The 144,179-nt window shown below is 44.3% G+C and overlaps 1 protein-coding gene across 1 annotated transcript; it reads left to right on the top strand.

Annotated features, from left to right (window-relative positions):
• Positions 1 to 37,964: 37,964 nt before the first annotated feature.
• SLC25A27 (solute carrier family 25 member 27) lies at positions 37,965 to 138,512 on the top strand. The gene is made up of 9 exons (XM_069236085.1): positions 37,965 to 38,217; positions 53,844 to 54,023; positions 71,387 to 71,471; positions 82,133 to 82,255; positions 86,330 to 86,442; positions 95,999 to 96,083; positions 109,546 to 109,638; positions 130,170 to 130,272; positions 138,325 to 138,512. The coding sequence occupies exons 1-9, from the start codon at positions 38,136 to 38,138 to the stop codon at positions 138,394 to 138,396; spliced, it is 936 nt and encodes a 311-aa protein (XP_069092186.1). The 5' UTR covers positions 37,965 to 38,135; the 3' UTR covers positions 138,397 to 138,512.
• Positions 138,513 to 144,179: the final 5,667 nt, after the last annotated feature.

Genomic DNA, 144,179 nt, shown 5'->3' with positions numbered 1-144,179 from the left:
ACCTCGCCCTTGCAACTGTCCCAATCATCAGCAGAACTACAACCGGTGTTAGATCATTCTTGCACCTCGCCGCCAAAATGTGGAACACTATTCCCACCCACCTGCGCCAGACCAAAGACCTCCTTACCTTCAGGAAACTTCTCAGGACCTGGCTGTTCGAACAGTAGCAGGACCTCACTCCCCCCCCCCCCCCCCCTTCTCATCCCTCCCCTCCTCAGCAGTGCCTTGAGACCCTCCCGGGTGACTAGTGCGCTTTACAAATTCCTGACTGATTGATACGTGTGCGCTCTTGACATGTGGTGTGTGTGTGTGTGTGCAGGCTGCAGTGTGCATGCTGTGAATGTGTGGGTGTGTTTGGTGTGTGGGTATGCATGCATATATATTACATACCAAGTTGAACAAAGTTGAAAACCTCCCTCCAAATCGCTTAGACACATGTGAGTGGACGACACACCACAGCACTTTCCCTTTGTGACTCCTGGCTACAAACATCCTCTTTCCCTGCCAGATACTACAGTATGAGGACTACGTCAGGGCCCTGCCCAGGAGCCACTCTATGCTGTTCAAAGTCTAGGAAGTGGGAGAGACAATAGCAGAGTATGGGAAAGTCCCAAAGCTTACATTCTCATGCCCATAGCTTGTACCCGTCTAACTAGAGCTTTAAACCTTTCTATGGGAACATGTCAAAGCCGCCCACCGAGATGGCTGCCCGGGACTGAAGCTTCGATGCCATCTGCCCCTAACTTTCGGAACTAACCAATATCCAGCAGCATCACTGGGTCATGGATATGCTGCAGTCATATGTGGACACCAGCTTCGCCTAATCGCCATCCGATGTGCTGCGGGGAGGCCGATTTCTCAGTGAGGCGCGCGTCGGGCTCTGCGAGCCTGACGACGGGGTCGCTGGGCCCTGCCAACTTACTGATGTGCCTGCTACACATCGCCGCATGTGCGGCGAGGAGACTAGGTGTGGACCGCCACCTGGACTGAGAGAGATCCGTGGGCTTGGACCGCCACGTGGAGTGTTTGTACACAATACACTGATGATTGGCACACGGGCCTGCGGCTGTAGCCTCTGGGGTGCTGCGCGGGTAGTGCGCTTCTCAGTGCTGTTCATCTAGCGATCGTACCTTGTGCCGAATACTATACTACCCCTGCCGAGGTGAGGTACACAACTTTGAGCTGAGCGCGGACCACGGCTACATGTGGGTCCTTGGCCCGGGCCGTCTGACCGGGCTGTCCAACGACCTACTCCTGCTGAGTTGCGACCCTACAGCCATAGGCCATACCCCGCTGAGACCCCCACTGCAACAATGCCTGCTTGAGCAGGCCCACCCCGCTCTAGACTGTACACTTTGCTGACAGCGCTTGTGCCTCCTGTTTCTATGCTGGGGTAAGCCCCCACTACGTTGGGCATTGTCGCTGGCTGTGGCACCTGCTGGAGGGATGAACTGGGGGTGCCTTGTTAACTTCTCCCCCCTCCTAATTAGTACCCCCCTAGGTGCATTCCCACCTTTCTTGCACTGAAATACTGCTTGCGTGGCCGCGCCGTGAGCTCCCAGCAGGCCCTGTGACACTGTACCACGCCACTTGGCTCTCATAATCCACGCGGCACAAGATACCGGCTGCTCAGATACTCACTGTCCCGGCAGCCCCATCCTAGCCACGCTCCTACGTCACTGGCCCTGGCCCTGCCTTACCTACTCCTTGACCTGTAGACCTCAGGAGGTTTGCCCTCTTCATTTACAACATCTGACGCGGAGACCCCCCACCAGGAAATACACAGCTTTGATCAGTCCAGGTCCGCGAGACAACAGCATTCCATATCTGACACGGAGAACTCATTGACAGCCTCCCCGGAGGCGAGGACGGGGTGGCAGGGTCGGCTTTAGGGCAGTGCGAGCGGTGCGGCCGCACCGGGTGCTGACCTGGATTGGGGGGCGCTGATCCCAAGTGGCCGCACTGGTTAGCAATAACTTATGAAACTTGTGATTTAAAAGCACCTACTGAAAAGTTCCTTGTGCATCCAGCCTTCAGGAAGCAATTAAAATGTCAAGATACCTCTTGTGAGTAATGTTCCTGCTAGGGAGAGGGAGATGGGCGTTTTGTCTAGTGGCAGCTTTGACTCTCCATAAAGTGGCGTAGAGAGCTGCAAAGAACAGAAGTATATTTTATGTGGATAGCTGGGTGGATTAGTAAAGCCAGCCTTTACAAGCGCTTTAATACAAATGAATGTATGTGAAGGGGGTGTGTGGAGAGATGAGGGGCTCATTTGCCAGGTGTAGTGAGGGAATCCTAAGAGGTGGTCAAGAGTGGGTGGGGCGTCAAAAAACACTCGCCCAGGGCGCCACCAGCGCTAAAACCGGCCCTGAAGGGTGACACTGCTGCAATAATGTCTGAGCTGCGTACCGGGTTTAAGTCAATAGATGCCCAATTTGACACCCTTGCTGGTCGGTTAGACTGCGTGGGAGAGCGCATGGATCGCCACACTGTCAGCCACGATGGGGCAGAGCACCGTATCTCCGAGATAGAGGATGACGCCACCAACATCACCAAACCGTTGGAGAAAGTAGAGTGAGTCCTTAAACAAGCGGTGGTTAACGGACCTTGAGCTGCGCTCTTTTCATAATAACCTTTGGGTAACAGGAGTGGCCGAGTCTACCAACATCGGGCATCATGCCAACTTCGTTGAAGACCTACTCACTGGACTTTTCGGCAGTCATAGATTCACTGGCACCTTCGTTGTGGAGCGTACCCACAGACCCCCTCGGTCCGAGGTCCCCACCAGGTGCTCCGCCAAGACTAATAACAGCTCATCTTCTAAGTTACAAGGTCAGAGCTCTATGAATTGCCCGGGAACGAGGCCCCCTCGATTATCAGGGCTCCACCTTGTCCCTGTTACCCGACCTTACCCTTGAAGTGCAGAAGGCAAAACATACATTTTCAGATGTTAAGAAACGTTACGAAAGCAGGGCTTCGAACACAGCATGTTATTGCTGGCCCGCCTGCGAGTAGAGATTAATCCACAGTACCGGATCTCGCTACACCCGCCGAGGCCCTCTCGCACTGAAAACTCCAGGGTGGGGATAGTGGAATACCACAGCGCAACTCCCCCCGAGCAGTCTCCCAGCGCTACCACAGCAGACACCGCTCATGCCCCCACCGCTTCAGCAGGTATACTCAGTATCTGCTGTACTCAGGGGGCACCAGTGTGCCTTCTCAACTGGTCCCCTCCTGAGTCATGACACTTGTAAGATGCTGGAAGTTTGGTTTTACGTTGTTCTGACACTAACTAATGGGCTTTAGTTACAGATGGACACTGACTACAGGGTGTTGCCAGCCCACCGGTGTATATAACACGATTGTTTGTAGTTAATTTGGTTGCCTTTTTGCCTGGGATTTGCCAGACGTCTCATACTCTTGGGTGGGTGGGGGTCGGGTTGTTTTATGTGAGTTTGGATATTGTTTGACTGTTATTTTTTTTGTGTCGTTACATATCACTTGCCATGATACACCATATACCAACACAACATACCTATCCCTTCCTACATGCGGTCTCCATGGAAGAACGCCCGGGTGCTGGACCTCGCAAGCTTGACTTGGAATATTCAGGGCCTTAACAAATCCAGAAAGAGTAAACAGGTGTTTACCTACTTAACTCAGCATAATGGTAAACTAGCGTACCTTCCACAAATGCACCTTTCACCCAAGGACAGCAGTACTTTTGCTTCTACTTAGGGTGATGTTCATATTTTGAATACTATAGCTTCTACTTCAGAGGGGTGTGTACCTTGATTCATAAGAGCGTTCTTTTGATCCACCATAGCTGTACCACAGACGTCATTTTGTCTGGTGTATTAGCCAGCAAGATAGCCATGCCGAATAATGTTTAAGTACCTAACAGAGTCTTCCCCAAATTTTTCCAAGACCTGTCAGTTGCAATGGGAAGAACAGCAGCCTATTTAGGGACTGATTATGAGTTTGGTGGTCATGTTACCACTGCTGAAACGGCGTTAGAATCACCGTAACACCTTTGGCAGTCCACCCGCCCTATTACGATGCATGCGGTTACATAGACGAAGGACCGCCATAGTCCCACCTCTGCGGCCAGGAAATCTTGACCGTGGCAGAATAGGCCACTGTGTCTGGCGGAGGGTGGACCATCAGTGTTACCGCTGGCCCAATTACAAAGTGCCTTCCCGCCAACGTGACTGTAGATCTGGGCTGGCGGAAAGGGAAGGATATAAAGCTGAAACTTACCTGTAGTCAGCTTCACACACTCTATACTGCCATCGAGCCGATCCTACACATCCTGCCGCTGCTGTACCTACTTGATGATGTCCAAAGCCTACGCTGTTCTGGATATACCCAGTGGTAAGCTAAACTTTTACCTGTTTCCATCGACCTCTCAGCAAATAGATGCCCCGTTATGGACCTGGCAGGGGGTTTGTGGTCCCTGGGCCAAAAATATTTTGTGGACCCCTGTTTGGAATTGTTCTTAATGTACAAACCAATTACAGCTTTATGATGCCCTCTTTGTGCAGGTCACTGACACTGCACAAGCATACTCTACAAAAGTTGACGTGTTCACATCTCATAATTAGGGGTAGTGGTGTGCATGAAATTGTGTCATAGAACAGCGCCTCCTCATCAATAACACAGCTATTAATCTCTATAACACCCTCACATTGCCCACATGCTAGGTCCTGTTGTGAAATCAAAGATACATCTGTATGGATGTGTCATGAAATCAAAACGCATCCTCTCTGCTAAATCTCTGTAATGGACTCTGACACATTACCTACAATTAAAGGTAATGGTAGGTAAGTTGGATACAAAATGATCAGTGTGAGAAATATTCTCACACTGCTGCAGACTAGATCCTCAAGGTATTTTGCAGGGGGCCCCCTCAAGTTTTGTGACGCACTAGGAAGGCAGAAAGGGATAACATCAGTATTTTTAGTCTTACCTCTTTATGTTTGAGGCGGAGCTCATATATGGGCAGAGACCTATGGAGGCTCTCACCCATCAGGTATATCCTGTGCCATCTCTATCATGGCAAACTTAAATGTTGCCACTTGCTGTGAATCTGCCATTCCTTATTCCCCATTGGGATTACTCCCAACACCAAAGCGTTCAAGCTGTAGATGGCATCCTCCCACATACCCTCCCTCTACGCTCCATTGAAGGAGTGTAGAGGCAGACCATGCTTAGTGCTCAGCTACATAGATCACCACCATATGAGTCTCCTAATGAGTAAAGGTCATCTTCCTACTGAGTGAGATGGTCTGCATCACTGTAGTTGTAGCTGGTTTCTCTCTCCACGATATCACTCAGCATAAAGGCCCAGGGTGTGGGCTGTATTTATATGCCCTCAATTGTAATGACTGTCAGTTGTGTGTGATCCCCCCAGGTGATGACTGTTTCCATATCTTTTCAATTTGAGGTTCTACATAGCATGGATACAGATGCTTGCCTACACTTTGAACTATGGATGGTCGAATTACATCTAAAATACGACTGTATAACTACTAATGACAATTTCACTGTCGTATTTTTTGTTTCACATATCCCCTGCCCCTCCTTCACATGACCATACATAGGTCGACACAGGTACCTCTACTACTAGGAATAGATCTCCACCTGCTGTTTGTGGATTGCATCCAAGCAGAGATGTACTCTGAGTTGTGTCTGTAAATCTACACTTCTAGATGTAGCTTTTGACTTGCCCAATAAAACTACTAATTAACCCCTTCGCTGCCAGGCCTTTTCCCCCTCCTGTGCCAGGCCTTTTTTTGCCTATTTGGGGCAGTTCGCGCTTAGGCCCTCATAACTTTTTGTCCACATAAGCTAACCAAGCCAAAGTTGCGTCCTTTTTTTCCAACATCCTAGGGATTCTAGAGGTACCCAGACTTTGTGGGTTCCCTTGAAGGAGGCCAAGAAATTGGCCAAAATACAGTGAAAATTTCGTTTTTTTCAAAAAAATTGGAAAAAGTGGCTGCAGAAAAAGGCTTGTGGTTTTTCCCCTGAAAATGGCATCAACAAAGGGTTTGCGGTGCTAAACTCAGCAGCTTCCCAGCTTTCAGGAACAGGCAGACTTGAATCAGAAAACCCAATTTTTCAACACAATTTTGGCATTTTACTGGGACATACCCCATTTTTGCAGTTTTTTGTGCTTTCAGCCTCCTTCCAGTCAGTGACAGAAATGGGCATGAAACCAATGCTGGATCCCAGAAACCTAAACATTTCTGAAAAGTAGACAAAATTCTGAATTCAGCAAGGGGTCATTTGTGTAGATCCTACAAGGGTTTCCTACAGAAAATAACAACTGAAAAAGAAAAATATTGAAATTGAGGTGAAAAAAACATAAATGTTTCTCTACGTTTTACTCTGTAACTTTTCCCTGCAATGTCAGATTATCGAAAGCAATATACCGTTACGTCTGCTGGACTCCTCTGGTTGCGGGGATATATAGGGCTTGTAGGTTAATCAAGAACCCAAGGAACCCAGAGCCAATAAATGAGCTGCACCCTGACGTGCATTTTTATTCTATACCGGGTATAAAGCAATTCATTTGCTGAAATATAAAGAGTAAAAAATTGCTATCAAGAAAACCTTTGTATTTCCAAAAAGGGCACAAGATAAGGTGTTGTGGAGCAGTGGTTATTTGCACATATCTGAATTCCGGGGTGACCAAACTAGCATGTGAATTACAGGGCATTTCTCAAATAGAAGTCTTTTTTACACACACTCCTATATTTGGAAGGAAAAAATGTAGAGAAAGACAAGGGGCAATAACACTTGTTTTGCTAATCTATGTTCCCCCAAGTCTCCCGATAAAAAAGATACCTCACTTGTGTGGGTAGGCCTAGCGCCCGCGACAGGAAACGCCCCAAACCGCAACGTGGACACATCCAAATTTTTGGAAGAAAACAGAGGTGTTTTTTGCAAAGTGCCTACCTGTAGATTTTGGCCTCTAGCTCAGCCGGCACCTATGGAAACCTACCAAACCTGTGCATTTCTGAAAACTAGAGACCTAGGGGAATCCAAGGAGGGGTGACTTGCGGGGCTCGGACCAGGTTCTGTTACCCAGAATCCTTTGCAAACCTCAAAATTTGGCTAAAAAAACACATGTCCCTCACATTTTTGTGGCAGAAAGTTCTGGAATCTGAGAGGAGCTACAAATTTCCTTCCACCCAGCGTTCCCCCAAGTCTCCCGATAAAAATGATACCTCACTTGCGTGGGTAGGCCTAGCGCCGGCGACAGGAAACACCCCAAAGCGCAACGTGGACACATCCTAAATTTTGGAAAAAAACAGAGGTGTTTTTTGCGAAGTGCCTACCTGTAGATTTTGGCCTCTAGCTCAGCCGGCACCTAGGGAAACCTACCAAACCTGTTCATTTCTGAAAACTAGAGACCTAGGGGAATCCAAGGAGGGGTGACTTGCGGGGCTCGGACCAGGTTCTGTTACCCAGAATCCTTTGCAAACCTCAAAATTTGGCTAAAAAAACACATGTTCCTCACATTTCTGTGGAAGAAAGTTCTGGAATCTGAGAGGAGCTACAAATTTCCTTCCACCCAGCGTTCCCCCAAGTCTCCCGATAAAAATGATACCTCACTTGCGTGGGTAGGCCTAGCGCCGGCGACAGGAAACACCCCAAAGCGCAACGTGGACACAGCCTAAATTTTGGAAAAAAACAGAGGTGTTTTTTGCGAAGTGCCTACCTGTAGATTTTGGCCTCCAGCTCAGCCGGCACCTAGGGAAACCTACCAAACCTGTGCATTTCTGAAAACTAGAGACCTAGGGGAATCCAAGGAGGGGTGACTTGCGGGGCTCGGACCAGGTTCTGTTACCCAGAATCCTTTGCAAACCTCAAAATTTGGCTAAAAAAACACATGTTCCTCACATTTCTGTGGCAGAAAGTTCTGGAATCTGAGAGGAGCTACAAATTTCCTTCCACCCAGCGTTCCCCCAAGTCTCCCGATAAAAATGATACCTCACTTGCGTGGGTAGGCCTAGCGCCGGCGACAGGAAACACCCCAAAGCGCAACGTGGACACATCCTAAATTTTGGAAAAAAACAGAGGTGTTTTTTGCGAAGTGCCTACCTGTAGATTTTGGCCTCTAGCTCAGCCGGCACCTAGGGAAACCTACCAAACCTGTGCATTTCTGAAAACTAGAGACCTAGGGGAATCCAAGGAGGGGTGACTTGCGGGGCTCGGACCAGGTTCTGTTACCCAGAATCCTTTGCAAACCTCAAAATTTGGCTAAAAAAACACATGTTCCTCACATTTCTGTGGAATAAAGTTCTGGAATCTGAGAGGAGCTACAAATTTCCTTCCACCCAGCGTTCCCCCAAGTCTCCCGATAAAAATTATACCTCACTTGCGTGGGTAGGCCTAGCGCCGGCGACAGGAAACACCCCAAAGCGCAACGTGGACACATCCTAAATTTTGGAAAAAAACAGAGGTGTTTTTTGCGAAGTGCCTACCTGTAGATTTTGGCCTCTAGCTCAGCCGGCACCTAGGGAAACCTACCAAACCTGTGCATTTCTGAAAACTAGAGACCTAGGGGAATCCAAGGAGGGGTGACTTGCGGGGCTCGGACCAGGTTCTGTTACCCAGAATCCTTTGCAAACCTCAAAATTTGGCTAAAAAAACACGTTACTCACATTTCTGTGGCAGAAAGTTCTGGAATCTGAGAGGAGCCACAAATTTCCTTCCACCCAGCGTTTCCCCAAGTCTCCCGATAAAAATGATACCTCACTTGTGTGGGTAGGACTAGCGCCCACGAAAGGAAAGGGCCCAAAACACAACGTGGACACATCACATTTTTTTATAAAAAGCAGTGCCTACCTGTGGATTTTGGCCTGTAGCTCAGCCGGCACCTGAGGAAACCTAGCAAACCAGTGCATTTTTGAAAACTAGAAACCCAGGGGAATCCAAGATGGGGTGACTTGCGGGGCTCTGACCAGGTTATGTTACCCAGAATCCTTTGCAAACATCAAAATTTGGCCCAAAAAACACTTTTTCCTCTCATTTCGGTGACAGAAAGTTCTGGAATCTGAGAGGAGCCACAAATTTCCTTCCAGCCAGCGTTCCCCTAAGTCTCTCGATAAAAATGGTACCTCACTTCTGTGGGTAGGCCTAGCGCCCACAAAAGGAAATGGCCCAAAACACAACGTGGACACAACATATTTTTTCACTGAAAACAGAGGTGTTTTTTGCAAGGTGCCTACCTGTGGTGTTTGGCCTGTAGCTCAGCCGGCCCCAGGGGGGGGGCAGAAATGCCCTAAAATAAATTTGCCCCCCCAACCCCCACCCTCCCCCGCCGGGAGCGACCCTTGCCTACGGGGTCGCTCCCCCTGCGTGACATTGGCGCCAAAAAACAAATCCCCGGTGCCTAGCGGTTTCTGCCCCCTTGGGGGCAGATTGACCTAAAATCAGCCAATCTGCCCCCAAGGGGGGCGGAAATGGCCTAAATACAATTTGCCCCCCAGGGGAGCGACCCTTGCCTGATGGGTCGCTCCCCATCTCTAAAAAAACAAACAAAGAAAAAAAAGAAAAAAAAAAAAAAAATCCCCTGGCGCCTAGAGGTTTCTGCCCCCCCCGGGGCCCTCCCGGGGGCAGATCGTCCTAACAATAGGCCGATCTGCCCCCAGGGGGGGCAGAAATGGCCTAAAATAAATTTGCCCCCCAACCCCCACCCCTCCCCCCGGGAGCGACCCTTGCCTACGGGGTCGCTCCCCCTGCGTGACATTGGCGCCAAAAAAAAAATCCCCGGTGCCTAGTGGTGTCGACCTAAAATTGGCCAATCTGCCCCCAGGGGGGGCAGAAATGGTCTAAATACAATTTGCCCCCCCAGGGGAGCGACCCTTGCCTGATGGGTCGCTCCCCATCTCTAAAAAAACAAAAAACAAAAAAAAAAAAAATTGCCCTGGCGCCTAGAGGGTTCTGCCCCCCCTTGGGGCAGTTCGGCCTAATAATAGGCCGATCTGTCCCCCAGGGGGGCAGAAATGGCCTAAAATAAATTTACCCCCCCAACCCCCACCCCCCCCCCCCCGGGAGCGACCCTTGCCTACGGGGTCGCTCCCCCTGCGTGACATTGGCGCCAAAAAACAAATCCCCGGTGCCTAGCGGTTTCTGCCCCCTTGGGGGCAGATTGACCTAAAATCAGCCAATCTGCCCCCAGGGGGGCAGAAATGGTCTAAATACAATTTGCCCCCCAGGGGAGCGACCCTTGCCTGATGGGTCGCTCCCCATCTCTAAAAAAAGAAACATAAAAAAAAAAATTTGCCCTGGCGTCTATAGGGTTCTGCCCCCCCCTGGGTGCAGTTCGGCCTAATAATAGGCCGATCTGTCCCCCGGGGGTGCAGAAATGGCCTAAAATAAATTTTGCATTTGTATTGACTTTAGAAGAGTGGTTAGTGAGACTGCATGCAGCAGCAGGTGTGCTTGCTCTGTAGCATTCTGCCTGTCCTCTGGCCAATGCTAACGCATGAAGATGAGAGCAGCGTAACCCAGCAGACATGGGACTGAACATTCTCTGACTGAATGACGAAAGTAGGTCTGAGGGTTGGAAAAATACAGCACTGCCGGTGTGTGGTACCATCCACAAGCCAATGGTCTTGTAGAAAGGTTTGATAAGACATTGAAGGGCATGATCATGGGGCTCCCTCAAAAACTCAAAAGGAGATGGGATGTCCTCTTGCCATGCCTGCTTTTCGCCTACAGAGAGGTGCCACAGAAGGGAGTAGGATTTTCCCCCTTTGAGCTTCTGTTTGGCCATCCAGTCAGGGGACCACTGGCACTTGTAAAAGAAGGCTGGGAGAAACCTCTCCATGAGCCTAAACAAGATGTAGTGGACTATGTACTAGGCCTCTGCTCTAGGATGGCAGAGTACATGGAAAAGGCTAGCAAAAACCTTGAGGCCAGCCAACAACTCCAGAAGTTGTGGTATGACCAAAAGGCTGCTATGGTTGAGTTTCAGCCAGGGCAGAAAGTCTGGGTTCTGGAGCCTATGGCTCCCAGGGCACTTCAAGACAGATGGAGTGGCCCTTACCCAGTGCTAGAAAAGAAGAGTCAGGTCACTTAGTTAGTGGACCTGGGCACTAGCAGGACACCCAAGAGGGTGATCCATGTTATTCGCCTTAAGCTCTATCATGACAGGGCAGATGTAAACATGTTGATGGTTACTGATGAGGATCAGGAAGCAGAGAGTGAACCTCTCCCTGACCTCCTCTCATCTGACCATAAAGATGGCTCAGTAGATGGAGTAGTCTACTCAGACACCCTCTATGGCCAACAGCAAGCTGACTGCAGGAAGGTCCTCCAGCAGTTTGCTAAGCCCTTTTCTTTGACCCCTGGTCAAACACACCTGTGTACCCATGATGTGGACACAGGATACAGTTTACCTGTCAAGAATAAAATATTCAGACAGTCTGACCAAGTCAAGGAAAGCATCAAAGTGGAAGTCCACAAGATGCTCAAATTGGGAGTGATAGAGCACTCTGACAGTCCCTGGGATAGCCCAGTAGTCTTGGTCCTCATGGTCACACCAAAGATGGAAAGAGAGAGATGAGGTTTTGTGTGGACTAGAGAGGGCTCAATTCTGTCACCAAGACAGATGCTCGCCCCATTCCAAGGGCAGATGAATTAATAGACAAATTAGGTGCAGCCAAATTCTTAAGTACCTTTGACTTGACAGCAGGGTATAAGCAAGAAGGACCTCAGAATAATATGGGCTGTGGATTTTAATGCCCATCTTTGTGAATCAGAACTTTTGGACTGTTGTGGGCTTCTTGATGAATATGATTGTCCTATGCAGCATTTTAAACATCCCCCCTATGGAAATGCGCTCAATCGGGTGATGGCGACCAACTCTTTGCAATTCCCAACACCTGTGGAAGAGGAGGTTCCCACATTTATAAGGGGTGATGTCCATACCATAATTGATTTTATTCTTTATTCTAGAGAACTTACCCCCTTTGTTGGGAAGTTTAGGGTGACGTTAACTTGCTTCAGTGATCATAACCCCCTAACTCTAGAAACAAGATTGGGTCTGGACAATGATTTAAGAGTAGCGAAACGACAGCCAGCCATGAAGCTCTCCGCCAAGAAAGGTCTAACTATCAGATGGGGGAAAATTGACAGTCACAGTTTTTTAGAGATCTAACGCTGAACAAAAGGGTAGAGGTCATGACTGCTTTGGGAGAAGATATGCCCCCCCACAAAATTATCAAGGCTTTTTGTTCCTTTACAAGGAACATGGTTAATAAATTGCAACGTAATAGTACCACCAAAGAGAGAGGACCTCGTTGGTTTAATCATGCATGTACCTCTTCCCTTAAAGATTTAAAGAAAATAACTAATCTCTTCCCTCAAAATCGATATGCTATTAAAATGGCAAGACGGTCATATAAGGACGCGCTTGCTGCTATGAAGACCGAACTGAGGGAGATCGCCTGGGATGAGCTGATTGAAGCAAGTAAAAAAAAAGATACAAAGGCTTTCTGGCAGGTGGCTAATTCCCCTTTTCTAAAAGATAACGATAAAACGATAATGGACACCATCATCCCAGCAAAGGCTTGGGTGGACCATTTCTCAAAAATGTTTAATTTAGCGAATGATACCTCCCAAGATGACATGAACAGTTTTACAGCAATAAGTAATGCCTCGATAGGTGCAGCTTTCTGTAACACAATAGATGTAGCTGATGTGATACAGGCCATCCAAGATTGCCCCTCTGACAAAGCTCCTGGCCCAGATAGAATTCCAGCTGACCTATATAAAGCGCTCCCAGACTTTTGGGGACCATTGCTTACCAACGTTTTGAGATCTGCTATGATAGGTCCTTTAGTAGACACTTGGAGAGAGACAATTATTGTGCCCATTTTTAAGAAGGGGGACGGGCAGATCCACTATGTTATCGCCCAATCTCCCTCTTAGACAGCTCAGTTAAGATATTAGGCCGAGTGACCTTAAATAAACTGGAGAACTGGGCAATGGAGACTAACTGTTTGTCAAGGTTGCAGTATGGGTTTCGCCCCGGGCTGGGCACAGTTGAATAAACCCTTAATTTGACCTTGATAGTTCAAAAATATACCAAGGCAAAAAAGGGTTGTGTGCATTTAGCCTTTATGGACCTGTCCTGTGCTTTTGACACAGTTGATAGAGTGAAACTGTGGACTGGTATGCTAAATATGGGGGTGGAAAAAGATATAATTGTCTTAGTCAGTAGACTTCATGCTTGCACCTCAGCACGAGTCCATTTTTCCCAGGATGGTGATTCAGCAGACAAATTTCCTTCACTAAAAGGGGTTAGACAGGGCTGTGTGCTGGCCCCTTTTCTTTTCCTTCTCTATATAAATGGGTTGGAAAAGTTTTTATGTGCAATAGGGAAGGATTTGCCACTCATCAATAACTCTCCAATCCCAGTTCTCCTTTATGCGGATTATGCTGTATTTATCTCAAGGACAGCAAATTGCCTCCAAATTTTATTAAATGCTTTTAATACATTTATGGGTATCCTCGGTCTTAAAATCAATAGAACTAAATCATTTGTGATGAAGAGTGGTCCAAAATTAGCAAAAACTAAAAAATTCATCTTGGAGGGGGTAGAAATACTTAAGGTTCCAAATTTTACTTACCTGGTGGTTCCCATTGATGTAGATTTTAACTGGAGATTTTTAGTAAATGGACGTGTAACACAATTTCAAAGAGCTATAGATGCTCTTTTTAGATTTTCTAAAAAACTGGGGCATAAACCGGTCAAAGAGATGTTAACTGTTTTTATGCCTTTCTATTGCGACATTTGGAGCAGGAGTTTGGGGCCACGCTGATTGTTCAAGTCTCCAGGTAGTTGAAAACAAGTTTTTAAGGAGGCTATTAGCAGTCCCACAATCTCAGTGTAGTTATGTCATAAAGAAGTGGGTCTGAGGGGCATATCTGATTACATAAAGCTTCAGCCCGTATTGTTATGGCTAAAAATCTGGTTAAATCCAGAAGCCCACTTGTGTAGAATGGTAATCCAGGACTGTCTTTCACTATCACGATCGATGGACATAGCCTGGCTCAGATATGTTCATTCTATTTTTCTCCGCCTCGGGGAGTTTTTCCTCACCGCAGATCTTTTGGTGTGATGGGACATCAAAAGGATTAAGGAGATATACTGGCATTTAATTCACATTTCAAATTGAAATATAGCCACAGTTAGAAATCAGGAGAGGATGCCACTACAGAAACCACACCCTATGCTATATTTGGTTACTACTAGTTCAGAGCGGCACAGGTTTTTACTCACCAGGTTACATTGGAACATTTTACATTATTTAGTAGCATTCCCTATTCGTGGTACCTGGTTTAAGAAACTCCCACCATGTGGTTGTGATGGACTTTGCTCTTTTTGGCACTTTGTATGCTGCTCCAAGAAAAAGGTTTTTATGCCCTATTTTTTTAGCCAAGGGCATTAGGTCTAGCCATCTTGCTTTCTCTCATCCATATAATCTGGGAGATGAAGAGACAATACAGGCTGTGTTAAATTATATATATGCTGCTTTTGGTATCCAACATTTTTACTAATATTGTTATTGTAGGAGGCTGGACTGGCTTGTAGTGAGTACCAAGGGGTACTTGCACCTTGCACCAGGCCCAGTTATCCCTTATTAGTGTATAGAGTGTCTAGCAGCATAGGCTGATAGATAATGGTAGCTTAGCAGAGCAGCTTAGGCTGAACTAGGAGACGAGTGAAGCTCCTACAGTACCACTCAGTGTCACTTGCACAATATCATAAGAAAACACAATACACAGATATACAAAAAATAAAGGTACTTTATTTTTATGACAATATGCCAAAGTATCTCAGTGAGTACCCTCAGTATGAGGATAGCAATTATACACAAGTTATATGTACACAATACCAAAAATATGCAGTATAGTCTTAGAAAACAGTGCAAACAATGTATAGTTACAATAGGATGCAATGGGGACACATAGAGATAGGGGCAACACAAACCATATACTCCAAAAGTGGAATGCGAACCACGAATGGACCCCAAACCTATGTGACCTTGTAGAGGGTCGCTGGGACTATTAGAAAATAGTAAGGGTTAGAAAAATAGCCCTCCCCAAGACCCTGAAAAGTGAGTGCAAAGTGCACTAAAGTTCCCCAAAGGACAAAGAAGTTGTGATAGGGGAATACTGCAGGAAAGACACAAACCAGCAATGCAACAACGATGAATTTCCAGTCGAGGGTACCTGTGGAACAAGGGGACCAAGTCCAAAAGTCACAAGCAAGTCGGAGATGGGCAGATGCCCAAGAAATGCCAACGGTGGATGCAAAGAAGCTGCTACTGGACAGTAGAAACTTAAGATTCTGCAGGAACGACAAGGGCTAGAAACTTCCCCTTTGGAGGATGGATCCCCCACGCCGTGGAGAGTCGTGCAGAAGTGTTTTCCCGTGGAAATACTGCCAACAAGCCTTGCTAGCTGCAAATTATGCAAAAAGAGTTTTTGGACGCTGCTGTGGCCCAGGAGGGACCAGGATGTCGCCAATTGCGTCTGGGGACAGAGGGGACGTCAAGCAAGACAAGGAGCTCTCTCAGCAGCAGGTAGCACTCGCAGAAGTGCCAGAAACAGGCACTACAAGGATGCGTGAAACAGTGCTCACCAAAGTTGCACAAAGGAGTCCCACGTCGCCGGAGACCAACTTAGAAAGTCGTGCAATGCAGGTTAGAGCGCCGTGGACCCAGGCTTGGCTGTGCACAAAGGATTTCTGCCGGAAGTGCACGGAAGCCAGAGTAGCTGCAAAAGTCGCAGTTCCCAGCAATGCAGTCTGGCGTGAGGAGGCAAGGACTTACCTCCACCAAACTTGGACTGAAGAGTCACTGGACTGTGGGAGTCACTTGGACACAGTTGCTGGATTCAAGGGACCTCGCTCGTTGTGCTGAGAGGAGACCCAGGGGACCGGTGATGCAGTTCTTTGGTGCCTGCGGTTGCAGGGGGAAGATTCCGTCGACCCACGGGAGATTTCTTCGGAGCTTCTAGTGCAGAGAGGAGGCAGACTACCCCCACAGCATGCACCACCAGGAAAACAGTCGAGAAGGCGGCAGGATCAGCGTTACAGAGTTGCAGTAGTCGTCTTAGCTACTTTGTTGCAGTTTTGCAGGCTTCCAGCGTGGTCAGCAGTCGATTCCTTGGCAGAAGGTGAAGAGAGAGATGCAGAGGAACTCTGATGAGCTCTTGCATTCGTTATCTAAAGTTTCCCCAGAGACAGAGACCCTAAATAGCCAGAAAAGAGGGTTTGGCTACCTAGGAGAGAGGATAGGCTAGCAACACCTGAAGGAGCCTATCAGAAGGAGTCTCTGACGTCACCTGGTGGCACTGGCCACTCAGAGCAGTCCAGTGTGCCAGCAGCACCTCTGTTTCCAAGATGGCAGAGGTCTGGAGCACACTGGAGGAGCTCTGGACACCTCCCAGGGGAGGTGCAGGTCAGGGGAGTGGTCACTCCCCTTTCCTTTGTCCAGTTTCGCGCCAGAGCAGGGCTAAGGGGTCCCTGAACCGGTGTAGACTGGCTTATGCAGAATTGGGCACAAATGTGCCCAAGAAAGCATTTCCAGAGGCTTGGGGAGGCTACTCCTCCCCTGCCTTCACACCATTTTCCAAAGGGAGAGGGTGTAACACCCTCTCTCAGAGGAAGTCCTTTGTTCTGCCGTCCTGGGACAAGCCTGGCTTGACCCCAGGAGGGCAGAAACCTGTCTGAGGGGTTGGCAGCAGCAGCAGCTGCAGTGAAACCCCAGAAAAGGCAGTTTGGCAGTACCCGGGTCTGAGCTACAGACCCGTGGGATCATGGGATTGTACCAACAATGCCAGGATGGCATAGAGGGGGCAATTCCATGATCTTAGACATGTTACATGGCCATATTCGGAGTTACCATTGTGAAGCTACACATAGGTAGTGACCTATGTGTAGTGCACGCATGTAATGGTGTCCCCGCACTCACAAAGTCCGGGGAATTGGCCCTGAACAATGTGGGGGTACCTTGGCTAGTGCCAGGGTGCCCACACACTAAGTAACTTTGCACCTAACCTTTACCAGGTAAAGGTTAGACATATAGGTGACTTATAAGTTACATAAGTGCAGTGAAAATGGCTGTGAAATAATGTGGGCATTATTTCACTCAGGCTGCAGTGGCAGGCCTGTGTAAGAATTGTCAGAGCTCCCTATGGGTGGCAAAATAAATGCTGCAGCCCATAGGGATCTCCTGGAACCCCAATACCCTGGGTACCTCAGTACCATATACTAGGGAATTATAAGGGTGTTCCAGTATGCCAATGTAAATTGGTAAAATTGGTCACTAGCCTGTTAGGGGCAATTTGGAAAGAAATGAGAGAGCATAACCACTGAGGTTCTGGATAGCAAAGCCTCAGTGAGACAGTTAGTCACTACACAGGTAACACAGTCAGGCACACTTATGAGCACTGGGGCCCTGGCTGGCAGGGTCCCAGTGACACATACAACTAAAACAACATATATACAGTGACAAATGGGGGTAACATGCCAGGCAAGATGGTACTTTCCTACAGTTATTTATTATATATGTGAGAAATTTGTATGTATGTATATATTTGATGTCTTTTATGGTTTCATATGAACCGAATAAAGTATTTAATGAATGGAATGACAGCGGGTACTGGCAAATCAAAATGGCAACTGGAGCAAAAGAAAAGACAGCATTCGCTACACCTGATGGGCATTATCAGTTTACTGTTATGCCCTTTGGCTTAAAGAATGCCCCTGCCACCTTCCAAAGGTTGGTGAATCAAGTCCTTGCTGGCTCTGAGTCCTTTAATGCAGCATATCTAGATCATATTGCTGTCTTTAGCTCCAACTGGCAGGATCACCTGGTCCACCTGAAGAAGGTTTTGCAGGCCCTGCAAGCAGCAGGCCTCTCTATCAAGGCATCTAAATGTCAGATAGGGCAGGGTACCATGGTTTACGTGGGAAACCTGGTAGGTGGAGGCCAAGATCAGCCACTCCAACCCAAGATCCAGACTATCCTGGACTGGGAAGCTCCAAAAACCCAGCATCAAGTCATGGCATTCCTTGGTTTGACTGGATACTATAGGAGGTTTGTGAAGGGATATGGATCCATAGTGACACTCCTCACAGAACTTACCTCCAAGAAAATGCCCAGAAAAGTTAACTGGACCTTGGACTGTCAAAAGGCCTTTGACACCCTGAAAGAAGCTATGTGCTCAGCACCAGTTTTGAAAGCTCCAGATTATTCAAAACAGTTAATTGCGCAGACCGATGCCTCTGAGCATGGGATAGGAGCTGTTCTATCCCAAACCAATGATGATGGCCTTGACCAGCCTGTTGCTTTTATTAGCAGGAGGTTACTCCCCAGGGAGCAACGTTGGAGTGCCATTGAGAGGGAGGCCTTTGCTGTGGTTTGGCCCCTGAAGAATTTGAGACCATACTTGTTTGGTACTCACTTCACAGTTCAAACTGACCACAGACCTCTCAGATGGCTTATGTAAATGAAAGGAGAGAACCCTAAACTGTTGAGGTGGTCCATATCCCTATAGGGGATGGACTTTGTAGTGGAACACAGACCTGGGACTGCCCATACCAATGCAGATGGCCTTTCCAGGTTCTTCCACTTAGAACTGAAGACTCTCTTGGGACAGGTTAGTCGCATCCTCTTTCGTTTGGGGGGTGTATAGGAAAATGCCTCTCATGGCATGGTTACCCCATAATCTTTTGCCTTTTGTTGATGCTAGTTATGATTGAAAGTGTGCTAGGATCCTGCTAACCAGGCCCCAGCACCAGTGTTCTTTCCCTAAACTGTACCCTTGTATCCACAATTGGCACAGCCCTGGCACACAGATAAGTCCCTTGTAACTGGTACCCCTGGTACCAAGGGCCCTATGGCCGGGGAAGGTCTCTAAGAGCTGCAGCATATATTATGCCACCCTGGGAACCCCTCACTCAGCACATGCACACTGACTCACAGCTTGTGTGTGCTGGTGGGGATAAAATGACTAACTCGACATGGCACTCCCCTCAGGGTGCCATACCCACATCCCACTGCCTGTGGCATAGGTACGTCACCCCTCTAGCAGGCCTTACAGCCCTAAGGCAGGGTGCACTATACCACAGGTGAGGGGATAGTTGCATGAGCACTATGCCCCTACAGTGTCTAAGCCAAACCTTAGACATTGTAAGTGCAGGGTAGCCATAAAGAGTATATGGTCTGGGAGTTTGTCAAACACAAACTCCACAGTTCCATAATGACTACACTGAAATCCGGGAAGTTTGGTATCAAACTTCTCAGCACAATAAATCCACACTGATGCCAGTGTGGGGTTCATTGAAAAATGCACACAGAGGGCATCTTAGAGATGCCCCCTGTATACCAGTCCAATTCCTAGTGTTAGACTGACCAGTTCTTGCCAGCCTGCCACAGCTAAATGGGTTTCTGGCCACATGAGGTGAGTGTCTTTGTCACTCTGTGGCCAGGAACAATGCCTGCACTGGGTGTAGGTGCTTCTCACCTCTCCTCTGCAGGAACTGTAACACCAGGCGGTGAGCCTCAAATGCTCATGCCTGTTGTTACAGCGCCCCAGGGCATCCCAACTGGTGGAGATGCCCGCCCCTCCAGACACAGCCCCCACTTTTCATGGCATGTCCGGAGGAGATAATGAGAAAAACAAAGAGGAGTCACCCACCAGTCAGGACAGCCCCTAAGGTGTCCTGGGCTGAGGTGACCCCTACCTTAAGAAATCCTCCATCTTGTTTTTGGAGAATTCCCCAATAGGAATAGGGATGTGCCCCCCTCCTCTCAGGGAGGGGGCACAAGGAGGGTGTAGCCACCCAAAAGTACAGTAGCCATCGGCTACTGCCCCCCGCAGACCTAAAAACACCCCTAAATTGAGTATTTAGGGGTGAACCTGAACCCAGGAAATCAGATTCCTACAACCTGCAGAAAGAAGGACTGCTGACCTGAAAGCCCCACAGAGACGACATAGACAACAAATGACTTGGCCCAGCCCTACCGGCCTGTCTCCAGACTCAAAGAACCTGCACAGCGACGCATTCAGCAAGACCAGCGACCTCTGAGGACTCAGAGGACTGACCTGCACCTAAAGGACCAAGAACCTCCCGAGGACAGCAGCTCTGCACAACAGCAAAGAAAGCAACTTTAAAGAGACTCCAACTTCGGCCATAAGCATGAGTCTTCCCACTCTGCACCCGACGCCCCCGGCTCGAGTTCAGGACAACCAACACCACAGAGAGGACTCCCAGGCAACTCCAACGACAGGGACACCCTGAGTCGACCTCCCTGCACCCCCACAGCGATCCCTGCAGAGAGGATCCAGAGGCTCCCCCTGACTGCGACTTCCTGGTAACAAAGGAACCCGACGCCTGAACCAAGCACTGCACGCGCAGCCCCCACGACCCAGAGGAACCACCTACCAGTGTGGGAGTGACCAGCAGGTGGCCCTCATCCTAGCCCAGTCGGTAACTGGCCCGAGAAGCCCCCCTGTGCCCTGCCTGCATCGCCAGAGTGACGTCCAGGTCTCTTCATTGTTTTCAACAACAAACCCAACACCTACTTTGCACACTGCACCCGGCTGCCCCTGTGCCGCTGAGGGTGTATTTTGTGTGCTTTTGTGTGTGTGTCCCAATGCTCTACAAAACCTGTCTGGTCTGCTCCCCAAGGACGCAGGTAATTAATTACCTGCTAGCAGACTGGAACCGGAGCACCCCTGTTCTCCATAGGCACCTATGTTGTTTGGGCCCTCCTTTGACCTCTGCACCTGACCGGCCCTGTGTTGCTGGTGCTGAGGGTTTGGGGTTGCCTTGAACCCCCAACAGTAGGCTGCCTATGCCCAGGAGACTGAACTTGTAAGTGCTTTACTTACCTGAGATACTAACCAATACTTACCTCCCCCAGGAACTGTGTCCAATTTTAAAATAGCTTATTGCCATTTTTGCCAAAACTGTGTATACTACTGTTTTAATTCAAAGTTCCATACTTACCTGTGTGAAGTACCTTACAATGTATGTACTTAATTACATTCTGAATCTTTTGGTTCTAAAATAAATCAAGAAAATAATATTTTTCTATATAAAAACCTATTGGCATGGAGTTAAGTCTTTGAGTGTGTGTTCTCATTTATTGCCTGTGTGCGTACAACAAATGCTTAACACTACCCTCTGATAAGCCTACTGCTCGACCACACTACCACAAAATATAGCATTAGTATTATCTAATTCTGCCACCATCAAGCTCTAAGGGGAACCCTTGGACTCTGTGCACACTATCTCCCACTTTGAGATAGTATATACAGAGCCAACATCCTACAAAAACTAACTAGTTGTGTTGCCAGTTCTTCCACCACACTCTGGCTATACTCCCTGGTAGACATGTGCTGTTTTCTAATAAACATGCTATCCCTTTCCCTGCTCCGCATCCATGATAGCGATGTACCAGCTTTGTTTCCAGCCTTGTATAAACATTTCTGTTTCACCAGGTACTTTGCCTTGCCCTCATTAGTAGATACCAAACGGTATTCCTCCTTTTTTTGGGGGTCAACGCTCTCTTCCCTTCAGGTGTTGGGGAGGCTGCATATTCTTTTTCTAATGTCAACAATTCGCCCTCCAGTGTGGTCAGCCTCTGTTGCCGTTTCCTCCGGCCCCCAACCTCCCCAGCAATGAGAACCCCTCTAATAGTGGCTGTGTATGTCTCCCATGGAAGTACATAGGCTCTGCACTGGCTCTTTGTTATTAACAAAGTAATGCTGAGAGGCCTTCTCCAGGCTCTCAACAGTCTCCTCATTCATGAGGCGCCATGTCTCCATTTTCCAGCCACCCTGGGTTGCTCACGCCCCAAGTGTCAGTCTTACTCTTAGTGGAGAGCGATCATTGATGCCTGGAGCTAAATACTCTGCCTCCCCAAAACAAGACAATAGATTTGTTTTCGTGAAGAAGTAATCCAACTGGGAATGAACACCATGGGAGCCAGAGTTAAAGGAATAACCCCTGTCCTGTCCATGCAGGGCTTAACACATGTCCCACGATTCCAAGAACTTCGATTAAAGTAGGTCACCCGACTAGGTTGGCTCCACTGACAAATTAAAGTGGATTGCTTCAATTAGATGCTCTCCCCGATGAGGCCCTACTTTTAATTTTTTGTGGGCTTTGTTCTCCCTAATATGGGATGCCCAAGTATTTAAAGGATTAGGTACGTCTTTAAGGTCCTGACGAATCGCGTAAGATCATTTATTGACTATAAATTAGCGAGAAACATGTTGACCTATGATGTAGAGTAACACAGGGGGTCCTGTGTGTACTTGTTTCATTTTTACTACTCCCAAATGTGAGAGTTAGTAGCTGTAATAGGAAATTCTCTTTTCTTATGGGGAGTGTAGACATTATTTTACTATATCCCTATTTATTGTTTTTAATCTTGCCAGAGGTACTAACATTGAATTAAATTTATGATCACATCCTACCTCTAGGCATTTTTAACCATTATTATACCAATCCTCGAATTCTTTTGACCGGTTGTGCATTTTCCTCCTAAAGATCTCCGGCAAAGAGCCCCCCCGTGGGGCCCGTCAGGCATTGCAGCGCCAGCCTGACGAGGAGCACAGCCCTATGATGAAGCATGTCACCGGTAGGTGAGTGAGGGCTCGTGCTTCAAAAGAAAAATCTTTTCCTTGGTATGCAGAACCTATCGGTCTAAAAGGAACTCTCTCTTTTTGGAATCGTGTGTGCAATTTTTGATTTATACTGTACTGGGAGCTTCACACACGGGACCAGGAGTCCTGTCTCCAAATATCCCATTTTTTTGGCCCCTTCTCTTGTTGTTTTTTGACCACAATTCCAATGCCTGTACAAAGCGTTCCAGTCTGCCCCTTGTCAATCCCCCCTCCATCTTGGTACTAGCCCTATCCAGGTGTGTGTCAATTACCAAATTGAAGTCTCCCTCCATTATAATGTGTGCTTGTGGTGCCTCAGTCAGGGCAAACCCCACCTACTGAAGTGTAATTCACAGTAGCCCAGGAGGAGTAAAAACATTAAGTAATAGCAGAGACACACTATTGTTTTCACCCAGGATCGCTAAATATGAGCATTGTGGGTCTATCCATGTGCGAATCGTGTGGAACCGGAGGGATCTGCGAATGACTACCAAAACACTCCTAGAGCTGAATGTATACTGCATGTGGCCAATTAACTTATACTTCCCCGTTCCATACTCCGGTGTTGTGCATCCACAAGATGGGTCTACTGCAGGTAGACCATGTCAGGTGGGTATCGAGACAATGCTTTATGGAACAGCCCTCTTTTTACCATGTTGTCCAACTCATTAACATTCCATGTCAATATCGACAACTGCTTAGATTGAGCCATTGCATCTCTCCCTTCTTCAGTCCCTCCATCCCCTTAAGTCATGTGAATGAATGAACTAAGCATGTACTTATACTGTGGTGTAAAGGCAAACAAAAAGATAAAAACAGTAATAAGAACCTACAACAATCCCCCACGTTATCTTACTGTGTTGTGAATGTCGAACGAACTACCCCCCCAAACACACTGTATATATGGTCCCCAAACCTGAAAAACAAACCAACAATGTATAAGTCTATCACTGGGGTGCGACCAATTGCCATCCTCCTCAAGGTAGTTCCAAAAAGAGTAAGGTCCTCAGGTCATAGTGGGCCACAGGTTCCCGTCCCACAGGAGACTATCTATAGTTCCAAGCCACCCGCAGCAGGCCCATTCATGTGCTGGCCCGATCTAGCCCAGCTGATCCGCCGTCATTGGTGTTTCAACCAGTGGCCGTTCTTCATAAGAGTCTCAATCTGTTGCGGAGTGGTCCGACCCACTGCCACTTTCCTCTGGTGCCATAGCTCACCACCTATGACTGCTCAAGGTATCCCTGTTGTGCTTAATTTCCAACACAGTCTTCACTTGTGCAGCTTTCATCCTTTCCTGCGTCTTGCATCACTTGGTGTTACTGTGCTTGCCCAACAGTTTTTTCCAACTGTCCCCTTGGTTTGTGTCTAGCGATTGATCATGGCAGAGGGTCGGGGACATTTGAAATCTTCTTGGGAGGATGCTGTGCTCCTCCTGCAGCTCCCACCACACCTATTGATCGTTTTGGTGGTGAGCCCACTCTCCTGGGGGTCACCACAGCATCAAAACACTGCCTTTTAGTTGGGCACGGGCGGAGCCTAGCAAGGCGTTATGGGGCTGGAGCGGGCCTACCTGAGTAGTTACTGTCCCGCTGCGCCGGGGAGAGCTGTTACTTTTCCTTCTTGGAGTGTCCGGTCCACCCAGACACCCTTTTCACTGGGGAGCAGCTCGGGGAGCCCACCACTACCTCTAGCCACTCATGCCGTCTCCCCGTGCAACCAGCACCTTTGTGTGCTGCTGCGGGAGCCAGCTCCACTTCTGGCAGTGTGACGGCCAATGAGTATGGCAGCCTTCCGGGCCGCTTGGGGGAGTGCAACAGCATCTCACCATTTGGGCCCAGGATCTCACTTTTGGGGGTACGTGAATGCACTCCCCCCAGGCCCGCTCTTTGTCGGGTCCCAGAGCTGGGGTCCTGGGCCCCTAGCAGCTTCACAGGGAGTGCAATAGCGCTACCCAACATTGCTTTGGGATTGGAGCTCAAGGATGGGGTCCTGGGCCCTGACGACTTCATGGGGAGCACAACGATGCTCCCTGACTTTGCTTCCTTCCGGTTGGGGCCCAGGGATAGGGTCCTGGGACACTCCTCCTCTTCGGGGGAAGTGCTTCCTCCTTCAATTTCTCACTTTTGGAGTCAGCCCCTGGGCCCTCACCCACCCAGGAGTCACAGTCCGGAGCAAAGCCCCACGCGCTTTGCTGCTCACACCCAAAAGGGGTCAAAAGTCACAAACCTTCTGAAGGGCTACAATTCGGGCCTCTTGTGCCAATTTAGACAATTTTTATCTCTTTTCGCTCCTGGTGGTGATCCCTTGCCACCTGGAGCACTTTCTTCAGGCCTCAAAGATCCCCAACTTGGTAGAGAGCCATTCTCACTGACTCCCTACGCCACCCTTTCACTTGGGTGTCTCTCTCTGGGCAGTGCACCCTCCTTGCGCAGAAGCCCAGTCTTTTCCCCAACTGGTCCTCGGGGGAGTAAGGTCCTGGGGTGTGCCCCACTGGGTCTGGAGTCAATCAGGGGCAGAGTCCTTGCCAGTGGGCAGTAAGGGGGTTCTTCCTTCAAGTTGTCCATGGCACCTGTCGTCAGTCCCAGTGTTCTGGAGAAAAGCACATCCAAGAGAGAGCTTTCTCCCCTGTGCAAGACCTTTTAACTGGGGGAGAAAGTGTTCAGCAGGGCTGAGCCTCTGGCCTATCCTGATGTGCCACATCACCTCTCAGCCTCTGTCCCAACCTTCTTCACAGTCTTCTGGGATAACTCAAAAGGGCATAGCCCAGGAGTCAGTTGCCACATGTGCTCTAAGGGGCTCAGCTCCCCTTCTCCCTGACATTCCTGCCAGGGACTCCCCCAGCAATTCCCCCAAGGAGCCCCTCCACGTTGAGTGGCCTGGGGCAGGCCCGGTTCCTGGCACAGGATGACAGCTGGATGATTGATGCAGGGCCCTGTTTCTGCAGTTGGAGAGAACAGTAGTTAATCCAACTCAGCAGGGTCACAAAGGCCTCGACCCTGATCCTGAGGTGAGTCACAGAAAGATGACATTCCTAGATGACCCATAAACTGTACAAATATGCTTTTGTAACCTACTGCATTGTTCTTTTCATACAGGTTACCGAGTACATTCATGCAACTCTGGAGTCTGTGGACCCTAGGGTCTGGAGTTGCACCCTAGGGCAGCCTTTCCCATTGGTATAGAATGGAGTGTCACTACATTCAAGACAGTAAAGCACACTGACTATCCCTTACATGTGTAGAACCACCTCATAAGGCCTCCTCCAGGTCACCGCCCATTCTGCATTGTACCTTCTGAACCAGGCTGCCTAGATGCAGTCCTTGGGCTGTGCACAACAGGAGTCCTCCCTGCAAAGGCCTCACATGGGTGCACATGCATGTGCACACGTGATCACATGTAACTAGCCCTGGGCCACCTACCCTCGCTTCATCACAGCAGCCTTATCTTAACAAGGCGGCACTGTCAGTAAACACCTGCAGTCTATTTTACCATGAGTTTACTTTGGGTGAGTCCCAGACTATGAGGCTCCCTCACAGTAAAAAATTGAAAACTGGGTGACCCAAAAGCAAAGAATTCTGGGCGGACCAGATAGTCAGAAACACTCTCTCATTGTTAATGATGTGGAAACAGGCTGGCAGGAATGTTGAGGGTGTATTTTGATGCAGGCTGGGAAGTTTTCTTCTTGTTCGAAAACAGCAAAAATCAAAGCAGGCCAAATTGTAGAAGTAGCTACAGCAAGCAGTAGCTTCCCCCTTGAGTGCAGAGCACAGCCTCTAAGAAAGACCAACTGGAAATCATGACATGGCTTCCAAACAAGGTCAACATTTAAGCAAGGAAGCCCTGCAACTATCAAGAGCTTGACAAGACATTCTCAGAAGAACTGAAGAAGTTACATTCTGCAAACAATAAAGACCTTGTGGAACTCAAAACTGACCTGCACACCATTTGTAGGAGGGTAAGAAAAAATAGATAAACAATGCAATGAATGATAGAATCAGAACAGGTAGCAGTGCCATTCTGTAGCATTAGAGATGCAGGAGTGATAGCTGTTTGACAAATGAAGACCTTAGAAATTAGATTCCACAGGGATAAAATAAGTATTCACACATTAAAGGAGGATACCTAGGATTAAAAACATTGCCATCATCAATGGCAGGGAAAATAGCACTAATGAATTTGGAGGTGCTCTTAGGGTTGTTATAACTCTTCTTGAATATTCCCAATATTTAACCTAGTTAATTTTTTATTAATTTACAGGCTTATATGTTTAAATTACTGTGGGGTACAGGCATCCACACAATAGCTGTGAATCTCCAATAATACCTTATAACAGGGGTGGTTTCTCGGTGTCTGGGTTTGAACTTAATTATGTAATGCAAGTATATTATGCATACTATTGGTATCACTCAGAACCCCACTTACTCCATTTAAGGTACAGGGAGTGAAGGAAAGTGCCCCTTTTTTGGCATGGTTACCCCCTCACTGTTTGCCTGATATTGATGCTGACTTGACCGAGAGTGTTCTGGGATCCTGCTAACCAGGCCCCAGCACCAGTGTTCTTTCGCTAAATTGTACCATTGTTCCCACAATTGGCACAACCCTGGCACACAGCTACGTCCCTTGTAAAAGCTACCAGTGTTACCATGTGCTCTGTGACCAGGGAGGGCCCCCTAAGGGCTGCAGCATGTATTATGCCACCCAAAACGACCCCTCACCAAGCACACTGCCATTGCAGATTGTGTGTGCTGGTAGGGAGAAAAAGGTAAAGTCAACATGGTATCCCTCTCAGGGTGCCATGCCTACCAACCACTGCTTGTGGCATAGGTAAGTCAGCCTTACTCTGGAGTCAGAAACAAAGCCTGCTCTAGGTGGAAGTGTTTCACACCTCCCCATGCAGGAACTGCAACACTTGGTGGTGAGCCTGTTCCAGTGCCCCAGGGCACTCCAGCTAGTAGAGATGTCCACCCCCCCACGGATGCAGCCCCACTTATGGTGGCAAGTCCGGTGGAAAAATGAGGTAAAACAGGGAGGAGTGACCACTCCACCTGGGACCATCCCCAATGTGTCCAGAGCTGAAGTGCAGAATCCTCCATCTTGGTTTGGAGGACAGGGACCAAAAGGGTTATGAATGTGCCCCCTCCCCAAAGGGAGTGGGCACAGGAAGGGTGTAGTCACCCTCAGGGTCGGTAGCCATTGGCTACTGCCCTCTGACCCTTCATCTAGGATTTAAGGGCACCCCTGAACCGAGTTCACAAGATTCCTGGCACCCGCAAGAAGAAGAAACAAAAAGAAAGAAGAAGGACTGCCTAGCCGACCCCAGCAGTGAAGACTCTAGACGACAACTAACTTGGTCCCAGCCCTACCAGCCTGTCTGCTGCTTCAAAGAACCCTGCTCCAAGAAAGCGAGGCACCCTGCAGGACCTGCGACCTCTCCAAACCCACAGAGGACTGCCTGCCCAGCAGAGGACCAAGAACTCCAGAGGACAGTGGCCCTCCACCCTTAGGTTTCCCGGAACCGACCCTCTGGACCCAGCCTGCAGCATCTTTTGTGAGCCCCGAGGTCCCCGGTTTGAAAAGCATTGGGTGCCCTGCTTGGTGTTTGCATCCTGAACCCAGCTGCCCCTGTACCGCTGAGGGTCTGTGTTTGGCATGATTTCCTGCCTCCTCGGTGCTGACCTAAACCCCCCAAGCATGTGTCCTGGAACCGTGTGTGCTTTCCTGCAAGCAGATCTTTCCCAAGCACCCCCAAAGTACATTTGATACATATGATGGATACCTACTCACAACTGTACTTACCTGCAAAAAAGTTCTTCTGGTTCTAGTAATAACATAACAAAATATATTTTTGCTATAGAAAAACAATTGGTCTGGAGTTAGTCATTGAGTGTGTGCCTCATTTCCTGACTGTATGTGTACAATACATGCTTTGCACTACCCTTTGATAAGCATAAATGCTCGGCCACACTACCACTTAGGAAAGTATTAGTATTATCTACTTTCACCTCTGACAAGCCCCTGGGAACCCCTGGACTCTGTGCACACTATATCTCATTTCGATATAGTATATACAGACCCAGCTTCCTACAGGGAGTTCCTGCTTTGCCAGCCCTGCTGAATGTGGTACTCACCTGGTCAACTTCCAGGAATACTTGCAGTTGGCAATCATTTTCATATTTCTCCAGAACTCCTGCTCGCTGATAATGCTTTTTTTCCTTTTCAATTCTAACTTAAGGCAAAGTTAGCAGGGTTTGGCTGCAACGGCTGGCGGACATATTCCCACCTCATAGATTTTTAACAATACCACAGTTTGAAGCTATGGATCCTGAAACACCACTGATATATTTCACTTCTTCCGACTACAAGGCATGATCAGGACATGATGCCCCTCTTTTCCTTAGGAAGCACCAAAGTAATATTTACTCCTCATAGACAGAGATTAGTGTCTCACATTTATAACGCTAGTCTGGGATTGGTCACAGTGGATTGCTAAATGGCTAGGCATAAATTGGATATGGTATTAGGTAGCGAGGGCCCGATCCACTCCAGACCTACATATTAATGCCCTTGTAGTGCCTTAGTATCCTTATTGAGAGAAGATTCACACTTGCTGAGGGTAGGCCCTAAAATCACTCACTTTTAGATTAATAGAATTTTATAAAATGTATTTTCCCAATATATTATCAGTACATTTCTATTGGTCTGATTTAAAACAATACAAATGATCTTACAGGAAATAAGATGGAAAAAACATATTTTTTTTTCCTTTTCCTTTTTTTCATTTTTAGTCTCTCTTATTTTAATGCTTCATATATTTATAAATCCAATATAGCATTTTCTTTCCCAATATGTCACAATAGTTCTAAATAGATCCTTTGATTAAATTTAATGTTGCAGTATACAGTCACTACAGATGAACGGACTGTAGTAAAGCCCACATGTGTTTCACCCCCTATAAGGCTTGCAAGCCTGGGGCTTTGCCAAGGCTAAACACTAAAGAATTTAATAAACACTGTTAACAGCGTTTTGCATTTAATTTGTGGCACGTATTGGGAAAAAAAGGCTATATTGGATTTATGTATGAAGAATAAATAGAAGAGTGGCTAAAATAGGAATTTATTGATAATATATTGATTATAATACACTCTATAGCATTCTATAAATGGGATATAGGCCTTGGGTCCTTGATAATTGATAATCAGTAACACTTCTGCTGTGTACAAACCAGAGAGGTATTGTTCAATAACAGCAATAATTGCTTCACCTTTTGGTGGTTGGTGATACAGCTCTTCTTGTGCACATACAGGCCTATCACCAACCATGAGGTATTGGATAAGAGATTTGGTTGACTTCAGTGCCATGAAAGAGACCTACAAAACACTACTGCCACCTTCCCCACAACCTGGGAATATATGGGTTCCACTACACACATTTTAGAGCTTTTGAAATGTCTAAACGGGATAGATGATGGCGTAGAGTTGGGTCACTCACTGGAGGTTGACACATTCTTATTAGTGGACTTGTGTCTCTGCATGGGAAAGAACTGTTTGTTGCCGTCTAAGGAATCATTTGACTGGAAAACAGCTTATTGTGTTTGCACTTCATCCCCTGTGTGCCTGTGTATACAGTGCATGTTTTAGTACCATGCATTCTGTCATGAGTGGTGACTGCACTCTACACACATGCCAATTCATGAAAGCATGAAAGAGGGGGATTTTGAAAACTAAATCAGGGTGAATGTATTCACCCTGTTAGTTTATCATTGAAGTGGAGTAAATTTTAGACAGCAGAATGTCAAAAAACAATGGTCCTTAAAAATTGGGAGTTTCCTGCTTGTTTTGGGTGTCTTGGCATGTAAGCTATACGATACATTACGTTGTGAACTGTGACTAGATCTACTGTTGCTGTTCTTTAAAACCTAAATGAAGGATGGAAAAAGTGTGTCTTTCACTCTGATGCATCGAAAGTGCAGAGGCGGGAGAAGGCGCTTGGAGAGGTACTGCTGACTGCTGTTTTATATGGGAGTGTAATGAAGGAAGGGGGTCACTGGAAGGGGCATGGCCAAAGAAGCATAATTAGAATCCTTTCCAAGAGGGAATGGCTTAAAACGGTGGTTTCCAACCTTTTGACTCCTGAGGACCCCCACTGAATCATTACTGGAAGCCGGGGACCCCCAGTGCAATTTGTACAATTTAAATTTCAAACAATAAAATAGGTATTTGCAAAAAAAACACAAAGAAGTGCACACCTAATAAATACTCAAATTACTATAGATCAAATGTTTTTATATTGAAAAATTATGCAAAAATCGTAAAATTTTATTTGGAAGGTTGGCTCTTCATCTCGGCGACTAGCTTTTCAATGTTGTTTTTTTTTTAGGAAAGTTAAATCCTCAGGTCAGATTCCACATTTCCCAAGCAATTTCTGTTTTTGCTTTTTTTGGGTACATAAGATCTGAGAAAGCTTTTTCACATATATATGTGGTGGGGAAAGGAAGTAAAACCATAAGGGCCTCTCATCTTTTCCCTAGCCTCTCTGTCACATGTAATTAGCATGTTTTATAGCACCTCTCATGCCAAGGGTGTCAGAGCACTTTACAGCAGACTACAAGGTGTGGGATTTGCATGTTATCTACACTGGAAGGCATGTTAAAGAGTGCTTGGTCTGGGGAAGCACAAACTTAGGGTTCAGAGCACAACACAGTGGTTAGCGCTGACTTTAATAATAAGAATGTAATTCTAGGCAAGCAAACCTTTTTTAGCAGCATATGGAAAATGAAAGACTGGGAAATAAACAACTTTCTAATTTGTGCCATGCAGTCTGCATGCAGCTGTTTGATGGCAGTTCATAGCTCACTGTGCTAGATTATGATTCTAACTTATGAACTGCACAGTAACAACAAAATCTCTGTGACAAAAGCAGTAACCCACTATGCTACGCACATAAAATACTGTTCTTTACATGATATACGATCTTTGTAGCAGAGTTATTAACCATCTGTGCTATCTTTGAGTCAAAACTGCCACTGCACAAAACTCCCATCTCACTCCAGCAGGTACAGTAATCACCAGAGTTATCTTGACTCTTTTATTTTTGCCCAAAAACTGCTGGATGTACAAGGAACATTACAGTGCGTTTAAAACTGCTGAACAAAACGAAGTAATAAATATAAAACATGCACATGTTTGTCAGAGGCCCCAGCTGAAGAGGTGCCTTCCTCCAAGGCCTGCGGACCCCCTGGGTAATGTGACACGGACCCATGGGGATCCGCGGACCACAGGTTGGGTACCACTGGCATAAAGCATATGAACTAAAATCCTTTGCTTCGTACAGTGTGCCACTTGACTAGTATTTGGGTGCCTCTGAGTTTTCTGCATTCCGACAACCAAACATAACAACAGACCTGCACCTAGCATAAGATAGACCTATTGGGTTTTGAGAGCTTGTTAGAAGTATCAAATAAAAGAGTAACAACAATGATTGTATTGTGAAAATTAGAATTGAAAATGGTTTAATTCTGAAAATATAAGACTGTAAATTAAACTTGAAGGTCTGTGGTAGGAATAGTGCTTTTCGGAGTGTCTCACTTGCTCCTGTTCTCCCCTTCACACCACTTTCCTCTGCAGTCTCTCACACTGTAGGACACTTAAGGCCTTTTTCTCCCTCACATTGTTCTGAAATTCCCCATCTGCATATCTCACACATCACCCCCTGCCTCTTCCACCTTTGCACTCTCTGGCATATAATCACTTTTTTCTCCTCTACTTAATTGTCCCCAACACACAACCCACCTACTCATCTGTAAGCAGTGTATTTTCCTTTTCTTTTGTGCCATATTTTAACAGCTATGTACCTGTTTCACATATTTTTCCACAATTACAAATGCCAAATAAGTGATCATCACGTTGTGTGTTCTGCAGAGAGGCCAAGGATTGGGTGTGCAAGTTGTTTGACCTTCTTTATAGCCCATTAAGGGGTTGCAGGAGGCTGACCTGGTGTGTGGTGGGTAACTATGGTACTTACACCTTATACTAGGTCCAGGTATCCCTTATTAGTGTAGTGTAGTCAGTGTCTAGAAGCCAGACTCTCTAGAGGTAGCTGTGGATGAGCAGCCAAGGCTTATCTAGGAGACATGCAAAGTTCATGGAATTCCAGTGTAGTCACGCACTACTCGCACACATGAAAGAAAACAGTGTTATAAATACAAAAGTACTTTATTATGGTGACACAAATACCAAAAATACCAAAGACGCTATACTCCCTTAGAATACACAAGTTATATACACTAGTATGCAGAAATAGGCATAAAAACAGTTAGAAAACAGTGCAATTACGGAAAATCACAATAGAGAGAAATAGGCCCAGGGGGAGCACAAACTATACTAAAAAAGTGGAATGCGAAAGTCGGTCCCCCACCTAGGCAAGTGTAGTGTGTAGAGGGGAGTTGGGAGTACCAAGAAAGCCCATAGGTAAGTACCACAACCCACTCCAGCGACCAGGAAAGCAGGAGTAAATCACAGTAAGTTTCCTAGAACACACAGAGAGAAGAAAAGAGGAATTATGCAAAACCCAGAACAGACCGCAAGACACCAACAATGGATTCTTGGACCAGAGTACCTGTGGAAGAAGGGGACCACGTTCAAGAAGCACAGAAGAGTCCAGGAAGGGCAGGAGCCCCTATCCACGAGACTGAAGGTGCAAGAAGGGAGTCAGCATGGAAGGAGGCGAGTCAGCACTGCACCCAAAAAGGCGAAGTCGAGTTCCTGGAGGATGCAGGTGATGTCCCACCTCGGAAGGAGTATTGCAGTTGGGTTTTCGTCTCTGGATTCCACCAACAAGCCTTGGCACATGCAAAACTCGTGGTAAGCGGAAAGTGGAGCTGCTGGGGACCAGGGAGGGCCAGGTGGACTCTACCCAGGAGAGGGAGTCGGAGGGGGGCCTCACCAACACAGAGAGCCTGCAGAAGCCCAGGCAGCCCCCACAGGAGTCCCAAAGGACAGGGACATGAAGGTTGAGGAAGAGGCCCACACATCCCTACGACAAAGGCTCACATACCGCCGGCGAACCACTCAGGAAGCTGCGCATCGCAGGATGGAGTGCTGGGGGCTGAAGCTGCAAGATGCCTGAAGAGCTTAGGAAGAAGTTGCCAACAAGCCTTGGCAGCTGCAAAGTATGTGGTGCATGGGGGCACTGTCCTGCGTGGGCAGGCAAGGGCTTTCCTCCACCCAGTTGGACAGCTGGAAGAGAGGACCATCAGAACCACTTCAGTCCACCACCCGTGATGCAGGATCCTTACAACTCATCACGAGAGGGGATCCACGCAGCCAGTCGTTGATGCAGTTGGTGCCTGCAGAAACAGGGGAGTGACTCCTTCACCCCAAGTGAGATTCCTTCTTCCTTCTGATGCAGGCTGTAGATGGGCTGTCCTCAGAGGATGCACAACTGGGGAAATGTTGCAGTTGCTGGAAGGAGCCGCGGATACAATGTTGCAGAAAGCCTCTGGCTTCTTTGTTGCAGCTTGCAGGTCCTGGAGCGTCCAGACCCAGTTTCTTTGGTCAGATGTCGAAGTGAAGGGTGCAGAGGATTCCTGCTGGAGTCTTGCAATCCGAATCTAAGGAACTACCCAAGGGAGAGACCCTAAATAGCCCTGATAGGGGGATTGGTCATCTGGCTGGGTCACCACCTATCACGAGGGGGCTGTGACATCTCCTGCTGGCACTGGCCACTCAGATGCTCCCAGAGTTCCCTGCCAACCTTGAATCTGAGATGGCAAAACCCAGGTACCCTCTGGAGGAGCTCTGAGAACCACCCCTGAGGTGGTGATGGCCAGGGGAGTGGTCACTCCCCTTTCCTTTATCCAGTTGTGTGCCAGAGCAGGGACAGGGAGTCCCTGAACCGGTGTAGACTGGTTTATGCAAGGAGGGCACCAAATGTGCCCTTCAAAGCATTGCCAGTTGCTTGCGGAGGCTACTCCTCCCAAGCCTGGAACACCCCTCGCCCAAAGGAAATCCTTTGTTCTGCCTTCCTGGTCTCGGGCTTCTCAAGCAACAGGAGAGCAGAACCCTGTCTGGGAGGTGGCAGCAGCTTGGGCTGTCTGGAAACCCTCAGAAGGCTGTAATGGCATTACTAGGGGTCCTCTAAAGAGCCCCCAGAGTGCATGGGATCATCCAGCCAAGGCTGGCAAACGCATTCGGGTATGATTCCAACATGTTTGAACCCAAACATGCCTATGTTCGGAGTTACCATTATGTAGCTGGAAATAGGTATTGACCTATGTCCAGTACACGCATAAAATGGCGTTCCGCACTCACAAAGTCCGGTAAAATTGGCCTGGAGTTCATGGGGGCACCTCTACTAGTGCAGGGGTGCCCTCACACACAGGTACTTTGAACCTGTCCTCTGGGCGGGAAGGCCTACCATAGGGGTGACTTATACGTGACCTGGTGCAGTGAAAAGTGTAAGTGAAAGGGTGCTTGCACCTTTTCACGCAGACTGCAATGGCAGTCTTGCAGAACCCTTTGCTTTGGCTCCCTATGGGTGGCAAAATATATGCTGCAGCCCATAGGGCTCCCCTGGAACCTCAATGCCCTAGGTACCTAGGTACCATATACTAGTGACTTATAATGGGACACCAATTTACCAATTGTGGATAAAATACAAAGTTTTGGGAGAGAGAGCATAATCACTGGGGTCCTGGTTAGCAGGAACCCAGTGAACACAGTCAAACACACTGACATCAGGCAGAAAAAGGGTGGAACCATGCCAAGAAAGAGGGTACTTTCCTAAAGGGGTACTATAAGAAACATGTACTAGCTTCTGCCTCAACTCCAGAGCTCTCAATCAACATGTCAATCACACTTGGATAAGTTGTAGTGAGTTTAGCATTTGATATTTATTGATGCTGCTTCTGTCAATATCTATATTAATTTGTTTTGGAAGGTTTTTCCCTTGTCCATGTCACAGGACTCTGTGTTTGAGAAAACACTGACAGTTCTATCAGTTAGTGCTGGACCTTGAATAGCGGTGCTGCTTCAACTCATGGTGGGCTCTTCTTGTTCATTAAATCAACTTCTTCGGAAACCACATCACATTTGCATGCCCATTCTTGATTTCACATATTTGTGACAAGGATGGAATATGAACCCATGAGTGCAAGCGGTTTTGGGATGCCTCGTTTTCACCTAATATCAAGGTGGCCCACATCTGGGCATAACTGGTGCACTAAGGATGTAAACTACAATAAGATGATGGATGGAATGCTAGAAATAATCCCAGCTACTGGCAATCACTCAAGCCGCATTCCAGTGCATTGTTTTTTCCCACCATGGCACTCTAAATAAAGGCCCACCTATTGCATACCTGAACCGATCCTGATCCTCATGGAAAGAGTCCACCCCAAACTGCCAGATGAGGCCCCTTCAGAAGGGATTAAAAGCAACCCCAGACCAGTTTTAACCTACATAGGAATCGTCAGTGAGGTACAGCAGTAGTCCTCAGGCACAGTGAGCAAGGGACCCATGTCTGGGCACACACATCCACTTACAGCATAAACTGCAACAACAACCATGTGATGGATGGAATTCCTGAATCAATCTCAGCCTCTGACAAACGCTTGGGGTGCATTCCAGTCCATCATTGTGTGCCCACCTATATGCCTTAACATACATGCATTCATGCCAAAAGACCACATTCAAGCAGTAGAGTCCTGAGTTTTTTTAAGCTGAAATGGCTTTATTTTAGTTGTTTCCCTCCTGAAAATCTTCTGTATCAGTGTGTAGTCAATGGGGAAAATAAATCATCCAGCTTTTATCCCCACTATCTTCATCTTTCTGTTTTTAAATATCAGCATGTATGAACATGTACTGATACAGCTGAATAGCTGTGATTTTGTTTTTGTACCTGTTCGAAGCCCACTAATACCTTAGCATTTCTGCACATTTACACATATTTTAAACTAATTGCCAGTTTATTATCCAGTGTTCTACAGTGCACCTTTAAGCTAAGCTATTCTAGTAAGCACAGTCTCATCCTGAATCTGGCTCTGCGAAGCAAAGATTTCAAAAAGTAGTAGAGTTAGCTCTTCTTGCTGGAGAAACATGTATGTACTTAAGGCAAGGTTATCTTGCATTCTTCCGACCAGGGGAGCTTGGCGCCTGATGTGCCTGTTTCTATTTACCACACATTCTTGCTTTGATTCACTTGCATTGAGAAAAAGTGTATAAATGTATCACAAAAACGTATATCCATGGATTTTAGCATTACGGGTACCAACTGATCAGTGTTGAAACGCTGGTACATTGATTGGACAATTGCTTTAGTTTATTTTTGAATGGTTGCTATTTTTGCATTAAACGCATGTTAAGCTTCTAGCCCCTATTCCCGTGTCGGTTTTCTTTTTCTTAGGAAATGAAGTCAGAGGGTGGGCTTTTCCCGTGTGTGTGAATTACTCCAAATTAGACACCATCCTGGTGCCTTTTTTGACCCACAGTCAATATTTTGCCGCTCGATCTCCAGTCCCAAAACTGCCTAGATTCTTCAAGAGCAGCGAACGAAAGAGTGGCAAAATCAAACTAATTTTCATATCAAGTCTCCAATTTTGCAAAAAGATGGATCTGACCTAAGCTAAATCGCAGGAGGTTTATTTAAATATGACATCCCTTCCATGTGGTCCAACTGCCAGATTAATGTTGGGTCTTCTATAAAGACACATGTCATAATAATACTAAAACTGTACTCATATTTCCCGATACTAATCAATCACTAGTTCTTGTTTGGTTCCGAAGTAGCGTGCTACTCGCCGAAAAGCGCTTCAACGCCTCGTCAGGGTTAGTAAGTGCTACATAAATACTATTACAATACAATACAATACATGTATCTGACTTAGAGAAACATAATGCGGTGCTCATGTAAAACGCTCTAAGGGCCTTGGGCCAAGTTTGCGCTTGATAAAACTGCAAAAAAAAAAATCAGATAAATTCAGGGCCAACCAGGTGGGTTTCCAGTGGATTAGATAACTGTTTTTTTTTTTTAATTTTTTTTTTAATTAAATTAAAGTTATAGACACAGAACTTTGAGCCCATGGAAAATAAGTTTCGTTTACTTCGGGTATAAAGCGCTATGCCAAACTTTCCTTACACAGGTGCCAACTTGCATTAGCTGTGATAGCTTAGGAACCTGCTAGTCCCTTATCTATGTCGCTAGTTCGAGCTTGGGACGTTGTCCCTTCTTTGTGTCTCTGCCGCTCTCTGCTGGGAGCCAGAGGTTCCCGTCCTCCGCTCGTCATGCGGGGCTTGGACTCTGCCCCCGCCGCCGCCGGGAATGCCGGAGGAAGGTCAGAGGGCATCGGCTGCGGGTGACAGGTCTCTAAAGCAGGACACCCCACGAGAGGTACAGCCAGACGCCTGCTGCCGTCGTACCCAGCCCCGTGAATGCCTACCCAGCCGGAGGAGGGATGGCCCCGCCTGACGAAGTTTGTGCTGTCCGCCTGCGCGGCCTCGGTGGCAGAGCTAGGTACTGGCGTGTGACCCCAGAATCGCCTCCCAGTAGTGACACCTTGCAGTAGAGTACCGGCGGGAGTTAGAGCTGCACGCTGAGGCATTTTGAAGGGTCCACTGTGCGACCAGTCGGGCTTTTTCATGTCAACGTTTGTGTCACAAGAAGGTGGTTGCATTTGGTAGAAGCCTAATAATTATCATTGAACTCATTAGGCTGTAAACGTTGAACAATACTAACACGCTGGGTAAACACTAGAGGACTCCTCCAGTGACAGACACCTGTGATATGGGGGCTGTATCGTTTGCACATGTATATGTGTATTTAGGCATCGTCAGTGGAAATAAATGTGCTCCAACTAACACGTTACTTGGAGCAACTGTAATAATTAACGCACATTAGGTAATGTTGCTCAAATATGTAGAAGGGGTTTGCATCATACTTGGCATAATTGTGAACCACTCCGAAAGCGTGCTTTTCACGACTTGGTGTTATAGCTATTTGGCAGTTTTTCATATATTAGCATTTGAAAAACGACATCATCCTGCTCGATAAAATCCCCTAGACCAATACAGGATACAAATATACATACGCAGTTACTAGGTTATAAAACCAAATATGCATGGTAATTGCGTGTATTCCTAGTTCTGCTGATCTAATTTCTTAAAGAGTTGCACTAAGAAGTATGAATCCAAAATGCTACTACATGATAAGCAATTACTCCTGAAAAACGTGTTGATTGGTAATTGTTAGGTCAAGCCTGAGAAAGAGCATGCGCCGTCGATTGCGAGATATTTTGTTAATTTACTCTTAAAAGGAGCTTGGAGCCCGCCCATTACTTACCATTCTTTTTACCCCATCATCACTCTTACTTCCTTGCTGCTCATTGGTCGGTGTGTGCTGGTTATACTGTCTCTCTTCATGTGCTTGTCTCTTTGATGGAGCATGAACCAAGTACTGACTGATGCATTTACTGGTGTCCTACTAGTCTCGCTCAGATTCAGACACTTTGACAATGTAGCCACAGATTTATTTAATCTTTAAAAGCTCCGGGGCGATACTGCAACAACTGACTTAATGTTTAAAAGTACTTTGTTTCCCATATGCAATCTTTACTACAATGTTGCTTTTGTATCCTCCAGGGCAACACTGTAGTCATAGAAATATTTAGGGCCTGATTTATATTTAGACATGGGTTACTTTGTCCGAGCGATGACGGACATCCCGTCTGCCGAAATACAAATCTCATTAATCCCTATAGGATTTATATTTCGCCGGACGGGATATTCGTCACCATTGTGACAGAGTAACCCATCCGCTGAAATATTAGTCAGGCCCTTAATGTTTAAAAGCATTTTTTTTTTCAACATGCAATTTTACCTTCTTATTAAAGCAGTTTTTTATGAACGTGCAATTTTAACTTTTTATGAAAGCAGTCCGTAGTACTACATGTTCAAGCTCTAGGTTGGTACTGCAGCCATTGTCTTACTTAAAATTTAAATACACTTTGTTCATTTTCCAAATGCAATCTTTACTAGAGCTTTGCTTTTCTGTCCTCCAGGCCGACAATATAGCCACAGACTTTTTTCATATTTAAAAGCATTTTCTTTCCTTTCAACATGCAGTGTTCCCTTTTTATTAAAGTAGTTTGTACACCCAAACGTTTTTCTCTGCTGTGCCTCTTCTCCACACTAACACTGTAACATGGAAAGCAGTTTGTCACCGCATGTTTATCCAGTCACAGCCCATACTATATATTAACAAGCCATACCATACCTTACTATACAATAACAGTCCATCCCATACTGTACAACTACATTCCATACTATGCAATACCTTATTATACTATGCTATACAATGTTGCACCATACAATTGTAAACAATGACAGGCTATGCCATACCATATTATATCGTACTATACAATAATGGACCATACCATACCATACTATACTATACATTGACAGGCCATAAAACACCATAGTGTATAACAGGCCATACCATACCATACCATACCATACCATACTACACAGTAACAGCCCATGCCATACTATGTAATAATAGGCCATACTATACTATAACATACCATATCATACTATAAATTTAAAAGCCATTCATACCATACCAAACTATACAATAACAAGCCATGCCATACAATAACATACTATACCATGCAATGATAGTCCATACCACACCATACTATACTATCTAACATTAAACAGTTTTACTAAGGGTATGCTAAATTCTAAATGCTTTGTCAAGCAGTACCAAAGTTACAGGCAAATCAAAACAATGCATTTTCATTTGGAAAGTGTGGTTGAACTATAACTAAAGATACAAAATTGCTAACTCTGGAATATATACACATGTACACACATCAGTTGGATACTTATTTATCATATGCATTGCACCCTAAATCAGGACCATTACCAATATTCAGTTTAATGTAGGTAACGCAAATGTATTTTTCTGTGTATGTGTACAATTTATTGCTCTTTACAAGATAACCTATCACTTCAGGGCACTCCAGTTCCTATAGGTATACCTGTCCGGTACAAACGAAACCCAAATTAATGTCTTTATAGGTTGCGTTAGGAAGCTAGATATCCCTTAATATTTTTAACATTTATAATTTAAATTCCTCGACCCTGGTGTCAGAGATACATAAAAAAACACTTGTAACATGGCATGAGATTTTTGAATAAATACGAGGGTGGAATTAGGTATCTTCTAGTGTGGTGACCTATTGCCCTCTCCATTTTTTTGCACAGTTCATTTGACAGTCTTTTTCTTTCACACTTGCTTTATTGACTTATCGAGTTGGGTACATCATAAAGAACCAAAGAAAATATACAGCCGCTAATGAGGTGCTGTACATACAAGCAGTACTTCGTTCACAATCTTAATGCACATTTCATATAATCTTAAATTCAATTTGGATGTATTTCATTTTCACACAGAAAACAAATATCCAATCTTATCACTGTGCAATCCTAAGCCAGCTCTACTCCTATCTCCACCGGCAAACTTTCTTGAATATCCCAGGACATCCTTGGCTTCTATAACCACCCTGTCAGATTTCATACACAAGTCTATGTTTTTACAGCAGTCTAGGCTTTTACACCAATCATCAACAAAGGAACCATCTGTCTTCCACAGTGCCCTGCCATGGTGTACCAGGTCAAGGTCTACAAAATTTCTTTGGATTCTTGAACCCTCCAAGTGACCCCACATTCCAAGAAGAGCCAGGTTTGTGGACCGCATCAGTGGAATGCCAACCACAACATGCAGTGCTTAATTGGAGCAGGTGGGGGGCACCGGCACTCATTTTTGGAGGTGCCACTTATTTTTTGGTGTCAGACATTTACAGAGAGCAACAGAGGGTAAAATATACAAAATAGAAAGCCTGAGGAAGAGAAAGACAGACTACCTGTCACAAAGGGAGAAAGCAGGAACCTGATAAAGGGACAGGGAGTGTCTGGTAGTGGATTAAAGAGTTGTGAGGCAGCTTTAAGACTATGCATCTTTAGTTTTCGGCACACCAACATTTAATTGCACCTGCTCAGGTTTGTGAGCAGAGCTTTGGGTACTAGCACTCATTCCTTTACAGATTAACTACTCACAACTTGTAATTGTTGCTTGACACTTTCTCAGATGTGCTGAGGCTTGTGGCACTGATAAATGATATGACCGAGCATGCCCTTTTAATCACACTTTCATAAGCAAGCTGTAATGAGTGAGTACCAACATATCTTCATCTGAGGCTCTGAAAAATGCACTCTGTATAGGGGTTTTAACTGAACCAGCCAAAATCCTATCCTAATGTCAGCTTTCCTTGGGTGAGTTTTTCCCTCAATTCATTTTCTTCTAAACCAGGGGTTTCTAACCTTTTCCATAAAAAGAACTACTTATGTTCAATGAAAATCATGCTGAGCTGTTATTATTATTTATGTTGTATAGACAACATCACGTTAGTAGCTACCCTGTGTATGACTGCCAGCTGTGATCGCCTTAGTGAATCAACCAGGGTTGCCAGTAGTAATGCAGGAAAGTTTTATCAACTTGGAATGTGGATATATTTTGGAAAGTGAACCTTTTTTCTCCAGACATCATCGTATGATCTCTGAAATATACACAATTTCATCTTGAATACAGAATGTTCAACTTTGTTCTACAAATGTTAATTAATTCAAGCAATAGCCTCCAATTTAGTAATCTGCGCTGCACATAGGAGAGGTACTTACTTACACTTTGAAGATGCCTGTTTTAAGCCTTCGAAATCCTTTTCCCACTTGGTTCTTAGCTAATCAATAGAGTTTGGGGCACTAGTCCTAGTATTAAAGGTCACACAAATGGGATTGGATTTCATGGTTTCAGTAAGTAGGCAACATTCAAGGGGTTATAAACTTGCATTATGTCCCACAATGTGACTTACCTCTTCCTTTTTAAAAACTTTTTTATTTGTTTTGTCATCCGATCCAACACAAAAACACATATTATAAAGTTCCCAGCAGAAATAGCAAAATATTGACGTATTGCCAATGTACATTTCCAGTTAGCTATATGGTCTAGGCATTATGTCACTTCTGTAGCATTGCCGGCTTGCATTCTCATTGCCTTCAATGGTGTTAGGTTCCTCTACACTTTCTGTAGTGTCTCCTTCTCCCCCTCTGGTCCTCCACCCCCTCTAGGTGGTTCACCTAGGGCATAATTGTTTATCTGGCTGCACCATATTCTATGGAATTTATAGGGACATTCTAGTTTTATAAGTCACATTTTTGACTTCCATTTGTAGATCCATTCCACAGTCCCAGTTACCTTTCATTAGAGTCTCCTGGGATCCCTACGTTATTGCAAGATCTCTCTTAGCCATCATTAAACCCAGTCAGCAGACGATGAGCTTAGCTCTTTGTATGTCAGTGTTGTTAGGAATGCTGAGGAAAGTGAATTTGGAGGCCATGGGGACCTCCAATTCAAGTATTCAACCACGTTCTCGAGTTATCTCCAGTATGTTTTAGTACACTACAACCCCAGAGCCTATGTATAAATATACTCTCTTCTGTGAGGCACTTCAAACGCGTGGTGATCATAGCTGGTCCCAGCTTATGTAGTCTACCTCTATTATAGTGAGAATCTTAAGTTGTATTAAGCACTGTCTACTTTTAATCGCCTCCTCACGAACGTGCATTAGCGCAGCCTACCAGTCTGTATCCTCAAACACACCCAGGTCATCTTCTCATGTCTTCCTCAGCTGTAGAAGCCCATCTGGCACATTATTATTAAGAGATTTACAGGGAGTGCAGAATTATCAGGCAAGTTGTATTTTTGAGGATTCATTTTATTATTGAACAACAACCATGTTCTCAATGAACCCAAAAAACTCATTAATATCAAAGCTGAATATTTTTGGAAGTAGTTTTTAGTTTGTTTTTAGTTTTAGCTATGTTAGGGGGATATCTGTGTGTGCAGGTGACTATTACTGTGCATAATTATTAGGCAACTTAACAAAAAAAAATATATACCCATTTCAATTATTTATTATTACCAGTGAAACCAATATAACATCTCAACATTCACAAATATACATTTCTGACATTCAAAAACAAAACCAAAACAAATCAGTGACCAATATAGCCACCTTTCTTTGCAAGGACACTCAAAAGCCTGCCATCCATGGATTCTGTCAGTGTTTTGATCTGTTCACCATCAACATTGCGTGCAGCAGCAACCACAGCCTCCCAGACACTGTTCAGAGAGGTGTACTGTTTTCCCTCCTTGTAAATCTCACATTTGATGATGGACCACAGGTTCTCAATGGGGTTCAGATCAGGTGAACAAGGAGGCCATGTCATTAGATTTCCTTCTTGTATACCCTTTCTTGCCAGCCACGCTGTGGAGTACTTGGACGCGTGTGATGGAGCATTGTCCTGCATGAAAATCATGTTTTTCTTGAAGGATGCAGACTTCTTCCTGTACCACTGCTTGAAGAAGGTGTCTTCCAGGAACTGGCAGTAGGACTGGGAGTTGAGCTTGACTCCATCCTCAACCCGAAAAGGCCCCACAAGCTCATCTTTGATGATACCAGCCCAAACCAGTACTCCACCTCCACCTTGCTGGCGTCTGAGTCGGACTGGAGCTCTCTGCCCTTTACCAATCCAGCCATGGGCCCATCCATCTGGCCCATCAAGACTCACTCTCATTTCATCAGTCCATAAAACCTTAGAAAAATCAGTCTTGAGATATTTCTTGGCCCAGTCTTGACGTTTCAGCTTGTGTGTCTTGTTCAGTGGTGGTCGTCTTTCAGCCTTTCTTACCTTGGCCATGTCTCTGAGTATTGCACACCTTGTGCTTTTGGGCACTCCAATGTTGCAGCTCTGAAATATGGCCAAACTGGTGGCAAGTGGCATCGTGGCAGCTGCACGCTTGACTTTTCTCAGTTCATGGGCAGTTATTTTGCGCCTTGGTTTTTCCACACGCTTCTTGCGACCCTGTTGACTATTTTGAATGAAACGCTTGATTGTTCGATGATCACGCTTCAGAAGCTTTGCAATTTTAAGAGTGCTGCATCCCTCTGCAAGATATCTCACTATTTTTGACTTTTCTGAGCCTGTCAAGTCCTTCTTTTGACCCATTTTGCCAAAGGAAAGGAAGTTGCCTAATAATTATGCACACCTGATATAGGGTGTTGATGTCATTAGACCACACCCCTTCTCATTACAGAGATGCACATCACCTAATATGCTTAATTGGTAGTAGGCTTTCGAGCCTATACAGCTTGGAGTAAGACAACATGCATAAAGAGGATGATGTGGTCAAAATACTCATTTGCCTAATAATTCTGCACTCCCTGTATATGTGTTTTACATTGCACCCTTAGCTCATCTGTGAGCATTCTGACCTCTAGCAGGGCCAAGTCAGGTAGTATGGACCAGTCTAGGTTTTCAGCCAATAGTGAATGTTTAAGCTGTGCGTATTCAAAGATCGGATCCTGATTGAGGTAATGTTACTGTTTAAGGGATGAGAATGTTTGTTTATTTTAACCCTTCTCCCATGTGTCTCATGTCTTGGATTTGCCTATCCTCACAGCTTCCCTACTTCTCTAAGTGCCTTTTGTTCCAATGGTGGTGTTTCCTTTGCAGTTTTGTTTTTCCAGTATATGCATCTCATAGCTTTATCCCACGCAGTCACTGCTGCCTTTGGATCAGGCAATATCTGTGCCTTTCTGTTATCCCATACAGCTAAAGGAGGTATAATAGCTGAATCAACATTAACCTCTCCAGTTTGAATGCAGGGTCACCTCCGGGCACATATATATATATATCCCCAGTCATTTATGTTCATAAGATATGATGCCTAGGAGTATACTCCGTAATCTGAAAGCTTAAATCCTCAGTATAACCAGATTCTTGTAAGTTTTCAATGTGATTCTGGGGCTACCTTGGTTCCACAGCAAAGTTCCTCTATTGTGAGGAACAATAGTTCGGGAATGGGATTGTATGTGTTTTTCATGCAATATAAAAGCTTTGCAAGAGTTATAATTAAAAAATTGCTACTTTACCAATAAGTGTGAGGGAGTTCCTCTTTTGCATGTCCTTCTGGAATTTCTTCACTGTACGCTCTAGATTCCATGTTAGTGACAGGTCTGAATATGGTGTGACAAGGAACCTAAATAATTGAAACCCTTTGTTACAATCACATTAGTCAAAGGGGGTCTGTCTCTAATTTAACATCTGTAGATTAATAAAGGATACATTTCCCCCTCTGTGTTTTATAGCCAGAGTATGTTCCATATTCCCCAAACATCTGAAATATTTTAGGGATTGATATTGAGGGCTTTGTTACATAAAGAAGAATGTTTTCCACATATAAGGATTTTTATTTCTTCAGTGAGGTTTGCATTGGTTGTGAATCTCATCACCTCTACTTGTGCTCTAACTCATCATATGGGGGTTCTGTCCTAACCGAGAAGAGGAGAGAGTATAACGGGTATCCTGGTTGGATCCCCCGCGTCAGTGAAAGCGCCTGGACAGTCATTTAAAAAAAAATATTTTTTTTATTCACCTTAACCACTGCTGTCGGTTTTTGATATAGAAGCATCACCCATTGCCTGAAAGCAGACAAACCCAAACCTCCAGAAGATGTGGAACAGAAAGTGCCAGTGTTATGCATCAAAGGCCTTTTTTTTTGGCATCTAATGTAATTATGGCATGTGGGTCTGGCCACTCGCTAATAGTTGCCAACCAATTATGCAACAATTTAAAGTTAAGTCTAGCCGAGTGTCCTGGCATTAAGCCAGCGAAATTGGCTGTTCCAAAAACATTTGTCTTTTGCTTTCCCCTCCTTAAGTATTAACAATAATAACTGAATGGTGCAGGTCTGGGAACAATGCTCTGTTTTCTTTGCATCCCTCTGCATGCTCCGTAATTGATGAGTTAGTATGGAAGAGAGTCTCTTGTAAAGTTTTGGTGTTATACCATTGGAGCCTGGTGTTTTCCTGGATTTTACATGCCCTACAGCTTCTGATGTTCCTGTTCTATGGTAATAGATAGTCAACATAGTCTTGCTAGAAACTTTTAACTCCACATATATAGTAAGGCATATATGGGCCAGGAAATGGCTAGTTATTTGGCCTTTATGGTAGAGTACACACAAATACGTAAGTATACCACACATTTTGACAAGGAAATATTGGATTTAATCTTATTAATAAAAACACACACAAATATTGTTTATTCAGATTCTACCTTCAACATGGTACAGTCAGCACACTCTTTCTTCTACAGGGATCAAGGGCTGTGCACCTCCTACTGAGTTTGAGGCTAAATGGTATCACACAAACATGAGTTAATGTGCTTTAGCTCTGGGTACCTACTTGTGTTTAGATATAGCATCTGAAGACTAGTAATCAATTAGGTTTTTCTAATGTTGGTCAAAAACTAAGTAAGTGTGCACTGCTACAAAGGTTTCGAAAATGTTTTCTCTAGTATAGTCGGTAAGCCATAAAAATTAAACAATTGCAAGAGAAAACTCACAGGCTCGAATGAAAATAGTGCAAATGTTATTATAACCCATTGCTGCCCTAATGTCATATACATACACATCATAAAAAGGTGTCACTGGGATGCCCTTATGGCATACATATACACCATTGTTTGATGTGGCCCCACCCATATGTGTAGCCTTTTTAGTTTATTTTGTGCCACCCTCCCTCGCCCGCCACCAATGGGGGAACAACTTTTTTTTTATTAGGGGGTGGGGTGTAAGGGAGATTGATACTGCCTGATCCCTTCTGGGCACCAGAAAACATCTGAATGAGGTGGCCAGTTGCTCACTTCTGTGTTGCTTAATTAATCTGCTTATGATGATACTAGTGCATGTTGCATGCATATTTAATAGTGATGAGAGGGATTTCTGAGCCGCTCCAGGGTCCTTCCAAGGATTAATCTGGTGGGTGGGCCTAAGGGGTTGCTAAGGGCACCTATTTCTCTTCTCAGTTCCTCCCTAACAATGCCTGCCAAATAAGTTAATTTTTTTCCTATGGGAAGCAGGAGAGCTGGAGGGAGGTGCAATCCTGCTCCTCCCACCACATCTACTGCGACACGGTCAAAGAATGGAACTAGAGAGTGATGATTAGAAGAGGTGGGGCTAAGATTATTTCTAGAGTATATTTGTGTGCAGGGAAACCGATGAAAACATTGCTCCCTCAAGCTCCATGCTTGCGGGAGCGATGGCAGCTCCGGCAGGAGTCGGGAGCCAGGTAGGACCCTGTGGGCCTTCAGGCTCCCCCGCTCTCTCTTCATTCATTCATATTCTCTCTCTCACCATGGGTTGGAGGAGAGAGAGAGCGAGAGAGAGAGAGAGAGAGAAAGATTGTTATTGCAATGGTTTCTGCACACAACACCTTCAAAGTGTGACACCAGCAAGATGTTTGATTCAAACGTTATAGTTAGGTTCCCCTATCTCCCCACCCCCCAAAAAAAAAAAACCAAGTCACTTCTGGCCTACTGGTAAAGCTATTGGACTGTCAATCAGTAGGTTTCCAAGTCCTGGTATCTCATGCAGTGTGTGTTTGGAATGTTACACATTCTTAGTGATGTAATATTTGTCTTTTTCACCAACAAAATCTTTGGCTTGAACGTCAAAGTATGTCTGGATGCTATACACTAACTTGTGGTTAAGGTCTCTGACCCTCACACTGAAGGCTGAGGGTTCCAGTCTTAGTGTGTCTCTGGTTGGCTGTTTGCCTAACTGAATTTCTTTTCAACTTCAAAAGTTTAAGGTATATACTGAAAGGGGATCCCACTCTTTTTACTTTTCAATTTGTCCTAAAATATATCATCCTAACAATATAATTTATTAAAGTTTCGAAAAACTCCCTCGGTGGTTACAGGGAGTTGGCTGCAAGGCCTGGCAATCCCTGTTGTGCACAGCATTTCAGGATTGGGTGGTTATAGTGGCTGCCCTCAGAGCCTGGCCGCAGCTGTGCACAGCATGGGGTTTGGTGGTTATAGGAGTTGGCCGCAGGGCCTGCAGTCAACCTTCACTGCGCACGGCCGAAGGTGTGTGTGGCGGTGGTGGGTTTAATGTATAGTAATTAAAATTACTTTCCGTTAAAAAACCATAGAAATTCACTGAAAAAACAAAGGTTACAGGGACGTTATAGTTAGGAAATAGAATTTAAAAAACCTTAGAAATTCACTTAAAAAAAACCAAAGGTGACAGGGACGCTATAGTTAGGTTCTGAATGTACTCTCATAAACCCAGAGAAATTCAGCAGATAGTTATTTCAAATAACTATAACTCGTGCCCTAAGGTAACTAAAACTCGCCCCTCGCTGTGCACTGCTAATTACCCCACAAATTACAGCACTCATTACATCTTTGAAAACATCATTGATAATGTCACTGTGGAACATCTGCAGTAAAATTATTGATCAGATAATTGTGCATGGCGGGGCGCGAGTTACAGTTACTTGAAATAACTCTAACTGCTGCATTTCTCTGGTTTTCTGAACCTAACTATAACATCTGTGTAACCTTTGGTTTTTGAAGTAAGTGTGTGTGTGTGTGTGCACACACATTGGGGTCCCTAAAAAAAAGAGCGAGAGAGTCAGAAGTAGAGGTTCTGATAGAAGAATCTACAGAGGTACGAGTGAGAGAAAGATTACATTATCAGGGAGCTCCTTGGAAGGTAAGGGCTGTGGGCAATTGCCCCTTTTATCCGTGCCTTAAAACATTTCTGAGTATTTTGCCTATGCAGGTTTGGCGAAATGTTTGTCTGACAGAAGGCATCTGATTGGCTATTTATGAAGACAGAATAATCTGAGGTGTGTAATATGGGAGGCTAGCCATGGGGTCACTTGAAAACTATTTCTCAAAAGCAGCAGAAGCGTTGCGCAACGTAATTGATCAATCCGGTTCAGGTTGAGGGTGCTGTCTCACCCAACCGCAAAAGGCCAAAAGGAGACCACACGGCACACTCGTGGTCAGAGGCAAGTCATAGTATGAGCTGTAAAAGAAACAAGTATGATCTTTTTTGCAAATAACATTTGTCAGCTGAAATGTGCTCCCCTTTTCCTTACCTTGTTTTATGATCAGCAGAACATCATTAGGGCCCTTGACTATAATTTCTGCAAGTTCTGGAGGGCCATTTGGGGATTCCACCCACACCTTATCATCAGGGTTTTTGTCAGTTGAACCAAAACCACCCTTTCTTTACACTGTCAGAAGGGCTGGGGCAGTCCCCTTCCTTACCAGTCCTCCATACACTGGACTTATGACAAGTTGGCAATTTTGTAAACATGTAGGTCAAGAACTGCAGATTCTGGTGTGGCTTTGTGAGGAGCTGAAGCTCCAGGTTTTATTTCCCAATACACAATGGTGTTGATGGCCAAATGTGATTGTATCAGGGGAGTTTCAACATTTTGTAATGGTCTGTTCCGAATCTGGAGGACTTCAGTTAAATGCGCTCTCCAGTTTTTCAAAGTCCCATCAGATCATATTTTAGTCCAGAACCCCAGAGACACTCCTGTTCTTCTCTGCTTTTGCCACCTGCTCCAATCTACATACTGTTCCTGGATAGTTACATACAACACAATGTCTCCTTCCTGCACTGTCCACGAGTCTATAGCCTGTTGAATTATTTATTTTGCCAAATCAAAAGCACTCTGCTGCACTTCACCCCATTCAAACTCAAGTTTTTTTCTTGTCACTTTGTAGCAAAGGGTTAAGATTTTACTCAGACGAGGGGCACGCTGTCTCCAAAAATCAAACAATCTCATAAATCGCTGTGTCTCTTGCTTAGTGCAAGGAGTAGCAAAATCCAAAATCTTTTGTTTCACCTGTAGCAACATCCCTCTATGTCCTGGCCACATTTTACTCAGCAAAAGCTCCATGAATATATCGTTAACATCCTTAACTTCTTGCTGGGTGTAATTTTTTAAAGAATGCATTTCAACTCCTGCCAAAAACTGTGAGCTACCCTGTATTTTTCATCTAAATATTGTCTGTGCAAGAACTATGTTCTGCTCATGTAGCTCACACTGGCCCCCACCTTTTTTAACCTCCTCATTACTGGAATGTGAAAAATCAGATTTCCCTGTGACGGCTTTGGTAGATATCAGCCTTATCTTGTAATGACTCATTCTGACAAGACAGCATAGTTACAGTATTTTTTGTGTTAACTTGTTCCTTTAATTTCTGATTTTCATATTCTAACTGGTTACATCTGTCACGCATTTTTCTGTAAGCAGACAAAAGTACCCAAACCCTCCTGTCAAGAACAAAAGGGTCATCATTCCGTTCAAAAAGCACCTTTTTTAAACACATAAGTACAGTTATTAATTCTGTTTTACCCAAGCACCCATTCCAAAATATAGAAAGTCCTGATACACAAGAAAACACATTTGCAAAGACACCATAAGGCATTTTAATTTCACATGCAACTTCCAACCTCCCTTTATCCTGCCTACTCCGCCAAAATGTTTTGCTTCACTAATGACTGAGCTGAAACACTCATGCACTGACAAAAATCTCTGGAATGCGCTTCTTAGTCCAAAGAAGACATTTATTATTTCACTTCGCAAGGTTTGTAAAAAGAGATTACATGCTGAAAGCACACGTTTAAAATGGTCACAGCAAAGAAATGAAAACATGTACAAATGATTCTCCACTGCAATATACACAGCAAATATATGTATCAATATTATAATGCAAAACAAATAACGAACTAAAATATATGCATCACTATGAGGCAAGGGCATCACGGCTTCATCTCCCTCCTATTCAGCATCAGGTTGCCAGATCCCAGAATCAATCGAGGAGAGATAGATCAATTATCCTCACGGGAAGGATGACACACTCCAGCGTCCTGGATATGCCTGAGATCTGCAAACACTTTCTGTCCCCGGTCTATCTGGTCTCGGCCTCTTATACTTTGGATAAACAAGAGAGGGAACTTTTAGAACCTCCCTTTCACTGCAGAAGTTTATTTATTCAAAAAATGCTGATTGCTTTAGGCCAGCTTTGAAAATAACACGTCCGGACTTGGCCACAATCCCAAGGTGCCAATTCAAAACAAGACCGTTCCCTGCCGTCTTAGTACATTCTTATCAGCCTAAGCCCTTGGTGGGAAAGTACACAAAAAATAAAACATGCACATTGTACAATGTGGGAAAGTACTTGCAGCTTTTAACGTGGCAGTGGCTAATGCTAAAATAAAGTCAATAGGCAAAATGAAGCTGGTGGTCACTAATGTGACGGTGTGCTGCTAGCCTAAGTGCAACATGGAGTCAGTGGTCAAAACTCACATATCATTACAAACCCTCTGACTGTCCTTAGATCCCAAAGTGTGCAGACCTCGGTGGTGCCACAGGAAGCAAAGAGGCAAATGTCTGGAGGTGGTGGGAGCCACACTTTGTAATCAGCTGCCTACCTTCTTTTGCTAATATGTGATATGTGGCGCCTTGACACTAGGTTTGGTCCTGACATATGTTTGCGCTTGATACATTAAAATAAAAACAAATACATATTATAGTGGTGTATGTATGAATCCAGTTTGGCAGTGAACAGCTATGGCTGTTGCATTGGTGAAATTAAGTACTACTTGGCCAGTGCATGTTGGATCTTTAGAGTGAGGCTCTTCATGGGTTGTTCGGGCTCCCCTATAGTCGCCCACTACAGTACCTTGATGAAGGCCCAGTAACTAATTCATGCTAAGCTGTACATTTGACATTTGCTGAGAGAAGATAGAAATTAGCACATTGGGATGCACAAAAGGTGTGTTTATATTTGTTAATTGAGTTACAAATAAGTAAAATAACCATATTCTGATGTAATTAGTGTGAGCTGATTCTCAGATGAGGGGTAGAGCATTCCATCACTGGAGTCCCTTGAAAAGATGGTGAAAACTTGCAATTTTGTGAGTGGGCATTCACACACTTATCATCCTTGATACATCTGGAAATTTGCTTCAGTTAGCGGACAGGAGTATAGTATAGTATTGAAGGGCGAACACTGCGAAACATGGCGGTGTGTAGGGAAAAGGAATTTCTCTTATTTTCGGTGAGGAGATAAGAAAAACATTTTAATGTGAAAATGTAAATTTTCAAAATATTTACTTGTGGGAAAGTAATTGGCACATTTATTCCTGCTTAAATGTTTATGCATGCAGCTACTCCTGGTTGAAAACTTTAAAGAAATTGTGACTTTACCCCAAAAGCAGGAGTAAAAGTATCGGAGGAAATGTAGGACTTTTATTTGAGAATATGGGCTTGGACATTTGTATTTAAATATGTCCTTCTTTTAGATTAATAGCCTAACCCTATCTTGTGTTCTAGGAATTACTTTGCTCACTAATCTCATTTTGAAAAGTGCTTTCAGACCTCTGTGACTACATTGTATCATAAACTGGTATGATTGGTAGTGCCCAGCAACATAATAGTGCTCCTTATTCAAAGACCACATCAATTCTTTCCAGACCCTCTAGATACACTTAAGGAGGATGGAGTACGTGAAAGGAGTGGCATTAAAAAGTTATACTGGCAGCTGCTATTTTCTTTTTCTTGGAGTCCTTAGTAAAAATTGTCTTGATCTTTTAAGCTGAAGGATAGTTATTTGCGTTTGAGGGTGAATCCCGGCCTGTTTACTTGCCTGAGTGATTTGTGTTTGAGCCCTAATATGGTCAGTGTTCCTCGTGCACTGGAAGTTCGAACCTGCCTTAATAAAGGTTTGGAGCTTTGACAGGAAAGCAGGCGTTTGCAATATTACAACATTCTTGGACTTGGATGCAGTTACTATTTGTTGTCTTCCATGCATGTGCAAAAGCCTTTTTTCGCACCCCTCAACCATTTGACTGAAACAAAAGTTGACGCTACAGAACTGGATGTCAAATCTAAATGTTGAGTCTAAAGAAGAATTTCCACAAGGCTGTAAGTAGAAGCCTGGGTTTTAATAAGACCTCAGTCATACTGACTATGTGTTATATGTCCAGTAATGTAACAAGATCTACAATTCTTGGTTTTCACAGCCACGTACATCTAGTCTTATCTGTAATGATTTTTCAAACGTTTTGAGTAGAAAATGTGTGTTAATAGATGTTTTGTGGGACTCAATTAAAAAGTAATTTTCAAACATTTGTGATTTTTGCAGTGACCTTTCCACTCGATCTCACCAAAACCCGTCTTCAGATTCAGGGGGAAGCTGCCCTTCGTGAACATGGACTGCCATTACCCTATAGGGGGATGATCCGTACTGCTGTTGGCATCGTCGAAGAGGAAGGCTTGTTTAAGCTATGGCAAGGAGCAATGCCTGCAGTTTGTCGACACATAGGTGATAATTTGTTTTCAAGCTATACGTGAGCGGAATACTGACTATTTGCATTTACTTTATTATTTTGATTCAATGCTTTAAATGATATGAAGTATATTAGTACCGAGAATTCCAGCTCCTAGTTCTGAAGCAAAACGCGTTGCTTAGTTTTATTTGCAGACTTTGTGAACGTTTTTATGTTGTTATAATTGCATTAGTTTGTTTCACAGGCATTTTCTTTACTCTGTACTTGCTTGAGTTTTGGTGGTTAGACTCCCAAAAATCTATGTAGAAGTGCTAATATCTAATGCAATTGTCATCCTAGGCTGCATCAGATATTTGCATATCTTTGTTTAACTTAATCGTCTGCCTGTTAGTAGTAAACATCATCCTCGTAAAATAGATATACATTCACAGATTTTAAGTACTCTTACTGTCTTCATTTCCATAATCTCTTGGGTCTGGTGTAAGCCAAATACTTCTTCTCTTGCATACATACACACAGAGGGTCATTGGATCAGGCCCATTAGCCGTTGCATATCTGAAATATGTATGTTATTTGAGGTAATTTCACAGCATTTCACAATCACTTCGTTATTTTTAGATTTTCTTTGCTGAGGCAAATAATGTATTGCCTCCTCAGCATAGTATTTGCTCTTTGTAGCTCGCTCACAAAGCACACTTCAACATATTGTTAGGTACCGGCCTTTGGAACCCACTACAACCCCTGCAAAACCATTATGGTCAGATGCCAGTGAACCATAGCGCTTTTCAGTTGCCTATTTCCTGATGCAGTACAGCATAGTATGTTTTTTTTATACTTGAGTCCGTTATCACCACCCTCCACTCACTGACCTTGCAAGGGCTGGCCCTCGAGGCTTCTCTCGCACATCTGTCTTCATGCAGGTTTGTTGAGAACTGGGTGAACCACAGATCAGGAAAGGTCTCCTGTCTGCTCAGTGCATGCAGATAAACAGTAGTTCCATAAAAAAAATTACACTTTTAATTTAAAAGCACTAACGAAAAGTAGTGGATATCTGAAGAAAATAGAAAATATATTTTTAAAAATGAATATATTATTTCGAGGGACACAATGATACTAAGCAGTCAACTCACAAAAGAGCTCCTTTTGACAGCTGCAGCAGACTGGGACAGATTGATCTGGTACTTGTGTTCTTCTCATGCGCGAGGAGAAGCTTACTGACTTAGTTAATCAATTAGTATGAGTATTTGTCCATCTACAAATTGCTATCTATCCAGTCAGGGTTCCCATGGAGACTATAGACTGCACAAACTGCATTTTGTAGTATGTGTAGGAGTACTACAATAATACTACTAAAATACAACAAAATGGATTTTACTTACCTAAAAGTGTAACTCTTCACCTTACCTATTGTTTCTGAAGGGAGCTTCCCACACATGTAAATCTAAAATGTGGGCGTCACTAAGGGGAGTCACTTGAAAAAGGATGTGCTTACTACTGAATGGGAGGGGTATGGTGAGAAATGAGGGGGTTAGGGATGCCTACCACAAAAAGTAACCCCATTGCTGTTCACTAACTGCAGTTCTAAAGTTACGACTACCAAAAGGGACCCAAAACAGTAATAGTAAGTCCAGCACCACTCATGGTCCACAACTAGCACTGCACCACCCTCCCACAGCAAATAATGGCTGTAGGGGCTTAAAGTAAAATACCATGGGAAATAATGTTAAATTATTTAACTGCATCCTGGACGGAAGCCTGTGTAAGTGAGATAAACTATATTTCAGAAATAAAAACTGTATCTATTAACAAATGTTTCTTAGAATTTACTAATACTTGGAAGTAGGGATGTTTACCTACAGTATTCTGCTAATGCAGGGTCTAAAAAAGTTTTCTTTAACAAAGGTCTGACAATGGCATGTTTCCAGAAAGTGACCAATTGAAAATGTCTACTAACACAGAGTAGATTACACTTTCCCCTTGAGTGCGGCAAGAGGAGCTGGATCCAACGGGAAACCAGATTTTACTGTCTTCATAAGCTCTTCTTTATCTTCCTTCCTCAACTGGGGGAAAGCTGATAGCTCCTCATTGAGCTCATTGTCCTCCTCATTGAGCTCGTTGTCCTCCCTCCCGCCTCCCAGCTGACCCCTCCGCCCCCTTCCCTTTTATGGCGGCCACTGCGCGGCAGAGACAGCGACCCTTGACCCTCGGGTAGGTCATTTCCCCGCCACTGCAGCTCCACCTGCCCAGGCCCCTGCCACTTGTTTGAAGGTCTTAGGTTACCTTTGCCTTTGCTTCTGAATTTCCTTTCTCTCCTGTTGTACTTTGCTTCTGAATTTCCTTTCTCTCCTGTTGTGCTCTCCCGCTTTCCCGGGGCTGCCTCCTGTGCGGCCCGCCCCCCCCGCTCCCATTCGCTGTCCTCCTTCCCCCCCCCCCTTCCCTCTTATGGCGGGCGCTGGCGCGCTAAAGGCAAGCCCGTCTGCGCCCGTCCGCACCTGGACCGCGCCCAGCGCCAGAACCCCTGGCCCCCACCGCACTCAAAACACCCGTCTAAGATACGACGACGCCACCCTCAACGCCCTCAACCCTGGACGAACAGCCACCTGCTACCAAGCCAGCCCTAAACGCACTCACGGACCCTTCACCTGTCAAGCCTGCAAGTACACATTCCACCAAGCCTGCAGACCTCCTACCGGCACTCGCACCAACAACCACCTCAAGTGCATCCTTCTCAACACACGCTCCGTCCACAAGCACGCCATCGAACTATGGGACCTCCTGGACACAACAGCACCAGACGTCACCTTCATCACAGAAACCTGGATGAACGCCTCCTCGGCTCCTGACATCGCCATTACAATCCCCGACGGCTACAAGATTGCCCGGAAGGACCGCATCAACCAAACCGGTGGAGGAATCGCCATCATCTACAGGAACTCCATTAACATCACAACCACCACCGAAGACACCCACCTCGCTGCCGATCACGTACGCTTCCAGATTCACACCTACCCCAGAACCACCCTCAGAGGAACTCTCGTCTACAGGCCCCCGGGCCCACGCGCCCAATTCAGCGAAACCATCACAGATTTCATCAGCCCGCACGCCCTTGCCTCACCGGACTACATCCTCCTCGGGGACCTGAACTTCCACCTGGAGAAAAACAAAGACAACAACACCGCCACCCTGCTCGACAACCTCGCCAACCTTGGACTCAAGCAGCTGGTGAACCTCCCCACACGTCTGGCCACACGCTCGACCCCATCTTCTCCCCCAGCAACCACATATCCTTCAGCCACTCCTCTGAACTACACTGGACCGACCACAGATGCGTCTACTTCACCTTCAAACGGGAGACCCACCATCATCGCACACAACAAATACACCGCAGACACTGGGGCAAAATCTCCACAGAGCAGCTCCTCTCAACACTGAACCAAAACCCACCTGCCATCACCACTGACTCCAACAACGCAGCCCACAGCCTCACACAGTGGATCACCAGCTGTGCCGAAAACCTCGCTCCACTTAAGAGCCACCCAAGCGGGATCAGCATCAGGAAACCACCGTGGTTCGCGGACGCCCTCTAAGAATCTAAGAAATCCTGCTGTACCCTCGAAAAAACCTGGCGCAGAGAACGCACCACAGAAAACATGTCAGCCCTCAAGATCGCCACCCGTGAAAACCACCAGCTGATCCGCTCCACCAAAAAGACATCATTCAAAGAGCGACTGGACAACAACACCCACAACAGCAAAGAACTCTTCAACATCGTCAGAGAGCTCTCCAACCCCAGCGCCAGCTTCAACGTCCTCACGCCCTCACAAGAACTCTGCAACTCCCTCACTACGTTATTCCACCGGAAGATCGCAGACCTACACGACAGCTTCGGACCACAGACCCCACCGCCCACCACCGAACCAACAGCCCCCACCTCTACACTCAACACCTGGACCCCCATCAGCTCCGAGGAGACCAGAATCACCATGAACACCATCCACTCCGGCTCCCCCTCGGACCCGTGCCCCCATCACATCTTCAACAAAGCCGACTCCACCATCGCCCCCTATCTCCGGAGCATCATCAACAGCTCGTTCTCATCTGCCACCTTCCCCGAGAGCTGGAAACATGCAGCAGCCAAGGCCCTCCTGAAAAAAAACCACGGCTGACCCCAACGACCTGAAGAACTTCGGCCCCATCTCTCTTCTCCCCTTCCCGGCCAAGGTCATCGAGAAGACCGTCAACAAGCAGCTGACCAACTTTCTTGAAGCTAACTCGCTCGACCCTTCCCAATCAGGATTTCGGGCCAACCACAGTACAGAAACCCCCCTCATCGCAGTCACCGACGACATCAGAACTCTCATGGACAACGGAGAAACAACCGCCCTCATCCTCCTGGACCTCTCGGCTGCCTTCGACACCGTGTGCCATCGCACCCTAATAACTCGCCTCCGCTCCACTGGAATCCTGGGACAGGCCCTTGACTGGATCATCTCGTTCTTCTCCGACAGAACCCAAAGAGTCTACCTCCCGCCCTTACGCTCAGAACCCACAGAGATCATCTGCGGCGTACCCCACTCGCTCAGCCCAACCCTCTTCAATATCTACATGAGCCTCCTCGCCGACATCGCTCGCAAACACAACATCAACATCATCTCCTACGCCTACAACACCCAGCTGATATTCTCCCTAACCAAAGACCCAACCACCGCCAAAATCAACCTACAGGAAGGAATGAAAGACGTTGCGGAATGGATGAAGCTCATCCGCCTAAAGCTGAACTCAGACAAAACGGAGGTCCTCATCCTCGGACAATCCCCCTCTGCCCGGGGCGACTCCTGGTGGCCCTCGGCGCTAGGCACCGTACCAACCCCCTCAGACCACGCACGCAACCTCAGATTCATCCTGGACCCCCTCCTCACTATGACCAAGCAAGTCAACGCCGTCTCGTCATCATGCTTCAACACCCTTTGCATGCTCCGAAAAATCTTCTGATGGATCCCCGCCGAAACCAGAAAGACAGTGACCCATGCCCTCGTCACAAGCCGTCTGGACTATGGAAACACCCTATACGCAGGGACTACCGCAAAACTACAGAAACGTCTCCAACGCATACAGAATGCCTCCGCAAGCCTCATCCTCGACATCCCGCGCCACAGCCACATATCCGCCCACCTAAAACACCTGCACTGTCAACAAGAGAATCATCTTCAGGCTCCTCACCCACGCACACAAAGCTCTCCACAACAGGGGCCCCGAATACCTCAACAGCCGCCTCTCGTTCTACACACCCACCCGTCAGCTTCGCTCAGCCAGCCTAGCCCTCGCCACCGTCCCACGCATCCGCAGAACCACCGCAGGAGGAAAATCCTTCACCTACCTGGCAGCCAAAACATTGAACTCCCTCCCCACTCACCTAAGAACTACCCAGGACCATCTCGCCTTCAGGAAATGCCTCAAAACATGGCTTTTCGAGCAGCAGTAACCCACCCACCCCGACCCTCCCCCTCCCCAGCACCTTGAGACCCGCTCAGGTGAGTAGCGCGCTCTATAAATGCATTGATTGATTGATTGATTGAGAGTACCACTTATAGGACTTACAATGCTCTACTTTCTCTGCAAAGGTGATGTAAATATTGTTGACATTTTCAAGAAATAATTGGCCAGCATATTACAGCGGGAGTCAGATAAAGAGAGTGTAGTGTGTTTTTTTTATTTTTGGCAGGATTCATGAATGAGTTGACTATTTTAAATAGCTACTTTGCTGAGTTTAAAGCATTATCACGATATAGTACGGACAGAGCACTTTTAGCTGTTATGGAAGAGCTGAAAACAATTCTTGACCAAGGTGGATGAGCTGCAGTAATATTATTAAATCTCAGTGCAACCTTTGATACTCTATCTCACCTTATCTTATTACACAGATTAGAGGAGGCTGGGGTAACAAGCCTAGCCTTGAAATGGTTTGCCTTCTTTCTTAATGGCAGAAGTTTTCGAGGTCTACAAACAGCCTTGCTATTCACAATCATACCCCCTAAACTGTGGGGTTCCCTAGGGGTCCTCACTAAGGCCTACTCTATTGAATCTGTATGTCAGCCGTCTGACAGAAATGGGATGTTCTTTTTTTGTGGTGTCATATGCAGTCGACACGCAGATTGTCATCTCGCTTACCCCTGACACAGCTACAGTTTCTAATCCGCTGAATGTCTGCCTAAATTGGGTAGCAGACGGAATGTCAGTCTGTTGTGCTCAGTGTGTCGGGCGGGCTGTCGTATACTGTCGCGGTCGACAAGGAGTGGTTGGAACGCGTCTGATTGAGGGCAGGTGGATGTGTTTTCAATACACATCTGAAAATAAACGTGAAGAATAACACCCAGACGAGTTTCGGGTGTTTTTACTGTGAAGTATTACATTATTTTTTGCGTCAAGCGGTCAGGAAGCCGCCGCAACTTAACCCACGCATATTTACCTTCGCTCGAGGGTGAGGGCACATTCCCTGCTTATTTCTCGACGAGCATCTACTTGGTGCTCTTCCGGCAGGAAACGTGGGTATGCTGGGACCTCTGCCGTTGTTGTGCTGATGTGGTGGAAAGGACCATGTAACTGCTGGAGGCGGACAGTATAACGCAAACAAGGTAATCTCAAGCTCTACATGGATTTTACAGGCACCATCTTGGAGGTGTTTGAAGTTTAAGGTTCCACAGAAGCCTTAACAGTATTGTTGCAGGTTGGACTGTACAGATTTACACACAGCCTTTAGCGGTTCATGAAAGTTTTGTCTTTTTAAAAGAAAAGGAATATATATATTTTTTTATCTAGCTGAGTTTCTGGAAAAGGACAAACGTTTAGCGGCTTTCTCCCTGGTCGAACTATGCAGTCGGTTAATCCTCCTCCACCTTTTCTAGAGTCGTCTGGTGCGCCTGCCATCCCATGGATGGTATGATGGATTCGAAACATACCTTGGGGCTATAGGGTCCTCTCGTTTTAGACCAGAAAGGAAAAAGTGTTTGCTTCTACATTCTTTGGGATATGAAGGGAGAGAGATCTTTAAACACCTACCAGATGTGGCGCAAATGGAAGAGGAGCTTGATGACTATCAGGTTGCTACCAAGAAATTATCTACAAGGTTCAATGTCCTGCCGAATCTGGTAGTTTTGCGACACAAATCTTTCTAGCGTTGTCAACTCCATAGTGAAGATGTCAATGCATACATCAGTGCGCTTAGACAGTTGTCTTCCAAGTGTGAATTTAGAGATTTTCAAAACCAGTTGATAAGGGACCAGTTTATTGGCCATTGCTCGGACAAGCACATTCAGCAAAAGCTGTTGAGCGTGGGAAATCCAACGCTGGAAGATGTTATCAAAGTGGCCAAGAGTATTGAACTGGCGCAGATTTCACTGAAGGAACTCCCAGCTAGTGCTTGTACGAAGGAAACTGAACAATTTCAAGTTAATGTTACTTCAAAAACTGGAGTGGTTAAGAAAGGCGACCTGAAGAAAGCTGACAACCCATTTTTTAGGTGTTTGAATGTATGTCATAGATGTGGGAATATACCCTACTACAAGGATGGTAAAAGCTGTCCTGCGAAAAATGTTTTATGTTGGAAATGTGGTAAACTAGGCCATTTTGCGAAAATTTGTCAATCTATGACTAATAAGCAAGCTAAAGTAAGTAGTGTAGTGGAAGAAGATGAGGGCAACAGGGAAGAGCTTTTTGCAAAAGCTTTTCAGGACATGATAGTTGTGGTCACAGATAATGTTTTGGGGGTTAAAAACCAAAACCAATGTGTCGATCCCCTGGTGGATATTCGGGTTGGAGAAAAATGGTTACGCTTGTTGGTTGACTCAGGAGAATGCATTACAATGATCACGTCTGAATTGTTCCACAACACTTGGGGTCATAGAAAATTGTTGCCACCGGATAGATCTCCTGTCTCTTGAAAATTGATTTAGAAGGATATATAGAGGACAGTCTTGAGTTCAAGGGTCATAAAATCTATGGCAAAATTTATGTGGCATACAAAGAATTGAACATTCCGGGTTGGTACCACCAAGGTTTGTTTGGTATGGTGCTGAAACCCGGAACTATAGAACAAGTTCTACTTGTCGAAGACTCAAAAGAGAGAGATGGTACAGTTTGAGGATGAGTTTCCCAGTGTCTTTGCCCAGGCTTTGGGAATAATTTCAGGCTTCAAACACAGGATAAAAATAAAAGATAAGGCCATTCCTGTGAAACATAATATCACATCTGTTCCGTTTAGTTTGAGGGAGGATCTCGAAGCTGAATTGGACAGGCTTCAAGAGAATGGCGTTATTGAGCCTATTGAGTCTAGTTTGTGGCTTTCACCACTGGTGGTTGCCCGAAAATGTAATGGCGACGTACATTTATGTATGGACTTGAGAAGTCTCAATAAAGAAATTTGGGTGGATTCATATCCTCTACCCAAAAACAGTGACCTACTTGAAGAACTTAGAGGTTCGGAGTGGTTTTCCAAGATTGACCTGGCATCTGCTTATCACCAGGGGGTGATAGATGAGGAATCACGCCATTATACAGCCTTTAATTCCCCGTTTGGCATGTTCCAGTTTTGCAGGATGCCATTTGGGTTGACATCTGCAGCGTCCGCTTTTCAACGCATCATGCACAAGCTCTTATGTGATGTCCAAGGGGTTCTAATTTTCCAAGATGATGATCTTATTCATGCTAAAGGTTTGGAAGACCCCCAAAGAGAAAATTAGGTCTGTTTTCAAGATTTTTCAGTCTTATGGCGTCTGTGTGAAGAAAGAAAAATTTGAATTTTTCAAAAGAGAGATTGAATTTTTGTGGCGCTGTGTGTTCAAGGAAGGGGTAGCACCGCGGCCTGGGTTGGTAAAGGCTGTCCTAGAATCTCCAAACCCCAAGAACAAAGATGAAACACAATTGGTTATTGGAATGTGTGAATATTATTCTAGGTTCATTCCCAATTATGCTAGTAAAGAGAAAGTGTTGTCCAATATGCTTAAGAACAAAGTCCCGTTTGTATGGGACAGCGAGTGTCATTCTGCATTTGACAAAGTGAAACAGGAATTGGTCGATGCTAGAACATTGAGTCCTTATGATCCCCAGTCAATTGTGCGTCATTACGGTTGATGCTAGTAGGTATGGGTTGGGGGCTGTGTTGTCCCAAGGTGCAGGAATAATGAGAAGGTTATTAGTTATGCCTCAAAAGTTCTACATGAACCAGAGCTCAACTACTCAGTAATTGAAAAAGAGTTACTGGCATGGCATGCTACTGGGCGAGTGAAAAATTAAGAATGTATGTCTGGGGCAGGAACTATGTGATTCAAACCGATCATAAGCCTTTGGTGTACATTTTAAATGGTGACAAAATCAACTACACAACCCCCTGCATTGCACGTCTCACCACGAAATTGTTACAATATGTTTTCCAGGTTAGGTACATTCCTGGAAAGGAAAATTTTACAGCACACTTTCTCTCTCGATTACCAATTGATGAGCAGAATTCCATTGACTTGGGGGATGATATGGAAGAATGTTTCATAGCTCCTGTTGATAGGTGCCACAATGACAAAGAGACGTATCAGGGCTCATTATTGGTGGCCCTCTATGGACAAAGATGTGGAAAGGGCTGTGAGTGGATGTGTTGTATGTAACAGTGCAGAAAAGGGGTTAAAGTTGTGAAGCCACAGTTGCAACCCTTATCTATACCGGATAGAGCTTGGGTTAAAGTGGGTATTGATATGTTAGGGCCGTTCAGTTTTCTCCCAAGTCAGATGCGCTATGCTTTTGTCCTGATGTATTACTACAGTAAATGGCCAGAAGTGCTTTTCTTTGCTAAGCTCACACCTGGTAGTGCCATACAGTTCCCTTAAGGAATTATTTTGGAGGGAAGGGTTTCCAGAGTTTATAATTTCTGATAATGGGGTCCAGTTTGTTAGTCACAAGATGGAAATGTTCCTGGTTGAGTCTGGTGTGAAACATTTGAAGAGTTCTCTGTACCATCCTCAAATGGATGGTTTGGTAGAGAGAATTAATAGAGTGGTTGTGGAGTGCATCAAGTGGGCTCAAGCGAGCAAATTCGATGTGGAAGAGGCTGTGAACTCTGTTGTGGTTTTATCGCACCACCCCACATTCGGTGACGAAAATTTCTCCTTTTGAGCTTCTCAAGGGTAGATGTAATACGTCGACTTTTTCTGGCTTGGTTAGCTAATGTTGTAGCTGGTAGACTTACAGTTTCGGTGGACAAGCATAGGTTGCTGGGAAATGTAAAAAAAAAAAAATCAGGAAAAGGTGAAAACTAGGTATGATCAGAGAAACTCTACAAAAGAATACACTATTCAACCAGGTGATGTGCTGCGCATCAAGTTGCAAACTTTTGTGAAGAAGGGGGATGCCTACTATGGGAGTCCTGTGATGGTGAGGAAAGTGTGTGGTAATGCAATTATGTTTGAGGGTGGTCAGTGGTGGAATGCAGGGAAGGTTGTGAAGGTCAAAGATGTCAGTGGCAATGGTGTGATAGGTCGTTGTCGGAACGTGTGGACCTTGAACACAAGGTGTCAGACACCATCAAGGTGGAACCTCCCACCCTGCGGAAATCTGCCTGCGAGAAACGGGTACCGCTCAAACTTATGGAATGTCATTGTTATTAGTAGGGATGTTATTGTATCAGGGTATAGGGGTTTTGATGTTTTTTTTTTGTGCTGATGATTTTCTTTTTGTTGTCTTATGTTGTTTGGGTTCTCTTTTGTGAAAAGTTTACATCTTAAAAAAAAAAAAAAAGGAGATAATATGTTGTGCTCAGTGTGTCGGGCTGTCTGTCGTATACTGTCGCGTGCTGCTAGCCCCCGGACGTTCGACAAGGAGTGGTTGGAACGCGTCGGATTGAGGGTAGGCGGACGCGTCAGCGGGGGTTTATGTTTTCGATACGCATCTGGAAATAAACGTGAGGAATAACACTCAGACGAGTTTCGGGTGTTTTTACTGCAAAGTATTACGCAGTCATTTGCGTAAAATTAAACAGAGATAAAACTAAGGTAGTAGTAGCCAGAAACCACCCTAATCACTGGGCTGAGTTGCGCTGGCCGGATTCTCCAGGCAACCATCCTACCCCCAAAGCCGCTGTAAAAAGTCTGGAGATATACATTGATAGAAAACTCACCCCGGAGATTATTGCTGGGAAGCTAGCCACTAGTTGTTTTGGTCTGCTGAGGACGCTCAGGAAAATGTTGGTAGTGCTTTCCCCTTCTACGTGGAGAGTAGTGGTGCAAGAATTGGTGCGATCACAATTGGATTATGGTAACTTGCTTTATCTTGGTAGTCCTCAGATTGTTATAAGAAGACTACAAGTGGTACTAAATGCAGTACCTAGGGTATTGTTGAAGATACCTAAACATAACTCTGTTTCTGTTGCATTAGCCTCTCTGCATTGTCGGTCTGTTCCTAAAAGGATACAGTTTAAGGCTCTTTACATGTCCCACTGGGGTTTTACATAACAATAGCCCTTAGCTATTAAATCACTTGATCAGCCCTTTTCTTCTTGTGAGAGAACATTACGTTTCTATAATTTAGAGTTACTAAAAGTTCCCAAGACCAGCCAATCTAGAAGTGGAGGAAGATCTTTTGCTTATTTGGTTCCCAAATTATGGAACGGGCTGCCTACAGCATTGAGAAAGACTAAGGATGAACTAAGTTTCAGGAAGCAGCTAAAAACCTTGTTGTTCACTTAACTTGCTGAGGATACTGATACTGGTATGATCTGTTAGCGATGGGAGGCCCTTTGGGTAGCCGTATGCTTTAGACAAGCCAAGAATAGAATAGATTCAATTTTAAACTAGTTAAAAATATAAATAATAAATTGCAAAAACAAATCTGAAAATAAAACATTTATTATTTATTAATAAAATATTTAAACTTTTGGATTTATAAATTAATGTAACATTAACCTTTTATTAAAATATTATTAAATTACTTTTAATTCTATGCCTCACTTTTAATAGTTATTAATGCATAAGTAAGAAATATATTTTACTTTATATGGAAATGTTTTTTTTAATTTAAACTTCAGAAAAATGTATTTAAACTTAGATTTAATTCAAAGTTAAGTTAATAGTGCTGTATCATTTCTTTGTGCATTTAAAATATGTACAATTAATTTACATAACTACTTAATATACAGATATTCTTACTAGTTAAACTTTTGTACTTTTCCTATATCTTACCATAGACAGATTCCCTATAATTATAGTAATCTCTTACCCCATGGCCCCCCCTTTCAAACTATTCATAAAGTCTCTTTACAACACCTTTCTTGGAAAACAGATTTACTAGTTGCCATTATATCAGCACATAGAGTTAGTGAGATTCATGCTTTATGTTCTCATGAACCATATACAACGTTTCATAGCAATAAGGTGGCTATGAAAACACATCGGAAATTCTTGCACAAGTTGTTTAGGATTTTAACATTAATCAAACCATTACTTTGCTGACTTTTTTTCAGAACCTGTCTACTCCAGCAGAAAGGTCTCTCCACAATTCAAATGTGAGAAGTGTCTTAAAATTTTAAGTAGGTTAAACAAAAGATATACGTAAGACCAATCGATTGTTTGTGAATTATGGCCCTGTATGTACTGGGTTGTCCACATCTAATCAGCCTTATCTCCAGGTGGATAGATTCTTGCTTCCTGTTATGCTACCAGAAAGCAAATACACATCTGGCAGACTAAAGGCCCATTCTTCCAGAGGTAAGGCAGCAATGCCTGTTTTAATGAGAAAAAATCCTGTTTCAGAAATCTGCAAAGCTGCTACAGGGAACTCTGTTCATACTTTTATGCTTATGATTATCAGTGGAGATTCCCTGGGAGAGAATTAAGTTTTAATTGATAGGTATCCCTATTTTATTCAAGTTTACAACTTAAATAGAGTAGGACATATAGTATTGTTTATGCGAACTCCCTTATCTTTTACATCCAGGTTAGCATATTTCAGCCCTTCTGAATGTATGTTACTATCAGTGGGCCTTCACCAGGGCTTATGTGATCCTTTCCTAATTCTTGCCCTACTGTGTGTAGCTTTCTCCTTAGTATTCTTTAAAAATAACGGCATCTTCTTAACCAGTGGCTCGAGATAGTGTTCTACAAATTAAGACAGTGGTCTACAAATCGAGCTAATGGTTCTAATGATGAATCAGTGCCTCGAATTGTTGGCCTATGTAGAGGACGTCTTTTGTTCTTGTGGATTTTCGGAATGCAATCATTATTTGTGAGAAAAGGGTATTCATAGGATTCAGTGGGAGTTTTATTTATAGCTACTTTTATCTGACAAGAGTCTGCAACATTATTTTAGCTGAATAATTGTGTCTTGTACTACTAAAGCATCACCGCAGTGTGCTGGTTTGATGATAATTTCATGGTTATATGTTAGGTTTTTCAAGGCTCTATGTTTATATCTAGTGATAAACAGAGTGGGAGTGGGGCACCAGACTGCCATGCGATAGGACCGCATTTTAAGCTAAGCTCTCTGTTGCTTGAGGCGATAACATCCATTAGAATCTGCTTTCATTAGTGTCCCAGGGTCACCTACCAACACTCTGCTCTCTCCCGTATCATTTGAAGAAAGGTTACATTGAAGCAAGTTTATACCAAGTGACATACTAGCTCCTTGTGTCTTCTGCTGCTTGCCAGGGCCTTGCCTTTGCAGAGGTACTGCTGTTGAGTTTTTCTGGTCACCTGAAGATTGGGGCGAGTGTAGGGGCCTCCCATGGCTGGAGAATAAAAGTCCAGGACTGAGTCACAGGTGAGGTGCAGCGTGCCGGCTCTCTTGCTGATGGTCTAGCTCCTTGATGACATAGAGAAATTGTTTAAACAGTTGCTGTGCACGATTTTTAGCAGGGAATCCTTCTCTGAAGTGTTCCCTATCAAACCATGAGATCCGTTGCTGTGCTGGCCCCCTCCTCTTCCTTAAACTACAGAGACACTATTTTGCGCATAGATATGATATACAGCATGAGGGGGCTACCACACCTTACCCTGACTATGCAAATGATGTCATGGAAGCTGGAAAACCATTCCCAGAAGTTAGGAAAAAGCTGTGTAAACTTTGTAAGTTTAAGTGGACTATTCTATCCCTTGTCAGATTACGGATCGAGCACATGGGGAAAACCCACTTAGTGTTTGGCAAACTGGATGACCTAAAGCATGACCACCCCGCCCCCAAGCAAAATGTTTTGAAGTCAGGCTCCCCTCCAGACGTTATGGAAAAACATAGGGGAGCAGCAGTGGTGGGCTGAGCGCAGGGTGTGTAGCTTATGAGATATCATGGCTACTATTCTGTAGCTCCAAATCTGTGCTAAACGTGAGAATTATAAAAGAGCAAATAGATGAAGCAAAAACAGAAACTGACTAAAAAACAGTACCTCTGGTAATTGCGGTGTTATGAGCCCCTCACTCTACTGGGTCCCAGAACAAGTGCACCTGCTGCACTAATGATAGCTGCAGCCCTGAATTGTAGGCTGTCTTCCCTGCTTCGTACACTGATTCCTCACCATGCCTTGCCATCACTGCAATCCTGGAATAGACTGTCCCTTTCTGAACAATTGAACTCCTACATTTTCCACCCTCTTTGTTGCAAAGGGCTATTGTCTGTTCTAATGCTAGAAAGACCCTGTGCCTGTTATGGAAAATAAGACCGACGTGATTGCAATGTAGTGTACCCTGGTCTACTTTACGTGCTTCACTAATGATGGCTATTGCTTTGCAAAGTGGGCAGTCCCCCCTGCTCTTTGTTGAAATCATGGACTAGTCCCTGTCCCTGTCACTTATCTGAGGCCCAGACTAAAGTGTGTCCTCTTCTTCAACATTTCCATTCCTTGTGCCATTGGTATGAGGCCCAAAGCAGCACTGGCACAGCAAGTGTGCACTATGCTCTAATGCAAGCAAGAAATATAGGAAACCAGCCTCTTGTTTGCAGGGCCCCCCACTTTTTGCCTGATATCTCATGCTAACTTGACTGAGCGTGTGCTGGGATCCTGCTAAACAGGCCCCAGCCACCAGTGTTCTTTCCTTAAACTGTACCATTGTTTCCACTATTGGAATACCCGTGGCACACAGCTTAGTCCCTTGTAAAAGGTACCAGTGGTACCAAGGGCTCTGTGACCAGGGAGGATCCCTAAGGGCTGCAGCATGTATTGCAACACCCTAAGGGACCCCTCACAAAGCACATGCACACTGCCATTGCAGATTGTGTGTGATGGTGGGGAGAAAAAGGTAAAGTCGATATAGCACCCCCTCCAGGGTACCACGCCTACAAACCACTGCCTGTGGCATAGCTAAGTCACCCCTCTAGCAGGCCTTGCAGCTCTAAGGCAGGGTGCACAATACCACAGGTGAGGGCATATCTGCCTGAGCAATATGCCCCTGCAATGTCTAAGTCCATTCTTAGACATTGTAAGTGCAGTGTGGCCATATTAAGTACATTGGCTGGGAGTGTGTCATTACGAACTCCACAGCTTCATGGTTGCTTCACTGAAGGCATGGCAATTTGGTATCAAACCTCTCAGCACAATAAGCCCACACTGATGCCAGTGTTGGATTTATTGTACAATGCACACAGAGGGCACCTCAGCGATGACCCCTGTATTTTACCCAAACCTCTAGTGCAGGACTGACCAGTCTGTGCCAGCTTTCCACTAACAAACAAGTTTTTGACTCCCTGGTGTATTTGTGCTTTCTGGGGTCAGAAACAAACCTGTTCTGAGTGGAGCTGCTCCCTGTTCCAAGAAGGTGATGCATCCTGTAGGACCAGCGCCTCTACAAACCCCCAGAGGACTGCCTGCCCAGCAGAGGATCAAGAACTCCTGAGGACAGCTGCACTGTCCAGAAGAAACCACCAAAAAGGACTTCGGAACTGCTCGGATCCACAAGGCCTGCCCTCTCTGCACCCGATGTCCATGGCCCTCCGGTCCAAAGAAGGACCCCAGGCAATTCCGTACAAGAGTTCACCCTGGGTTGATCACTCCATGCCAACACAATGACGCCTGCAGCCTGAATCTGGAGGACGCCCCTGACCAGGACCGAATTCCACGAAGATTCCCGTTGAGATTCCCGACACCCAAGGAGACGCCCCGCACCTGTCGCCCCCTGGCCTTGGGGAATCCGACCCACGGTCCAGCACGTCCATCGGGCACCTCCCCTGCCTAACCGTCTCCCACGTGGGCTTCACCACCTGCCATAGTATATGTAACACACATCACATTTCGTATGCGATTTGGAGGGGTGACTTTAACACAATCCTAGATAGTCATCTTGCTAGAGATATGCTAACCCCCTAGACCAAAGATGCAGGCCGTTTAGAACTTCAAGAAAATCATGCATTTCTGATGACCTCAACATTCTACTAGTAAACCATTTTCTTTCCAATTGTAAGTCCTAGAGGTGTGCAAAATTGAGGTAACTTCCTTTTGCGTATGTAATTAACATTTTGGGAAAATACTCTAATTATGCAATAAGCAGATCTGTCATTTACCGCTGTATTTTAGAGCAAAGTGCATCCTTGCATACATATTTTACACCAGGACACATTTTGCTATAATAAATACTGTAAAGATCACAAGTGACGTGAGAAACAGCAGCTTGTGTTCCGGCCATTAACCTTACTATTGTGCACTTGCTGTAAGAACTTTGCTGCGAACAACGCATCATGACACAGTGTGGTGTAGTTTTGGGAATCTGCAAAATTATGCAGATTACGAGGTCGTTAAATGTCACATAGGCCTGGTCAGTACATGATTTCAATTCATGCATAAATTATTGTTTGGTTTATGGACATGTAACTACCTGGCTAGTGGATACAAATCTATTTCCCAGAACCTGGTCTGATCAGTGAATTGTTAATATCAAACAAAGATTTTTTTGCATTTGATGATCATTCACTTACGGTTAATTAATAACTTGGATTTTTGCCGGAATGTTCCTATTCCTACATCAGTCTTTGTTTTACATGTACAGTCTATTTCTTTGTGGACCTTATGTTATTAGTTTCTTAGCCTTCAGCTTTGTGGTCGACTCTTGCTCCGCCTGGCATCTCTGACAAAGATGCATCATCTGCTCTCATGAGGTGTCCAGCTGGGGAACCCCGAGAGCGTTTGACCCCCACTATCTGCTAATTCGGCAGTATTGGGTGGGGCAGAAGGTCAGCTAGAATGCTTAAAGTCTATAATTTTCCTTGCTCTTCTTCATAGTTTTCAATGGTTTTGTTTTTATAGGAGAATAACTCAACTGTGATTGTGGTTAAAAAGTGTTATCATAATAGCAGCAAAAGTACAGCTAGTGAAAGGAATATGGTGTAATGTATTCAAAATCAGAACAAAATGTGAAAATAACTGAATACAATATTATTTTATTAGTGTACTCTGGTGTACGAATGGTTGCATATGAACATCTACGTGACTCCGCACTTGGAAAAGCTGAAGATGATAGTTTCCCTTTATGGTAAGTTCTAAATAATTTTTAGTGTAACACAAGGGATGATGGAGAAGAGCTTCATATTTTAATGATGGAGAAGAGCTTTAGATTTTATTCTTATGATCTACTTCACACAGCGATCTCTATTTACATTTTGAATGATGAACCATATTATTATTTTTGTATTCAGAAAAAAACATTTTATATGTTCACAGTAGGCTACACATCGTTCCCAAAATTCCTCTGCCGCCATATTCCTTTCTGTGCATGCTGTGTTCATCCGTTGTACAAAATAGTAAAGGAGTGCATTGCAATGTATTTGAGAATGAGCACCATCCTTTGGAATACCCACCCATTCAGTTCCATGTTTGGGACCTTTAACTTCACTCAGATGGGCTGGACTGCACTGTGGTTGCCTCTCTTTCTGGGTCTAAAGATAGCTTTAATTTTATGGCTGACCTGTGGTTGGGTACGTTTTTAAAGTATCGCAGGTAGATGGGAGCTCAGAGGACTAAGCCATCTTGAAAATAAAGCTTCCTAATCTAATAGCAAAATAGTCTGCATTATAAAGAAGTGCTTATTTGAAGTATGATGTGACTAACTATAAAAATGCTCAGTAATATTTGTGAGTTATTTCTGAATTAAATATATTTTTGTGTGCAGTAAAAACTGAAATAAAATACATTTCTAAAATAGAACATCTCGCAAATATAATATTGCATTTACATACCTACATCACCTAGTACTTGAAGGAAGCAAGTATGCATTTATTTTTATTATATTCTGCTTGATTTGCTCTCGGTAGTGAATGTCCTCTTTCCAAGGTGGCACCTGTGAGGAAGTCATCTTTGTTTTTTGTTTTTTTGCTCCATTAAGCAAACAGTAGTCTCCAGACAACAGAGTGAATAACTCAGCTGAAGCTCGTAGACTAAAGCTCTGCATTTAGGCTTGCATTAAGTTGGCCAACATTGTGGGATGTGTAGTAGGTCTTCATAATTGCTGCCTGGAGTTAATATAATACCCAACGAGTACATTTTATTTCACAAGAATAATACATTCTCAATTATGTAATATAGTCACAAATTTAAAGTGCATTTGTTTCTCAATTTCCATGGTCAGCTTTTTGTATTGAATTCAGCTACATCTGCCTTGCATAGTTGCCGCAATTGTGCAGCTGTTCCAGACGAGACTAAATGGTTCTGAGGGAAACAACAAGCATAACCCCTTTACTCCTTGAATACAACTGATTTTAGTTACTAATCTTAAAAATTAGACTTTTGGAAAATATGCCCTCTGCTGCCATATATCCAAGTATCCAACCATTTATTTTAATATCCATATTTGCTATTGCGTGTTTGTTATGATGATGATAGCTCTCCCAAGCAAAGATGCAGTGGTATGGTGGACTGCAGAGCTGCTATTTATGGCATCATTCTTTGATGCTTTAACCCTTGTTCTATGATACCAAATGGCACATACGACTTCTGCAGTGGGATCTGAAGTCTCAGTGAACCCAGCACTGGGAGAAACTGTCAGATTCTTTCTGGGTGCCAGAGGAGACTGAATAGGACCTGTAGTTATGGCCATTAGACTGAAGTTGGATCAGCGGCAGTCCCCTTTCTCTGTCCCAGCCAAAGGTGACTGTGCTGATGGATGCATCACTACTGGGTGTGGTAGGTCATCTGGGAGAGATAGAGATATAAGGGTTCTGGTTTCTTGTAGAAGGTCCATCTCAACATCAGTATGCTGGAGTTACAGGTGATTTGCTTCACATTGAAAGCATTCCTGCCTTACAGCAAGTGACGGCTATTGCAGTTCTCATGGATAGCGCCATTGCCATGGGATACCGCAACGAGCAGTGTGGTGCAAGGTTCCCCATCCTGTGGTAGGAGGCTCTTCACTTCTGGAACTGGCTGGATCGTCAGGGCATTTCTATGATCATGGATCATCTAATCCTTAAATGGCAGAGGCCTACAAACGGCAGCTAAACCTGGAGGTGGGGCAGGGCATCTTCCATCAGCGGGAAGAGCCCCAGCTAGATCTGTTTGCCACTGTAGCGAACAGACCGTGTCAAAGAAATTGCACATTTGAATTCTTCATAAGGCTCTCTCTAGAGAGACTCATTCTGCCTAGAGTGGACCACAGGATGTCGGTATGCTTCCCCTGTGCCACCTCTCCTGTCTCAAGTGCTGAAGAAGATCAGTAACGTCCGGCTGTTAGACCTGTCAGCCTTAACATGGTCGTCTCTCATACTTTTTGCTTTCATTCTTCCTGTTTTGCCGAATTCATTTTTGCTGGTCTTAGGACTCTGCACACTTTACCACTGCTAAACAGTGCCAAAGTGCTTGTGCTCTTTCCTTTAGACGTGATGAAATTGGCTTACATCCAATTGTAACATTTAACTTACTGGCAAGTCCCTAGTAAAGAGGTACTACAGCTACTCTGGGCCTGTGACCTAAGTGCTACTAATGGGCCTACAGCACTGATTGTGCCACCCACTTAGTTACCCTTTTAAAACTTGTCCTGGGCCTGCCATTGCAGCGTGTGTAGGCAGTTTTAAGCTGCCATTTCAACCTGGCAAAATAAACTTTTTGTCACGCCGAAATCCTTTTTTTTAGTACATATAATCCATCTGTACGGTATGCCCTAAAGAGCCCACAGGGCAGATGTATTGTATTTGAAAAGTTAGACATGTACTTTTAAGTTTTACATGTCCTGGTAGTGAAAAACTCTCAGATTTGTTGGGTGACATTGGGTTACCTTGTTACATTTAATAAGTGATAACTTGGTGTCTGAGAAATTTTTTATTTAAATCCCTCTTTAATTTTAAAGTCAAATTCGGAAAATGCCACTTTTAGAAAGTCTGCATTTTCTTGTCCTAACTGTTTGGTGCCTGCAGTCTGTTTCCTGGGGCACATGGCTAGGTGTAGTTGGCAAGTTAGCCTTTGTGTATTCCTCCCAGACAGCTTCACACTAGATTGTTTGGATGTTGGAAGGATGGGCCATCTCTGGCAGGATTGGGGGCGGGGGGGCAGAATGTCACCTACAGCACTTGCACTTAAAAGGCACTCTGCCCAACTCTCACACAAATGACTTCACACTAGTCTATTGTTCCCCCAGACACACTGGGACCAGGGCAAGGAGGCAGAAAGTTCCAGATACTTCTGCAAGGGCAAAACTCCAGAAGCGTCTTCCACTTCAAAGGGGCTCAAGGTCTAAAAACAGTACTCTCTGATTCACTCTTCTGTTCACTTCTGTACCTGTGGACACTACAGAAGAAGGACTGCTCTGCTCGGCTGTCTGAGAAATGAAGACTGAACCTACACCCTTCATCCCATGCTGAAGTGATTCCAAGAGTCCGCTGAATGACCTCCTATTTTTAGCTACAGGGACACAGCAAGCTCTAGAGGCCTGTTTGCAACTGCCCTGATTGACCTACTGCACGGGACCTGTCTGAGATCTGCTGGCTTCTGCTGCAGCAAGTTCCTAATCCCCCAATAGGTGCCTTCCAGGTCCTGGACCTTTGGTGTGGCAAACGTTAAGCTTCTCCTTGATGAAAACGAGAAATCCTGAAGTCTTGGGCTGATTCCAGTCAAGAACAGACTCGCTCTTGCCAAAATCTTGCTGCCCTCGCCAATGCGAAGCTCCAGTGAACTCAACTCTGTGTTACAGCACCTGCCAGCAACACAAGATCTGCGCTTCACGTTACAGCATTGATAGCCCGAGGTGACCGCCAGCGTGAATCTCCAAGTAACAACCGTTCATGACTCCTGACAGGATCTTCTTGTCACAGGGATAACCATCCAGGACGCCCAGCCTGCTCTTTGCACTACAGCGATGAACATCTGTGACTCCCTGCTCCTCAAGGCCTCCTCCACCCCGACTTGGACTCTTCATGCTAGACTTCAGTGAGTAACTTTTCCAGCGGGATTAACCTTTTCCCTGTATTCGTCCTGTGCTCCATGTTGGTTGGCCTGAACTTGTGACTTCCATCTGCTTTTGCATTACCAGAGAACCACAAGTGTCTTTCTTACCTTACATCTTTAAAATTGCATATCTCTGGTTCTGCTAATTGGATCTTTGATATCTTGGTATTAAATAATGTATACAATTTGACTCTGTTTTCTAAAATGGTGTGGGGTTTTTCTTGTGTTGTCCTTTCACTTTATTGCTGTTTGTGTGCTGCATAAATATTTTACTCCTTGCCTCTAAGTTAAGCCTGACTCCTTGTGTGCCAAGCTACAAAAGGGTTAAGCACAGGTTATTCAAGTGGCTTTTTGTGGTTCACCCTGACAAGGATTGTGGCTGTTGCTTGAGTAAGGTTTCACACTCCCCTCAATCTATCACCCAATTTCTTACATTGGGCCCTACTCATTCTAGTGGCTTTGGATTGGACCAGAAGAGTAAGTGTAGTGCTTTCCTCTTATCTAGTTTCTAAGCACTAACATAACACAACAGAAATGCACTTCTGAGGTCAAAGAAGCCTTTTATTGTTGTTATATGAATGACGAATTAGTAGCTTTCAAGTCCGCGTTAATCAAACAAAATATATCAGTTTGCAATATACACAGCAGGTTATATTGATAAGATATTGAATGCAAAGCAAAACAAATACTTCACCGTGTAGGAACTATTTACAGCTACATCTTTCTAAGGTCTGCAAGCTGATGACCCCTGTCAGCCGCGAGAAAGAGTGTCATCTACCCACACGGGATGCTGGCAGCTGGCGCCAAGCTCCAGCACGAGGTCCGGCAGATTCGAATCTGACCCTCTGCAGCCTGTTACATTCGTTACAAAGGTGTGCCCCCTCCTCTCAGACCTGGGAAACTGAGCAAGCCTTTTGGAGACTGGCCAGGTCTCCAAGACTACTCCTGTTCCCAAGCTCAAGGGAAGAGAAACGACGCCCATGTACTCTCTCTTATCAGGTCTAGTCTACTGTGAGAGCAAAACATCTTGGTTCTCTGGTGCAAAAACACAGCTTGGAAAAATACAGAACTCCACGTTAAAGGCAATGGGCAGCTAACCTAAATATCAAATGCAATGTCATGTTAAAGGCAATAGGCAGCTAACCTAAATATCAAATGCAATGTCTAGTGTCATGTCAAAGCCAATAGGCATCTAAGCTGAATACAAAATGCAATATATAATATCATGTCAAAGTCAATAGGCAGCGGAGCTGAATACAAAATGCAATGTATAATATCATGTCAAAGCCAATAGGCAGCGGAGCTGAATATCAGGTCAAAGCCAATAGGCAGAATATCTAATAGCATGTCAAAGTCAATAGGCAGCTAAATTGAATACATCATGTCAAAGTCAATAGGCATGCAATGTCAAAGCCAATAGGCACAAAACAGAATGTAATGACTAATGCAATGTCAAAGCCCATAGGCGGCTAAACTGAACAAAACATACCATGTGCTACTGGTGAACATTGAGCGACTAATATGCGCAGTGGTGAAACACAAAGTCATTGGTCAAAACAACACTTTATCAAATGGCAGGACATTCCGCCCTTTGACCAATGAATTTTTGTTTCACATATCTCTTGTGTCAAACCAAAAACAAAAAACATCAGCACAAAAAAAAAACATTATGATCAAAGCAATCCCTGTAAAGCAATAGAAGTGAATTAACACATTGATTTCATAACCTTTCACATCAGATACATCTACATAGAAAAGACTGGGCAATTTTTTTTTTTTTTTTTTTTCTCTAAATGAGTCTCTAATTCAACAGTGTTAGCAATTTGATGTGGCATGAGTTCTACTCATGTAAAGGTGCACGGTCCACCTGAAAGGTTTGCTGGAAGATAAGCAAAAGTCAGAGTGCCATACGAGAGGGAAAAAAAAAAAAACACAGCAAACAAGTTGAACTTGAACTGAAGGCGCAGTTTGCGCAAAATGGATCCATGGTGCTGGCACTTTACTCAGCCAGGTTCAGGTTGGGGATTCGGTCCCTTCCCCGACCCCACACGCACACACCGGAAGGGGGACCACGCAGCACACTCAGGGACAGTGGCGAAACATGGTAGGATCTGCAAAAGAAACAAGTATGACTTTTCTTGCAAATAACATTTTTTCATTTAAACTGCACCCTTCCTCTTTCTTTCCCTGTTTTATAATCAGCAGGACGTTTTTGGGGCCCTTTGTTATATTCACTGCAGGTTCTGGAGGATCACTTGGGGCTTCAGCCCACACATCAGCACTGAGGTTTTTATCTGCTGCGCCACAGCTTCCCTTTTCTTGCACTGTCAGAAGGGCTGGGGCAGACTCATTCTTTACCAAACCTCCATTCACTGCACTTTTGTCAATTTGGGCCATTCTGTCTCCAATTTGTATGAATGAATCAGATTCTTTTCTAGGTATCAGCATAATTTCGATTTTTCCTTGGTAATTTGCAGCAATCACTCTCCCTAAAACCTGATCAATTTGCCATTTCTGTTCTGGTAACTTTCCTCTCCCCAACTGCTCTGTGACTGCTTGCATGACAGATTGCTTTTGTGCGTGCTGCACAGTTTTTATCAAATCTAGGGGAATGTGCATCTCTCTCATCTCTGCCCACCTGTAAGTGGCCTTTTCACATTTCTGGGGCACCCACATAGCCATCCCCACTAAGGCAGAATTCTGGGTGAACACTTCTCTCTCTGCATTTTTCTCATTAACATCTGCAAGGTAATTGAACCAGTTAGGTGCTAAAACATTATCAAAGAACCAAAAATCAGCATAAAAATGACACATCTCACGTAGCTCTTGCTTTAAAATCTGACACACATTATACAACTCTGTTCCTTCTACTGTGCCAGAAAGCAACATTTCAGTCAATGAATCATTAGTAAAACAAACATGCTTTTTATCTTCAGTGGACACGAATTCAAATGGTGCACACAACTTCATTGGTAATTTTTTTATCTGTGGTACTCTAGCCCTGTCTTGCAAGTACCAGATCCATTGTATGATTCTAGCTAGGGGCAGTATTTTCTTCCCTTGTTCTTGAATTACATGTACATAAGTATTTCCTTCTTGCACTGTGCAGAAACCTAAAGTCTGCATTATTTCATTTGCCAAATCACAAGCGCGCAGCTGCATATTATTTTTCACAGTGACCATATACAAAAGTGTTAGGATTTCTCTCAAATGAGGGCTATTCTTTTTCCAAAAATCAAACAAGCTAATGAAACTCGGGGTGTCTTGCTCTAAAATCCTTCGTTTTACTTGTGCATTTTGCAACGGTAACTCGTAAATCACATTCTGGTCTCTCTCCTCCGTGTTATCAGTTAAGGAATGCATTTTGGCTGCCAAAAACCCTGGCTCACATGGAAACTCAGTGCAGCTCAGAGCTGTCTTAACCCCCTCATTACTGGAATGGGACAAGAAAGATTCTTCATTTTTATAACTTTCAGCATTATTTTGAATTATCGTATCCTGGCAAATTTGCTCACGTAAATTCCTATTTTCATGTTCCAACTGCCTACATTTCTCCTGCATTTCTCTGTAAGCAGATAAAGGTATACAGACCTTTCTGTCATCATTACTTCCAAAACACACTTTTTCTACATATATACAACGGGAATTATTTCTCAAAACAACATCAGGCCTTTTAGCTACACATGCATTTTCTTCTGTAATTCCCCAAACAGAAAACAATTCACAGTTTTTCTTAGCACCATCAGGCAGTTCATCAACACATGTATTCTCAGACATGGTCTGCCGTGCTACTGTGATTCTCCAAACAGAAAACAATTTCTGTAATTCTCCAAACAACAAAAAAACAATTACACTTTTAAAGTGTGCACTTAGAAATCTACTAACTCGTCAAACCCCTTTAATCACCTCTTAATGACCGACCCCACGACTCCAGGTACCAATTGTAGTGCTTTCCTCTTATCTAGTTTCTAAGCACTAACATAACACAACAGAAATGCACTTCTGAGGTCAAAGAAGCCTTTTATTGTTGTTATATGAATGACGAATTAGTAGCTTTCAAGTCCGCGTTAATCAAACAAAATATATCAGTTTGCAATATACACAGCAGGTTATATTTATAAGATATTGAATGCAAAGCAAAACAAATACTTCACCGTGTAGGAACTATTTACAGCTACATCTTTCTAAGGTCTGCAAGCTGATGACCCCTGTCAGCCGTGAGAAAGAGTGTCATCTACCCACACGGGATGCTGGCAGCTGGCGCCAAGCTCCAGCACGAGGTCCGGCAGATTCGAATCTGACCCTCTGCAGCCTGTTACATTCGTTACAAAGGTGTGCCCCCTCCTCTCAGACCTGGGAAACTGAGCAAGCCTTTTGGAGACTGGCCAGGTCTCCAAGACTACTCCTGTTCCCAAGCTCAAGGGAAGAGAAACGACGCCCATGTACTCTCTCTTATCAGGTCTAGTCTACTGTGAGAGCAAAACATCTTGGTTCTCTGGTGCAAAAACACAGCTTGGAAAAATACAGAACTCCACGTTAAAGGCAATGGGCAGCTAACCTAAATATCAAATGCAATGTCATGTTAAAGGCAATAGGCAGCTAACCTAAATATCAAATGCAATGTCTAGTGTCATGTCAAAGCCAATAGGCATCTAAGCTGAATACAAAATGCAATATATAATATCATGTCAAAGTCAATAGGCAGCGGAGCTGAATACAAAATGCAATGTATAATATCATGTCAAAGCCAATAGGCAGAATATCTAATAGCATGTCAAAGTCAATAGGCAGCTAAATTGAATACATCATGTCAAAGTCAATAGGCATGCAATGTCAAAGCCAATAGGCACAAAACAGAATGTAATGACTAATGCAATGTCAAAGCCCATAGGCGGCTAAACTGAACAAAACATACCATGTGCTACTGGTGAACATTGAGCAACTAATATGCGCAGTGGTGAAACACAAAGTCATTGGTCAAAACAACACTTTATCAAATGGCAGGACAGTAAGGTACCTGGATCTTCTGAGCACGAGTATCTATCTGGTAAAGCTGACACTCCCAGAGGATCTTCCATCGCAGTTTAAGGGCAGGGTCTAGCACCCAGGCCTGTGTAAACTACTCCTCCATGTGTGAAGATTGAGTGACAAAAGTTAGCTGCTTTTGATTAACCTCCTGCATGTTATCCTGAAAGTTAGGCGTCCTTTAATGAAATCAGTTTACATGTGTCTCAGGATAAGCTTGTGGTGTAGTGTTTGTAATGCAGGTCCATTACAGGCCAAATTGTCGGATTTGCTACATTAGTCAGCCCTTTTGCAGTTGTTCGACCAACCATCGCTCTTCAAATCACTTGCTGTTATGCATTTCCATAAAGGTTTCCACAGAAACCTTTTGCAATGCCACATTGGGCTCTTAACTTGTGCCTTTTCAGGTATGCACCTTTTTCGGCTACTACACAGTTGTTCCATTTGCTTGCTGGCTCAGAAAACAATATTCCTCACTGTGACAACATCAGTCGGTCCCATGAGTAAGTTCAAGTGCTATCTGGAAAGCTGCCTTACAACACTTTGTTTCCTGACAAGCTGGTGCTAAAAATGAAGGAGTCCATTCTTCCTGAGGTTGTAAAAGATTTCTGTATCTGAAAGTCCATCACTCTCCCAACGTTCTTTGTCCCTCAAAAGACGAAGAGCGACTCCATTGTCTGGATACTAAAAAAAAGCCCTGAGCTTCTATATAGAATGTGCCAATAGTAGATGATCAGCTCTTTATAGGGGTCTCTGGGCCAAAGCAAGGAAAAGCTGTGCAGATGGGGACCTCATCCAGATGGATCGTTCTTTGTATCAAGATCTGCCACACAATGGCAAAGAAGCAGCCTCAAGAGGTTTTAAGGGCCCGTTCCACCAGGGCCAAGGATGCTACCATCGCACTGGGATGTGAAGTAACTGCCCTGGATTTCTGTCAGGCTGTGTCATGGGCTTCTAGTTCACATATTCATGAAGCAATACTAGCTCAACAGCCAGGACCGAGGGGAAGGGCATTTTGTCTTTTGGATCGTTCAGAAATGTTTGATCTGAGTCATTCCACAGACCTATCAACATGGGAGGTACCTCTTTAGGATCTGTTCATAAGGTGAGGAATCTGAAATTAGAAGTATCCATCAGAAGAACAAGTTACTTAATGCTATTTCTGGTAGATGCTGTATCTGTCCACAGATTTCTCACTATCCTCCCACCTCCATGTTCTGTTGAGTGGACTCCTTTCCCATCTTTAAAGGTCTTAATTCTAGAAAGCTACACACTGATGGAATCAATTATTAATGTACTGTGCATCTGAGGGAAGCATGCAATGTTCTAAAAAAAAATCTGATGTCAGCATGCATGGGTGGCTCCTATGTATGGCTCTGGTCAGTGCTCACTGGCTATGCTGAAAAATCTTGCGAATTCAGTCTGGCACCTGGTGATATCTACAGTATTAGGAATCCCGAGTTAGTGTCCACCAGAAAAAGCGTTTACGGAAGTATCCTGTTCTTGCCTTGGGACCCTGTGAGACATGATTTACCTGTTATACTTGACCTTTAATAAAGTGTGTAGAATCATATACAGGTTTGTGGTTTTCCTAAATTCGCCGGCTTCTGATTAACCTGCTGTCTCGCACTCATTTGATAGCTCTCGTTATTCTGAAGATGTCCAGTGTCAACTCTGAGATGCAATAAATTTGTTGTGAGAGGGTTATAAAAAGGTGGCTTTTCTTTCTTGATCCAGGAAATCTGTATTTGGAGGGATGTTGGCTGGTGCAATTGGTCAGTTCTTTGCTAGTCCTACAGATCTAGTAAAGGTTCAGATGCAAATGGAAGGACGAAGGCGGCTAGAAGGGAAAGCTCCACGGTAAGTATGTTATCATTTAAGCAGTTTAGTGGTGTTGGTAAACTTGTGCCCATCACCTATAGTCATAACATTTGCTTGTTTCATAAAGCCCATTATGTCACAGTTTTTAACTCTCAGCCATCATATTGAATTGATTAAAAGGACTTACTATGATTTAAATATTTACCCTTTGGATTATATCCACGTCTCTGGATAGTTGTTTAGCTAACTAAACAAACACTCGTACCCTGTATTCAGACACATTCATGTTTCTTTCTAATGCCCACTGTTTGCTAATCCTGATCTTCCTACCTGCTTCTTTAAATTAGACCCTGAGTATGTTTAGAGTCTCTGAAATAGATCACCAAAGGGAACTGGAAATAACCCTCATAAAACAGGACAAGATCTTGCAAAACATCAGATTTTGCTACCTCTAGCTTTTTGCCGTGCCCCTCTCCCTCCACAATGATTCTGTCTTTGATTTTCTGTTAATGCTCCTCTTTCACAATGCATTTTGCAAAAAGGAAAAAATAACTAGAATATGAAAGAAAACTGCAATTACCTAGCATAGAGAAAATCTGCACTTTGTCATTGAAATCTGCAGGCTGACCATGTTCTCCCAGGAGGGTACAGCTGTGGCAGTTACTTCTCAGTTCATCTTTCTGTTCGGCTCAGAACATAGGACGTCTGCACTCTTGCTTTTCAAGTCTGGCTTGACAGCGCAGCTTTTGAAGGACTTACTGTGGTCAATCTAAAAAAGAGCCTTCATGGGTACTACAGAGAAGGAGGACTTATGCTCCATCTACATGATAGTTTTCCTAAGAACAGAAGTTGATAGGGCCAATGTTGTGTGCTTCCACTGAAAAGAGGACTTGTATGGCACTTTTTGGCTTGTGGGAAAGCTTACACTCAGTACAGCATGATTGAGTTGGATATGGTGGCAACTCAATCGTGGTTACTTTCTTGATCTGCTCATGATGAAATCTTGCAACAACGGCAGTAGGCCTCATGTATTTATTATGAAATGCATATGTTAACATCAATCCATTTAACAGCAGATTGTTATTCTGTATGAGAGCCTGCAGAGAAGGATATTGTTATAGGGAATGTCACAGATTACTGTAGTAGGCATGGATTTTTTTGTTTGTTACCCTATGTACAAACCATGGATATAGAATGGCTCTCAGAGTCCTTCCTCTTAGGAAAGAAACTATTTTGCTTAGCCAACTGTAGTTTTGTTCACCTCTGTAATTTTTGCATGTTTGTATGAATGTTTACCTTCAAAGCAATAAACCGGACTTGGGTATGATGACCAGCTGCAGGCTTGATTGGTGCACTGGGAAAAGTTGAGCCTGATATCATAGGTTTAATCTGTTTATTAGGAGGAAGGCTGTAGTCCTAGCTTGGTTATTGACTAATTGTTAATTTTCTGTAGCGTATTTGTGCAAAATGAACGTAAAATTACGCAAAATGCATCTCACACTCAAAATAATTACCTGAGCTGTCCATTCGGTAAAAGTTCAACTTGAAGATGTAATTTTGAGTTGATTTCAGGTCACTCTAGTTTAAAACATTGCCACTCTCATTGTATTTGTAGTTTTGCCTTCAGAAATTACCCAAACAGGCTGCTTGGGTAAAACATCTACCCGAAATGTATGTTGACCGGCCATGGTAACGGAACTGCAGCTTGCGTTCAAATTACTGCAACTCCTGTTCGAATTTGTAGTTTTGCGCAGCTTTAAAAATTGCCTAAAAAGTACCTCTCGCACTAACGTTTCTCCCATAAATTACTTTTGGTAATTTTGTGTAAATGTCGCCAGGGCTATAAAAAGCCTAGGAGGGCTGTTGCATACGTTATTTCCTCCCGCTTCAGTGTAAGGTAAAAGCATATGTTTTACTCTTGAAGAAGCTTGCTTTTGTTTGTGGTAGCTGGGCTTGAAACTTGCTCTGTATCTTTGGTGCCTTTTTATCTGATCCGTGGATATTCAGCTACTTAAATGTCAAGTAACAGACCATAGAAGATATTTTAGGTGTTGTACACCACCTAACATTTTTGGTGTCATAGATACACGAACCCCAGAAAGGAACCGCAGAGCACCAAACTTATTTGCAGTTTTTGTTTTCCACTTCCTACTCCATGGGGTCCCATTTCTGAAGCACACCAGCTATGGCATGGGGATCAGGGCCCTTCTGCCATGCCCCCTTATAGGGACTTTACATTTTTAGTTCAGAACAGTGATACTGTGTCCTGCATGCTGATATGGTCGCTGCAAGAGAAATCACTGAGATCTGCAGTTCCAATTTTGACACACAGATCCACAAGGGATGATGGGAGAAAAGGCTCCCTCTTGCAATCGGATTCCTTACTTTAAATTTCTGGACCTGTGGAGAATCCATGAATGTCAAGCTGCCAAGATATACAAAAGTGTTAATCCTTCAGATCCCTCTGAGCAACCTTTTTAAATGCTGATATCTTAAAAAATGCTTAACAGATTTACACCTACCAACGAAAGCACACTTTCTTAGTAAAGTTCTACTTTCTTGCCAAGTTTGGTGTAAAGTCATTCAGCACTTAAGACTGCAAGTGCATTTTTTCCCGGCCACACTGATCTGCACAACAATTGGCATACTGAATTTTAGCTGACTGTGCTAAGCGAAGCAAAAGTATCCATGGGTCAAATGTTGTAGGCAAATCAAAACATGCTTTTTCAGAGGAAAGTGGGGCTGAACCATAACTACACACTTCCCAGCACTGTGTAATATGCCATTAGTAATGCTCCTGCCATGCAGTGATAAGTATTGGCCCTACCACTCATGTGGTACCATTGGCTTCTTCTTTCACAATCAAGATACCAACACACCATTGCATTGCTTTCATCTGATTCCCCTCTCGTCATTCTTGGGGTTTCAGTTGAACCTATGCAGTGACACCCATTCACAAAATTCCTCTTTGGCTGCTTCCTGAAAAAAATTAATACTCAGTCTACTCCATCTGGTAAGCCGCCTAAACCTAAAACAAAACTAATGCCTGCTAACTTTTCTTGGCATTGTATTCTAGGCTGTGTGATCAAATTTTTGTATGTCCTGATTTTTACTATAATCCTTTGTTTAGCAATTACAGCAGACTTCTCACTTTGGGTACAGCAATTTTTACATATAAAATATTTCTTTTAAGTAATTTTAAGAGTGATTATTTTCTCAATTTTGTGTGTTTTTAACATAAGGGCAAATCGAAAAAATACTAAACGAAGTATCTTTTGCATTGATCTGGGACAAGACAGCATTGCATTTTTGCACAGTCCTTCGATATTTTTGATCTCAAAATCTGGAAAAGTCCTCCTGGGAGGACTATAAGCGTCTCATTAGACCAACATGCTAAAGAAAAGTATGGTTAAGTAACATTGTTGCTTCAGATATTTCTAACAGAACAGCCGGAAGCTTTGCTATTAGGGCTTTTCTTCCCTAATGTTTAATGTAGTGTAATAGGGTACTCCTAGTGCTTTAACTGTCCCAGAATCCCGAATCTTGATGTAAGTTTATAATTTCTAGGTAATTCATAATAAAAGTTTTTTTTCATCTTATAGAGCCATGGCCAAGACAGACCTTATACTTTGATCTGCAATCTTTTGTACAGACAAGACCCAAAAGGAATCTTACTTCTAAACGTCTCCCTTATTTTTATGGTTCCGGCCGAAATATATGCCTTCTTTATTACTTTTCTTCAGCACATATTCTTCCAATTGCTCTTTCCTCCTTTTTAGCAAGTTTTGATTGAACTTGCTCAATTGGGATGTTTAAATCTCAAGCATGTACACAATACCCTGAAGTGACACGTACTTGCCCCATGGTTACATTATACTATGCCTTAGGTTAATATAATGGTTCAGTTTACTTATGTTGTCTGTTTTATAGTATCAATTGCTTCAGAAGTGATCTGTCAGCCTTGCAGCAGAAACTGAGAACCTTTAGCCCTTGAACCTCTATGTATTTGTAATCTACCAGATAATAACACTGCTGACTTAGATTTTACTGCAAAAGTAAATGTTTATCTAGCCTTGAATTATACACTGTATTGTTTCTTTTTTTCTGTTCTAGCGTGCGTGGCATGTATCATGCGTTTGAGACAATCGTTGCCAAAGGAGGAGTTCGAGGTCTTTGGGCGGGTTGGGTGCCAAATGTTCAAAGGGCTGCTCTTGTTAATATGGGAGGTAAATTGCAATATTTCCATCACAGCATATGAATGTATTGACCTGAAATAAGTGAAAGAGAAAATAGAAGTTTATTCATTCATATTAGTTTTTTTGTTAGTCTATTATGGTTACATATTACTTGTGGAAACTGAGAAATGACACAGATAAACTCAGTTTGTGGTGCCCTATTTAAATGGGCACCTTTCCAAATCATTCACAAGCCAAGCACCAACTGGTTATTCAAACTGTAGAGCAGTGGTTTCCAAACTGTGGGTTTCAGCCCACTGGTAGGTTGCAAACCGATTTTTGGTGGGTAGCAAAAGTCCAAGCAATAAAAATTATGTCTTTAAATTCAACATTTATCTCCTCACATTTGCTGCGCTTCAAAGACAGACAAAATGTCAGGCTATGCCATCTGACAGATTGCTGCCTTCTTGTAACATGGACATTGGTATTTACAAACTCCTCTAACTTTGCAATAAAAAAAAAAAAGAGCAAAGTGAATTGTGTAACAATCTTGCTGGGTAAGGATGTCATTTTGTTGTAACACACAACCTCTAAATGAACTGTACAGGTTCAGGTGTTAGGAAAGCAAATATGAAGCACAGAGTTTTTGTAATTCTGAAGTGTGATGGAAACTAATATTTTTATTGGAATCAAAACAAATCAAGATACTTTACTTGGTGATGCACAAATGATCAATATTCACTGAAAAACCGATTTCCATACCTATATCATTTGTGAGTATTAATGGCCATTTCAATTAAATGTGTGCTGTGTGTAAATGACATTGCACTGCTACATTATGCTTTAGTTACATTAAAAAATCGCCCGCCTCATGTCCATAAAAACTATTGGGTTGTGAAAGTTTGTGGTTCTAAAAATTGAGCCCTGGTTCTGAAAAGCTTGGGAAGCATTGCTGTAGAGTGTAGACCATGTCTCCAACCAGTCGATTACTGGCTACCAGTAGCTCTTAGACCCCTTCAGAGTAGCTCACAGCCTGCAGTTCATTTTTTAAATAAGCACTGGGGTCACATTTTTCCTTTTAAAGTTAAGGGAAGGCTGTGCTTATTTTACGTTATTATCATCAGACTGCAGATAGCAGGGCCTGATAAGGAGCAGTACTGGAGTCAGATTTATGAACCAGGGCACAGAGGTGAGGAACTAAAGCATGTGCTGAGGTATTTAACTCTTTAAAAAAAAAAAAATCCTTGTCATCTCAATATTGAAGGTCAAAGCAAAATTATGTATGTCCTGTGCCACAAGTACATATGCCACAGGTTTTCAGGAACCCCTACACCTATATCCCGTTCATATGCACACATGTTTATACATCCCTAAAGACGACACACACACACACACACACACACACACACACACACACACACACACACACACACACACACACATGGCAGCCCTATCCTAATGTCCCTAGTCAAAGTATTTTGTTCAAACTATAGCATCTGGATATATGGATATATGGACATCGGGCTTAAAGCCAAGGAAGCTGGACATGGGGGGGGGGGGGGGGTCCGGTAATAATGCATACCTTGTTTAGCTTTTGGTAGCTCACAATGATTTCCATTGATCAGAAGTAGCTTTCATTGTAGAAAAGGTTGGAGACCCCTGGTGTAGACAGTCCTTTTTTATGTACTAATGTACATAAACAATAGCCTCAGGAAACTATGGTGAATGTTACATATTATAAGAACGTTTTAATGTTGCATAGCCGGCATCTTTGGCCATTCAGTGGTGGATAGCAGCGAGTTAGTAAGCATCTTTAACTTCAAGGTAATTGTAAAGGAAACAAAAACAAACATTAGCTGAAGGAGAAACCTGGTTAGGTTCTGTGTTTGGATCAAGTTAACTAACAAATATGCCAGTGATTGAAGAACAGCATAATATTGTTATTTTTGCTTGGCCGAAAATGTACTCCTTTGTTTTTAAACAGTCTATGTAATATACATACAAAGCAACTATATATATATTTTTTTTAACAAGTTGTTTTATTAGGGTTTTCAACAATAAGCACTTTGACAGGTCAAAAAATTACATATTGTCTGTATGAGTGTCCATAGAGCACGAGAGGGGGGAAGGTCTGGAACGTGGGCACCTACATGTAGCAAATGATCAGTAGGTACCGTTTTGGCTTTGCGATCAGCTCAATGATGGTGCATGCCAACCTAGCGCAATGAAGGGGGTGGGGTGGCATATTTCAGGATAGGACTGGGTCGGGATCAGGGCACAACCTGATTTGGGGTGCAGTTGGTGCCTGGGCATGGGTCATGAAGTGTCACTGTGCGACTGGGAAGTGGCTAAGAAGGAGCAAGTCTCCTGGGGGGCACTTCAGGAGGTTCCACAGTGGTTAGGGGAGCTCCAGTCGTCCATGAGGAGGCTGCATTTTTTAATTTACCGGGGCAGATTCTTTTGCCGTGTAAGCTGGAGGAAGTGGTCAAGGAGAGCGTCCCACCGAGGGGAGAAGGGGCACCTACGGATATATCGGACCTCCTCAAAGTGCAGGACCTCACCTGCAGCCTTTCACCATCGCTGCATTGTTCCATACCAGGTCTCCAGTCTAGGGAGCTGCAGTGATCCTGCAGGCAGAAAGAAGTAGTGTACTGGACAACATGATGAGTGGATCTGAGCGCCCACCGAACACATTTGTGCGTGATTGTTACTAACTGTGGTGATTCTCAACGAAGGGGGGGCACTTTGCATAGCACAAAGCCCTGAAGGTCTGTGCAAGTAAGGGAAACCGTGTCCGCGCTCGTTTCAGCCGCATTTCACTGCGCCAGCCACTGCAATACCCATTGAAGCTGGGCTGCCAGGAAATGGGCCTTGAACAAGAGTACGTCTGGCACATCTAGACTGCCCTTTTCCATGGGAACTGTGGCTTCTGCAACGCTATGCAGTGACATTTATTGCCCCAGATCATTCTCTGAACAGCGTGCCTAGCCACTGAAAAAAAACTGCAAGGAGGGACGAGGGGAACGTTTTTGACATTATAAAGAAGGTGGGAAAGCATAATCATTTTTGAGATAGCTGTTTTCCCCGTTGTAGCAAGCGAGATTGTTTTCCAAAATTTAACCTGGGACTTTAGGGCCGTAAATGCCCTTAAGAGGTTGCCCTCGAAGAGTTCTGCGTAGGAGTGGTACAAACATATTCCCAGGTACCAGACTGTGTCACCTCACCACTCCAGCTGCTGCCCCGTCAGTCGCACTGGCACAAGGGGCAGGGAGCCACCCAGGGGAAACACACATGACTTTTCCCAGTTGACCCGTAGCTGGGCTAGGTGTGCAAAAGAGTGCAAAGTGGCGTGTTTGGGGGAGAGGTCCATAAGGACATCCCGGATGTAGGACATCCACATGGAGGGAAACCATATGGATAGTGCTTTCTAATTGTATCCCCCCCCCCCAAAACCTCCCCCTCCTTCCGGAGTCTAGCGGTGAGAGGTTACATTTTAAGAGAAAATAGAAGGGGGAGGGCGCAGCTTTGTCTAGTGCCCCTCTCCACTGTAAATGCTGATGAGACGTGTACTTGGGGGCGGTGTACAGTAGTCTCATATATGCGCAAAGGCGTTCGTCGATCCCCAGGGTGGACAGCACCTGGAATAAGTAGTCCCGCTCCAGGGCATCAAAAGTCTTTTCTAAATCCAGAATAAGGCAAGCCGCATAGGGAAATTGGCGGGGAGCCTGGTCCATCAGGTGAAAGAGGTGGCGTATATTCTGGGAAGTAGTCCGCCCAGCCCAGGGACAAAGCAATTTTAATCAGGGTGAACTAAGATTGGCAGGATCTGGGCATAATACTTGTCAAGTATTTTCCCAAAGATTTTGTAATCCATGCCCAATATTAAGATAGGACGCAAAGAGAGTGGGGTCCTGGTTGGACTTTGGGAACGACGTCAGACGGGATTTGCAGTAGGAGGAAGAGAGGTAGGCACTTGGTGCGCAGAACCTCCTTGTATACCTCAGCCAGGCGGGGGGGGGGAGTTGAGAAGGGAGCTGAAATTACTATAAAATTCAATTGGGAGACCATTTAGGCCTGGGATTTTATTCCTGGCCGAGTCCGGGTTGCCTGTTTGCTCTTTTCATTGGTCAAGGGCTAATCCAGTTCTTCTCTACTGATGGTTGGTACTTTCAAGAGTGGGCACCTGGAGAGGAAGGAGCTGATCTCCTTTGTTGGCGGGTGCAGAGTCACAGAGCAGATCGAGAAAGAATATATACGAAAGTCCTCTAGAATAGCTTGTTGGGTGTAAAGGTGCACACCGGAGGGCATGGGGCAATCCAGGACAGATCTACCATTTGTGCGTCATGATCCTATATTATATAATATTATATTATGCAGCCCAGGTAGTCTGGCCGACAGAAGAATATGATAACATACGTACAAGTAATGCACCACTGAGTAAAATTAGTAGACCCGGTCACCGGGATGGATAGATCGCCACGCATCGACCAACTCCCAATGGCGAGTCCATTGCCAAGGTGTGCCGCTTGCACGTGAGGGGCGCAGGGGGTGGAATCGGGCTAAGGAATCATCAAGCAAACATTTGTAGTTGCCAGGATCCATTGTGTTCCCGTTTTGTATGCAAGTGTTTGCAATAGCGTGGCCCAGACGGCTTTCTGCTCTGTTTGGAGCACAGATGCTGCTCAGGAGAAACCTTGAGCCACTGAGGCGGCCCTCCCTGTCCACTGTTGTGTTGATGGCTTGGGAGGGGACCCCGCAATGAACCCAGATGAGAGCGCCGCACACATATGCAGAGTAGGTAGTAGCTATGATGTGTCCCATCCAGCGCTTTCGCAAGCTCTGCAGTTCTGGCAATGTGATGTGTGTTTCTTGGAGGAAAAAGATCTGGGTGTTTTGGCATTTTGTGTATGAATAGGAGGCGTAGCGCTGTTTTGGTCTGTGCAGCCCCCTGATGTTCAAAGTCAGGAGCCAGGTTTCTGCCTGAAGAGCCATGTCACAGGGGAGGTGTGGTCTCCCCTGGGGGAGTCCCACCCAGGGCCAGTCACTATACGTGTGAGCCCGATCGACATGCCATGGGTAGCGGGGAAAGAGGGTGGCGCTGTCCTGGTTGGCCTCAGTTGGAAAAGGTGAAAGTGAAGATAAAATACATCAGAACAGCAATCTGGACATTCTGAAATGGCAGCATATCTAAACAGGGTGAAGTCTAGTACCATATCGGAAGGTGTAGTTGCAGCTTGGCGGTGGGTAAGGGCAGAGTGGAAGTGGTGGGCGGCCACTTAATTGCACAGAGAAGACACGGGTCAGGATCTGCCATCGGGTAAGGTTCCAGAGGTAGGTCAAGGTCATACAGCCAGTTCAGACTGTGGTGTCTGGTGTCTGCGGCTTGACCAGCGATGGATTCTGGGAGACAAGACGAGGCCCATTGTTTGTGTTCGACTCTGTCAGTCGTGGGGGTGTGGGGGCCTGTAGGAAGGTAGCCTCTTTCTATCCTTGTTACCCCCACTTTTGGCCTGTTTGTAAGTATATGTCAGGGTGTTTTTACTGTCTCACTGGGATCCTGCTAGCCAGGACCCCAGTGTTCATAGTTTGTGGCCTGTATGTGTTCCCTGTGTGGTGCCTAACTGTATCACTGAGGCTCTGCTAACCAGAACCTCAGTGTTTATGCTCTCTCTGCTTTTCAAATTATCACTGCAGGCTAGTGACCATTTTCACCAATTCTGATTGGCACACTGGAACACCCTTATAACTCCCTAGTATATGGTACGTAGGTACCCAGGGTATTGGGGTTGCAGGAGATCCCTATGGGCTGCAGCATTTCTTTTGCCACCCATAGGGAGCTCAGACAATTCTTACACAGGACTGCCACTGCAGCCTGAATGAAATAACGTCCACGTTATTTCACAGCCATTTTACACTGCACTTAAGTAACTTTTATAAGTCACCTATATGTCTAACCCTCACTTAGTGAAGGTTAGGTGCAAAGTTACTAAGTGTGAGGGCACCCTGGCACTAGCCAAGGTGCCCCCACATTGTTCAGGGCAATTTCCCTGGACGTTGTGAGTGCGGGGACACCATTACACATGTGTACTACATATAGGTCAATACCTATATGTAGCTTCACAATGGTAACTCCGAATATGGCAATGTAACATGTCTAAGATCATGGAATTGTTCCCCCGTGCCAAATCTGGTATTGGGGTGCCAATCCCATGCATCCCCGGGGCTCCAGCATGGAACCCGGGTGCTGCCAAACTAGCTCTCTGGGGTTTTCTCTGCAGCTACAGCTACTGCCAACCATCAGACAGGTTTGTGCCTTCCTGGGGTCTGGGCAGCCCAGTCCCAGGAAGGCAGAACAAAGGGTTTCCTCTGAGAGAGGGTATTGCACCTCTCCCTTTGGAAATAGGTGTTAAGGGCTGGGGAGGAGTAGCCTTCCCCAGCCTCTGGAAATGCTTTGAAGGGCACAGATGGTGCCCTCCTTGCATAAGCCAGTCTACACCGGTTCAGGGATCCCCCAGCCCCTGCTCTGGCACGAAACTGGACAAAGGAAAGGGAAGTGACCACTTCCCTGTCCATCACCACCCCAGGGGTGGTGCCCAGAGCTCCTCCACTGTGTCCCAGACCTCTGACATCTTTAATGCAGAGGTGTGAGGGCACAGTGGAGGCCTCTAAGTGGCTAGTGCCAGCAGGTGACGTCAGAGACCCCTCCTGATAGGTGCTTACCTGGTTAGGTGGCCAATCATCCTCTGAGGGCTATTTAGGGTCTCTCCTGTGGGTTTCTCTTCAGATAACGAATGCAAGAGCTCACCAGAGTTCATCTGCATCTCTCTCTTCAACTTCTGCCAAGGATCGACTGCTGACTGCTCCAGGACGCCTGCAAAACCGCAACAAAGTAGCAAGACGATTACCATCAACATTGTAGCACCTAATACTGCCGGCTTTCTCGACTGTTTCCTGGTGGTGCATGCTCTGAGGGCTGTCTGCCTTCACCCTGCACTGGAAGCCCAGAAGAAATCTCCCATGGGTCGACGGAATCTTCCCCCTGCTAACGCAGGCACCAAACTTCTGCTTCACCGGTCCTCTGGGTCCCCTCTCATCTTGATGAGCGTGGTCCCTGGAACACAGGAGCTAGATCCAAGTGACCCGACAGTCCAGAGGTCCTTTTGTCCACATATGGTGGAGGTAAGTGCTTGCCTCGCCACGCCAGACAGTAATCCTGTGTACTGCGTGAACTGCAGCTGTTAGGGCTTCTGTGTACTTTTGCAAGGAATCCTTCGTGCACAGCATAGCCCAGGTCCCCAGCACTCCGTCCTGCATTGCTCAACTTGCTGAGTTGACTACCAACTTTGTGGGACCCACTTTTGTAGTGTTGAGACGACCGCAGTGCTCAGATTTCTTGAACGCCTGTTCAAGTGCTTCTGCGGGTGCTGCCTGCTTCTGTGTGGGCTCTTTGTGTTGCTGAGCGCCCCTTCTGTCTCCTCCTCCAAGGGGCTACCTCCTGGTCCTTCCTGGGCCCAGGCAGCACCCATTTTCTTCAACTGCGACTCTTGCAGCTAGCAAGGCTTGTTTGCAGTCTTTCTGCGTGGCAACATAATCTTTGGCTTCGTCCACCCGGAGGCAGCCCTTTTGCACCTTCATCCGGGGTTTAGTGTGATTCCCCCCCCCCCCCCCCCGAAACACTTGCGTGACTCTTGGACTTGGTCCCCTTCCTTTGCAGATCCTCAGGTCCAGGAATCCGTCTTCAGTGCTTTGCAGTCAGTTGTTGCCTTTGCAGCATCCCCTATCACGACTTTACTGTGTTTCTGGGGTAGTAGGGTAACCTTACTCCTACTTTTCAGGGTCTTTGGGTGGGGTATCTTGGACACCCTTAGTGTTTTCTTACACTCCCAGCGACCCTTTACACACTACCCTAGGCCTGGTGTCCATTTGTGGTTCGCATTCCACTTTTGGAGTATATGGTTTGTGTTGCCCCTAGGCCTATTGTGTCCTATTGCATCCTATTGTATTCTACAGTGTTTGCACAACTTTTCTAACTGTTTACTTACCTGATTTTGGTTTGTGTGTATATTTTGTTTATTTTACTTACCTCCTAAGGGAGTATATCCTCTGAGATATTTTTGGCACATTGTCACATTAAATTAAAGTACTTTTATTTTTAGTAACTCTGAGTATTGTTTCTCTTGTGATATAGTGCTATATGATATAAGTGGTATAGTAGGAGCTTTGCATGTCTCCTAGTTCAGCGTAAGCTGCTCTGCTATAGCTACCTCTATCAGCCTAAGCTGTTAGAACACTACTAATCTACTAATAAGGGATAACTGGACATGGCACAAGGTGTAAGTACCATCAGGTACCCACTATAAGTCAGGCCAGCCTCCTACAGGGCCCCCCGCTTTTTCCAAGGAACCAGTGGTTTATTTAATAGACTCCACTGCTTGTATCACCCACTGCCAGTCTGCAATGAGCTGCTCCGGGGAGGTGGGGGGTGGGGGGGGGGGGGGGGGCGGGGGGAGATTGAGGAGGCAGTTTACTTGGTTTGGGGGGAGATGGTAAAGTCTGTCCCAAACATCTTTAGGATCTATTAAGAATAGAGACTTTCCCTACGAGAGCAGTTTAATGCAGGCTGTGAACTATAAGGAGTATTGTAAAACAAGCTCTATGAGTCTTTTCTTGGCACTCTGGAAAGATGACCTCTGACACACCGTGGCTAAGGTGCAGTCTGGGAATCTCATGGTTGTTCGATTGTCCAGTTTGAAGGAGCCAGCCGTGCGTGCTGCTTGCAGGATGGCATCCCAGTCCCAGTAGTGGAGAGGTTTCGCAAGCATAGGGCGGAGAGGCCTTGTGATGTTTTGAATTTGTCCAATGACTCTGCATCCTCAGATCACTGAGAAATGCTCCCACATCAGACTGCTAGACTTTACTAGACTTCGAGTACGCCATTAAGAGACAAAGGTAAAAAAAAAAAATGTAATATCAGAGGTAACAGACCTTTTTACCTTTGCACCTGGGATATTTGCCTACAGTTGCTCTCTCTAAGATACTGTTGAACAAATGCTGTAAATATGGAACCACATTTTTGAGAAATCATCTACCTGTGAGTGAAGTAACCAGTTTGAGTGCTCTATATAAGAATAAAAGAAATACTAATAAATAATGTGCAGAACACGGTGAAAAAGTCAACCACTTACAATGTATATTCTAAAAACAGAAGAATTCGGTCTGTTGATTTCTGACAAAGCAGCACTATTTATATGTTTGGTAAAAGAACCATTGAAAATCACAAGCCATTTTGTTTCTCCCAGTATACCTTTACAAAGTCTTTTCTGGAGTACAAAGGCCATACCATACGAAACTAATTAAACATCAGAATTAAACAATCCAACCGAGGTAACCAGAGAACCTTAATTTTCCCCAAAGCCTTACCAAATTTCTCCAGGAGGTCTTGTGTCAATGAATAGTACTGAATGGGTAGGAACAGCAAGCACCGAGATCGAAGCAGAGAAGGAATTATTGTGGTATACTTCTGTTTTGCAGCTTGTAAACTTGCAGTGCAGCATATCTGTAAAATAGCAAAATTAATAGCATGTAAATACATTTTCCTTTCCCCTAGATCTAACCACTTATGATTCGGTGAAACACTTTTTATTGCGAAACACAAGACTTAAGGATAATGTGGTCTGTCACAGCATAGCCAGGTAATGTATTTTATTGGTGTTTGGTTCTCTTTCTTTTATTTATATTATAACTTCAAGTATGTATATCAGTTTTAATGACTGAATAATACCTTGTCCATCGTTTGATTTTCAGCAATATCTATTAATATGTTTCTACATGTTTTGGTTGCAGGGATACCTTTATAAAGAGAGCGATATCTTTATAAAACTACATTTAAACACTGCATGTCTGTTTACTTCTCAAATCCAGTTGAAACTTATCGTAGACAGACATAAGTTTTCTTTCCATTTATATTTTATTGTAGAAAAAGAGTGCAAGAGGTTATATAAGCACTAGGCTTACTGAACTGCAAATGCTACTTTTGCCCATCTAGGCTGAATCAAAACTTGACAGCATGAAGCAAACATCCCTAAACACTGGCTTTCACCCTTTTCCAGTTTTTCTGTGCAAATCTGAATAAGAGACATTATTTTGTTTTCACTGAAAGACATATGGTATCTGTTTTGAAGGTAGGATAGTTCCTTCCTTTTGTTTTTCCTCTGCTGCTCAGTCAGCTACCATGTCAGTTTTTGCATCAAATAGCACTGCAGTTTTGCCACAGTGTCCAAAACAGATGGTAATACTTTGTGTATTGATTATAGTTTGCACTCCGGTACTGAAAGAGTGTGCCAAATTTGTCATAAAAATTATGCAAATCTGGCCGTAAGAGATGGGGAATTTCTTCATGACAAGATTGGAATTGTCAAAAGTTCATGCGTGTCCTCGTCAGAGACGAGCACCCCTCGCTCTACAGTAGAGCCCTTACTGCGCAGTTGGATAAGTATAGGCATACACTCTCCAGATCATGCTGGAACCTATTATGACCTTTTGCCTAGATCCCTCAGAGATGATCTACTACCATCATTTCTATTCCTGCGTGGTACTGATGGGCTCATTAGCAGCATGGATCTTTTGTTCTCATCTTTCTGAGCATCAAATGTTGAGGCATCATTTGCAGATGGCTCAGACGTGATTGTAAGGACCATTGATGTTGCATTGGAGGTTGTGGGACTTTAAAGCTTTTTAAACATGACACTGAGCCAGAAGTTGTTCATAGTTATATAGTTGCTCTACCTGTGCATCTTATTAGCTCTCCTAAGGTCCAAAATCACCCAGTCCTAACTGAGCCTCAGAGTTGTAGCCCAAGGTATAAAGCCTGAAGAAGATCCTCATCCAAGAAATTAGCTGACGTTCAACTAGAGGCCATACTTTCACGTATCTGGGAGGCTCCCTCAGAAGTTAAGGGAGTGTGATACCTTGTTATGTATGTTATAGCACACTCTGTATGGAACCCTCACCTCTTGAGACCTTGAAATCAGTCTCTTCCAGAGTGTTTCCATTTGTTGAAATAACACCATTTCTTGAAGTTGCATTAGTTGAGGGAAACCACGCTGCTTAGAGAGCCAATTCACAGTTCATTAAAGATAGTTTTGCTTCCCTCTCCTATTCATTTCCTGTGCAGTGGTATTATCAGGGGCCTGATATTTGGTGACACGAAACTGGAAATTAATATTGTGAATGACCATGTTTGACCTGCTTTCTGATGCGCACAAAGCCTACGTTGGTACTATGAATGTCCTGTGTGATACTTGCCCTTTCATGTTCAAAAGCAAGATTGAAAGCTTGCCCCACGGGTAAGAAGTGAAACGGGTCCATGTTCTGAAGAGTAGGAGCATCCCAGTGTATTGTTCCTGTCTTTCTCAGGTAAACAGCCTAATTTTGAGTCTGGCGAATGTGTACAGTGTCACACATGTGAAAGATAGCCTGTCAACCTTATTAAAAGTGCATTAGGACATCATATACTTGCAATAGGGTAGACACCCTATGTCTTATATGGTGTGTTTTTGTCACAGAGAGTCACTGTGATGTGTCTCTCCTCCCATATACATTGTGACCAGTACCTCAGTTTTTCCTTACTGTTTACTTTTAGGGCTAGATCGTATAAATCAATGGTAGGAACACAGATGCCCGAGGAGCCCTCCAAACCCTGTTCCTGTGTTTATTGTGTGGGTAAAAGCACCAATGCAATGTACTATTTGTTGAAGTTGGTACAGTTGGATGGGAATGCATCATCAATCTGCAGCCAAAAAGGCAATTATATTTCTTATGCATTTTCTCCAGCATACGTGGTTTAGACTACTTTTTGGTGTTCGAATTGCGTGACCTGAAGATATAGTTTTTGTCCGCATGGCAGGAGTAGTACTTCACCATATGACAGCTCATAAAATCTTACAGGATGTGCTAATTTTACTTTTGACGACCATGGGGTTACCACAACCACCTACGTTTAGATAGATAGCATCACATGCTTATTCCATATTCTCCAACTGCATTCTCTTTCATCATCTGCGTAGGATGAAAAACTCCACTGTGGTCCAGTCTGTTCTTCTGCTACCATCATCATCTACTCCATAAGGTTTGGGCTAGGGCTTCTCTTTGCAGGACATTCTCTGCAGCCTGGAGAATTTTGGCTGTGTCCCTGAGGTCATCAGGGGTAACAGTTTACTGGTGTCATAAAGACTCTTGCAATTGGTAACAAGACTGCTGGATCTTGGCGGCATTACCACCAGACACGGAGGACTGAGTCTGATCCATCGCTGTTTGACAACTGTCGGCCTAACCCTTGCGGCCAGCTAACTGCAGGATATCAGTATCCAAGAGTAAAAGGGGATTTTTGCCAGTTCTTTGCACGTCATCTTGATTTCTCAGGATAATCTTGGTGGAACAAATCTTACAACTTTCTATCAGTCACATATGTCTCACACATACAAAGGCAAAACAGAAGTAGGACGAGGTTCGATAGGTTTTATTGAATCAATTGCATTCTATGTAAAAATGCTTGTATTGCAATTATGAGGATGATAAAATATAATAAAAGCAAGCCAGTGACAAGGAGAGTGAGACATCGGAAAAGTCCCACCATACTGTCACAACAATGGCTCTAAAATCCCTACCTGCACTGCTAATTTTCTCCACAAGAGCATGGCATTTATGTGACAAGCTTTCTTTGGTACAGGGAGTCTGAAAGTAAATCCTGTCTGAATCCATTTTTTTTGTAACACAACGAAATGTAAATAGCTATAACTGAACAATACACACTCGGCTTTTAGGAAAGCAAACATGAAGCACATTTTTGTAATTAGAAGTGTGATTGAAAGAAAGATTCTTATAGGATCACAACAAATCAAGACACTTTGGTTGGGGCTGTACAAATGATAATCACTGAAATCCGATTTCCACACATTCTTAATTGTGTGCAAAATGGTTTTTATCAGCAAACTTGTAAGTCTGTGGCAATCTAGTGGCTATTTCAATGGAAAATTTGCTGTCTGTAACACAGTGCTCTAGCACACAAAGCTTTAGTTACATTAAAAAAAGATTTTGTCTCATGTCCATTTAAGCTAGATGGATCGCAAAAGTTTGTTTTAAAAATTGGGTAATGGTCCTAATAAGGTAGAGAAACCTGCCATAGAGCATTGTCTGGATATCTGCTAAGGGATAAATCTTGTTTTCATTGATTAAAACCGATTGATTAATAAGGAAAATGTAGGTAACTCAGTATCTCTCTTTTTCATTCTTAAGATACTTTTCAGAAAGTACCTTAACTTTATTTAGGTCATCCATTGTCCAATCGCAAACCTCTGTTTTGCACGGTTGACATCCCTGGTTACTGAGAATATGGGTTCTCTGTTTATGGTCCTCCCCCCTTTTCAAATTTTCTGTCCACTTAGTGATAGCTGGCTCTTAGGTTCATTGACACCTTCAGGAACCAGCCCCACACTAAAGTTTGAATGGGGTGTAGCATAGTATTGTACTGTCGGAAATATTAGTATTGCTTTATAGTAAGAATTATAGTCCCCTACATCTGGCAGGTGTTGCTCTTCTACAGCCATTAGTTGCTCTCCCTGGTAGCCACTCATCAGGGCCCAGCTGCTAGTAGGCACCCACACAGCAAGAACATTCTCACTGCCAAAGAGCAAGTGGTTTTCCATTATTAGCATGCACTGATTGTCCTTTTCATTAGACAGTGGTAGCCCACATCCAGCAGTTTTCTGGCACCTGCCGTTTGTTTGACCCCATCAATGTGTTTGTTAGACCACATTAGCCATTTGTTGACTCTTCCCTTTGTTGTTCTTCCATATTTGCCAGTATTTACAATGCCTGGTTCCTAGAAATCCGTGTGTATGCACTCCTGCAGAAGAGATGTAGTAGCAGTAGACTGTGGGCCTACGCTAGTGTCTTCTCAACTTCAAGTGTTTACTGTTGCTCATGTATATTTCACTAAAAATGGGGCTAGTGCTTTTCGGTGCTTGTGTATCAGATAGGGTATTGCCTCCTAGCCAAAGTTATTTACACCTGTCACCATGAGGGACAAAAATCTGATTTTCATTGACATGGTGTAACTTCTATCTTGTTTTGGCACATACGTTTTGTAGGAGGCTGGCCTGGCTTGTAGTGGGTACCAAGGGGTACTTACACTCTGTACCAGGTTCAGTTATCCCTTCTTAGTGTAGAAGAGGTGTTTCTAGCAGCTTAGGCTGATAGAAGGTAGCTACAGCAGAGCAGCTTAGGCTGAACTAGGAGACATTCAAAGCTCCTACTATACCACTGGTGTCATATGAAAAACATCATAAGAAAACACAATATACAGATATACTAAAAATAAAGGTACTTTATTTTTATGACAATATGCCAAAAAGTATCTCAGTGAGTACCCTCAGTATGAGGATGCCAAATATACACAAGATATATGTACACAATACCAAAAATATGCAGTAATAGCAAAAGGAAGTAATGCAAGCAATGTAGAATTACAGTAGATTGCAATAGGAGCACATAGGTATAGGGGCAACACAAACCATATACTCCAAAAGTGGAATGCGAACCACAAATGGACCCCAAACCTATGTGAGCTTGTAGAGGGTATCTCGGGCTGTAAGAAAACAGTGAGGGTTAGAAAAATAGCCCACCTCAAGACCCTGAAAAGTAGGTGTAAAGTGCACCTATATTCCCCAGAGAACACAGAAGTTGTGATAGGGGATTTCTGCAAGGAAGACCAACACCAGCAATGCAACCAAAGTGGATTTCCGGACGAGAGTACCTGTGGAACAAGGGGACCAAGTCCAAGAGTCGCGACAAAGTCGAGAGTGGGCAGATGCCCAGGAAATGCCAGCTGAGGGTGCAAAGAAGCTGCCACCGGATGGTAGACGCTGTGGATTCTGCAAGAACGAAGCGGGCTAGAAACTTCCCCTTTGGTGGATGGATGTCCCACGTCGTGAAGAAGCTTGCAGAGGTGTTCCCACGCAGAAAGACCGCAAACAAGCCTTGCTAGCTGCAAGGGTCGCGTTTAGGGTTTTTGGATGCTGCTGTGACCCAGGAGGGACCAGGATGTCGCCACTTTGATGAGGAGACAGAGGGGACGCCCAGCAAGTCAGGGAGCCCTCACAGAAGCCGGCATCACCCGCAGAAGTGCCGTAACATGCACTACGAAGAGGAGTGAACCGGAGCCACAAAATGGAGTCCCACAACGGCAGAGGACAACTCAGAAGGTTGTGCACTGCAGGAAGGAGTGTCGGGGACCCAGGCTTGGCTGTGCACAAAGGAAATCCTGGAAGAGTGCACAGGAGCCGGAGCAGCTGCAAATCACGCGGTACCCATCAATGCAGTCTAGCGTGGGGAGGCAAGGACTTACCTCCACCAAACTTGGACTGAAGAGTCACTGGACAGTGGGAGTCACTTGGACAGAGTTGCTGAGTTCCAGGGACCACGCTCATCGTGCTGAGAGGGGACCCAGAAGACTGGTGATGCAATCTTTTGTTGCCTGCGGTTGCAGGGGGAAGATTCCGTCGACCCATGGGAGATTTCTTCAGAGCTCCTGGTGCAAGAAGGAGGCAGGCTACCCCCAGAGCATGCACCACCAGGAAACAGGCGAGAAAGCGGCAGGATCAGCGATACAAGGTTGCAGTAGTCGTCTTTGCTACTTTGTTGCGGTTTTGCAGGCGTCCTGAGCAGTCAGCGGTCGATCCTTTGGCAGAAGGTGAAGAGAGAGATGCAGAGGAACTCTGATGTGCTCTTGCATTCGTTATCTAAAGCATTCCCCAAAGCAGAGACCCTAAATAGCCAGAAAAAGAGGTTTGGCCACCTAGGAAGGAGGATAGGCTAGCAACACAGGTAAGAGCCTATCAGAAGGAGTCTCTGACGTCACCTGCTGGCACTGGCCACTCAGAGCAGTCCAGTGTGTCAGCAGCACCTCTGTTTCCAAGATGGCAGAGGTCTTGAGCACACTGGAGGAGCTCTGGGCACCTCCCCTGGGAGGTGCAGGTCAGGGGAGTGGTCACTCCCCTTTCCTTTGTCCAGTTTCACGCCAGAGCAGGGCTGGGGGATCCCTGAACCGGTGTAGACTGGCTTATGCACAGATGGGCACCATCTGTGCCCATCAAGCATTTCCAGAGGCTGGGGGTGGCTACTCCTCCCCAGCCCTGACACCTTTTTCCAAAGGGAGAGGGTGTAACACCCTCTCTCTGAGGAAGTCCTTTGTTCTGCCTTCCTGAGCCAAGCCTGGCTGGACCCCAGGGGGGCAGAAACCTGTCTAAGGGGTTGGCAGCAGCAGCAGCTGCAGTGAAACCCCGGGAAAGGCAGTTTGGCAGTACCCGGGTATGTGCTAGAGACTCGGGGGATCACGGAATTGTCTCCCCAATGCCAGCATGACATTGGAGTGGCAATTCCATGATCTTAGACATGTTACATGGCCATGTTCGGAGTTACCATTGTGACGCTATACATAGGTAGTGACCTATGTATAGTGCATGCGTGTAATGGTGTCCCCGCACTCACAAAGTCCGGGGAATTTGCCCTGAACGATGTGGGGGCACCTTGGCTAGTGCCAGGATGCCCACACACTAAGTAACTTAGCACCCAACCTTTACCAGGTAAAGGTTAGACATATAGGTGACTTATAAGTTACTTAAGTGCAGTGGTAAATGGCTGTGAAATAACGTGGACGTTATTTCACTCAGCCTGCAGTGGCAGGCCTGTGTAAGAATTGTCCGAGCTCCCTATGGGTGGCAAAAGAAATGCTGCAGCCCATAGGGATCTCCTGGAACCCCAATACCCTGGGTACCTCAGTACCATATACTAGGGAATTATAAGGGTGTTCCAGTATGCCAATGTGAATTGGGGAAATTGGTCACTAGCCTGTTGGTGACAATTTAGAAAGCAGAGGGAGCATAACCACTGAGGTTCTGGTTAGCAGAGCCTCAGTGAGACAGTTAGTCATCACACAGGGAACACATACAGGGCACACTTATGAGCACTGGGGCCCTGGCTGGCAGGGTCCCAGTGACACATACACTAAAACAACATATATACAGTGAAATATGGGGGTTTTCCTACACGTTTGTTCTGCATCACGGAACTAAGGTTTTGGTAAGTGCATTTATGGTATACGGCTGGGGCTTTGACATGGATCTCTCAACTCTCCAAATAACTCTCTTCGTTTCTTTTCCCCAGTGAAGAATTTCCCACAAGTATTGCTCAATAATAGTATTCTATCCATTCCACATCCAAACCTTTTGAAACTAATTCCTGATCCCCAAATTTATACCGCAAATATATTTAAACCTCCATGGCTGTATTTTTTGTAAACGCGGAGTGAGATAAGACATCCTCTCTTGGTGCTACCGTTGTGGTGTGCACTCAGCAGAAGGTGGTATGTCTTGACAGTCACCTACTGGCGTGTTAAGGGACTTGGGATCCTGGCAGTTCGAAAAGCAGACCCCTTACTCAGATCTTAATAAAAGACCACCCACTCAAACCTTAAACTTGTACTAATACAGCCTATTATATGGCATAAGCATTTTAAGTAATGTGGGCAACCCTTCCTCACTGTGACAGGTAAATATAATGGGACAATTAAGAGCTTAATGAAATACCATGTTAGCAGAGGCATTACTAAACTAAAGCAGCAACTTGCTAGTAACAGGTTCTTCATCCTACTTGATAAAAATCAGTCACTTCTACTCAAAGTGAAACCGAAGCCCACTCAGTGTCCATTAATTGTCCACTATAACACAGAGGGTCCAGTGAGCAGGTCTAGTCCCTGATTTGTGTACTCTCCACGTCTAAGACGCTTAGGTACTGATTTATTCTTTGGTAAAGGGTACTTTGTTACTTTGTTTGTCAGGATGGCAGCCGTCCTGACAAACTACTGTTAGTCAGAATTAGAGAAAGCGACCATCCCAGCGTGTGTCAAACGGTATCGCCGTAAGGGCAGTTCCCCTCAAGGTTAAAAAAAGAAGTGTGTTTTCAGTTTTCATGGACATCCATCAAATGTTTAGCATTTCTTGGTTTTCCAAAACTAACTCCAAAAGTGGGAGTTTATTTTTGGAAAAACAAGTAACCAATGACCGGCAGAGTTTTCTCCTGGGTGTGATATTTTTTTTGTGACAGCCAGAAATAAATGACATCACCCCGTCCACTCTACATAGGGTAGGCGGTGTAGCGCCCTTCATCCATTATGCCTTCAGATGATGCTTTCTGTTGACAGAGCTACATTAACAGAAAGCTTGTGCTCCGCCCATCTCTAGATGTGGCCAGCAGACTGAGAGTTTGCTGGACAGGGTATTTACTCTGTGGTGTTTGCGATGGAGTGCCTGGTCCAGTAAACTGTAAATCACACCCTTAAACATGGAGAGGGTCTATGGGACCCTTTAGATGGGCCCTATAAGGAAGGGAATTCCACTTAACACATTTATCCTTTAATATTTATTTTAATTGTTTTTCTGTAGCTCCCCTTTATCGCTCGGTATTAGGTGCTTTACATGTAACATTAACTGCATATGCAAAATAAGCTTACAGAGCACAGCACTCAGGAAGTTAATAGCAGTTGAAGGCCAGGTGGATGGGAGGGATAAGGAGAGAGAGGAAGAGAGAGACTGAGAAGCCTTAGTGAAGAGTAACTACTGCGAAGGCAATAAACTGAAGCAGCAGTGCCTACCAGGTTGGGCAGTATAATGTGTAATATAATTGTGTCTTTGGGTGTTCCTGGAAAGGGAGTACCGTTACCCAAAGAGCTCATCGGTAAGGTAGAAAGTTAGCAGTTAAATCACTGATTTCTAAGTTCTCCAGTATGCAGTACCATGTAGAACCCATTTCCTCCCAACCTGTGGTTCCCATATTATCTTGCCTACCTGGGTGTAGTTGCATTTCTGATTGTTTTCATCCTGACTCAACGCTTGCCAGTATCTAATCACACAACAGTGCAATTGGCTGCATGTCTAGCTCACTCATCTCTTTTCTGTTTAATGAATACTCTCACTTTCACCCATTTTTTAACTTTACCTTTGCATCGATTGGTGGAGTGGTGTCCAGATTTTTTTCTTGCTGTTGTTCTTGTTCTCTTCGCAAATAGATGGGCTATAACTAGGAATATACTGCCCACCTTCTTCTGCTTCAGACATGAGAAGAAGTGCAACAGACACCCATCCTGCACATATAAATACATTCTTCACAGGATCTCCACTAGCGGGTCAGTAACCTCCTTCCATGAAAAGCCCAACGCATTGCCACACCATGTGATAGAACCCAGCTTCTGCCTGAGCACAAGTGGGATTGTTAGAGGAGCCTGACGCATGAATTTAATTCAGCCTCTACAGGGGCAAGTATGCTGTTTGAACAAAGTAAAATTATATGTACTTAACATGGATGTTTCTAAAGATTGTGTGGACATATCGCAGCGTTTTCTCCCATTCTGGATTGGCCAGTCTCCTAATGATGTCTGCCTTCCATTTAAGCCTAAAGTTTGGTCAGATTTACATTGGACATGAAGAGTAATGCCTTATATAGCCTCCTGACCTGTTTCCACCCCTTTACCATTGTGAATAATAATTGTATAACTGCATGGGTCTGATGTTGAGCTCTCTGATATCCCCCTCCACGTTGTATGTACAAATGCGCCATATTGGAAAACCTATTCTGTAGGAGAACCCCCGCCCTCTATCAGTTCCATCAAGGTTTTCAGTCCACCAGAGGAATAGCAATCACCCACAGTCTCTGCACATATCTCCTTCTATTTCTCTAGTTGACTGTCTGTATCCCTTAATACCAGGCTGGCCCGCCAACAGCAGAGCTGGGTCATATGGCTGTGCAGACTAAGGGCCTGATTTAGGTATTGGCGCACAAGTTACTCTGTCACAATGGTGTTAAAATATAAATCCCATTATATTCTATGGGGTTTAAATTTTGCAGGCCGGGACATCAGTCACCGCTGTGACGGAGTAAATCATCCGCAGATTTCTAAATCAGGCCCTTATTCACATTCACCTAGAGGCCAAACAACCTCCCAAAGACACCTAATACTTCCCCCAGAAGTGGTACCAGCCACGTCGGTCTACTGACATACACCAGGGCATCATCTGCATACAAGGATGCTATATGCTTGGTGACTCCAACCAATATCCCCATGCCTTTAAGCTTGGTCCTCAGGTATGCCTCTAGTAGCTCCATTGCCAGCGCGGAAAGAGAAGATACGGGGGAAACCCTGCTGAGTCCCTCTCTGTATATCTAGGCTGCCAGAGACATATTTCCCAGACTTGTCTCTGGCCGAACGTCCTGAGCGTATTAAAGCTATACATTTCAGTTGATGATCATCAAAGCCTGCATACTTAAAGCCTCTTACAGGTATTCTGAGCTCTCTGGATCGAAAGCTTTTTCAATATCCAGCACCACTACTGCCATCTTCAACGCCACATTCTGCACCAAATGCAAGTCCACTATTTATCCTTGGGGCCAGCTTTGAAGTAGGGAAGGTTTCTAGAGGGTTGAATCTTCAGAGGTGTGTGGAATTTCCTGCCTTCCTGCCTTGGCCTCAACTTGTCTGTGGGCACAAAAAACTAGTATCAACCCGTTGTGAGTGTGCTGAAGCAGAGCCATTGTGATGTGCCAGTGTGGAAGGTGACTGTGGCAGGTGACATCTCTGCCCCCTATCAAGTCAGAGATGAACCATGCTGCAAAATTTGACATGCGCACTTGTAGTGCCCACCACTACTCCGCCCTGCAGCTGTCCGTCAGGATGGCCCTGTCCCACCCTAAGGCTTGGCCGGCTCAGTGAAAAATAAAATGATAATAAAATAGTTTTATTAACATTAGATTTTTTTTATCTTTGCTTCTGCTGGCTCTCAGCAGTGGGGCTGCCCTAACGAAAGAGCTGCCACTGCATCGGCCTCTGATCCAGACCATCTTCAGCTAAATCCCATCTAAAGTCGAGGTTTTCCAACCTTTTAATGCTAAATTAAATGAGGTTGTTTTCCATAAATAATCAATCCAGGGCACTCTTCCTGGGTAGCTCAGTTAAGTGCATTTGGGCTCTTATGGTATCTTACTGTAGACGGACAAGGAAAATCCATACTACTCAGAGTGCCTGCAGCGTTGCTTCTTTATTCCCATGAGCTCTGCCTCAAAGTGATAAGGTGTGTGGTTCCGATTAGATGACCATGTCTTTTATTTGTGGGGTTCAGCTTTTGTTCTTGGGCTGACTGGAAAGATGCATGTTGTTGTCCCGTTGCCCCTTAAGCCTGACTTTCACCCAAATTTTTCCAGGTAAGCAATTCTAGTCTGTTGTCGTTATCCCATAGACGCAGACTTATGCCATCTTCATACAGCAAAATTATATGTATTCCGTCCACTAGCTGCTTGCCCCAATGCAACTCATCTGTCTTGGTCACATAGGTAAAAGGCTTGGAGTATAAGAGTCAAATTCACCTCAGTGTATCTTCATGAAATCCCACCCATCTAAGTACTGCAACTAGGAATTACAAGTTCAGTGTTCCAAATGACTTTCCAGGTCAGTGGATATAGACACACAGAATCTGGGATACTCGATATAGCTTTTTTAAACACCTGTAAGAAGCATCAAATATTCAGTGACGTTCTGCTTTTTAAACCCCGGATGAACCAGGATTGTCAACAAGGGCTGACTTAATTTGTCCAAAAATGTTATCATATGAGCTCAACATGGACGAAGATCTAAGGTAAGCAGTGTTCAAGGGGTCACAACATTGTTTTGTCAAGGAGCTTGTAAGTGCCTCCCTGCTCCCTGACTGAGAGGTGACCTATTCTAATGAGATCGAATACATCATCGCAATAAGACGTGTCCGTGTATTAGCAAAGGCAACGGAAAACTCCACCTGTAACCGCTTGGATCCCAGCGTTTTCTCAGTTCCCGTATCCATCAGAGCAGCTTTAAATTTGTGCTCTGTCACTGATAAACTCAGGGTATCTCAACAATCTTGGGGCAGGGACAGTGTCAACCTATCTGAGTATGCTGCATTTCCACTGTCGGGTGCTGTGTCATGTTTTCTGTAAAGATCCTTGTAATATTGTAGAACGACTTGGTTGGTATCATACTGAGTATGTACTATATAGCACCATCATTCTTAGCTTTTGATGTTTTATAACCCTTGATTCTCAGTTGATTATCCACTTGATTTAGGTTAGTTATCCACAGAAGTAGTCTGCTGAGTGTTTAGCCCCCTTTTCCCCAGCTTGTGTTCATGCTACATATTCAGTATAGTTGAAGTGTTGTTGTTTTTCTTGTAACTATCTGTTTCCGTTTTCTCAGTCAGCTCTTTTGGCTAGTGGTATTCATATTCTGTTGCGCTCTAGGTCCCATTCTGTCTAGGGTTTTTAAATATACTACTACGACTTTAATGATACCACTGACATAAGACAATGACCCCTCCTTATCACCCTGATGGTTTCCCATTGTATTCATATATTTGGGGGGGGGCCTTAATTTTTTTTCTTGACATAGTGTTGTATGGCCTCACTGAAGGACTTCTTGAATAATCTTTCCTCCAGCTTTGCGCCCTAAAAATCTCCAGTTCGGGGTGGATGTGACAGGTCTACCCCAAGTGACAGTCAGTAACAGTAGGCAGTTATCTGCCAAAGTACTTCAATGCGAACACCGTAAATTGGAGCAAGATGGAGCAAACTTTATGATCAAGTCTAACATGGAGGTTGCGCATTGATGAGTACAATGAATACTCTCTCACCCGAAGTGCAACAACCTCCACAAAATAAATAGTTTCCTATTAATCATCCTGATGTCAGTGTGTTTATGATCTAGATCTACAACCAGCGAAAAGTTGTAGTTCACACCCAGAACCAGCAGAGAACGAGGCCACACACTAAGCATTCTAACAGAGCTACTTTATAACTTGATTGGTCTGTGTTCAGGGCATATACAGAATTAGAACGAACAGTTTTAAGGCAAGAAGTTGGTACTCTCAATTTTTTTTAAGTCTTTCGTTCGGTGCACTTTTTTCAGAGTCATATGAAAGTCACTGAAACAGTGTAAGATCCAGAGTTCATACAGCTCATGCAGGATTACATTTTAGGGTGTTTTCAAATTAAGCATTTTCATTGCAGCTTTATTTTTATCTACAGTGGATGTTCTGGTGTTGTTGCTGCAATCCTTGGAACTCCGGCTGATGTTATTAAAACCCGAATAATGAACCAGCCAAGGGACAAGCATGGAAGGTTTGGCCATTTCATTTTTTTTTATTTGGAGATTTTGGCAGCTTAACAGTGTATGCTGTCCTGTGTCTTATCATCCTATAACAGTAACAGCCTAATCTTTTATGTCTTCCAGTCCCTCTATTTGTGTCTCCCCATCCCTCTATTGTGTCATTTAATTTTTATGCTTGTCTGTCATCGTCCCTGTCTTTAAGTACTTAATCTCATGTTTTCCTCTTTGTTCCCAGATCTTTCCTCACTTTGTCCATATCCATTTTCTCTCTATATCTCCCTATTCTTATGTCTTTACCTTGCTATCCCAAAGTCTGTTTCTCAATTTCCCAGTGTTGTTGTATCTCTGTCCCTGTGTCTGGGTTCTGTCTATACACCCAAGTCTACCTGTCACTATCCTGTGTCTAAAAGTTCCAATGTCTGTGTCTCACTCAAACTTAAATTTGTATCTTCTCTAAGCCTGTGTCTGATCTTTCCTACATCTGCGTCTCCCCATTTCTACATCTATAACGTCTTCTTCCCCTCCCTAAGTCTTTGTCGCCCAGTCCCTACCTCTGTTTTTCTTTGTTCCTCAGTCTCTGATTTCACGTTGCTAAATCTGTGTTGGACTTGGCCCTCTCTGCAGAGTTAATCCCAAACTGTTTTAGCTTCTTCCCTCTTTTTTTGAATAATTTGTTTTTGTTGACCTTAAGACTCTGTGCACTTTACCACTGCTAAAGTGCTTGTGCTCACTCCCTAAAGCATGGTGACATTTTCTTATCCTAACTATGTGATGCATGCAGCCTGTTCCAGGATCACATGACTATGTGTTATTGGCAGTTGGCCTTTATTTATTCCTCCCAGACAGCCACCCAATAGAGGGACTGGGTGGTTGCAGGATTGAGGGGGTGGGGGGCACGTAGCTGTGCACAGCCCCATTTGCACTTCAAAGACACTGCCCCAGCACACACAAAGAACTTCACACTGGGCTATTCCGACTCCAGACATTCTGTGACCAGGGAAGAGAGGCAGGACATTCTAGACACTTATGTGAAAGCTGGCTCCAGGTAAAGAAATAGGACCCTCAGACCCACTTTTCATTTCACTTTTGGATCTGTAGAAGAACTCTGAGGACTGCCCTGCTGCACCAAGAGGACTGTCCTGCTGCCTGAAGCCTGCCCTGTTCTCTCAGACGACTGCCCTGCTGCTTGTGACATGGACTTCTGCTTGATCTTATGACATCCAGAGCAACTCGAAGGGCTTGTTGATTAGCGCCTCAGGGACAAAAAAGGCTCCAACCATCTTGAACCTGCATCTGGACCCAGCCTGAGTGAGTCCCGACCCTCCAAGTGGAGTCCTGGACTCTTGGAAGTGGTGCTAAAGGTGTCCAGATAACCCAAATCCAAAACTTGGGACTTAAAATATTTTCTGCCAAAAAGCAGCCTGAGAACCGAGGGGAGACTGGGACCTGCTTGATCGCTGATCTTCCCAAAGTGCTTCACAAGTTGGCCTTACTTTGCGGTACCTCCCACTACATTCATCTCCACAGCAACAAATCCTGTTCAGCGGCTCCTCGTGGAAGGGGTATCAGGGCTCGTGGAGCCTTCGCTGGCTGCAGCTTTGTCCTGCTGGAGATCTTCAGCTTCCAAAAAAGTAAGTCTAAACAAAAAAATCTTCACTGTGACTTTGTCCAGAGGCTCTTCCTCCGATACTGCCAGGTGCCTTGCTCTCTGAACTTTACCTTCTCATACATTTTTCCTAAAAATTCATCTAAGTCCGAAGGTAAGCCAAGACTGGACCCAATCCGCTTTGTGTATCGGAACCTTACTCCATCACAGTCTGTCTTAACTTTTACCTTTGCCCTGCTCTTGCGCTAGGTAATAGCGGTGGCACAATCTTTTTCCTTTAAAAATGAATAACTCTAGATCATCTGATGGAATTATTGTCATTTTGGTGTCAAATAGTTTATTTTAAATTAGTGTGGGATTCTTCTTGTGTTGTGTTTTCCCGTTGTTACTGATTGTGTGCTGCACAAATACTTTACATATCGCCTTGAAGTTAAGCCTGACTGCTTTTTGTGCCAAGCTACCAGAGGGTTAAGCACAAGTTAATTCAGTGACTTTTGTGGTTTACCCTGACATGGATTGTGGATGTTGCTTGAGAGACTCAGACTACCCTGCATCCCTATAGCTGTCTCACTCTCTCTCTCTCTTTCTCTTCCTTTTTCTGTGCCTCCAAGTTCTTGTGTTTTGCTTCTCCTAGTCTGTTTCTACACTTCCTCCTTGTGGCTGCATCTCCTAGTGTCTGCCTCTAAGTTTGTCTCTCCATATCGCAAAATATATCTCTACCTATCTCTCTGTCTATATCTCCTTGTTTTTGTCAGTGTTAGTGCTTGCCTGAACTCTGAAACAAGGCAAGTCATGTTTGTACACATTATATCACCAAGATATTTTCAAAGGAGGTCCCTCCATCTAGGATTGAAGTACAAAGAAAAGAGTAGCTGAACTACAGCCATAGTATAGGAGTTTGAGGGGGAAAGAACTACTCAGTTACTCTATCAAAGGGCACACAGTCCCCCTCCACCTGTTCACCTCATATTGCTCTAATACACCTGCATTCATCTACAGCGATTCAGCTATCGATCAGTGGTTGCTGTGGAGCAATGCTAAAAATATATTTTCCTTTGGGAGAAGGGTCTGGCAAATGGTAGGGATATTTGTAATACAGCCTAAATGCCTTATAGGGAAAACTACTATATGAGCTACTCGAATACATATGAAGATACCATGATCTTCATAAAAACAACAATAAAGTTAAGGATAATATGACCTAAGTATAATAAGCCAATGATACACATATGATATCGGACTGCTATATACTTATTATTAGTTGCAGATAAAGTAATCCCATTATATGATTTTATATATACTTTTTATTTTTGTTATTTGTCATTCAATAATAATACAATTATAAAATAATTATTTTTAATTATATACATCATTTAATAAAGAAAACAAAAATATCTAAATCAGACATACCACTCACATACACTAAACACAATAGGTAAGAAAAAAGTCTTATAAACTAATGAAACATAATATCAATGAGGCTAATCCTAATATCATAGTGAAGCTAAAACAATTTTTAATAATGAAGATATATTGACATAAATTCTTCTAATACATTATTGATAGTCTAATACATAAAAGGAAAAGATAATGCTTACGTGGTTCTATCTGAGTGGTACCGTAGGGACCAAAAGGCCTACGCGTGTTTCGGTGTTTCGTGATGTTATAGGTCACATTCTTCAGGGCCGTTCCCAGTCGTACTGTTCAATAGTGATCTAGTCTTAGCAGCCAAATCTTCTGATATATTTGATTTTAGATGTGTAGTATGTTCCTTGATAATGTAGTCACAGAGTCTGATAAAGAAAATTATATGGTAATTTATATAAATGATAGTGCTAGCATATTAGGAGTCACCTATCTATATTTTTAGATATATATCAATCAAAGGTGACGTGTCATCTCAGGATGAATGCCCAAAAAGTCCGAATGAGCTTTAGGTAGTGTAATTAGTAGTAAAGCATAAAATATAAAGTGCTAAAAGGTGCAGACATTTAGTTAGAAAACATAGATTGGCAGGTATTTTAATAGATGACAATAGTATATCATGAACATAGCTTACAAAGCCAGTGATTAGTAAGTCATAATTACATGGTGCCTTCCTTTGTGTTACCAGCATTCTTTAATTCCCCTCGGTGGGTACATGCATCTTGGTGTATGTTAGATAGTACAAGTAATAAGTTCTCATGCAGAAAAGTCTTACTTAAAAGATCTCTTCTAGCTATTTTGCATGACAAATGTTGTCCCGGCTGTCTCTGTCTCTTTATAGGGCAGATAATAATTGGTAGACTAGGAGATTAGCTAAATAAATGACAGAAGCCACAGGATAGATAGATATATCAATTGATGTTAGAAATGTTCATGATATAAATAGATAAATGAATGTTCCTGGTATTGTTTGTAAAAGCCAGAATTCACCTGTACACCTGCTGGTAGCAGTTGTTGAAGTTAGGTCCTTGTATTAGGTTTTGGTAAATCCTTAAGATTGTAACGATATAAAGGGTGAGTCCAAGATATATTTATCTAGGTATAGTAAACAAAACCGTCATTAATGGTAGAAAATAAACAAAGAGTAAGAAAACTCAAACTATATGCTATAAACCGCATGGATCGTTTGATTGTATACTACAATGAAGTAAAATAAAGCAATATGGCTGGAAAAGGAAAAGATAAATAGTTAGAAAAAATACCGATAGCGACGCTCGATCGTGTCCCTTCTGCTGACTAGGGTCGATTGCCGCGGCGTCTGAGCGTTTTTATACGGCTACCAGATGGAGTAGTTGGTAGCACTGGACCGCAGATGTATGAAATAATTGGGCGGGCAGGTACGGGCGCCATATTGGAAGTACGTCGATGACGTAAATAGACGTTTAGCACGTTATAAGTGAATATGTTATACACTGTCGAGTCTAGATACAATGAGGCTAATGATACAATGTTCAACGATTCTTATTGTCTCTGATAGTTCCTTAAGATGCATATTCGGGTCTGCTGATATAGCATAGTAGTTAACAGAGTATGTTGATATACTAATAAGAAATGAGCTCTAGTAGAAACGTCTTCTAGTTTATGGTATAAGCTACTAACCCGAGTATTAGTAGGGAAAAACTGAAGAAAAGATGAAAATGAATAAAAAAATGAAAATAATAATAACAGAAATATGAATATACATGAAAATAGCAATGGAGATAGAAATAATACTGAAAGATAATTACCGTAAAAATAACAATAGAAATAACAGCAGTAATGAGTATAAATTACCTATAGACAAAAATATACTGGCAAAAATTCTAAGCAGTTCTTTTAATTAGAGATACCAATTCCGGAACAATATGTAAATATTTGTAGATGCAAACTTAACTTGTGTGATAGCATTTTCCCAGGGGATGTATTAATTCAATCCCTTACCGTAGCTGTCTAATGTAAACATCCAGAAAACTTCTCTCTTTTTCCGGATTTTCTGATCCTCTATTTGTCCAAAGTTTTTAATTCTTTCTAGGACAGTCCAGGAAAGATCTTCAATTTTATGTCCATGTTTTTTCCAGTGTGTAACCAATGGGGCACTCTCTCTGTCATTTCGAATATTGGAGATGTGCTCCAATATTCTAATTTAAATGCCTTATAGGGCCTGATTTAGAGTTTGGCAGATGGATTACTCTGTCACAAATGTGAAGGATATCCCGTCCACTGTATTATGATTTCCATAGGCTGTAATTAAATCACAATGTGGCAAATGGGATATCTGTTAAAACAGAGTAACCCCATCCGCCAAACTCTAAATCAGGCCCATAGTCGAAGGCCATTAATAGATCAGAAGTAACTTATTGTTCAGTCTTGTAACATATGGGACTCATTTTCTGTTGCCTAAAGATGCTCACACTGTTATACACAGATCCTCAGCTCAAATCAAATTAAATAGGGAGTGCTCAGATCTCATAGAAATTATTAGACACAAGAATTGCCCTCTGTCGTCCCTGCTTTTCGGTATTGCTATTGAAACGCTTGTATCTTGTTTGCAGGCATTCCAATCACATTGTGGGTTGTGGCTCGGCAAAAAAATCACTGATAGTTTCTGTACATGCAAATGATGTCCTATTGTATGTTCAGAACTCAGCGAAGCGCCAAGAGGTCTGGCGTTGGCTGCTAGCCTTCTAGTAATTATTTTTCATTTTTTTTGGTCATGGTTTTTGCAAAACTTTGGGAATATGCCAGGCCCTCATTAATCTAAAAAAAAAAAAACATTTGCTACAGGCAAAAATGTTTTTGGGTCTCAAGAAACACACATTTCTATGTGTTCCTAGTGAAAAGGTGGCATGCTTTAACTCGCACTGAAGTCAGCCAAAGGCTGAAGTCGGCCGATACATTGCCCCTTAATGCATACTGGAGTGGGTGGAAGAAAAATGTGAATGACACCAACCACAGACTAGTGTACGAAGTCTGGGTGAAACCCCAATAAGTAACTATGCTATACACCTAATTTCAGTAAAATGAAAAGGTGTGGCTAACACAGACCTAAAAAAGAATCTGCCTGGCGTTGGTTGCAAACCTCTTACCTTTGAGAAAAAAAAATAAAGAAAGAGGCAAGAAAGAAAGATAGCAAATAAGAAAGAAGGCAAGACAGCAGGCAAGAAATAATGAAAGAAGGCAGGAATGAAAGGGAGGGAAAGAAAGAATGAACAATAGTAAAAAAAAAAAAAGAGAACTTATTACAGAATAGTTTAAGATGGACACAACCTGGTATGATGTGAAATAGCAGCAGTCAGAAAAACAAAACTCTTCAAACAGCATTGGCAGGAGATGGGATCTGATAAAGATGTCGGTGTATCGGAATGTCCCTGCTATCACATCAGGCTTTAAACACAAAGACAAAATAAGTAATTATAAAGTAAAATACATTGTGCTTCTTGTGAGAGAGCAAAATGCAGTCATTCAAAGTGAAGTTAGCCAGCGGCTTATGTAGCCTGAGCCACTGCCCATTGCTATGTGCTGTAGTGGGCGGAAGCAAATTGTGAATGACACAACAGACCAATGAATGAAGAAAGCTGGCTGAAAGCCCCTCTATATAAATACAAGATGCATATTTTAGTAAAATCATAAGGTCTTGGCTAATGCCATACTTAAAAAGTAACTTATTGTTTACAATGGGACATTCATCAAGGATCTGTGACGCTTACCCTAGTAGACAGTCAAACATCAAGTCCGCGTCAGCTCTACTGGTGTTTTTTTTTTTTAGCAGAAACCTACCTAGGGAGCTGATCAGTGAGCAAAGCCCTAGGGTATAATTCATCAGAGTAATATATGTGGGTATTTTTATAGTGCAGTTCTTGCTGAAAAGCAACAGAGTGCTGAACTGTGAACCAAGCATTACCTTTTTTTGTGAGGAAATATGTCCTTAAAAACAGATGGATTGCTTACTGGTGCATCATAATTCTGTGTGTCCTATGACTACTTGTTTTCACTAGAAGGGGGGACTTTTACACTGCTCAGGCCTTCTACTCTGTGACCAGCCAGGGTTTGATATGGCTAACTCCTTTTTGGGGGCATTATCAATCAATCAATCAATCAGGTGTTATTTGTATAGCGCTGCTGGTCACCTGAGTTGGTATCCAGGCGCTTGCTGCAGGTGTTAATTCAAAAGCCAGGTTTTCAGTCGCTTTCTAAAGTGGGTCAGTGAGGGTGTGGTGTGGAGATGGAGGGGGAGGGCAGTCCTGGCTTTGTCGGTGAGGTGGGAGAAGTGCCCTCCGGTGCGGCAGTGTGGTGTGCGTGGTATCTTTTGGGAAGGCGATGTGTGCCGAGCAGAGGTTCCTGATTGGTTGGTGGAGGTGAAGGCAGTGCTCCAGATTGGCAGGTCCTTGGTTATGGAGGACTTTGTAGGCATGGGTCGGGAGCTTGAAGTGGCATATTTTCTGGAGCCAATAGAGATCCTTTGGGTGCTGGGTGAGGTGGGTGTTCTTGGGCAGGTTGAGGATCAGTTTGGCATTTTGTTCTGTATCGTTTGGAGTCTTTGCATGACTTCGGTGGTGGTGCCTGCATAGAGTACTTTGCCGTAGTCCAGTCGGCTGGCTATAAGGGCCTGCACCACTGTCTTCCTCGTGCCAATGGAGAGCCACTAAAAGATCTTGCGAAGCATGCAGAGGTTCTGGAAGCAGGTTGAAGAAACAACATTGACCTGGCGTTTCATGGAGGAAGGATGCCATCCATCTGACTGCTTTGTCTGTGACCCCAATCTGGCATGTGTGGTGGGAGACGGTGTTAAAGGCGGCGGAGTGGGCAAGCAGGATCAGGGCAGTTGCTTCTTCTCCATCGAGCAAGACGCAGATGTCTATTGTGGCGATCAGAGATGTCTCGATGCTGTGATTGGCTCTGAAGCCAGATTGGGAGGGGTGTAGCAGATGTTCTCTCCAGGTATTCAGTGAGTTGGAGGTTGATAGCCTTCTCCAGAACTTTGGCAGGGAGTGGGAACAGAGAGATCAGGCGGTAATTTTGGAGCTTGCTGTGGTTCCTCAGAGGGCTTCTTGAGGCAGGGCCTGATCTCTGCATGTTTCCAGGCTTCTGGAAAAGTGGCCATGATTAACAAGGTATTGAGGATGGTGGGTGAGCTGGCAGCTCATTTTGTTTCTTTCGAGGTTGAAGATCCTGTGGAGGCGGTGGGCGCTCCCGAGTGGATGGAGCTCCTGTGTGTGACCGTGTGCGATCCTTCAAGTCAGGGCTTCTTCTTCCTCCTCCTCTTCCTCCTCTTCTTCCTCTTCTTCTTCTTTTTTCTTTTTCTTTTTTCTTTTTCTTCTTTTTTTTCTTTTTCTTTTTCTTCTTTTTCTTTTTTTTCTTTTTCTTTTTCTCCTTTTTCTTTTTCTCTTTTTTCTTTTTCTTCTTTTTTCCGCCTTGATCTAGTAGCAGTAGTTTTTGAGGGCCGTTTTGAAGGTGGCTCGGTTGGGGTGGTTCTTGCTGGTGCGCCATCTTCTCTCCAGTTGTTGGCACCTGCATTTTGATTTGCTGAGTTCTGGGGTGTACCAGCTGTCTTTTTTTGGTGGTTCTGTGGGCCTTAGCTGGTTTGGTCAGGACAACCACGTTGGGGGTGCTGATGATCCAGTTAAGGTTCTGTGCTGCCTGATCCAAGTTTGTGGTGACATTGGGCTTTGAGGGGCTTAGGGCGTCGGTCCATTACTGCCGAGTGACCTTGGTCCAGCCAAGGAAGGGTGTGCTGTGGCGGATGGAGGTGTTGGAGGGGGTGGATACAGAGAGGGTGAAGTGCACTATGTAGTGGTCCAACCAGGTGAGTTCCGTGGGGTGGCTGTAGCAGATTCTGTTGCTGGACATGAAGATGGGGTCCATCATGTGACCTGCTTTGTGTGCGGGGCGCGTCACCGTCTGCTTGAGGCCGATGTTGTCCAGTCTTTCCAGTAGGTAGGTGGAGTTGATGTAGGTGGGGTCATCCAGGTGGTAGTTGAGGTCTCCTAGGGAGAAATAGTGTTCAGATTTAGTGGCGAGCGGGGTGATGAATTTAGTGATGGCGTCACTGAGGCCGGTTCTTGGTCCTGGTGGTCTGTATGTGAGGGCACCTTTGATGGTGTCGTCTGCGTAGAGCTGGAAGTTCATCTGTTGCATGATGGATGTGGTTTTACCATTGGTGATTGAGAAAGTGATTGATTCCTTATGTATGATGGCGATGCCATTTCTGTGCCTGTTGTTGCGGTCGTGGTGTTTCATTTTGTAGCCGGGAGTTTTCCTCTGGCACTGTTCAGGGCCGAGGGGGTGAGCCAGGTCTCTGTGATCAAGGTTACATCAGGGGCAAGGGTGGAGATTGTATCCCAAACTTTCGGTTGCATTTTTGCAGAGCAATCTGGTGTAGAACAGAATGGACCTGAGTTGTTCCAAGGCCGTCTCAGTCAGCAGGGATAGCGAGGCATTGGTGGCAGTGATAGCCATCAGTTTTAGGGTAGAGGAGTAATAGCAGTGGGTGCAGGTGAATGGTCCCGCTGTGTGGCGGGATGATGCGAGGTAGCAGGTGTTGTTGTGTCTAGGGTCAAGAGCACAGAGATTTGTGGAGGAGTATCTTTGTGGGGTAAGTAGGGCCAGGGTACCTGGCTCTGGGCATTGTACATTACAGATGTAGCATCATGTACGAAGGGTAAAACTACTGGATTGGACACTGGCTCTAGACGGTTAATTGGTGTATGGAGATGTAAATGATATCTTCCAGACTGCTGAATATGTATGGTTTTACAGACAAGTCATCATTAGCTAGATTATCCTCATTTCACTGTGCTTAAATGAGATCGGTACGCAGATTCTAGGTTTTGCATGAAAATAGTGTTGGATGTTTTCAGCGTCTTTTATTGATGGATATCTGTGTAATCAGTATGTCGACGTGTACTTAGGTTTGGAGTTCATGCCCCATGTTAGGCTGGAATGACAGAGAAATATTGCCTCTGACTTGTTTTTCCTGAATGTGGATCTCAGAGAACTTGGGTTGATGAGTGATCAGGGTGGCCAGCTTCTTGTGGAAGAGATAAGGTGGTTACAGCAGCGTGCTCAATACGTGATGCAGAGGGCCTTGAATCTAACTCAAGTTAGTTGCCATTGTAGATGCTGTAAGACTCCTGAAATGTATTCTCTGATATGCATGTTTACTACACGCCTGCAGTGATTACTGCTTACCACTGAGGTAAGTTGGGAGTCCATATGAGGAGGGCATCTGCATAGCCAAATTGATTTTTTGGGTGGATGGTAGACCACCACAAATATTTTGGAATATACTCTGATTGCAGTGGACCTGTACCTAAGCACGCTTTCAGGCCAACTACGATGAAGTGCAGGTAGGATAATCTGGTCAAGTTCGACCTAGTTGGTGGGTTTTACCTTAAGTCTTAGAAGTAAAAATCCTTCAGAGGGGCCAGGCTGCAGGCTGTATCTGAGGAAATCGTCACTTAGTTGGACAGGCGCTGGACTGGGTAGCACTGAAGCTTTTGATTTTTGGCGGGAAATGCTCCGAGCAACAAAATTCTAATTTTGCATCCAGGGAAGTGCTGTCATCAGCCAGTTACTTAGTGTTTTCGCTTAGTCAAGATTTTTACTTTTAGGCTTGGTCTTTTTTAGGAGATTGGAATCCTCGTTGCTACAGGCTACATCCAACGACTGCTCTACCAGGCCAGATACCTTCTCGGCGAGGGTCTGCAAAATCAGATTTGGTGCTTCAGAGAAGTGTGAGAAACTCGATTTTGATGCCCAGCAAGATCATGCCTTGGGCGTATAGGCTGGGGTCATTTCTGCCAGTGCTCCAGAAGTCTTGAAGTCCAAGCATTTCAAGGTTTTCAGAGGTGAAAGGATAAATATGCCCAGTGTCCCAGGACCTCAAGAACAGCAATTAAGGGTCAAGAGTTACTCCAGCAGAGGTCACCAGTAAGGTCCAGGTCAGGTCCAGCTGGCATTTCAGGAAAAATGTCTCTTGCAGCTTGTTGTGACCCTGTATCTTACTCAGTCAGTCAACTATCCCTTGGAGTATTCATCTCTGTCCTGTGTACACGTGGGAGCATATCCAGCCCTTCAGGTCTCATCACAGGTCTCAGGCAGTACATACAGGCCTCCTCCTTTCTTCCGCAGGTCCGGAAAGTGTTCTCAAGAAGGTGCCTGGGGATACCACATTTGTATCTGGCACTAGAGGGTTGGGGTGACTACTGATCCCTCCATAACCAATGAGATAAAAGTTCCCAAGGGTAAGCCTACCTACATATGCAACAGTTCCTGTGTGCCCTGCTGTAGATAATCCCACAGAGTTCCTCACTCTCTAAATTCCTTTGTGCAGTGCCTGTGTGCCCACTCAGAGGTGTGGCCAGGGTAATGAGCAGTCCCCTGCTCTGTGGTCACTCCAAATCTGTTTCAGGGAAGCTTCACCCACCACCAGATTTGGTACCTGCCTGACTGGAAGGACAAAAGCTGGAGCCTTTTCAGGTGTCACCTAACATTTGCTAGGGACAGGGAAGACTCCTTAGAAGTAGATTAGGTTCCTGGGCTCAGCCTAACTGGTCTTTTTCCAAGAGTAGTAAAACCACCTACCGACACCAAAGCCTTTGTCTCTGCCTGGGGTGCACGGTTCACACCTCATGAGGGTCTATTCAGTTGCTGGGCTACAGTAAAGGAGCTAATTCAATTTAGACCCCAGGAGCTTCATGCACGGAAAATATAACTTTGTAAAAGTTACTTTACCTTTATATTTATTTCAAATTTGACTTTGCCTCTTTTAATAATTATTTAAAATAGTTGTTTAATCATTTCTTTAGCTGGTCCCTATATGGAAATTGAAAGATAATCAGTACTTCACTATGGGATAGCCAGCCTTGATACAGAAGAAAATAACATTTTGGGTGCTAGTCACTGTAAAAAACATGTTTAATGTTAAACATTTGCATGCTCTGCTTTGAAATACCATTCATTGTGCCTTATCATCTACATGGCTTACACAGGGGTGAATTAATATTTAAAATGATGGTTTTCACCTGTCAAAAAGGTTAATGGATGGTTTTCTTCTGTCAAAAAGGGTTATTTTGATAGGTGGGTGTCAGTTCTACACTGCAGCACCCAGGCTATAGTGGTAGGCCTGGAGTCATGTTTTCCTAGTTACACTAGTGGATGACAAAGTAGTGCTGATTTTCATAAGTGACTTAACATTCCATGCCGTGGGTGTATTTTGGGCACCATATACCATTGTTCTTATTGCAAATTTAAATATGTCAAGTAGGAATTAGCCAATTTCTATATGTTTTAGGGCTCAGAGCACATGCAGTGGGGCGGATTAGCAGTGTCCTAGTGCAAAGTCAAAGAACCTAGTAGCAAAAAATGAAGGTAACTACACAACAAGAGGCACTTTCTCACAATCTTTAATATACAAGACCTTGTTTTTATTGATGCCACGGGGGAATCACCAATACAATAAAGTTATTAAATAATTACTTCCCTCTACACATGAATTCTTTTTCTAGTGTCCCAGTTCTCTTTGCTTCTGTTAAGGTGTTAAACTTTACACTCCTAAAGAGCTCCAGGAGGAGCCCACCATGCACATCCATTGGATTTTAGGAGGGGACCAATAATAAGTATGCCACCTAGTTGGGTGTTGGTTGCTGTCTCTCTGGCCAGCATTCCTCTGAAAGACATCCATAATTTGGGTGTTTACAATGAGAATCAGGTGCTTATTTGTGGTTTATGCATTTAGGGAGGTTGTACTGTGTTTCTCTGAAATCTGGTCCTCTCACTCCCCTAGTTTGTTTGTGAAAATAAAATGTTTCAGGATTTGGAATATCAAAATCAAGATGCTGTAGTGGAGCCTAATGAGATATATGCATAAACAAATCTCTGAAAGTCCCCTCCGCTGAAGCACTTTTAGACAACACACATCCAGCTATGCACTCTGGTAGCAAGCCAGTGAATGGCTATCTTTCTTTTAGCTAAGAACAGCCTCAGGGGTTACATATCTGTTCCTGATTTTGTACTGCTTTTTAGGATTGGGTATCAGGCCCCTCAGTCAATGGCTGACCTCCACAGCCACTGAAAAGTTAGTAACATCTCAGTCTAGCCAGTATTGACATCCAATATGTAACCACCTGTTGTCTAGAGTAAGTCATATGCAGTAAGGATGCCACAGCTATTCCGCATCTTGTACAAGTGTCTCATCTTGTCGTTTATATCCTGTAGTGCAGAGTGGTGTATGTAGTAAAAATATATATATTTAATCCTGACATTACTAGCCACCTCCTGTACCAATGCACAAGTCCTGCCCCACTCACTATTCACTGTGTCAGAAGTTCCAACAAATTAGCTTCCCACTGGCTTCAGCTTTCAGCAGCGCTTTTTTCCTATCTTCTAAAAGCACCACATAAGAGTGAGATCAAACTCTCACTAGATCCTGTATCAAACAACAATTTAAGAGTCTGCGATGTTTCAGGCAGGGCAGCTAAAAGAAGCTCAAATTCAGTGAGAAGGAGCTGCAGGTGATGACTGAAGAATGTGTCTTCGTCATGATGAGCTATTAAGGATAACTTCATGTCAGATTCCCAGTAACCGAAAAATTGACTGCATGCCGAACCGTAAAAATGCAGCCTGACTTCGCAACAAGAAGAACGACGAAGCACCAGCATAGTGACCGGAAATTCGACGAACGGCCTACTGGATCGATGCACAGCCGAGCCAGAACAACGCAGCCCGACTTTAGAGAGGAATCTACGCAGCACCTGCTGTGCAGTAGAAATTTCCACACGACGCCCACCGGATTGATGCAGCCCCTGTGACTTTGTCCTGCCAGCGCTGGAAATCCACGCAATGTCCCCGGGACATCCGAAAACCCTGCAACCTGAAGAGGATCCACGAATGAGCGCTGGAAATCGACACACAGACGTCCCTGCGTGAAAACTAAACGATGCATCGCCGTGTGCGGCCCAAGAAATTGACGCACACCCCCTTTGTTTCCACGCATCATCTCCTCTGCGGTTCTTTGCAGAGATTTTGCACGTGAACCAGGTACTTTGTGCTTGAAAGAGACATTTATTGCTTTTTAAAGACTAAAGACACTTTTTATATCACTTTTATCTCAACATATACTTCTTGCATTTTAATCGTTTTGACCTGCATCTTATCAGATAAATATTATATATTTTTCTAAACACTGTGTGGTGTATTTTTGTGGTGCTAAACTGTTATTGCATGATTTATTGCACAAATACTTTACACTTTTCCTTCTAAGTTAAGCATGACTGCGCAGTGCCAAGCTACCAGAGGGTGTGCACAGGATAATTTGGATTGTGTGTGACTTACCTGACTAGAGTGAGGGTCCTTGCTTAGACAGGGGGTAACCTGACTGCCAACCAAAGACCCCGTTTCTAACAGTCGCCAAACAAGATATAGCCGGCCACTGGACATCCACTGCAGCGCCTTCCCTAGAAGCCTGTTAGAGGGGCATGGACTGGTGTGGGGAAACTTGTGGAACTGATTTACATAGCGAGGGGGTGTCCAAAGGAATTTTGAAGGGAAGGGAGTGGAGAAAATAGTGGAACTACCATGGACTGGTGGGTTAGTTGTCCCTCCTTGGGTCTTTTGTGGGATATTCTGAAATGTAAGAAACAACTGGGGCGGTTGCTATTATGTAAGGTTGGAGACAATTGATTCTGTGCCAGTGTTCTTGAATGATGTTTGGCATTTCAAAACAAAGTTTTTCAAATAACAATTCTTTCAGGAACCAGACGGTTTATTTCTCTCGCTTAACTGATGTTAAGCGAGAGAAGCAGCTGGGCCTCTGGAAATTGCACCTGCCAGTGGCTGGGGTGGCTTAGCTGCACCCGACCTGGAATTTTATTAACTAGCGGTGCAGCCCCATTCAGTGGCCATTGGTGGGCCTTTCTGTGGGATGGTGTGGGGTCTGCTGAGTGTGGCTCTACCTCCAAGGATTGTTTTTAAGGTTTCTTAGTGAAGACTTTGAACGTCCTGATTGGGATAGCACGTTATGTATGGGCTTGTGCTTTGCGTCACACTTGGTCGCCAACCACGTATACCGGTCAACTCCCTCTTTTGGTAATTCGGCATTGGAGATGACCAGGGGGTGGTCAGGTTCCCATGAGTGGCCGGCGGCATGGATCAACATCCTGGGAGATCTTTTTGGTGGGGGAGAGCTGTGCCCTTTCTCAGGCTTCCAGGAGTCTTATTATATCCCAGTGGTTAATTTCATTCTTCATGGAGCCTTGATTTGTAAAATACAGAAATGGTGGGGTGCAAGAGTTGCAGTACCTCCAGAGCATGACTGCCTATGTCTCCGCTTCTTCTTTACAGGTGAACAAAAGTGGTCCGGTTACTGTGTAGGAGTCATGGGGGAGGGCACTGCCAGATCTTTCGACCCTTAAGTCAAGTTGGGAGGCAGACCGTGGGATGCCTCTCACTGATTCCTCCTTGGGAAAGATATTAGACTCTAGCCCTAAAGTGTCTTGTAAAGCCAGCTTCAAAGTCATTCAATTCATTTACTTAAATCAGTCATATCTGACTCCGTGATGCATACATGCTGTATTCCTGGCTTTGACCTCGGGATGTACCCAGTGCACCGCTGAGGATGCAGACAGTTTTTTTCATATGATCTGGTCTTGCCCGCTCCTGTTGCCTTTTTGGAGGACGGCCCTCCAGGTGGCTCAGGGGGGCCACAGCTTGGGAATTTACTTTGAGCCCTTTATTATACATACTGGGCCTCCATGAATGATCAGCGGCTAGGACGTTTACTTATAGATTTCTAGATCTGGCCTTGCCTGCAGAGAACTTGCTATGAGTTGGAGTTGGAAATATGTCTCAGGGGCCCGCTATATATCATTGGTGGTCGGTACTGAAGAAGTTTGCGGACTGTGAACCGGAGGTGATTTTTCCGGAAAGAGGATCGAGGAGCCTAGAAGATACAGATACTGCCTTCATGGGACACTATTTTGTTAGCTTGTCCAAGTATGGACTGAGGAGGCTGGGTGCTGGTGCATGATTCTTCATCTGACAGCTCCGTGCCGGCATCGGACACTAGAGCAATGAGTAAGGCCTCCAATGGCATCCCCTGATGGCCCTCAGCTCATTTTATTTCATTGCTCTGCCTATTCTCTCCATCGTCTCTCTGTTGGGACTCTAGGCGTCTGCACGCATGGTGGGTATGTTGAGAGGGAACGGCATCACTTGCCCATTTCCATTAAGTGTTCGTCATGCTCCTGTGTCTACTGGGACCTTTCTTAAGGGAATGCACTGCCTTGCAGGAACATGTGGATTCTGTCATTGCCTCCATTTGTTCATCTATTGTGTTAACTGATCACCGTTGTCCAGACTCTGCGCTACGCCTGCTGGCGCTGTTTGTTTCTCCTAGTATTGTTTAAAAAAAAAAAAAAAAAAAAGAGAGAGATATGAAAGTTGCATTGCCATTTGAGCTCTCACACACAACATGGACCAATCCAATGGGTAGAAATGCTTTTGCGAGGTTGACAATCCAGGACACTACATTAAGCGTAGGTTCCATTTATGCTCCAAACTCTAACACAGGACAGCCTTCTAACCAAAATGGGATGGGTGGTGACTGGAACATGGTATGGGATCGATACATTGACAGATCTGGCCCTCTTGACCAAGCAAACTTTTCGGATAGAGCAGTGTTCGGGGAGCTGCTAAGATACCACGGGCCGGTAGATCCCTGGCATCTCCGGAACCAGGGGGTGAGGAGGACTATACCTTTGTTTCTTGTGTAAATAGAACTTATTTCAGAACTGACTACCATCTTATCAACCACTGCACACTAGCCTTGATGAGCGATTGTAAAATCATAGAGGATTGGATTTCCAACCATGCCCCAATGGCTCTGGACCTGGACTTAGTTTATGTCTCACCTACCATCAAATGCTGGAGCCACAACTCATCCCATTACAACATACCTGACAATATATGGAAACTAAGACACACACCATTACTTAGATGACAATGAACACTTAGTCGATTCATCCCAGATGCTGCGAATTATGGGGGAAGCTACCATCTGTCGGGAATTTATGAGCAAAGCTGCCGCGAGAAAAAGGACCTACACAGGATAAATTGGCAGCTTTAGAACTAGAAATATCTACACTGACCAAACAATATACAAATTTGGACAATTCGGTTTCACATTCAATGTCCTTTATCACAGCCTTTTCCAGATACAAAATCAACTGGTTGAAAGGTAAAGCTCTGCCTAACTCAACATCCACCTGACAATCACAGCTTCTTTTGGCAGTCCTCTGAGCAAAAATACATTGGCGTCCTGGTTAACAAACGTCTGGCAGGGATGGTGTCCGATAATCTGAATCCGTTAATGGCTTAAATGAACAGGGGCTTCTTTCGCTGGTCTGCATTACATCTCTCCCTATGGGGTATAGGCCAAGTTGTGAAAATGGTAACATTTCCAAGTTTTAATTACACCTTCCATATGATCCAGTTTATGATCCCCAAAAAGACTCTTCAGACACTAAACCGAAGTATCAAGCACTTTATCGGGGCAGACAGGAAGCCCAGGCTCAAGCCTGAAAATTTGTATTCAGGTGGACTGCGATTGCCAGACATGTATGTAAATTTTCTTGCCCACCATATCTCACAGTGGGATATTTCCTGACCTCTGGTTGTTAATTCCCACATTGGGTATATTAGTAGAGAGCGGAGGTGCAAGCCCTACCTGGCCTAGCCAAACTATATAGTGCTCGAGCTTTCTCTTCTGCCAAGTTTTTCCCCACGATGACAGGGATGTGGTCCATTTGGAGGGATGCACATAAACTTATAGCTACGAACGGATTCCTTCACTGATCAGCCGTGATATAAACAAATGCGTCCCAGAGTGGATCCAGCCACACAGGTCAACCCACAATGGCTCTGTCATAAACCTCACACCAAAAAGGACTAATATTAGGGTAGGTCCAGGTCATAGTACAGCATTTGGGGCAGGCAGTGGGGTGGCTCGGGTCGATTCGAGCTATATCTCTGGGGTGATCTATACCCCTCTAAGAAATTTAAAGTGTATTCATTTGTGGCATTGGTTACGTGAGACAAATCTGGTCTGCACACAGCATGCCTCCCAGACCTTCTGGGATAGTGCAGACCCAGATCTCTCTCTCCCAGGATTCCCTTAGTCATTTATCTTTAACTGGTAGAGCCTTAATGCAAACTGGGTAGAGTCTGGATACCAAGCGCACTCCAGAGGCCGCTGTAGCAACAGGGTAAAAGGTGTAAACTCCGCAGGAACCAGTGGGTACGTAGTGTAACGTGCTTGCATGGCGCATTGCAGACGGCATAGTACAAAGTTTTGCAAGTGTGTAGCGTTTGTGAAGTGAGTATCTGTAGTGCGTGGAAATATGCGGTCGTCTGGAAAAAAATCCCCGAAAGTGTAAAGTTGAAACGCTCATAATGTGCTTTTTACAAGCGCCTCTTGTGTGATGGGTATAAATGGATTGTTAATCGGGGTCAGTGCCAGGGAATACAATGTGTCACATTGAAGCAAACATGCCAGTTTGCGCCATGCCTAGCTAGTTGTGGAGATAGTCAGAAAATCTCTGTGATGTAGTGGAACACCCCCAGGTAGAAGGGCGTTCAGTGGAACAGGGTCCGCCAGGTCCCACTCCGGGACAGAGTAAAGAAGACTGACATCAGGATGATACCAGTGATACATGTACTGATACTGCGCCACCAAATAGTAAAGCTGGAAGTGAGGGACCCCAAACCCACTGCGTTCATACAGGAGAGTGATGATCTCCCATCAAATGCACAGATGTTTATCTGCCCATACCAGTCAAATGACCAGGCTACGAAGTGTAGCAAAAAATGAGTTAGTGAGCTGGATCGGAATATTTCCAAATAGATACAAAAATTGAGGGCGAACCACTACTTTTATGAGCGCTATCCGGCCCGCCATAGATATCGGGAGCTTCACCCACCTATCCGCCTGTGCGGTGAATCTCTCCACCGCTAGTCCTTAATTAAGCTGTATCACCTCCTACCTATCTCTGTGCAAATGAATACCGAAATGTTTTGCCGAATCAGGGCACCTGCGCAAGGGAAATTGTGTCTCAGGTGGACGGGTAATGTCACTCAGTGGAAACAGCTCCGACTTGCTCCAATTTATATGCAACCCAGAGAAGTCTCCAAAGCGGGTAAACTCTGCCAGTACTTACGCCAGGTTCTTGTCTGGATGGCAAGTAAATAGAAGAATGTCATCCTCATAAAGCAACACCAGGAGTGTTCCTCTGGACCACTGCAGTCTCCTGTGAATATGTCCCTTAAGTAAGTGGCGTACCAGGGGGTCCATCGCCTGGATAAAGAGCTGAGGTTACAGAGAGCACCTCTGCATGTACCGCGGGTTATGCGGAAAAAATGAGGAAGGTTCACAATTAATTAGTATGGCTGCTGTAGTCTGTGAGTACAGCAGGGCAATTAGTTTGGTGTAGCCTCGGGGGAACCCGAACTTATAAAGGACAGCGTGTAAAAAGGGCCACTCAAGCTAATTGAAAGCCTTTTCAGCGTCCAGTAAGGCAATCGCCGCCGGAACCTCTGGGGACACTCCATTTATCACTGAAAAGACAGTGCGAAGATTGATAGAGGTAGAGCGATGCAGAACAAAGCCAGACTGAGCAGGGTAAATAATTGTGTCTAACAAGAGAGACAAGCGGGTAGCAATCATTTTGGTCAGGATCTTATTGTTGGAATTGATCAGAGAGAGGGGAAAATATGACCCACACAATAGTGGGTCTTTGCCAAGTTTTGGCAAAAGAGCAATAACCGCCTCTCTCAAAGATGCAGGGAGAGCCCCAGCCTCCAGTGCCTCAGCATACACAGATACCAGATCAGGGCTTAGAATATCTTTGTATTTCTTGTAGAACACACCAGTAAACCAATCCAACCCCAGGGCTCGCACCCCATCCAGCTAATCAATCCCCTGCAATACTTTCTCGGCAGGTAAGCGTTCACTAAGGAACTGTTTTTGGGCGGATGTGAGTTTTAACACCATTTGCAATGTTTTCCTGTTGATTCCCAACATCCCTGACAAAGGCACAGCTTTTCTGACACGCCACAACAGTTTTGGAACATTTTAGTAGTACACCTTCAGAATCCTTCAGTTTTTGAGAACACCTCAAACCTTCATCAACTCAATCAAACTTAAAGACCGTAATTATGCCCCATCACTTTAAAAGTTAATCAGTGAACACTGAAAGTGGAGCTATTGAATATGTTCACTTTTGACCTCCTCTGCACAGGTCCACAATTGCATTGCTTTATCATTTGTATTGTTTGAGTATTTGGGCTACCATAAGTCTAAATGCAGTTTATCCTTCTTATTTCATTTTATGATTCTAGTCGCCACAAGTCTTCTGATGACACTTGTACTTCGTATGTTATTCATTGTGCAGGTTCACTCATTTTTACGTTTCTTCACAGGGGGCTCCTGTATAGATCTTCCACTGATTGTCTGATTCAGGCTGTTCGTGGAGAAGGATTTATGTCTCTATATAAAGGTTTTATGCCAACCTGGATGAGAATGGTGAGGACCTACGTTTTATTGTTACTATATTTAATTTAATAAATATAATTGATTGAACTGTTCAAAGATGTAATCATGAACTTGTAAAAACAATACAATACTGAGGCATTAATATTCAGTACGTGCTATGGTCAGTGCATTATTGTCTTCTGTGTTTGTTTCTAGAGTGCCAGTTATGTTCAGATTAACTTCTAAAGCTGATAATTGTTTCATAGGATTGGTTTATTGGTGTGGGAAGTGAAGGTGGAGGTCAGACAGGCCTGGGCTGTGTATTTAACGTATATTGAGACAGTTTTGTAGGCTCCCCATCCTGTATCTTCAGTGTGAGTTGCCCAAAGTCATGTAGTGCATCATGGATCTTGTTCAAAGTTAGATTGATGGATCCATGTCTCTTCAGGACTGGATCATATTAGAGTCCCTTGTCCTAGTTGCTGGGTAGAATAGACGTGTAAAGAGACAGGTGATTAGATTGTGCCCTTTGCGCTGCCAATGGACTGGTCCAGAAGAGAGGAATTGAGTTGGAACGTGGGAGACAGCCCCTTAAAATTTTCATGCAGTAAACAGTAAAGACTCAGCACTACAGGAATGAGAACTACCTCATTTTATTTAGTCAGGATGGACATCTTCATGCATGTGCACTTAATATCTTGTGAATATTGGAAAGATGCACCTCCTAGGTATCACAACTGCTTCCCCATGAGAAATGTAATACCTTACTATTCATGGGGCATTCCAAGTTTAAGATATCCATTAAATGTTTTTTATACTGGATGAGGCCATTGCTATCACTTTTAAGGCCTGGTGGTAGTGGGCAGTTTTGACAGCACAAACATGCCTATTTTTCTGTTCATAGGGTCCTACCTCACAGTTTCACCTTGACAGCCTTGGGATGGAAGTTGGCTTCAGTACCTTGTTATGTTCCAACAGTCACTGTAAATGACTAATACCCAGAAAGTACAATCTACTCACATTTGGGAGGACTTCCTCTCTGTCCATCAACCTTTAATGCTTTTGTGTTCTTCCAGCAGGGTTGTTGACCCACCCCTGAGCTCTGTGGTATCAGAGGGATTTACATCTTGGTCTATGCTTGTGAGCTCTCGCCTTTGTGTTCCTCTCGCATAGGGGGGCTCTCTTGCATCCTAGCTCAGAGGGAAGGATGTAGTAACCAATCTAGCAACCGAATAGCCTTCTTGGACTCCTCAGCAGCCTGCTTAGTTAAGGGTGTATATTGTTGAATAACTTTATTATAAAGGAGGTTTCTGTTCCTTGTTTGTCAGCCATGGGGATAAATGCGGGCCTGCTGTCCTCCACATGAAATTTGGATATGGGTCCTGAGCCTCAGGCTAAAGGAATGATTCCTCCTAACAGATGTTATTCACATCAGGCATGACCTCCACATCTTGGGTCGCTGCCTATTGGCAAAGGATTGTCATTCTATAGGAAAAGCAAGAAGCTGTTCATGTTGGCTTTAGCACACAGTCAGAATGAGTGCTAGCAGCAGCAGACTCTGCATATGTCATGTTTGGCTGTTGCCAGCGCTAATGGTACCAGCTTTGGCTAATGAACTCTCAGCTGTGATGACTTTAGTTATTTAAACGGGCAAGCAAGCTAGCTATTCACACCAGAATCATTTGCTACTGTGTTGTGGGACAGCCATTCAATAATATTTTCTAAAACTATCAATCACTGGAATCCCTTTTAGAATTATTTCTTTCTTCACGTTGTACATGCTCACATCCTATGGTCAGTTATCTAAACTGTTAACAAGTGATCCACTTCGACTTTTGGTGATATGCTAAGTCTGCTAGAGGTCCTTTATCTTTAGCAACAATTAAAATGGAACAATTTCTGAAAATTCAGATCTCAAGTTATACATTTTCAGTGACCTAAAATTACTTTTGAAATATAACTCCTTAGATATTCAATATCCTATATCTCTATATGAAAAGGGTCAACACTGTTCCCTTTGGTTTCAAATGAGAGAAGAGACTTAATTATTATTATCAGTTTATTTGTTGTCTCTCATTTTAACTTTTTATAACTACCTAGAGGCTTCCTCATTTTAACATTATTATTCATTGGGTGACTAGCGCCTTCTTCTGGAAAAGAAAAATATATTTTGGGGTAGAAAGAATCTCAGTCCAGCTTACAGAATGCTTAAGGAAAGTTTATTTTGCTACTCAGTGAGACTTGCACTCAATGGTTTTTGGTTCATTGAAAGAAAACAATTGAGTGATTTCATGGTGTTTTTTAAAGCAATTGATTTAAGGAGAACGAAACTGAGATATATCAGTGAGATGTATTGCAGATGGGGGACCGCATTGAGACCGGTCATTCTCATGTCAACCGAATATCAGCATTACAAATTTTCACCACAGGAATGACTCAGCCCACCATGCTGTTCCTGCGTTAGGGAAATTATGCCTGTCTCAGGTCGTCTTTATTATCCACCAGTAACACAACATAATGACATAGGACACGTCATAGCTATAAAGAGCAATAAAGGAAAAAATATGATTTACAAATAAAACTATAGCTGGCAGCTAAAACATTTTAATTCCTCCAAACATTGTGAAAGCCATATTTGGCCACCCCTCAGGTCTCATCCCTTGTGCTTCTGGCATCACCTGTTTCAGTTGTCCTGGACCAAGGAGAAAACTCCCTTGCAAGTCATTAATTTGCTGTCCTCACAAGGCAACCCCCCCTGCTCCCTCAGAATAGAGGAAGCTTAGGCCAGTATAAAATTGGTCTCCCAAAATTCACAATGACAGAGTCACCCAATAAGGTATCCCCTGGCCTCCATACTGGGAGGAACCAGCCCATACCTGGTTCCCCACAGCCCCTGCCCACATCTTCACCCCCCACCTGCCCTATCCTTGCAACATCCCTGCGCAGCATAATGTAAGGCTATGGACACTTGATATAGTAGACGTCACCAGCCCTGCGCCAGAGATTGTGTATCCCTGCCCTAGGGGGTGGAACATAAGCTTAAGGGAATTTCCAAACTGGATGTGCCTGCACTTATACCAGATGCTGAGTTTGTCCACCTGTTGTCCAACCTCGCTTTAGCCACAGACCTGGGTGGTTCACTGACCGACCAGGGCTCTCCTTGTGCTCTGGTACCTAGAGATGCAAGAAGTGCTGCACAGCAAAAGCCATCAAGTTCTCTACAAATTCTCATTGGCCTGACGCCACAGGTCCTGTGAAACAGTGATTCGCCCAAATGTAACCATGGGAAATTATGTTTAAGAGAACATTGTTCAGCAACCACTTCATTCTGATATTCAGACACCTCCTGGACTCCTTGAGACTTCTGGATGACTGACCTAACCTCCAGACTCTCCTCAGGATAATGGAGGGCAATACAATGGCCATCCAAGGGATTACAATCAACAAGATCTCAAAAAGGATTCTGCCCAGGGTTGCCAAATTGATGCCACTGATATGGGGGATGAATAGTGCCAACGGTGGAAGCCTCCTGTGGTTCGACTACTCCACCAGTTGATCTGTGCCATCTAGATGGGAGACCACCCTTACCGACCCAAGGAAATTAAGACGTTCCTCTGCCACGTGCCTGCGGAAATTACTGTGAAAATGTATCTTGTGCCAGACATACAAAGGAATGACCAATGATCCGCACAATGGTGGAAGCCATGTGCCCTAAGTCAAAACTGACAGGAGAAAATAAATTATCAATACTTTAGGTGTCAGGTGAGTAGTCCGTTCCTATATTGTCTTGAGTTGCACATAGCGCTTCTAGCAATCTGATTTCCACCTGTTGATTCTCTTAATCAAATCTGAGTAAAGACCTGCTCCCACCCCAGATGTAGCTGCCCCTATTCTAAAGAAATGTGAGCTGACATTTCCCTGGATCAGAGCTGCCTGAAGGACTCTGCGTATGAGGTGGGTAAACTAGACTTCTCAGTGAGACACAGGTGGCATGAACGAGAAAGATTTGGCTGCCCCCCTGAGGATGGATTTGGAAGTAGTTGTGCACCACCATCAGTGGACATCCTGCAAGCTCTCTAATTTCTCAAGCTCGTTCCTTCATGAATGGTCAGTCTTACAGCGGGTAGGGTTACAGTCAACTCTTCTTCCATCTAGAATCGGTAACGGAGCCATATCCCCATGTAAGTCTTGTTCGGACCTCACCACAGTCTCGAATACCCTGAAAGACCTGTAAAAAGCAAGAAAGAAGGCTGCGGTGAACAGTTCCACCTCAAATGAAGAAATGCAAACCCTGTGCATGACTTCTATGACCCTCCCCATCTTGTCCATAGTTATGGGGCCCCATTGGTCAGTACTTGAACCATCCGATCTCTACCATCTTGTAACGACTTGCTTAACTTAAAAGGAACGCAAGTGGTCGGGTCCCCCTCCCAGTTTCGCAAAAAAGGCCAGTGCCTACTTGTGTTGCCTAGCAAATGCTACTGATCAGCTCTGCGAGCATGTTTGCCCAAGAAAGACCAGCCAAATCGTGAGCGAGAAAAGCTGTCCTTGAGGGTTGCCTAAGGCATATATATATGTGGGAAAGGCGTTTCCTAGGCTCGCAAAGTTTTCGGTGCACAGCTTGTTGAAATTAACTCAGAGTGCAAGTTTCTAAGATTCCATAGTTGTCCCGGGAAATAGGTGGGCTCTGCCTTCGGCAGTTGGGTGAAAATGCCAAAATTCCTGCAACTTGAAACAAGACAATGCATCTGCTGTGTTATTTAAACACACCAGGCATAGGCCTTGCTTTTAACAGGACATTAATTTTTTTTAGACAAATCAACACTAGTTATTCACTGAGATGAGCACTTTCTTGCACTTTGCCTGCTACAAATTAATGCACTCCACCACTGCCATGTTATCTGACCAAAATGTCATTGATTGATTGTGGATCTGGTCGGCCTAATGTGCAAGGCCACCACTATGGGTAAAAGCTCCAAAAGGTAATATTCCGCCCCAAACCCAAGTCCATCCAGGGATGGGCACACCACTGATCTCTCATAATGGCACCAAAATCCAGGCTGCTTGCTGCATCAGAGAACAAACCAAACTATTGGTTAGAACGTAATGGTGCCAGCCATAAACTTGCCCACTTGAATGACCTAAGAAATGACAGCTAAATCCTCAAATCCTGCTTCTGATCTGCAGAGAGCCAAGTCCCATGGTCCTTCTCCTTTAGGCCAGACACAGCTTGTGCTATTGAGCAGGAAAAAAGGTGAACAGTTCAAATTATCCGCAGGCCAAAATTTAGCTGGCCTATTAAAGTCTGCAAATGCTGTAAGGTGACTTTCTTTTTTCTCAAGCAAGATTCAATGGAGGACTATAAGGCCTCCACCTTATCTGCTGGAGTCATCATTCCCCTTTAGCAGAACCAGTTTCCATCCCCAGGAAAACAATGTTCAGGGCCGACCCTGCCCTCTTCTCATGAGCTAAGGGAATCTTGGACTCTGCCATTAGGTGCCCAAAGACCGCTGGGGATTTGGTTCAGCAATCCGTACCTCCTGGACTCTAGATAGGAGTCCTGGGTAACAAAATTGGACCCAGATACCTGTGTGAAGAATGATTCCCAAAAGGTGCTGAAGTGCTCAGAATAGGCACAGTTGACCGAGCATCTCATGGGCATACACTTGTCATAATAGTATTGACGACTGAAAGCCAAGCAGGTGGTAGACATCAAGATGGAGCAGGCAGAAGGCAGATTCAGTATCTGCCTTTGCCATGAGAGCCCTTGGACCGAGGGGTCTTAAAAACACTAAGGTGCCATCCAGTGATGCATACCTCATCGATAATAGGGCTGAGTCAGTGACATCGAAGACATGCAAGTGGCCTAGCCACCGCTCCCAGCTTTAGCTCTTTCTCAATCTTACTTCCTAGCCACCTCCTTGGTTAGGATTAGGGAGTTTTGATTTTTGCAATACTCATCCATGTAGACCTGGCACAGGTATTCTAAAACCATTGCAAAAACCTGAGTATAACTGGAGTGCAGTGTCTTTGCAGGGGTACACGAATTGGGGTACCTGGAAAAACTCTGTTAGTTACCAGCCTCAAAGATAAAACAGAGCAAAACAGTGAAAATGCCCAGAACATTGATGGACAATGAATAATGTTGTTGAGTGCAACCTAATGCCCAAACATTATAAAATGATTTGCCCAGAATCACAGGATGTTGGGCCGACACAGGTTAAGCAACCCAGAAAACCTGTGATGTCGCTAAGAGTTATATGCTATTGCAGATAAACTATAGATGAGCGGAAGCTTGATCTTGCAAAATGGTGCATGGTGAGCCCTCCCCAAGGTCAGTGCCACCAGTCAATTATAGCGTCCTGGTGCCTTCCAAGCTCAGTGCTATCCAGTCAACACTGATAATACCCAAAAAGATTACTTCTTCCCCCAAACGCTCTCCAGCCACAACCAGTGGATTAAACCCATTGTCTGCCCCACCTCACCCAAAACGGAGATGGCTCCTGCAAAATTTCCTGTGGGGATTCGGGTGCCGACAGCCAGCAGCCTGCTCAGGTCCTCTAAGTCAGCCACGTACGAGGCTTCCCGTGGTCTCTCGCATGACGACCACCGAAGATCCAAGGAGAAGAAGCCCTCTCTACCATAAAGGTAGCAGTCTCTGCAGATAAATTAGGCCAGTGGAGGGGAAGTGAGCTCTGAATGGAAAACCACAGTTTCACAGAAAAAGGCAGCTCTGTTGGCAGGGTGTGTCAGCGTCCGTCAGGTGACATGCAGGGTGTGTCCGCGTCCATCAGGGACATCCATGAAGCAAGGTGGTCAACAGGTAAGGTTGCCCTCTATTTAGCACACCTGACATCCCCAGCTGGCCACCCAGGCGACCCTTCTAGCCCCTGGGCAGTCAATTGCTTTTGTGGGCTGAAACCCCCCAAAAAAAGACATACCCATTGCTGGCCATCTGTCCTGACTGGTCATATCCGGTCAACCCCTGACCTTGGGCCCAGCCAACCTGTTGTGTGGGTCTCCGTTTGCCAGTGGTCTTTAATATTGGAAGTCGCAGTTTACATTGAGGTAGGTAGAGGCAGACTGTGGTGATACTGTAATGGCGTTTTTTTTCTGGATACTGCATACTAACTCTTGTTTCTTCCACAGCAGAGTCAATGAGATGTCACTGCTTTTTTACTGAACGGTTAAGGCAGTAGTTTGATATTTATCTTTTGTACCTGTTTCTCGCTAACAATTGCTTGGGCGGTAATGCTTTACATTTACTGTTTGATGTTCTATCATGCTAATTGCATGCCTGCCTTAGTTATCTCATTTGTACTGCTTAAGGGGTCTATGCATGATGGCATATTTCTTTGTACTCTACACTTCCTATTTGAAAATGTGTAACAATGGTTTTAAGAACTTAATGAAAACAAAATTTATAAAAACATAAGGGCTGTTTGTTTTACCATTTAATGAACACACATTTAACGTTAGTCACCATTTCAAGAACCTTGTATAATACAGTCTCTTTTTATGATCTTCGGGAAAAGTATTTATTATATCAATTAATCAATCAACATTTATAAAGTGTGTCTTATCACCCAGGGGTTCTCAATACGCTAAACATTCTCATTTGTCCGTAATTTGTGTTAATTACTATGTATTATTCTGACTTAAAAGCAGACGAATATCACTACTTAATATGTTATAGTGTAAGTATCTTTCATGACTAAGAGCAGATTTTAGAGCTCACATAAATCGTTATTAATAGCGGTCACTTGATCATCTTTAAAGCACATAAATTATCACTATTTGTGAAAGGTCTTCAGTGTTCAATACAATAAGTTTGTATGGAGTTTCAGTGTTTTACTTAAATAATTGAACACATTTTCCATTCACTTCAGTGTTTTGTAGCTGATCACTTTATGGATGCCCAATTATATTTTCCCTAAAAAACACATTAACAAACATTGTAAAATGTTCCTTTTTTGTTGACTTTCCCATGAATTGGGCCACCAAAGGCGTTTATTTTAATGCACGGTTACATTATTTTTTTTTTAAAGAAAAAACGTGATAACCGATTCAATTGTGATTGTTGTGTTCTGATTGATTTTGCAGGCACCTTGGTCATTGGTATTCTGGCTTACTTACGAACAAATTAGAAGAATCATCGGGGTTCATTCATTCTGAGAGTTTCTCCATTTTCTGCCTCTCTTGAAAGAAAATATGTATGAATTTGCCTTCCAATAATAATTGTATGCTGTTGACGTTGCAGTCATTATTAAAAAGAATATTTTTATATTTTAGTGATGTGGTCCTCGTTCTTTTGCTTCCTTCTTATGACCAATATTGTCACAAACGCTCCTAACCTGTTTCCAGGAGCGTATTCATCTACTACTAATGTTGCCCGAGATCGCTTCTGCTGGGTTTGTGCATTGATAACTGGTGAGTGTCAAGCGATATCACCTCTCCCCTCTGCCTTTCTGTGGAACGCTGATAGCAAGGCAGCATTATGTAACTCCTTTTCTTCCCTGCTGGAAGCACTAAGTAGTGTGCCATTATAATGAGCCATGCCATCTTTATTGCACCAGCTCCATGCTGTGCATGCCCATTGTCACGCTTGTTCCAATCATCAACTAGATCTTGAAATATCTTTGAATTGTGTCATTAGAGGGTCAGAGAGGTGGCTATGCGGGGATGGTCGATGCTGCTTCATGTACCATGAAATAGGCATTCTGGCTCATGTTGAGCCCCAGGCCTTCAGCTGCCTTTTGTTGGTTTCCAGGTGCTCTTAGCGGGGGTAAAGGTAGGTGAACTCTTGTTGCTGCTTCTGCACATCACTATGTAGTGGTGTGAAGGGTTGAAGATGGCAAAAAAACCCTGACAGATGGTTTCAATGCCTGTCGCTCCATTGTCTGTAGACAGAAGTGCAAGTACACAGAGAAAAAAACTCTGTGCTCTAGTAGAATGAATATGAAGCAATAGCGTTTGTGGTGAGAACAGAAAGGTAAGGGATAGGAGAGAGAAACCTTAGTTTTAGTTTTGTGCTCGTCCCTCTGCTGGAGGACACAATATGGCACAGAAAGGCAGAGCCTTGCGCAGGAAAAGGTAGACAAACTTCTCAGAGTTTGCATATACATGCTTTCTTGGTGCCTACAGCAAGACATTTGGGTGGACCTCAGGGACTTCTAATGCACAAAAGAGCAGGAGTTCAGTAAAGAAGTCTGGTTCCGAACGCGTTGACTGTAACTGTGCATATGCTGATGGTTACCATACCAAGCAGCCCTTGGGCTTGTGATGATATACTTAGGCTTACATGGTAGTACCTGACTATGTTTAGCTATCGCTGGACATGTGAAGCTGTGCCTGGACAAACGAGAGGGTTGTGCTGGGCACAGAATTGCTGGACTTGGCTGTAAGAGAATATTGACGGTTATGGGAGACTGCCCAATCATTTGAGGCTTTAGCTGACCCTGTTGCGAAGTACTTGAGCCTATGATAGAAATACCTTGGCAAGTTAAGCTGTCTGTGGGCATGTAGGGTTCTAGCTGGGAAAAGGATACTTGTTCCTGGACATATGAAGACTGAGCTGGGCTTTCCACAATATCGAAATTATAGGGGGTAACTTGAAGATGTTTTGACATATGATGGACATTCTGAGTCACATGGAAGGTCTGTGAGGCATATCAGGGTTTTTGGAAGTTATGATGTTGTCCCTGAACATATTAGGCTGCACATGTCATGTGATATACTTACCTGGACTTATGAGACTGTAACAAGATAGATGATGGCATTATCTGGTCATATGTGGCTACACAAGCAAAATAGTAGTATATAGTCATGCAAAGGCTATACCTCGTGACAGTGGCTGGGTATATGGTGGCTGTACCTCGCCATGTGAGGTTCTACCTAAAATATGATGGATGTTCTTAACATAAATAAAATGACTCCATCAAAGCACACAATAATAATTCTATCTATAAAATACCTCAAATATGAGTACTGTACCTAGTCATATGGTTCTTGAATCTGGGCATATCCGTGATGCACTCAGGGCAATTACAGAGTCCTCCCATTGGGACTCATTTGACCACTGCATACTGGGTCTTTATCCTCGACCTAAGAAGTCTGAGGTGGTGTCCAGATTTGTTGACCTGGCCCTGATCTTTGTCAAAAGACAAATCACACTCTGCTGCAAGTCCCCCCCCCATTCCCACATTGGACCTGGATTGGAGGATGGAGATGCTCCTCTGGGGAGGGGCAGAGGGAGTTGGTCTGCAAGGGAAGAATACAGGGGGTTGCGGAAACCTCCAACAGCAGCAATTTGGGAGTCAATATTCAAGCAATTTCGCCAACTTGGGGCAGAAGGGACCTAGCCCACCATGGACAATACGGTGATGACCGTGGCATACTAGGATTATGCACTCTACATGCACTGACCGTAACCCTTGCCCACCCTCTACTATGTTCCAAGGTATGATCCAAGCGGAGATCTTGGTGGTTGGTGTTCCTTCTCCTTCTAACAGCCTATCGCATACATTACAGACAGTATCACTGAGCAAGTAGTAGGTACAGGGACAGTTTTGAGGGGGGGTTGTTTTATTATTAGATAACATCAGCACCTTGTTTTGTAAGAAATGTATAAGTCTGTAATAGGCACATAACTGTTCTCCTTGTAACTGTTCTATGCATCCCACACAGTCACTAATGTTGGGTAATTGTTAACAAAAAAACTATGGTTATTTTAGCGGTGTGGGTACAGTCATTGAATTATTGCCGTGCTATGCTGATGATTGTTTGCATACTCAAATCTCAATAAACTTTGTTTAAAAAAAAAAAAAAAAGAGGACAACCGTCCTTCAAACATGACTTTACTGCAGGCCATTCCGCTGTTCTTCAGTGATGCTTTGGTTCACTCTGGTGCACCTTTGGGTCCCATGGAACTGGCAGGGCCTTCAACTGGGTTACGAGTGGCCTCAACATCTCTCCCGAGGTATAACTGGAATGCCCTTCAGGACACCCTTCGGCTGGGGTACTACCCTTGATAGCAGGCTTTAGGAAGGCAGCAGAGGTGCTGTCAGTACCTCCTTTAGTCGAGGAAAACAAAGCAAATCTCTGGATGGAAAGCCTGCCGCATGCCCCTACAGCTACAGAACTCTTGCTCCCTTTAAAATGTACTGGTGAAACAGACCAAGGCAGTTGAAGACAATTCTACCTCAGTGCCAGCAGTAAGCTGACAGATCGCCTGCCACTATCTGTCTGAATTTTAATTTTATTTTATTGTTTTAATAGAAAAACAGACCCACAAAGCATTAGGCGCTAACAGCGGACATCTGGTTGCAGTGCATCGGACCAGGGTAACATTTAAGGCCAACCGCGATGGAACGCAGGTCAAATACAGAGGTCAGGTTTGTGTCCAATCTGAATTTTTACCTTCTGACTTATTCTCTGAAATGGAAGTTACAAATCCTCAGCGGAGCAAGGCAGCAGGCAATGGCAGAAATGGATTTCATCTTTTTAGGCAGGTTGCAGTGGCGGCCCGCAGCTTTAGGAGGGAGGGAGGGGGGCGGGCGACACTCACACTCACACTCAGTCTCACTCTCACACACACTCACTTACACGCACACACACACTTTCACACACACACTCTTTCACACACACACACACTCACACTCTTTCACACACTCACACACTCTTTCACACACACTCTTTCAAACACACACTCTTTCACACACTTTCACACACTTTCACACACACACACACTTTCACACACACACACTCTTTCACACACACGCACACACACTTTCACACACATGCACACACTTTCACACACAGACACGCACGCACATCCATTAACAACACTCATACCATTCAAACATGCACACACCAAACATTCAATTTGAAACATCACACACATACACACACTTACCTTCGGCCTCCAGGTCCCAGGAGGGTTGGGACTGCTGCCTTCCCTCATTGGCTGGCCATAGGAGCTGTGATCTCCTCAGCCCAGCAAAGTTCAGCGCAGGCAGCCAGGAGTCTGCGCAAATCGCGCATGTCTGCTCCTGGCTGCCTGACCTGAACATGAAAACTGTCTGTGAGGCTGACCTTTGTTCAGCCTGACAGACACTCTTCATGGGGGGCAAAAGGGGGGGGGGGTGGCCTCTCCGCCCTAAAGGACGGGCAGCCACTGGCAGGTTGGTCTTAGTCTTCTGTCACCTTCACCAGGTAAATCTCTTTGGAAAAGTTTTTAATTCCCACATTTTAGGGTTAGGCAAGATGAGTACACTCTGACACTTCACTTACCTTAAGGCCCCAGAGACGCTACTTAGGGTGACAGGACCCACTTCAGTATACACCACCAGGAGGGTCCAGGGGACGTCCAGTTGCAAGTGGGCATCTGAGCTCTTCAGAAAAGGGAGCTTCTTGCAGCTTTTGTGTCCCTTTTCTTTAATAAGAGGTCAATAAACTGACCCTTTAAATCCACTTCTCAGTCCTGGGTATAAGTGGAAGACCAGGCCACATGGTTTGTGTTATGGTTAGCAGTGCTTAAGGGTAGAGTAAACAAGCATTTGCAATGCAGTAGGTCTCGCATTTACTTGAGTTGGAGCTATTGATATTGTAAATGCACAACTGGACTTTTTGCCACATCAATTGGTCAGCCCTTCTGCATATTTTCGTTCTTTCTGCCTCATGATTCTTGTGGCCCTGTATATAACTAAAGGGCCTACTGGAATATTTTTTAAAACAAGGCTCCTAAAACAAACTACTCCCAGGTGCATGTACTTGGCAGTTGGGATAGGTGACATTGTCCAAGCGCAACAAATAAATTATTGTACTACAGATTTTGCATAGGTGAAACTTTTGACTTTGCCAATGCTTGTTGATTTTAGGCACGGGGAGATTAAAGTGTTTTGCTTAGAATCACAGGATAGTAAGTGGACGCCGAGCCTCTACCTGATTTCGAATTTCCTTAGTCTGCAGCGCTGGCTGTTATGCCACATCTTGTTTAGAAGCAATTTGCCCTTTGGAATATATAACATTATGCGTGTGCAACAGTGTGTGCGACCTGGTGAGGGAAGTTGTCTGCATGCAACTGCATTCCATCCGTGGATTCTGAAAGCAGAAGGTGTCTGTGTGAAACAGCAAGAATTTTAACAACAGTGGACTAGGAGTATGAGGTTTAACAATGCATGCATCCCTGCCCAAAACAGCCACCAAAATTATTCCGAATACACCAAGAGTGCTGCACCAAAAGGGACTAGATGGGAGCCGTGCTTTCTGGAAAAGAGGGGGAGGTTCGGAAAACTCAATTTGTTGTAGCAATTATGTGGTCCACCCATGTTGTTAGTCATACAGACCTATCTATATAAGGCTATATACCAAGCTACATTAAAATGTCAGTGCTTAATTTGTGCTAGTGGTGGGCACCAGCACTTATTTTTAGGAGCCGTCACTTTTGTTTTTGAATGAGGCATTTCTTTGGCAAAAACACACAAGTGTAATCCTGAAGCGATCTCAGGCCTCTTTAATCCGTTTACAGCTACTCTTTGATACTTCAGATCATTCTAGCAGCTTTCTCCCTTTGTGACACTTTTTCTTTTTTCTTTTCCTCCATCTTTCTCATGTGTCTTTTGCTCACAAGAAAATAATTGAGGCAGAAAAATAAATGACGGCCCTTAATGACGCACTGATTTTTTGTACATTTGCCTTTGTTTTATTTCTTCTCATGTTTTTATATCCCATCAAAAATGTCTCTTTAAACAAGAAGTGTAAAACGTGCCATAAAGAAAATTTAATTTGGAAGGAAAGGCATTTATTGAAAATAAAGCAAACATATTTGACAAAAAAGTTTAACTTTATAAAATCTCTGTAAACCAGAAAAGGCAAGCAAATGATATTTTAAAGTTTAATAACAGAGTAAATGCAGAAAATGTTGTTAAACATTGGGCTATAAAATGGCTGCTAGGATT

This window comes from Pleurodeles waltl, chromosome 5, assembly GCF_031143425.1.
Source record: "Pleurodeles waltl isolate 20211129_DDA chromosome 5, aPleWal1.hap1.20221129, whole genome shotgun sequence".
Taxonomy (NCBI): domain Eukaryota; kingdom Metazoa; phylum Chordata; class Amphibia; order Caudata; family Salamandridae; genus Pleurodeles; species Pleurodeles waltl.
Note: the sequence above shows the minus strand (reverse complement) of the source record. Positions and strands in the feature narration are given on the sequence as shown.

Bases quoted from the DNA above. Each gene is read 5' to 3' on its own strand.
- SLC25A27 (XM_069236085.1), top strand. From the start codon at position 38,136: ATGCCTACCCAGCCGGAGGAGGGATGGCCCCGCCTGACGAAGTTTGTG. The intron at 71,472-82,132 runs GTAAGTTCTAAA...TTCTTGATCCAG, and splicing joins GATGATAGTTTCCCTTTATG to GAAATCTGTATTTGGAGGGA. The intron at 96,084-109,545 runs GTAATGTATTTT...TTTTATCTACAG, and splicing joins GTCTGTCACAGCATAGCCAG to TGGATGTTCTGGTGTTGTTG.